The sequence below is a fragment of the Pelophylax lessonae genome (genome assembly GCF_965119305.1).
Source record: "Pelophylax lessonae genome assembly, chromosome: 1".
Taxonomy (NCBI): Eukaryota; Metazoa; Chordata; class Amphibia; order Anura; family Ranidae; genus Pelophylax; species Pelophylax lessonae.
In genome coordinates, this window is record NC_138768.1 from 59,146,810 (window position 1) to 59,290,988 (window position 144,179).

At 45.1% G+C, this 144,179-nt stretch overlaps 2 protein-coding genes across 3 annotated transcripts; one reads left to right on the forward strand and one right to left on the reverse strand.

Annotated features, from left to right (window-relative positions):
• The first annotated feature begins 28,594 nt into the window (after nt 1-28,594).
• On the forward strand, nt 28,595-71,554 carry POLI (DNA polymerase iota). 2 transcript variants are annotated; one of them, XM_082273989.1, is made up of 10 exons: nt 28,595-28,725; nt 29,644-29,766; nt 34,033-34,197; nt 35,040-35,186; nt 39,614-39,850; nt 42,579-42,757; nt 51,232-51,323; nt 60,897-61,030; nt 64,760-64,965; nt 70,755-71,554. In XM_082273989.1, exons 1-10 carry the CDS (start codon nt 28,632-28,634, stop codon nt 71,475-71,477), a joined length of 2,100 nt encoding a protein of 699 aa, XP_082130115.1. In that variant the 5' UTR covers nt 28,595-28,631; the 3' UTR covers nt 71,478-71,554. The 2 variants fall into 2 exon arrangements, with proteins under 2 accessions (XP_082130115.1, XP_082130116.1); XM_082273990.1 differs by lacking the exon at nt 39,614-39,850.
• A 33,883-nt stretch (nt 71,555-105,437) lies between these two features.
• On the reverse strand, nt 105,438-112,768 carry LOC309569325 (putative nuclease HARBI1; the record flags this gene model as incomplete). Its single annotated transcript, XM_082275119.1, has 2 exons — nt 105,438-106,244; nt 112,463-112,768. The coding sequence occupies 2 exons, from the start codon at nt 112,766-112,768 to the stop codon at nt 105,438-105,440; spliced, it is 1,113 nt and encodes a 370-aa protein (XP_082131245.1).
• Between the last annotated feature and the right edge of the window lie 31,411 nt (nt 112,769-144,179).

The window sequence follows — 144,179 nt, forward strand, 5'->3', positions numbered from 1 at the left end:
ACCCCTGTATAGCATCTTCTAGAAGTATAGTAGGAAGGGGGCAGAATAGGCAGTCTAAATATTTATGGTACTCTAGCCAATCCCTGGGGAGGTGTGCACAGAAGGTGGAAAGATAGCACATAAATAGCCTGAGGCCTGGGCAGTCAGTTGCAGTGTTCCTGGGTCCAGTCCTGCAGAAGGTGACTCCTGTGCAAGGGGAAGCATAAAAGAAGACACCTAGGCCCCATCTGGACTTAGCTGGGGGGCCTATCTGTATCCAAGTATAAAGTTGGTTCTGAAGAAACTCACTGGAGAGAAGACAGTCCAACTGTCCTACGGTGGTGTCAGTTGATATCTCCCTCACTGGAAAGAGCCTGGTGGATATCAGCAGGAGGGAACCAGTGATCCTGTGAGTTGATGACCCCCTATGCTGAAGGAAGGTGACAGTGTGTAGTTTTAACTCCTGATGGAGTACAAGTCACCAGCAGCATTATGAATCCTGTGGGACATTTAGTTTGTGAAGTGCAGCCAGCAGTCTGTGAAAAGCAGCCAGAAACTGAGTAGTCCTCAAATTGTCCTATTTGCAGTTTATTATGGAATCCCATGCTCCCGGACCCTACGTCTATCCAGGCCAGGGCCGCATGTACTAACAAGAGCTGGCTAATACGACAGAGAGCTCCAGAGGGTGAGAACCGCGACGTTAGATATGCGGTTATTTCACATATTTCATCCACCTGGCTCTCACCTGTGGATCTCTGTGTGCCGCAATCCATGTGGACATCTAGGGAATGATAGTGACCAAGCACGACTCTCTGAGACCTCCCGGACCAGTCCTCCCTTCGGTCTCACAGTGGGACATGATGCCGGCGCTCAGTGGTAGCTGCCTGAAAAAACCTGGCAGAGGAAGACATAAAACAGAATCTGTATGTGATTGTCACGGAACCATGAACCAGACGTACAACAACAGATAAGTGAAAATAAGAAAGCTTTATTGAAAAACAAGCTATAAAGCAAAAGTCCAAACGGATGGCGAAACCGATGCAGAGTCTTGCGAAGCCAGGGGTCAGGAACCAGCAGGGTAGTCAGACGAAGCCAGGATCAGGAACCAGCAGGGTAGTCAGACGAAGCCAGGATCAGGAACCAGCAGGGTAGTCAGACGCAGCCAGGAACAGGAACCAGAAGCAGCAGCAGTCTTGGAAGCATGTGAACACAGGAGGACCAAGCAGGGAACTGAAGCCACAGACCTCCTATATATATGAGCTAGGCATCCAGCTCCTCCCAGTGGGAAGGAGGAGCCGCAGGGTGGGAGGCTACAAGAAACCCAGAAACCAAGATGGCCGCCAGCACATGTCAAACGAAGGAGAACAGCAGGAAGGTAAGACCATGACAGTACCTCCCCCTCAAGGGCCCCTCCTCCGCGGAGTAAAGAACGGTTTCTGAGGGAAGCGTGCGTGGAAGGCTCGGAGCAAGGCAGGAGCATGGACATAAGGAGCTTCGCAGCAGAGGCAGCACGAGCCGGCACATCGAATACCTTCCGAAGAGAAGCAACAAAACCGGAAAACTCGGCAACCACCGGATTGTTGTTCTCCCATAAAGGGCTGGCCCAGACCAAGGCCTTGTCCGAGAGCAGCGAGATTAAGAAGCCCACCTTTGATCTCTCAGTAGGAAAGGCATGTGGCAGCAACTCGAAATAAATGCCCACCTGGTTAAGGAAACCTCGGCACTGAGTTGGCTCTCCCCCAAAGCGCTGTGGAAGGGGGGCAGAACCGGACATACCCCGAAACACCGCAGGCGCAACAACAGGTGTCGGGGTAGACTCTGGCGCAACAACCGGAGCGGCAGTAGGAGCGGGCCCAGGAGCGACAACCGACCCATCGGCAACGGGAGCGAAATGAGCCGTGCGTTCAAGCAGGGTTTGCAACGCCACGGCGAACTGACCCAACAGGTGATCCTGCTGATCAAGTCTGGCAACCAGCGTGGGTAGTGAGGATGGCCCTGTACCGTCAGAATTCATGGCCTGTGGTACCGTGCGTTCAAGCAGGGTTTGCAACGCCACGGCGAACCGACCCAACAGGTGATCCTGCTGATCAAGTCTGGCAACCAGCGTGGGTAGCGAGGATGGCCCTGTACCGTCAGAATTCATGGCTTGGTCCTAATGTCACGGAACCATGAACCAGACGTACAACAACAGATAAGTGAAAATAAGAAAGCTTTATTGAAAAACAAGCTATAAAGCAAAAGTCCAAACGGATGGCGAAACCGATGCAGAGTCTTGCGAAGCCAGGGGTCAGGAACCAGCAGGGTAGTCAGACGAAGCCAGGATCAGGAACCAGCAGGGTAGTCAGACGAAGCCAGGATCAGGAACCAGCAGGGTAGTCAGACGAAGCCAGGAACAGGAACCAGAAGCAGCAGCAGTCTTGGAAGCATGTGAACACAGGAGGACCAAGCAGGGAACTGAGGCCACAGACCTCCTATATATATGAGCTAGGCATCCAGCTCCTCCCAGTGGGAAGGAGGAGCCGCAGGGTGGGAGGCTACAAGAAACCCAGAAACCAAGATGGCCGCCAGCACATGTCAAACGAAGGAGAACAGCAGGAAGGTAAGACCATGACAGTGATATACGTAGCCAGGTTCTGTTTTCCACTTCCATATCGGGTCTAGTGTGGGCCTCCAGGGATAGACTGTGACATGGGTAGAAAATTACTCTGCTCGAGTAATCCTCTCGCTGCAGTGTCACCTCTCCCGGTGCTCAATAGCGATGCCGGCACTTGTAGAGATGCTGGCACTCTATTGAGATGCCAGTGCTCAGTAGAGGATGCTGGCCTTCAGGGAGGGACAGCAGGCTGGTAGCCAAAGCAACCCATCAAAGGAAGAATAAAGTTGTATCAGGCTACGCACATCGCTTAGAATATACTTTGGGCTTAGCTAGATACTGTCTTCATTCTTCTTGTTATTATTCTTGTAATTTGGTTTGAAAACAAAAATGGCCAGCTCAGTCTAAAATGCCTGGGCCTATTTTTTGTCTTAGTGCGGGCCGGCCCCTATCCAAGTTCATCCCCTAGACTAAATGAAGGGAATGGCTATGTGCCTGGCTGTATGTGCTCTGAACAGGGAAATAGGACCAAATTCACCAGTGGCTCCTTAGGGGGTACGCTACACCGATCTGATTAGATAGACTGATAGAATTTCCCATTGAAAGCTTGCACCTGGCATGTCTTTTCCTGTCTCCAAAGACCCAATTCCATGTCCTGATCGAGCCACAGAAAGAAGGTAGGGGAGGACATGCACCCAGGAGTAGTGCAGGCAAGGATAAACCTACCTTGAGCCATTTTTTAAAGTGATAGTAAAGGTAAAATTAAAATTTTTGTTAAATAACAAACATGTCTAAACTTAGCTGCTCTGTGAATTGCACAGAGCAGCCACCAACCTCCTCTTTTCAAGTACCACGCTGGCGCTCCTGGCACCTTCTCTCTGTCCAGTGCCACCATGGGAAGACACTTCCTATGGGGGCACTTATGCATGCTCGCACCCAAACGCTGCCGCTGCGTCCATTGACTCTACCCCGCCCCCGTTCCTTCATCACTGGCTTTTATCGACAGCACTGGGAGCCAACAGCTCCCGGTGCCCCAGCAAAGCCAGTGAGACCCAGAAGTGAGGGGAGAGAAGAGCTGCAGACGTGCTCTGCGCTGGATCGAATGAGTGCTCAGATAAGTAAAAGGGGGTGAGGGGGGATGCTGACACCTAAACATTTTTTACCTTACTGCAAGGGTTTACAACCACTTTAATGCTATCTGATCCACCCACACAGGTGGGAAAAATTCCATATGGAAAAACCCTGACAGCTGGAGCACCAGACGCTGGACTGCTACTATCCATATCCCATTGTTCTCCACTATAACCTGTAAGCTGATACTTTCAGAACAAACATTGGTCTACGGCTGCATTTAAAGCTTCAAGCCCTGAAGGAGGGAGCTCTAAAGTCCAAAATGCGTTGGCCTATTTAATGATATTTTAATATAAAAGATCAGTTTTGGGCTTTTCCATTTTCAAATACTTGATCTTTGGCGCTCCTATACAAGTTATGAAGGACCTCCATTTAGGAATGATTCAAGCAGCCTGGATTCTGTACAAGTAAAATCAAAATTACAATTTATCTTGATTAAATGAATTATATACTAATCTGGTACCACCACAACCACTGTAACCATTGCCAATATCATATGCATGTAGTCAGGGCCAAGAGAATGTTGGCATAATGTTTCATTTCTGGGTACCACTAGCAGGCCTCTTGCCTTAGTTTCTGTGTTAGAATCAGTCCCGGCTCCCAAAGGTAGCAATTAAAGTGTAAAGTCACCACTATACTGTATGTACATTACCATGCCATGACATTTCAACCCACATTCTCCCCCGTTGAGCCAGGTACCAGCTCAGAATGGGCCAAACACAAGAGATGTGTCCAGTAGGCTTTCAAAGCTTTATTTAGGGACCGTAGGGCAGACGAGTTTTCATAATTCTGGCAGCGTTTGTCAGTACCTACCCCAGGGCGGGTATACTTCATCCTGTCCCTATTACTACTCCCAGCTAGGGTACCAGAATCTCTCCAGGCACCTCCTCACCCTTCCAGGGCTACATAACTGCCAATAGGGCCTTGAGTAGTCTTATGGGGCCAATTCCACACCCTGCCTGCTCTCTGGCCCACATCTCTGCCAAAACTCCCTCTGTTATCACTTTGCACAGTATTCATGAAGTAGCACCCTTCTAGAAAGGTGCCAGGTAAAAGCCTAATTTTTGGCTCTGCCTGCTCATCAGGAGAGTTTTATTGTTAGTTCTGCCTGTTGCATGTGTCCATGTGTGATTCACTTGGTCTGAGGGAGTGTCCCCACTGTATCCAATAGGGGAGCCTGTTGGACAGTGGAGGAAACCCAGCCAGTGAGACGCAGGCTTTTTTGACAGTCCCAGTGGGAGGGCACAACTGCAGTGCATCCTGGGATTGGACATAAAAGCCAGGGGCACATGTGACAGAGCGTCTTTGGGCGGAAAGCCCGGTCCCAGGAGGAGGGTGATGGCTGTCTTTCCTCCTGTCAGCAATGAAAGTGGCCACAGGCAGTCGGCCTAGTGAGCTAGGGTGTGGTGCTGAGCCAAGAGGTCCAGGATACTGACAGTTGAGTTGAAGGCGGAGCTACCTGAGGAAAACCAGTGTTCTTGAGTACCAGGGAGCCTGCCAGGGGTCTGCCCAGGAAGGGGACCACTCCAGTAGGGTCAGAGCAAAAGAGCTAACACACACAGTCAGTGACAAAGGGGGTGCCAAGTAGGACCCTGAAGAGTAATTCACAGAATAGTTCACCCTTCATATCTTCACTTCAGTGGCAAGGTGAAGCAGCGGCACTTAATCCAGTGGGAAGTCCTCAAAATATGTGCATAGTTGTCAAGTTGGAGTATCCCACTCATCCCTTCTCCAAGTTCCTAAATAAATACAAAAAACCAAATCCCCTGGACTGTTCATTGACTGAGCCGAGTGTTAAAGTACCAAGATTTAACAAACTGTTGCTGTGGGTAACCCAGGGGAATCCAATCTAAGCAGCTCCCATGGGGGCAGTGCTAAAATAACTTAAGAGAAAGCGCTACCTGGTGGCCAGACTAAGAATTGCTCTAACACCCCCTTACATGCACTTCTTTCATCCTACAAAAGCAAACACTCACTCAAATGTCTGTAAAATTGAGAGGAGGACTGAGCTGTTTATGGCCAACCATATAGATTTAATGACAATTTATCATTACTGCTGTAGGCAATAATAAACACTGTATGTAGAGTAAGGTGACCAGATTTTTAAAATTAAATCTGGGGACATATTTTTTTTTTTTTATTGGCAAATGGTAAACTATTTTATCAGCATATTTTCTTCAAATCATATATGCAGTGTATGCAATAATTGTATGATATATACGTTATTTCTCACATTTCATCCACGAGATAAAAAAAAAGATATTTCTTAGAATTTTTTGGTCTATGGCTACCAAATGTTAAGAAGATAAGTTAGAGAAAAAAAATTTTCAATGCATTATTTGCATTTTATTCTTACCAAAGAAGTGCAGAAGTGCACTATGTACAAAGTGCAGAGTTAAGGGGTGCACAATGTGCAGAGTTCAGGGGTGCTCTATGTGCAGAGTGCCGAGTTCAGGGGTGCGTTATGTGCAGAGTGCCGAGTTCAGGGGTGTGCGATGTGCAGAGTTAAGGTGTGTGCGGTGTACAACATGCAAAGTTCAGGGGTGCGCAATATACAGAGTTCAGGCGTGCGCAGCATTAAGAGTGCAGAGTTCAAGGGTGCTCTATATACGGAGTGCAGGAGTGCGCTACGTGCAAAGTGCAGGGTTCAATCGTGCGCTACATATACAGTGCAGAGATCAGGAGTATGCTACATACACAGTGCAGAGATCAGGAGTGTGCTACGTACACAGTGCAGAGATCAGGAGTATGCTACGTACACAGTGCAGAGATCAGGAGTGTGCTACGTACACAGTGCAGAGATCAGGAGTATGCTACGTACACAGTGCAGAGATCAGGAGTGTGCTACGTACACAGTGCAGAGACCAGGAGTATGCTACGTACACAGTGCAGAGATCAGGAGTGTGCTACGTACACAGTGCAGAGATCAGGAGTATGCTACGTACACAGTGCAGAGATCAGGAGTGTGCTACGTACACAGTGCAGAGACCAGGAGTATGCTACGTACACAGTGCAGAGATCAGGAGTATGCTACGTACACAGTGCAGAGATCAGGAGTATGCTACGTACACAGTGCAGAGATCAGGAGTGCGCTATGTACACAGTGCAGAGATCAGGAGTGCACTATGTACACAGTGCAGAGATCAGGAGTGCACTACGTACACAGTGCAGAGATCAGGAGTGCGCTACGTACACAGTGCAGAGATCAGGAGTGCGCTACGTACACAGTGCAGAGATCAGGAGTGCACTATGTACACAGTGCAGAGATCAGGAGTGCGCTACGTACACAGTGCAGAGATCAGGAGTGCGCTACGTACACAGTGCAGAGATCAGGAGTGCGCTACGTACACAGTGCATAAAAAATGCTCATAAGTGCCTAAACACGTGTTAACGCGCATTATCGCTAGTCGCTTTTGCCGCGCAATTGCATTCTAATGGCCAGAATTCTGGCCAATAGAATGTATTAACCCCAGATTTAGAGAACTAAAAAATTATTACTAATTATTATTATACAGGATTTATATACCGGCAACAGTTTACGCAGCACTTTACAACATAAGAGCAGACACAATTACAATACAATTTAATCACTTTCCGACCGCCTGCCGCAGATAAAATGCAGATAAAATGCGGCAGACTGGCTCAGCTGCGCGAACCGACGTATGGGTACGTCGGTTCGCGGGAGTGGTCCTGGGGGCGAGGATGCCGATCCACTGGACCGGCGGCAACGATTGCCGCCGGGCACCCGCAATCGCTCCCTGCTGAGAGAAACACAGCTGACCGTTGTTCTCTCTGAAATGATCACAGGCAGTGCCATCTTAAGAACATTAAAGGGCCCCGGGCAATGCAGTGCACCCACGAAAATAAAAATGCTAATTATCGATAAGGCAATATTTATTGGTACAGCAGTGCCAGGCTAATGACAGCTTCCAAGTTCGGCGCCTGGGTCCAGTGAACACACACATGGACGGGAGTTAGACCTGACTGTCCTGTATGTGCCCGTTTCCGTGGAGGTGGACAGGCATTCCTGCAGTTTTGGGCTCACCCTCCATGGCCCAAGTGGCCTGACAGCAGCGCAGGGCCGGCAGGCGCTGGCTACCTGCTAAGTTCAGCGGCGGGATGCACGTGGCAATCGGGAATAATGTTTGGCTGGGTCCCCATTCGGTAAGATGGTCCTGATCACAGAGCGCCTGTGATCTTTCTATATAGGATCATAGGTCTCTGTGTTCATTTCACAAGTCCCTCCCCCCACAGTTAGAAAACACCACCTAGGCTCACACTTAACCCTTTGATCACCACTGGGTAAACCCCTTCCCTGCCAGTGTCATTATTACAGTAACAGTGCATATTTTTAGCACTGATTACTGTAGTAATGTCACTGGTCCCCCCAAAAGTGTAAAAAATGTCAGCTAGGGGTCCGATCTGTCCGCCGTAATGTTGCAGTCCCGCAAAAAATCGCAGATCACCGCCATTACTAGTAAATAAAAAATAAACAAATAAAAATGACATGAATCTTTCCCCTAGTTTGTAGACGCAATAACTTTTGTGCAAACCAATCAAAATATGCCTATTGCAATTTTTTTTTTTACCAAAAATACGTAGCAGAAAACAAATTAGCCTAAAATGATAAAAAAAAAATTACATTTTTTTTTTTGCGAATGTTTGTTAGCAGAATGTGAAAAATATTGTTTTTTTTTTTGTTTTTTCAGAATTTTTACTCTTTTTTTGTTTATAGCGCAAAAAAATATATCGCACAGGTGATCAAATACCACCAAAAGAAAGCTCAATTTGTGGGAAGAAAGGACATCAATTTTATTTAGTTACATCGTCGCACGACCGCGCAATTGTCCGTTAAAATAACGCAGTGCCGAATCGCAAAAAATGGTCCAGAAGTGGTTAATACCGTAGAATTCAGATGCGCATAAACGCACATGGATGCACTTGCAAAAACGCGGCTTTTTACAGCATTTTTGCTCTTGCTAGATTCCAATAGGAGAAAAAAGCATCAATAGAATACAGTGTGCATGAAGCCCATATCCTGTCTGTTTGCAGCATTATATAGACAGTCTCAATCGCTCTCTTTGCAGTACGAAGTACTTTCTGCACCGTGCACATTGAACTCGTCTGCAGCTCCGGTGACAAAAGGGTTAACCCCGCATGAACAAATCACATGCTTCCATTCTGTCACAATTCCCGTAAAACTTCCCTTGCAGTTGACCGCCAGAACGATCTCTCTGGCCCGCAGCCCTCGCTGACTCAATGCGCAGTTATGCAATATCATGAAATCCATTTCACTTTTTTTATTTTCTAGCTTGTAAAAAAAAAAGTCCAGAGCACTGAAAGCGATGCGTGAGGCCGGGGAGAGGAGGGATTGTCCTCCGACAGGTAGACGCAGGGTTTGTCCACATCCGTCTTCTGCTTACGCAATATTATATTCACTGATTTCACTTTTTTATGTTAGGTTGTAAAAAATAAGTCGTGTGTTAAAGGGCAGTGCCAGGCACACAGCGCAATACGTGGACTGCAAATCTTAAAGTGGAACTTCACTCTCCCAATCAACATTGATTATTTATAATGCTCATGCTGCCAACACTAGTAAAGAGATAGGAAAGTATATCATATTTACTTGTGTTAAACTTTTTTTTTTTTTTACATTTCTTCGGTTACTTCCTGTTTTTTTGCCTAGGCAAATGAGGGTATACACAGACATCCCAACCTGCAAAAACTCATTCCAGAGTTTCACTCCCACTGGCGCCGCCGCGCCCTTCCCGCGCCGCCGCCCACCCGCCCTGCCGCACCGTTCCCGCGCTGCCACCCCCCACCACGCACTAATTTAACACAACTAGGGGAGGATCAAATGAAATGGAATCAGTATACAGAGATTTACTTTCCTGCGCTGCGCCCCCCCCCCCCCCTCACCACGCACTAATTTAACACAACTAGAGGATGATCAAATAAAATGGAATCAGTATACAGAGGTTTACTTCTTCTGAGAGATATTAACCACTTTACGACTGCTCACAGTAATATTACTGCGGCAGAGTGGCTCGTTATCGTCTGACGACGTAGTACTACGTCGTCAGACACTCCCCCTTCTGGGCGGCGCTTGCGCGCCGCCGGAGGCCCGCTCCCGCTGTTTTCATTCACAGCGGGAGTCGGGCCAGGGGAGGAGCAGCGGCGATCGCCGCTGCTCTTACCCGATCGTCGGGGATCGAGTCTGGAGATCCGCCCGCTGTGTGTAAACAAAGCGGGCGGATCTCCATAGTGACAAGGAGTGACAGATCGGAGTGTTCAGCATAGCTGGACATGCGATCTGTCCATGACTCACACAGTCACCTCCCCCACACACGTCAGTAAGCACCAGGCATACATTAACCCCTCCCTCTCCAATAAAATTAACCCCTTCCCTGCCAGTGTCATTTTTACAGTAACAGTGCATATATATAGCACTGATTACTGCAGTAATGTCACTGGTACCCCCAAAAGTGTCAAAAATGTCAGTCAAGGGTCCGATCTGTCCGCCGCAATGTCGCAGTCCCGCAAAAAAAATCGCAGATCGCCGTCATTACGCGTTAAAAAAAAAAAACACCAAAAATGACAGAAATCTTTCCCTTTGTTAGTAAACGCAATAACTTTTGCGCAAACCAATCAAAATACGCTTATTGCGATTTTTTTTTTACCAAACATAGGTAGCAGAAAACAAATTGGCCAAAAAATTTTAAAAAAATTGGTTTTTACATCTTTTTTGGGGGGAATTTCATATAAAAAAATGTTAAAAATATTGTTATTTTTTCAAAATAAACGCTCTTTTTTTGTTTATAGCGCAAAAAGTAAAAATCGCACAGGTAATCAAATACCACCAAAAGAAAGCTCTGTTTGTGGGAAAAAAAGGACGTAAATTTCGTTTGGGTACGGCATCGCACGACCGCGCAATTGTCAGTTGAAGTCGCACAGCGCCGAATCGCAAAAAGTGGCCTGGACGGAAGACAGCAAAATCCTCCGGTGGTAAAGTGGTTAAAGGAACACTCTAACCACCATGACTACTTCAGTGATTTGAAGTGGTGATGGGGGTAGGAATCAGAAACACTGCACATGCTGGGATATTTACAGTTATGTGCTGGGGGATAGTTGCACCCCTAGGACATATGACTTAGGCAGCCAGAAAATGAAAAACATGACATATTATGACAAAACACAACTAGTTATTAAACATATTGCAATTTACACACGCTAATGTACATACCTTTACTACTTATTTTGTAGACTCCTGGCGGTTAATGCTGGTGTGGCTACTGCTGGCGCGGTTACTGCTGGCGGGTACTGCTGGTGGGTAATGCTGGTGGTTACTGCTGGCGGGTAATGCTGGTGGTTACTGCTGGTGGGTACTGCTGGTGGGTACTGCTGGCAGGTACTGTTGGTGGGTAATGCTGGTGGTTACTGCTGGCGGGTAATGCTGGCGGGTAATGCTGGTGGTTACTGCTGGCGGGTAATGCTGGTGGTTACTGCTGGTGGGTACTGCTGGTGGGTACTGCTGGTGCGGTTACTGCTGGTGGGTACTGCTGGTGGGTGGGTAATGCTGGTGGTTACTGCTGGCGGGTAATGGTGGTGGGTACTGCTGGTGCGGTTACTGCTGGTGGGTACTGCTGGTGGGTGGGTAATGCTGGTGGTTACTGCTGGCGGGTAATGGTGGTGAGTAATGCTGGTGGTTACTGCTGGCGGGTAATGCTGGTGGTTACTGCTGGCGATTAATGCTGGGGGTTACTGCTGGTGGTTACTGCGGGTGGTTACTGCTGGTGGGCAATGCTGGTGGGTAGTGCTGGCACTGTTGGCGGGTAATGCTGGTCATGTGGGTACTGCTGGAGGAAGCAGCGGCTGTAATAGAGAGCAGAACCGCTGCTTCCTATGGCTCCTGTCACAGGCGGAGTGCATTTCATATCACTCCGCTTGTGATAGCGCCGGAACTATACAGGAAGCAGCGGCTCTGTCACTGACTGCAGACATCCTAAGTCTCCTATGGCACGGGTGTCCGTGAGCCGCCGGCCAAAGGAGGGAGACTCCCGCAAGTCGTGGGAGACTTGGGATGTCTGCATACATCCCATGAGTTTTGAGGAGGGGAGGAGGGGTTTTCATAGCTAAGCACACTCTCTTTCCTGTGTTCTATCAGAATACCCCTACCTATCAGATTGTGCAACCGGAAGTGACGTTTGGACGAGAACAACTTACTGCGTGTTCCAACATGGCCGCTATGCGTTCCAATAGGTTTCCTAATGTGACAGAACATGAAGCAGCGGCGGACATCTTCTTACACCCATGCAAGTCTTGAATTTTACATTTATTTTAGCAGTAAAATCACCTTATAGACTGAATACCAGTATTATATTTCTATTATTATTGTAATATAGTAAATATAGAGAGAAACCTGTAGGTAGAAGGTGGCGATGGCCATCTTGGTACACCCCGCACTGCTCAGTGACAAACTGATTATATAGTAAAATAGACTATTTCACTCGGTCGCGGTGAAAGCGTCTATTTCAGTCCATAAGGTGAGTTTACTGCTAAAATAAATGTAAAATTCAGGACTTGCATTGGTGTAAGAAGATGTCCAAGGCTGCTTCCTGTTCTGTCACAATAGGAAACCTATTGGAACGTATAGCGGCCATGTTGGAAAGCATGGCGCATGCGCAGTAAGTTGTTCTCGTCCGAGCGTCACTTCCGGTTGCAGAATCTGATAGGTAGGGCTATTCTGATAGAACACCTGCATGCGTGAGCTAAGAGCAGATGAATTCCAGGAAGTAAATGCTACATGAATCATCTGCCCTTTCTCAAGATGGCATTGGCCAGAAATGCTGGGGGGAATGGGGGTTTCAAGCTGATTTCTCAACAAAATAAATCATGGAGACATGGATGGTTGGAGGAGTTTGCTTTGAATATAAAAATAAATTAAATAGCTGTAGCACCCTCCTAGATAGGTGCCAGGAAGGAGAATAGTTTGCTCTGCCTGCTAAACAGGGGAGTAGCAGGTAAATCATAGTTTACTCCATCTGCTTATCAGGGGAGCCTGATCTGTAGTTCTGTCTGTTACATGTGCTCAGGGTGTGATTGATCTGGGCTGAGGGAGTGTCCCCACTGTATCCAATAGGGGAGCCTGTTGGACAGTGGAGGAAACCCAGCCAGTGACACACAGGCTTTGTAACTGTTCCAGTGGGTTGGCACAAACAGTGGTGCACCCTGGGATATGTTATAAAAGCCAAGGGAACATGTGACAGGGTGTCTTTGGGCAGGAAGCCAGGTCCCAGGAGGAGGGTGACGCCTGTCTGTTGTGGAAGGTGGTAACAGGGGGTCGGCCTAGTGAGCCCCAAGTGGGGTGCTGAGCCAGGAGGTCCAGGATACTGACAAGTGGAGGTGAAGGCAGAGCAACCTTGGGGAAAAAAGTGTCCGTGAGTACCGGGAAGCTTGCCGGGGGTCTGCCCACGAAAGGGGACCACTCCAGCGGAGAGTCAGTGGACAGGAGGTCAGTGCACACAGCAAGTGAGAAAGGGGGTGCCAAGTTAGAACCCTGAAGAATAACAAACAGGATCACATTATCTATCTTCACTTCTGTGGCAAGGTGAAGCAGCGGCCTTGCCACACACTACAGATAGTTGTTGTCCTCAAGATTGTGCATAGTTCATAGTTGGAGTATCCCACTCATCCCTTCTCCTATCCCAGTTCCAAATAAAAACACAAAAAAAACAACATCCCCTGAATTGATTATTGAGTGAGCCAAGGACTTTCAATGCTATTTGTCTGCTATCAGTTGCTACGGGTAACCCAGGGGAATCCAGAAAGTGCAATTCTCAGCAGTCCTCTAGGGGGCAGTGCTACGTAGCATTTTTGGTTTGTGGTGCTCAGATGCAGTGCAGTTCCAGTTTAAAGGGGTTGCAAAGTCAGAAGGTTTTTTTTATCTTAACCACTTCAGCCCAGAAAGGTTTTAACCCCCTTCCTGACCAGGCCAATTTTTGCGACACGACACTGCATTAATTTAACTGGAAATTGCGTGGTCATGCGACGCTGTACCCAAAAAAATTGATGTCTTTTTTTTTCTGACAAATAGAGCTTTCTTTTGGTGGTATCTGATCACCTCTGCGGTTTTTATTGTTTGCACTATAAAAAAAAAGGAGCGACAATTTTGAAGGAAAAAAAATATATTTTTTTTTACTTTCTGCTATAAAAAGGCATCCAATAAAAAAAATGTAAAAATCGAATTTCTAAACCAATTTAGGCCAATATGCATTCTGCTACATATTTTTGGTAAAAAAAAATACCAATAAGAGTATATTGATTGTTTTTTGCAAAAGTTATCGTGTCTAAAAACTATGGGATAGATTTATGGACTTTTGATTTTTTAAATATTTTTTACTAGTAATGGCGGCAATTAGTGATTTTTAACGGGACTGCGATATTACAGTGGACAAATCTGACACGAAACGACACTTCTTGGAAACCAGTGACACCAATACAGTGATCAGTGCTAAAAAAAAATGCACTGTCATAATGACACTGGCAGGGACACTGGCAGGGAAGGGGTTAACATCAGGGGTGATTATCCACTTTACCACTAGAGCATTTTGCTGTCTTACGTCCAGGCCACTTTTTGCGATTCGGCGCTGTGCGACTTTAACTGACAATTGCGCGGTCCTGCGATGCCATACCCAAACGAAATTTACGCCCTTTTTTCCCACAAACAGAGCTTTCTTTTGGTGGTATTTGATCACCTGTGCGATTTTTACTTTTTGCGCTATAAACAAAAAAAGAGCGTAAATTTTGAAAAAATAACAATATTTTTCACATTTTTTTATATGAAATTCTCCCCCAAAAAATGTAAAAATCTAAATTTTTTTAAATTTTTGGCCAATTTGTTTTCTGCTACCTATGTTTGGTAAAAAAAATCGCAATAAGCGTATTTTGATTGGTTTGCGCAAAAGTTATCGCGTTTACTAACAAAGGGAAAGATTTCTGTCATTTTTGGTGTTTTTTTTTAACGCGTAATGGCGGCGATCTGCGATTTTTTTTGCGGGACTGCGACATTGCGGCGGACAGATCGGACCCTTGACTGACATTTTTGACACTTTTGGGGTTACCAGTGACATTTCTACAGTAATCAGTGCTATATATATGCACTGTTACTGTAAAAATGACACTGGCAGGGAAGGGGTTAATTTTATTGGAGAGGGAGGGGTTAATGTATGCCTGGTGCTTACTGACTTGTGGGGGGGGGAGGTGACTGTGTGACAGAAGGACAGATCGGATGTCCAGCTATGCTGAACACTGCAATCTGTCACTCCCTGTCACTTGGGAGATCCGCCCGCTTGTGTTTACCCAGGCGGGCGGATCTCCACACTAGATCCCCGACGATCGCCGCTGCTCCTCCCCTGGCCCGACTCCCGCTGTGACTGAATACAGCGGGAGCGAGCCTCCTGCAGCGCTCGAGCGCCGCCCACAAGGGGGAGTGTCTGACGACGTAGGTCTACGTCGTCAGACGATAACGAGCCACTTTGCCGCATTAGTACTATGGTACTCAGTGGCAAAGTTGTTAAAGGGTACATGTGTTGCCTGGGAGTGCTTTTTTACTGTATGGGGGGATGGTTGCACTACAGGAAGACAGAGATCCGTGTTCCTGCTTGGCAAAAGCACAAGATCTCTGTCTTCCTTACAAGCAGAACGACGGTCTGCCTCTCTCTGAATGATCGCTGGGTTCCCGGCAGACAGTGGGTCCACTGGACCTGCTGATTGACTCCCGCTGTGCCCAATCACAGTGGGAGAGGATCTCTGGTGGCGAGCGCACGTGCCCCAGACCAGGAAGAAAAAATCACGTACAGGTACGTGACTTTGCTCTTAAGGGCCACCCTGCCGCAGTATATGGATGCGAGGTGGTAATTAAGTGGTTAATGCATTCTGTGCATGAGGATAAAAAGCCTTCTGTGTGCAGCAGCCCCCCAAGCACCCCCTAATACTTACCTGAGCCCCATCTCTGTCCAGCAATGTCCACGAGTGCCTCAGCCGTCCAGGACTCTCCCTCCTGATTGGGCTGAGACAGCAGCAGTGCCATTGTCCCACTGTTGTCAATCAAACTCAGTTAGCCAATCAGGAGAGAGGGGGGGGCGGGGCTGAACAGCAGCTCTGTGTCTGACTGGATACACGGAGCTGCAGCTCGGCTCTGGTGCCCCCATAGCAAGCTGCTTGCTGTGGGGGCACTTGACAGGAGGGAGGGGCCAGGAGCTCCAGCCAGGGATCCGAGAAGAGGAGAATCCGGGCTGCTCTGTGCAAAACCACTGCACAGAGATGGAAAGTATAACATGTTTGTTATTTTAATAGAAAAAATAAATAAAAAAACAACACCTTAAAAAAATGATATGTCCTGTACCACTCAATTATATATGCATTGGCACTTACAATTTTCTACTAGTCCCCCTGCAAAGTCCCATCATTATATTCAAAAGTGGTGCCGCACCCCCAAATACAAATGTTCTAGTATCCCTTTAAATGCATAGCAATTTTCAGAATCAGCATAGATATCATATCAAACCATATAGTATACCATAAACAAAACAAACAATGCATCAGTCCATAAAGTGTCTTTGGTATGGATTCGCTTGCATTTGCTCAATCTATCTTAAAAAAAAACAGACTTGTGTTCACAGATCCAAACAACTCCGTCCTTAACCACTTTAAGACCGGAAAGATTTTCCCTCTTAATGACCAGGCCCTATTTCGCGATTCGGCACCGCGTTACTTTAACTGACAATTGCGCAGTCGTGCGACGCTGCACCTAAATAAAATTGATGTCCTTTTTTCCCACAAACAGAGATTTCTTTTGGTGGTATTTGATCACCTGTGCGATTTTTACTTTTTGCGCTATAAACAAAAAAAAGAGCGACAATTTTGAATAAAAAAAAAAACAATATTTTTCACATTCTGCTATATGATATTCTCAAAAAAAAATGTAAAAATCAAAATGTTTTAACATTTTAGGCCAATTTCTTTTCTGCTACATATTTTTAGTAAAAAAATATTGCAATAAGCGTATTTTGATTGGTTTGCGCAAAAGTTATCGCGTCTACTAACTACGGGAAAGATTTCTGTCATTTTTATTGTTTTTTTTACTAGTAATGGCGGCGATCTGTGATTTTGCGATGGTCAGATGGGACCCCTAACTGACATTTTTGACACTTTTGGGGGTACCAGTGACATTACTACAGTAATCAGGGCTACAAATATGCATTGTTACTGTAATAATGACACTGGCAAGGAAGTGGTTAACCCTATGGGTGATCAATGGGTTAAATGTGAGCCTATGGGAGTGGTTCTAATGGTAGGGGGCGTGGCTTGTGAAATGACCATAGAGGAATGTGATCCTATATAGAAGGATCATAGGCGCTCTGTGATCATTTCAGGGAGAAGGACGGTCAGCTGTGTTTACAACAGCCGACCGTCCTTTTCTCTCACCGGGGAGCGATCACGGGTGTCAGGCTGCAATCGGAGCCGCCTGACCCGTGCATCGGCTTCCCCACTGCCGAGTGGGGGTGGGAGTGCGCCGGTGTCATAGTTGCCAACATTTAAAAAAAATTTCCAGGGACACTTTTGCAGCACAGCTATCAATTACCACACCCACTTCACTGAAGCTCCGCCCACTCTGCATAATTAATCTCGCCTACTTATCAGATTATAGAGTCTACTGAATATAGAGAGAATTACAGGAAATTAAAAAGGGAATTTCAAACTTAAGGCCACAGTAGCAGAGTTGGAATAATTCTCCCATTCAGCTGCACTACTTCTGCGTAACATTTATGGGCAGCCCGATTAACGGACGCTTCCAGGGACAATATAAATTACCTGGGACAGGCTCCTATTTGCAGGGACTGTCCCAGGAAAAAAGGGACAGTTGGCAAGTATGCGGTGTGCGCTCGCTCCCTAGCTTCCTGCGTGTGACCGGCATAAGTCTATGTCAGTTTGCGCAGGTAGTAAAACTACGGAGGGTGGTCGGGAAGTGGTTAAAGTGATTGTAAACCCACTTGTATAACTTGTACCTATAGGTAAGTCTAGAATAAGGCTTACCTATAGGTACTGTAAATATCTCCGAAACATGCACCGTTTAGGAGATATTTACATTTTATGCAGCCAATGACATCATCAGCGCATGCGCTCTGAAGAAACGGTGGCCGTGCCGTTTCTTCAGAGCCCTGTGCCATGACCGGCAGCTCCCGCGCACATGTGCAGGAGTGATGTCACGCAGTTCCGGCCAATAATACAGCCGGATTCCGCAGACCCGGAAAGAAGACGGACGAAGATGGATGCGGCTACCAGCGGGTACAACACAGGTTTTGTTGCAGGTAAGTGTCACATAATGTGCTAGTATGCGATGCATACTAGCACATTATTCATTTACTTTGCAGGGAGAAAAAAAAAGGAAGAGTTTACTTCCCCTCTAACCATGCCTACACACCTTTGCTAGGTAAAATCTATAAAATATCTGATAATATTAATGCAATAATGAATCTCCTTCTCATTTCTTCTACTGATGATCAGAGAATGCAATGTTACATTTTCAGCAAAATCTCATTAAACTCAGTGTATCCGGTTAGGATCTTCAGAAACCTATAAACCTGCCTTCCCTATACCCTCAGATGTCTGACTCTGTAGGAGATCAGCGTTCCCCTGCGCCATCCACATTCACCCCAAGAGTCTGATTAGTCACAGCAGACAAGACCAGACGTCTCCACCGTAATTGCAGCGTGGGAATAGCAGCCCCACCCCAGAAGTCATCATTTACCCCCGCTTGTTTCTTACAGCTTCAACAGGTGAATTCTGACAGTAGGAACCATGACCGTATCTAATTCATCCTAAAATTAAATGTTTAGATGTAACAACTGGTCCCATGGGAAGGAGAGGGACGTGATGAGAAAGGTGATAGTTACAATATCTCACAAAAGTGAGTACACCCCTCACATTTATGTAAATATTTTATTCTATCTTTTCATGTGACAACACTGAAGAAATGACACTTTGCTACAATGTAAAGTAGTGAGTGTACAGCTTGTATAACAGTGTAAATTTGCTGTCCCCTCAAAATAACTCAACACACAGCCATTAATGTCTAAACCGCTGGCAACAAAAGTGAGTACACCCTTAAGTAAAAATGTCCAAATTTGGCCCAATGTGTCAATATTTTGTGTGGCCACCATTAATTTCCAGCACAGCCTTAACCCTCTTGGGCATGGAGTTCACCAGAGCTTCACAGGTTGCCACTGGGGTCCTCTTCCATTCCTCCATGACGACATCACAGAGCTGGTGGGTGTTAGAAACCTTGCGCTCCCCCCTTCCATTTGAGGATGATCCACAGATGTTCAATAGGGTTTAGGTCTGGAGACATGCTTGGCCAGTCCATCACCTTTACCCTCAGCTTCTTTAGCAAGGCAGTGGTTGTCTTGGAGGTGTGTTTGGGGTTGTTATCATTTTGGATTACTGCCCTGCAGCCCAGTCTCTGAAGGGAGGGGATCATGCTCTGCTTCAGTATGTCACAGTACATGTTGGCATTCATGGTTCCCTCAATGAACTGTAGCTCCCCAGTGCTGGCAGCACTCATGCAGCCCCAGACCATGACATTCCCACCACCATGCTTGACCGTAGGCAAGACACACTTGTCTTTGTACTCCTCACCTGGTTGCCATCACACACGCTTGACACCATCTGAACTAAATAAGTTCATCTTGGTCTCATCAGACCACATGACATGGTTCCAGTAATCCATGTCCTTAGTCTGCTTATCTTCAGCAAACTGTTTGCCGGCCTTCTTATGCATCATCTTTAGAAGAGGATTCCTTTTGGGACGACAGCCATGCAGACCAATTTGATGCAGTGTGCGGCGTATGGTCTGAGCACTGACAGGCTGACCCCCCACCCCTTCAACCTCCCACCCCTTCAACCTCTGCAGCAATGCTGGCAGCACTCATCTGTCTATTTCCCAAAGACAACCTCTGGATATGACGCTGAGCACTTGCACTCAACTTCTTTAGTCAACCATGGTGAGGCCTGTTCTGAGTGGAACCTCTCCTGTTAAACCACTGTATGGTCTTGGCCACTGTGCTGCAGCTCATTTTCAGGGTCTTGGCATTCTTCTTATAGCCTAGGCCATCTTTATGTAATGCAGCTATTTTTTTTTTTCAGATCCTAAGAGAGTTCTTTGCCATGAGGTGCCATGTTGAACTTCCAGTGACCAGTATGAGAGAGTGAGAGCGATAACACCAAATTTAACACACCTGCTCCCCATTCAAACCTGAGACCTTGTAACACTAACGAGTCACATGACACCGGGGAGGGAAAATGGCTAATTGGGCCCAATTTGGACATTGTCACTTAGGGGTGTACTCACTTTTGTTGCCAGTGCTTTAGACATTAATGGCTGTGTGTTGAGTTTGTGGAGACAGCAAATTTACACTGTTATACAAGCTGTACACTCACTTACATTGTAGCAAAGTGTCATTTCTTCAGTGCCGGTTCACATTTATGTGATGCGGGAACGCTGCAAATATACAGCATGTTCCCGCATCGCATCCGCACAACAGGCAGTTCACACTGCCATATGCGATACGCTGGGGGTGTCAATTCAAAGTTAAGGACACCCCCAGATCAGATCGCATATCGCAGTGCGATCTGAAAGTTCGCACAGAATCGGACTAGTGTGAACCACCATGCGATCTGATTCTGCTGCGGACCAAAAAAAAGGGTCCTGAGCGTGTTTCAGTGCGATTGCGGTGCGAATTCAGAAATACAAACTGTATGGCTGAAATTGCACCGCACAGAGATCGCATGTAATTTTAGGAGCAGTGCACTCCCAATTACATGCGATCTCTGTGATCGCACAAATGTGAACCGGCACTCACATGAAAAGATAAAATATTTACAAAAATGTGAGGGGTGTACTCACTTTTGTGAGATACTGTATGTGGTCATGGTGTCAGACTCAGTAAACTTGGGTGATGATGGGTTCCGGGTGACTCATCTAGGCAGGTATTAGTCACACGTCTTGGTTTCATGTGAGGACATTCAGAGATGAGGTGACAGTAATGATGTGGCTCTGTGACACATCCCCCCAGCCCCCCCCCCCCCCCCCCAAACAAAGATCTTCAGCTGTATGTTTGGGTCTTGGTAACAATCTGCCCCCTGCATGCAGCTGTACATTTGTAGACCCCATATATGTCTAAGGGCCCCTTCACACTTCTCATCTAGTACTGTACATGCTATAATGCCATGAGACAATCTGCACCATTTATGGATGCACAATGCAGGGATGTGCCGCCAATGAGGGAGAGGCAACTCAAATTATAATAATTATTATACTGTATCTAAAAATATAAACCACACAATATCCTCTACCCAATATTAGTGCACAAGTGCAAAAAATATTATTAATAATGAATTTCTGCCAGTATCAAAAAATGCTTTCACTTCACTCCAATAAATAAAACTGTAATGAAAATACAGCGCAATCTCAACTCATCGGTGTATAACCAACATTGTTTCTACATAAAAAAAATCTTTTAGGGCTCTTTCACACAGGCAGGGACCGTTCAGATCCGCCTGTCCTTTTTTTTGGCGGATCTGAACAGTCCCCCCATGCATCCCTATGGGGCATCGGATGTCAGCGGAGACATCCGATCCGTCAAATCTGGAGGGATGGAAACCCTATTCTCAAACAAACTTCTTCAGTGGGTCTGAAGAAGTTCTGAAGGGGTTCTTCAGTGACCCCACTGAAGAAGTTCATTTGAGAACGCAACGCAGGAGGCAGGAGGCAGGAGGCAGGAGCTGACATTTGGCTATACAGTAAACCCCCCTCCATTGCTGGGGTTACGTTCCGGACCCAGCCGCGAAAAGTGAAATTCCGCAAAATAGAAAAACCCTATTAAAATGCATTGTAGGCATGATTTTTTTACTGTCACTGTACGTGTAGAAGCATTTAAAGGTCTTTAAACACACTTTTAAAACAATAGAAACTCATTTAAACACATAAAAGATACTTAGAGACAGAGCAAGAGCTATGAAAAACACAAAAATCTTTCATTTTTAATGATTTATATAGTAAAATAACATTACAAAAAAAACCGCGAATTACCGGGACCACAAAAACTGAACCGCGATGTAGCGGGGGATTACTGTACCAACAACCATTACCGATTTTTATGGCTGAAAGCCAGTGGATGTATACTAGGAGCACATTACAGCTGGCACGGCTTAGTGCTACATTATGTGAGTGAGCTCTTTTCATTTGTGTGGTAATAAAAGTTTTTACAGAGAGCACTAGATATATTGTTTTTGTTCCCTATGGTGGACCATTATATAAGAAAAACTGGGATCCTCCTGATACATCCAGGGACATCCATCCATTTAGAGTTTGACCATCTCTAATGGGGAACAGCGTTCTTCGACTCTCTGGTTAAACAGGAGTCAAAGCTGGAGGTGAGCTGCTAGGAATCATTGGTGGTGAAGTCTTTTCGAGTTGATTTTCTCACACAGAGGTACAGAGGTGGTAGCAGTGGCGGCTGGTGTTCCATGGGTCGGGGGGGCAGCAGACGGACTTCAACACACACCCCCCCGGACCACACCAGGTTGCGCATCATACACCCCCCCAGACCACAGCAGGACCCCCCCCCGGCTCACTCACCCTGCCTGGACGCGATATCTGGACAAGTGCGGCAGCGGCGGCGGCAACTTTCGCTTCTTCCCTTCTCGGTCTTCAGCGTCTCCTTCCTCCTCCTCCATGCCCAATGGCATAGCTTCAAATTTCGGCCAATTGGGAAACGGGTCTCACGACCCGCTTCTTGATTGGCCAGGAGGAGGGCCCATGTGACAATAGCGAATTTTCATTCTCTATTGTCACACAACTGGGTGGGCTCAGGGCGCAGTGCTCTGCGCCCCAAGTCCACCTTTTTTTTTTAGCCTATTAGAGCCTTTGGCTCTAATCACATGGCTAAAAAAAAAAAAGCCGCATTGAACTCCATGCGTCCAGCACCCCGCATGTAGATTAGGGGGCCGGACGCATGGATAGGTGGGGCAGCGCCCCTGCGCCCCCAATACACCAGCCGCCACTGGGTGGTAGAATTATCCGTTGATCCTTTGGACTGATTCAATTTATTTTTCCTCGCAGAGGTGGCAGGATTCATTTGTTTATTTATGTTTTGGATTGATTGAATATCACTGAAGACTTGTTGTAATAGATACATTGTATGTATATTTCACTTGGAGTTTTTTGTATTTAGTCACTTTGTATCGATCCTTACTCACGATACTAAAAGATCCTTTTATGTAGAAATAATGTTGGTTATACACAGATGAGTTGAGATTGCGCTGTATTTTCATTACAGTTATATAAAGTTAGGCAAATGCCTTAGCAGACATTCGGTGGGGAGTGACATTGAGGTTGGGATGTCCATGCAGGTCACTCCGTCCTTACTGCAGATCAGTAATTTTGCCCTGTACTCATAGGGCAGCATTACTGAGCTGGTTGCTAGGATGCTGGCACCTGGGCCACATAGCATTATTGGTTGTTATGGTGCCCCATATTAACCAATGATGCTATATGGCCCAGCAGCCTGCAACCTAGCCTCTAATGATGCTGCGAGGCCCAGCAGCCTGCATCCTAGCAACCAATGATACCCTGAGGTCCAACAGCCTGCATACTTGTAACCAATTGCGCTGTGAGACTGTTAGGAACGCTCCCTGAGCACACTGATGTGCTGTCTGTCATCCAAAGGGTTAACCTAGTGCAGGCTAATTGCAGCAATTGGCAACAGGCTGCCTTATTTAAACACCCCAGCAGCACTGTGCCTTTGCTGTCTTGTCTTCAGCTTCTCCATGTTCCTGAACCTGCGTCCTGTTGATCCCTGCCTGATTCCTGTTGACCTTTGGCTCGTCCCTAACTTTGTTTGCTTGCTGCCCGTCCTGACCCCGGCTCGTTTGACTATTCTCTTGGATCCTCCTTGTCTGCTCATCTGCCTTCAGACCTTGACCAGTCCTCCCCTGGTGGGGCGACCCTGGGGACCGCGACCTGGTATTCACCCGCAGCCAAATCCATCCTCCCCATCAGAGGCCCTGGTGAAGACCGGTGGATACTTAGATTCCGCACCTCAGGTTAGCCTGTGCTACTCACCTCGGGGGACCCCATCCAAGCTCCGTCCACTGGCTATCGGTAGGCCTTCCTCTACACGACAGACTCCTACTAGTATTATAACAAAGACCAAACAGCCTGTATCCTAGTTACCAATGGTGCTGTGAGGCTTAGCTGCCTGCATCCTAGTAATCATTGATACCCTGAGGTCCAACAGCCTGCATACTTGCAAACAATGCTGCTGTGAGACCAAGCAGTCTGCATTCTAGCAACCGATAATGTTGTGAGACCAAGCAGCCTGCATCCTAGTATTCAATGATGCTGTGAGGCCCAGCAGCCTGCATTCTAGCAATCAATGGTGCTGTGAGACCCAGTAACCTAAATGCTAGCAACCAATGATGTTGTGAGGCCTGGCAGCCTGCATTCTAGCAACCAATGATGCTGTGAGGCCGAGCATCCTGCATCCTAGTAACCAATGATGCTGTGTAGTCCAGCAGCCAGCATCTCAGCAATTACTGACACTGTTCAGCCCATCATCCTGCATCCTAGCATCCATAGATGGATATGGCCCAGCCATCCTAGCATCCTAGCAGTCAATGATGCTGTCAGGCCCAGCAGCCTGCATTCTTGCAATCAGTGACACTATGTAGCCGAGCAGCCTGTATCCTAGTAACCAACGATGCTGTGAGACCCAGCAGCCTGCATCCTAGCAACCAATGATGCTGTGAGACCCACCAGCCCGAATCCTAGCACCCAATAATGCTGTGAGGCCCAGCAGCATGCATCCTAGCAACCAATGGCACTGTGAACCCCAGCAGCCTGCATCCTATCATCCAATGATAGGTGCAGCCCAGCATCCTAGCAACCAATGACACTGTGCAACCGAGCAGCATTTGTCCTAGAAACCAAAGATGCTGTTTGACCCAGCAGCCTGCATCCTAGCCATCAATGGTGCTGTGTTGTCCATTTGGCGACATCCTAGCAACCAATGACTGACAGTCACACAGTATCCTGGGAACCAGAATATTCAAGAACTGGTACAATCGCCGACATGCATTCCTATTACTGTGGCAACCCACCTACAATACACCAAACAAGAAGCAAAACCAGCATCAGCTCAGTAAAACTACCCTGTGTCCCCGACCCTTTTGCAAAATCATGTCTCGTTGATCTGCATGGTGCTGTGGCACCAAGTGCTTCAGTGCGTGTGAAAATGTGCATGCTAGCAGTACAGTGGCTAAGTGGTTAGCACTTCCGCCTGGCAGCACTGGGGTTGCCGGATCAAATCCTAACCATGGCACTGCCTGTCTGGAGTTTGCATGTTCTCCCTGTGCCTGCATTGGTTTCTTCTGGGTACTCCGGTTTCCTCCCACACTCCAAAGACATGCTGGAAGGTTAATTGGCTCCTGTCTAAATTGGTCCTAGTGTACAGTGCATCCAGAAAGTATTCACAGCGCTTCAATTTTTCCACATTTTGTTATGTTACAGCCTTATTCAAAAATTGATTAAATTAAATATTTTCCTCAAAATTCTACAACAATACCCCATAATGAAAACGTGAAAGAAGTTTGTTTGTAATCTTTGCAAATGTTATTAAAAATAAAAAATGAAGAAAATCACATGTACATAAGTATTCACAGCCTTTGCTTAGTACTTTGTTGAAGCACCTTTGGCACCAATTACACCCTCAAGTCTTTTTGAGTATGATGCTACAAGCTTGGCACACCTATTTCTGGGCAGTTTCTCCCATTCTTCTTTGCAGGACCTTGGAAGCTCCATCAGGTTGGATGGGGAGCGTCAGTGCACAGCCATTTTCAGATCTATCCAGAGATGTTCAACCTGGTTCAAGTCTGGGCTCTGGCTGGGGCACTCAAGGACATTCACAGAGTTGTCCCATAGCCACTCCTTTGTTATCTTGGCTGTGTGCTTAGGGTTGTTGTCCTGTTGGAAAATGAACCTTCGCCCCAGTCTGAGGACCAGAGTGCTCTGGAGCAGGTTTTCATCAAGGATGTCTCTGTACATTGCTGCATTCATCTTTCCCTCGATCCTGACTAGTCTCCCAGTTCCTACTGTTGAAAAATATCCCCACAGCATGATGCTGCCACCACCATGCTTCACTGTAGGGATGGTATTGGCCAGGTAATGAGCGGTGCCTGGTTTCCTCCAGACATGGCGCTTTCCATTCAGGCCAAATAGTTCAATATTGTTTCATCAGACCAGTCCTTCAGGTGCATTTCGGCAAACTCCAGGCAGGATTTAGGGAGCAGTGGCTTCCGTCTGGTCACTCTACGATAAAGGCCTGATTGGTGGAGTTCTACAGTGATGGTCGTTCTTCTGGAAGTTTCTCCTCCCTCCACAGAGAAATGCTGTAGCTCTGTCAGAGTGACCAAGGTTTAGGAGTGTGTCTATGGGAATGTTTGACCATTCTTCCAGAAGCGCATTTGTGAGGTCAGGCACTGATGTTGAACGAGAAGGCCTGGCTCGCAGTCTCTGCTCTAATTCATCCCAAAGGTGTTCTATCGGGTTGAGGTCAGGACTCTGTGCAGGCCAGCCAAGTTCCTCCACCCCAAACTCACTCATTCATGTCTTTATGGACCTTGCTTTGTGCACTGGTCCAAATCATTTGGTGGAGGGAGGATTATGGTGTGGAGTTGTTTTTCAGGGGTTGGGCCCCTTAGTTCCAGTGAAAGGAACTCTGAAGGTGTCAGCATACCAAGATATTTTGGACACTTTCATGCTCCCACCTTTGTGGGAACAGTTTGGGGATGACCCCCTTCCTATTCCAACATGACTGCGCACCAGTGCACAAAGCAAGGTCCATAAAGACATGGAGAGTTTGGGGTGGAGGAACTTGACTGACCTGCACAGAGTCCTGACCTCAACCTGATAGAACACCTTTGGGATGAATTAGAGCAGAGACTGTGAGCCAGGCCTTCTTGTCCACATCAGTGCCTGACCTCACAAGTGCACTTCTGGAAGAATGGTCAAACATTCCCATAGACACTCCTAAACCTTGTGGGCAGCCTTCCCAGAAGAGATGAAGCTGTTATAGATGCAAAGGGTGGGCCAACTCAAAATTGAACCCTACGGACTGAAGCTGGATGCACACTATACAACTTTTGTTGTTAGATTTCCTTTAGATTTACCTTCAACTATGCATTGCAAGGGCCTGCCTGATTACATACAAATTGAAAGTGTTTAGATTTGACCTGGTTTTGGTAAATCTAAAGGAAAAAATCTAAAGACCATTGTATAATGTGTATCCAGCTTAATGCCCTGTACACGTTCAGATAATCGGACGACTTATTGTTCGCATTTTGTTGCATGATACTAATATCAAATTCAACAATGCGTACAAACATAGGATTTTTTTTTCGTACGATTCTGGAAGAGCTTCCTGGTTGCTTAGCTACGTATCAGATGGTGCAAAACAAAAACAATGGCAGCCAGGCTTTTTCTGTGCTATTTTACTGTTTCTGATCATGCGCGGTCTTTGTCGATCGATTTTTAGCGGACGCACACTGTACTGATTAAACGATTGTCGTTCGCTAGGCTATCGTATGACAGAAGTTTTCCTGTTTGTCCCTTCGGATTTTGTTGGACAAACTGTCGTGATCGGCTGTCGAAAGCTGTGTACTAACAGTCAGATTATCGTGCGATCAAGTCGAAGGTGAGTTTTATCTTACGATTATCGGAACGTGTATATGGGGCATAAGGCTGGGACGCCATTAAAGTTCATGTGTGTGTAAAGGCAGGCGTCCCAATACTTTTGGTAATATAATGTATGTAAAGTGATGGCGCTATATAAGTACCTGTAATAAATAAATAAATGTTAGCAGTTGCATGGGGTGTCATTAATAATGGCGTCTGCTAAAGAGCAGCAAATTTCTTCCCGCAGTGAGAAAACGCTTCATTTTGCACCTTTCGGCCAATCACAGAGTGCGAACGAAGCGCGGCGCACAGCGCATGCGCATTATTGGGCTGCGTTCACATTGTTGCGGATCAGGAGCACCATACACAAATCGCACACAATCCAATCTGACACACAGGCAGCTGCAATGCTCTTCAGCAGACACAAGGGGGTGCCAGTAATTCACAAACCTGCCATCCCCTCCCCCTCTCCACCCAAACCTGAACAACTACATTGTTCAGTTGTTCCTCTTCTTCCTGCAGACAGATTCTCTTTACAAGCAATCTTCTTCCTGCCATTGAAAATTCCCATTATAATATGAAAGGTGAGAACTCCCAGCCTGGGAATTGTGTTCATATACAGTATTTCATTCTTCTGTAACCATGTATGGAGGCGCCCCCTGTGGTATTCATTAGAACTGCAGGCGGAGAGAACAGAATACAATCAGAGATATCAGATCTCTCCATGGAAATGAATGACAGCTGATCCTCCGAACTCCTCCTGAGTGATACAATGTATCTCTGCCTGTCTACACAGCGCCACCTGCTGGGCGGAATATGGAGCGCTGCGACCGTACTGTGATAGAACTGCAAAGACAGCGCCACCTGGCGAGCAAAGAGGAGAACGCTGCCACCGTGTGAAGAGACAGCGCCACCTTTTGACCGAAATAAACAGCGCTGCCGCCATGCTGTGATGTGACAGCGAGACAGCGCCACCTGGCGACTGCTTCTCACAGTTGGATTGACAGGTGACGTGTCGGGGCGGGGAAAGCTCGAGGAAGGGAAGCTCTGGGCAAGGGGACGGGGTCTCTTTCCATCGCAGACCCACGTGTGAAGGAAGCCCCGCCCATCCTGTGACAGTCTGGAGGCCAAAGAGACATGGAATCCCCGGGAATGGAGGAGGAGGAGGAGGACTGGAGGTCCTGGGAGGAGGAGGAGGGGCACTCAGACACCCCTCTACACCTGACAGCATGTAATAACCTCATCACCCCTCCCCCACACTGCACCCCCTCCCCCATACTGTCCATTATATCCCTGCACCCCTCCCCCATACTGTCCATTTATATCCCTGCACCCCTCCCCCCATACTATCCATTATATCCCTGCACCCCTCCCCCCATACTGTCCATTTATATCCCTGCACCCCTCCCCCATACTGTCCATTATATCCCTGCACCCCTCCCCCCATACTATCCATTATATCCCTGCACCCCTCCCCCCATACTGTCCATTATATCCCTGCACCCCTCCCCCCATACTGTCCATTATATCCCTTCACCCCTCCCCCTACTGTACATTATATCCTTGCACCCCCCCCCCCCCATACTGTCCAATATATCCCTGCCCCCCCCCCCCCCAATGCTGTCCTTTATATCCCTACACCCCTCCCCCTACTGTACATTATATCCCTGCACCCCTCCCCCATACTGTCCTTTATATCCCTGCCCCCCTCCCCCTACTGTCCATTATATCCCTGCACCCCTCCCCCATACTGTACATTATATTCCTGCTAAAGGCTGCACCACCAATGGTGTCTGCACATCTAAAGGGTTCCTAGGGATGGATTCTTTCATGTAATGCTTGGGGAACGAATGGATTAAGGGCTCACTCACATCAGCCAATAGCACAGCCTCTGGTGTGAGCAGCCCTGATGGTGACAAATCAAGCAACTGCTCAGCAGATTGCACAGCTAAATTCTGCAGCAGCCAATGGCTAGCATAAAGCAGCATGCATGTCTAAAGGGATGCTGCAGCAGCATTATATGAAAGAATACATTTCTGGCATCCCTTTAGACATGCATACTGTTTATGCTAGGCAGCTGGTGGAAAAGAAAGGTACGTCTAAAGTTCATCTTTTACACAGGGTGATGGTTATATTGTGTTCTGTTTAGTTTCCAGACAGCGGACAAAATGTGACAGCTCTTCACAAAGGGTCATCGTTCACCTGGACATGGACTGCTTCTACGCACAAGTGGAAATGATCAGAAACCCGGAGCTGAGGGACAAGCCTCTAGGTGAGGATTTATGGCTGATATCTCATCATCTTCTATGTGTTTTGTAGAGGCGCCAATGAGATACGCTTTCCAAATTGGGTCTCCAATGCAGAGTCATGTCAGTGGCAGGGAAGCTGTGGCACCATCTGTATGTGTATATATATATATATATAGCCGGGCCAGTGTCCACATCTAATGATACTTTCCTGCTTGGTGATTATTCCCGGACCTCCTCCAGCATTGCTATAAAATCTCAGTCTATGTGAAAGCCTGTGGTCATACACTGTGTGTGTGTCAGGACCTGGATCACCTGCAGGTGGCACTGTGCTTCCCAGAGTGGAAGGTTGTAGTTCCTGTGTTCACCAGCGGGTGTCCTTGTATGGCCACAATTTATTTAGTCCAGGTTCACATCTATGCGGCTGCACTTGATGCGGTTTGCGTTATTAAACCTGCGTCTTTTCATACAGTTTTCATGCATTTTGCAAAATCACGTCCCAGTGACTTCAATACAAAAATGCCGTCTAGTGACTTCAGTGCAAAATCACATCTATTATCTTCAATGCAAAAACGCCCCCTGGTGACTTCAATGCAAAAACGCTGTTTACTGCGGCAGGTCGGCTCTATTGCGCAAAATCGCATACCTGTACGTCATTGCATGCAATAGCCTCCAGGGGACATGTGCGCGCCGCCAGAGACCCAATCGCGACCTGATTGGACAGAGGAGGAGCCAATCAGCGGGTCTGGCAGACCTGATGTCCGACAGCCACCCGCAATTGTTCCAAAGAGAGGCAGAACAGCGGTCTGCCTATGTAAACGAGTGTGTAAGTCTGCCTATGTATCATTGGGTGACAAGGGAAGGCAGTGATCTTATGTTTCTACTAAGCAGGAACATGGATCTCTGCCTTCCCCCAGTCAGACCATTCCCACACAGTTAGAAAGCACCCCCTAGGCACACATTTAACCCTTTGATCGCCCCTGATGTTAACCCCTTCCCTGCCAGTGTCATTATTACAGTGACAGTGCATATTTTTTTTAGCACTGATCACTGTAGTAATGTCACTGGTCCCCAAAAAAAGTGTCAGGTGTCCGATTTTGTCCACCACAATGTCGCAGTCCTGCTATAATTCGCTGATCACCACCATTACTAGTAAATAAATAAAAATTCTATAAATCTATCCCATAGTTTGTAGACATTATAATTTTTGCGCAAACCAATCAATATACGCTTACTGGGATTTTTTTTTTTCTTTTACCGAAAATATGTAGCAGAATACATATTGGCCTAAGTTATTGAAGAGAATACATATTATTATTATTAGTGCCCATCAGTGCAGCATCATCAGTGAATCTCATCAGTGCAGTGCAGCCTTACCAGTGCCCATCAATGCAACCTCACCAGTGCCAATCAATGCAACCTCACGTGTGCCCATTAGTGCCCATCAATGCAGCCTCCCCTGTGCCCATCAATGCAGCCTGATCAGTGCTCATGAATACAGCCTCCCCTGTGCCCATCAATGCAGCCTCCCCTGTGCCCATCAGTGCAGCCTCACCTTTGCCCATCAGTACAGCCTCACCTTTGCCCATGAATGCAGCCTCACCTGTGCCCATGAATGCAGCCTCACCTGTGCCCATGAATGCAGCCTCACCTGTGCCCATGAATGCAGCCTCACCTGTGTCCAATGAATGCAGCCTCACCAGTGTCCAATGAATGCAGCCTCACCAGTGTCCAATGAATGCAGCCTCACCAGTGTCCAATGAATGCAGCCTCACCAGTGTCCAATGAATGCAGCCTCACCTGTGTCCAATGAATGCAGCCTCACCTGTGTCCAATGAATGCAGCCTCACCTGTGTCCAATGAATGCAGCCTCACCTGTGTCCAATGAATGCAGCCTCACCAGTGTCCAATGAATGCAGCCTCACCTGTGTCCAATGAATGCAGCCTCACCAGTGTCCAATGAATGCAGCCTCACCAGTGTCCAATGAATGCAGCCTCACCTGTGTCCAATGAATGCAGCCTCACCTGTGTCCAATGAATGCAGCCTCACCAGTGTCCAATGAATGCAGCCTCACCTGTGTCCAATGAATGCAGCCTCACCAGTGTCCAATGAATGCAGCCTCACCAGTGTCCAATGAATGCAGCCTCAACAGTGTCCAATGAATGCAGCCTCACCAGTGTCCAATGAATGCAGCCTCACCAGTGCTCATGAATACCGCCTCACCCGTGCCCATCGATGCAGCCTCACCTTTGCAAGGGAAGAGAGAGGAGAGGAAGAAGAAATCCGGCCGGATAATCACAGAGCGGGGATCGCCCCACTGTAACAGCTTTCATCTGAATTGCCGGGCGCTCACCGTCACACACAGTCCCGCCTCTTCAATCGGCTCCTATGATAGACATCACACGTCCCGTTATTGGTCTGGTGTTTTGTCTATCAAAGGAGCCGGGCCAGGAGGCAGGACTGTGTGTGACGGTGAGCGCCCGGCAATTCAGATGAAAGCTGTTACAGTGGGGCGATCCCCGCTCTGTGATTATCCGGCCGGATTTCTTCTTCCTCTCCTCTCTCTTCCCTTGGGCGATCGCTGGGAGAGCGGCTCCGGAGGCACCCCCCACACTCGCCCTCAATCATTTTCCACTCGCAAAATGCGAGCAGGTGAGTGGAAAATTTGAGGGCTGTATATACGATTTAGCATTTCCTCTTCGGGGGTTCGTTTGCACGTGTCACTGGCTCCAGCACATGCCGATCAATGATTCCCCGCCATAAATCATTTATTTATGTCTGGGACGCGCCAATTGTCGGAGCGAGTGACAGGAGAGAGAAACCACACAAAGCTCTCTTCTGACTGCAGCGATGTGCCGGTTTTTGTTTCCCTGCAAAGTAAGGACTAACAAACGGCACACCCCTTAATAAACATTGATAGGCACACATTTAACCCTTTGATTGCCCCCGATGTTAACCCCTTCCCAGCCAGTGTCATTAGTACAGTGTCCCTGTATATTATTGGCACTGATCCCCTGTATTAGTGTCACTGGAGATGTCAATGGCAGTTAACCAGTTCCCACAAAGTGTCAGTCAGGGGTTTATTTACCAAAGCTAGAGAGAGCAAAATTAGTCCCAATTCTGCAGAGAAACCAATCCGCTTCCAGGTTTTTTTTTTGCTAAAGCTATCCAATTCCTCCTGTATTGAATTGTATTGTAACTGTATTGTCTTCCCTCACATTGTAAAGCGCTGCGCAAACTGTTGGCGCTATATAAATCTTGTATAATTAAGCTAAGGTTTAAAGCTGATTGGTTTTTCTGCAGAATTGGGACTAACTTTGCCCTCTCTAGCTTAGTAAATAAACCCCTTAGTGTCCGATTGCTTGCCTTCCTGCTATAAGTCGCTGATCGCCACCATTAGTAGTATTAAAAAAAAAAAAAATCCCCTATATATATATATATATATATATATATATATATATATATATATATATATATATATATATATATATATATATATACCATAGGTTTTAGACGCTATAACTTTCATGCAAACCAATCAATATACGCTTATTGAGTTTTTTTTGGTGTTTTTTTTTACTGACAATGTAGCAGAATACATATTGGGCTAAATTTATGAAGAAATTTGATTTTTCATTTTTTTTTTTTTATTATTGAATATGTTTTATATCATAAAGTAAAAAAAAAATATATATATATATATATATATATATATATATATATATATATATTTTTTTTTTTTTTTTTTGTATGCTCTTCTTTTTTGTTTGTCACGCCAAAAAAAAAAAAAAAATGCAGTGGTGATCAAATACCGTCAAAAGAAAGCTATATTTGTGGGAAAACTATATAAATTTAATTTGCATACAGCATTGCATGACCGCTCAGTTGAAGTAGCTCATTGTCGAATAGCAAAAAATGAACTGGTCATGAAGGGGGTAAAATCTTCCGGAGCTGAAGTGGTTTTTAATGTAGATCTAAAGTCAAATGTTGACTTTGATTCCCTCCTGTTGCTCTCATTTAAAAATAGCAGCTCTGTCTAAAGCAGAGGCTCTGATTGGCTGTTCATGCAGAGACCGCCAACAAAGACTTCTGCCTCACTGTGGCAAAGATGTGGAAGTGAAGACAGTAATTTGCCGAAATCCCGATGACCCCATTCTGAGCTACTGACCTCAAATCATTCTTTGTACTTCAGGGTCCCTATAATAGGTGGTGTTTTCTTCATAGCGGACTTTAAAATGATTTTTGCTGATTTTGTCACACCTAATGTCACCTGTCGCCATGTCTCCTGTAGGCATCCAGCAGAAATACCTTCTTGTCACCTGTAATTATGTAGCCAGAGAGTGTGGCGTCACCAAATGCATGTCCCTAAAAGAAGCCAAAGAGAAATGTCCACAGCTTGTGCTGGTCAGCGGGGAGGATCTGACACACTACAGAGAGATGTCCTACAAGGTCACAGGTACCTCCTTCCCCCCCCCCCTTCCCACTTCCAGGTACTTTCTGCTTTATATATCCTTTACCCCTATGTACCGATGTATGGTGGGGAGACTGATGGGTACACAATGTATGGGAAGACTGATGGGTACACGATGTATGGGGAGACTGATGGGTACACAATGTATGGGGAGACTGATGGGTACACGATGTATGGGGAGACTGATGGGTACACGATGTATGGGGAGACTGATGGGGACACCGATGTATGGTGAGACTGATGGGGACACCGATGTATGGTGAGACTGATGGGGACACCGATGTATGGTGGGGAGACTGATGGGGACACCGATGTATGGTGAGACTGATGGGGACACCGATGTATGGTGAGACTGATGGGGACACCAATGTATGGTGAGACTGATGGGGACACCGATGTATGGTGAGACTGATGGGGACACCGATGTATGGTGAGACTGATGGGGACACCGATGTATGGGGAGACTGATGGGGACACCGATGTATGGGGAGACTGATGGGGACACAGATGTATGGGGAGACTCCCATGATTCTCCAGTATTTAGGTGCCAGCAAAGGATACAGTCGCACCATCCAGCCTTTCCGTCAACAGTCAGTCAAATTCTATTCTATTCTTCTACTGTGGTTTTATTTATAAATGATTTTTCCGGCCAGTGAAAACATGTAAAATATAGGATGTGGCCCTTGAACTAGTTTGGAGACCCCTGTAGTAGAGCCTATAGTCACATATTCATAAGATGACCAATGCTGGTGTAAAATACTGCAAATCTGTCTTGGATACATTTTTTTGGCTTCCTCTGAGGCTAATTCTTCTTTTGTTTCTCTTAGAACTGCTGGAAGAATTCCGTGTGAAGGTGGAGCGGCTGGGATTTGATGAAAACTTTGTAGATATCACAGAGCTGGTGGATAAGAAGTTACAGGAGCAGCAGAATGATGGCGGCCTGGAGGTGTCTGGACATGTGTACAATGATCAGAGTAAGGGGCACGCTATATCGCCGTTTGTTGACTTTGCTTCATGTACAAAGATTACTTCACTGTAATTAAAGAGTAACTCTACTTTTGTTAAGAAAAAACATTCCCCTCTGGGTGATCTATGTACATTGCAAGGATTATAACAAACTTTTGTTGCAGGTTTCTACCTTTTTGTTTTTCTGACGACCCAGCTGCTTGTCTGTATCCAAGTGCAAAATGAATCTAAAGGAGTGATTTTATAATTATCAATCAGCTGTTGCAGTTGCAGGGCTCTAATGTGAAAAGTGACTGAGTCTGCATGCCTTTAGACGTGATCCCCTTCGAGAGTCTCTCACCAAAAATGAAATTTTTGTTGCAGGGGATGCCCAAAATCTGATTTGTATCTTCTGGGAAAATCAGTAAGCCAATCACCGAAGCAGGAATTGACATATCTTGGGGGGAGGTCCATACATCAATTGTATATGCTATATTAACTTTTGATATTTGCTATTTTTGTTCCTCACTAAAGTGGAGTTATCCTTTAACCACTTCAGCTCTGGAAGATTTACCCCCTTCATGACCAGGCCATCTTTTGTGATACATCACTGCGTTACTTTAACTGACAATTGCGACACTGCACCCAAATAAAATTGATGTCTTTTTTTCCCCCACAAACAGAGCTTTCTTTTGGTGGTATTTGATCACCTGTGCGATTTTCATTTTTTTGCACTATAAACAAGAGTGACAATTTTGAAAAAAAAAAAAAAAAAAAACTTTTTTTTTATTTTCTTCTATCAAGCACATTTAATAAGAAAATCAAATTTTCATCAATTTAGGCCAATTTGTATTCATATTTTTGGTAAAAAAAATCCCAGGAAGTGTATATTGATGGGTTTGTGCAAAAGTTATATCATCTGCAAACTATGGAATATATATATATATATATATATATATATTTTTTTTTTTACTAGTGATGGCGGCGATCAGCGACTTATAGCGACTGCGATATTGCGGCAGCGGACATTCGGACACTAACTGACACTTTTTTGGGGACCATTGACACTAATACAGTGATCAGTGCTAAAAATTTGCACTGTCACTGTACTAATGACACTGACTGAGAAGAGGAATAACGTTGGGGCAATCAAAGGGTTAACTGTGTGCCTAGCCAGTGTTTCTGTACTGTGTGGGAGGTGCTTATACTAAAGGAAGGCATTGCATCTCTTGCTTTGCAGAGACACAGGATCCATGCCTTCCCTACTGATAGAACGACAATCTACCTTGCCATTCTGCCTGTGTACCGAATGATCAGTGGGTGCCGGCTGACATAGAGTCCGCGGGACCTGCTGATTGGCTCCCGCTGTGCACAATCTCAGAGGAAGCGAGCTGCCAGAGGCATGCATTCGCACCTGCGACCTCAAAGTGCAGGATCGCGTTTATGTAAAGAGGTTTTACAATCCCTTTAACCAATTCATCTTTTTCGGCGGACTAGAGAGAGCCTTTAATCACAGGCAGTAGCAGCCACCAGCTTGTGTGTGTTTTGTTCAGGCGGCTCCATAGCTGCCGATCACACAGCCGGTGGCGCGGTGTCCCCCCCCTCCCACCGGTGGCCCCCCTCCTCCCATGGTTCCCGGGCTGTCCCGTGCTTACTGGTGCCCAGGAACATAACCGCCGGCGGGGGGAGAGAGACTGCAGTGAGGCAGAGGCAAATCCATGCCTCAATCTCACATGCAAACAATTAAACCAGAAGTGATGTCACTTCAGTTTCAAATGCACCCTTTCCTGGCCAGTACAGCCAGGGGACACCTGATATGTGCTTGGTTAGATGGTGTTAAGGGCAGGGGAGACATTGGGGTCTATTAGACCTCTAATGGCTCCATAAAGAGTACCTGTCACCTGCCCAATGCTATCACAAAGGGCAGGCCGAATGCGGCCCCCCCATTTCATGTGGCCCTTGCACCTCTCCTGCAGCTACGGCACCCCCCTTGTCTCTGCCCCAACCTTGTCTCAGTAGTTGGCAGCAAAGAGGACAGAACTCCTTTGCCAGATCCTGCACTCCTCTGTGCAGCTGCAGAATGGCTTGTTATTTACCCCCCCTTTCTCAGCAGTCTACAGCAGGGAGGAGGGCAGAACTCCTCCTACAGATCCTGCACTTCTCTGTGCAGCCGCAACACCACCTTGCCTCTGCCTCCCCTGGTCTCCGCATTCAGCAAACTCTGGAAGCTGACTCCAGCCCTCCTCTGGTTCTCCTCCAGACCTTCCACTTTCTTCTTCCCAGATCCACCGCATCACCTTCCTGGCAGCAGTACAAGGTAAGGGAGTGCATTGAGATGTAAGGAAGGGTGGGTAGCTCTTGACTTCTGATGGTGGGGGGGGGGCTCTTGACATCTCATGTAAGGTTGTAAGGGGGCGTGTGTTGCTCTGGACATCAAATCCTACAGATATAACCGGCCCTTTGAGGGAAACCATAATGCTGATGCGGCCCGCGATGAAATTGAGATTGACACCCCTGACACAGGGGTTTATTAACTATCAAGTAAAAATAAGTATAAAAATAAAATAAAAACGTTTTAAAAAAATCAAATAATAAAATGTATTTTAAAAAAAAAAAAATTGCCAGGGTGTGCACGCGCATGTAAACTGAAATATCGCCGTGAACATCCCAGTGAGAACAATCTCCAGCACAAGAGCTACTAGTTAAAGTACAACTAAAGGCAAAACTTTTTTTTTTTTTTTTTTTTTTTTAGCTTTGTATAAAATAGAGAGGGATTAGAACCCCTGTCAGCTTGTATTACTGTCTGTGTACCCGTTAAGGAGTGTCTGTTTGTCTTGTTTACCATTGAAAGTGCAAGCAAAAGAAAATCCCAAATTTTGGGTTGTCCCCAGAAAAGTAATAGAGAGGAAATCTTCCAATAGGGACACTAGTTCTGGTGACCTGGGGGAGCCCAGAGAATTTCCTTAATTTGTAGGGATTTCCTCTCACTTCCTGTTTGGCTATGAGACAGGAAGTGAAGGGAAATCTCCGCAATGGGACACCGACGGCGAAAAAAAATTTGACAGGAGTTATAACTAGGGATAGACTGATATGGTTTTTTCAGGGCCGATACCGATATTTTGGTCACAACGTATCGGTATCGGCTGATATGGACCGCGGGAGTGATTTTCCGGCAAGCTCCCGGCAAACATAATTGAAGGTCCCCCCGAACCTTCAGAGCGCATGTGCCGCTCGCGCGAGCGGCTGCATGCACTGCAAATATCTCCTAAACCGTGCCGGTTTAGGAGATATTATTTGTACCTACAGGTAAGCCTTATTATAGGCTTACCTGTAGGTAAAAGTGTCAAAAAGCGGGATACTACCGCTTTAATGGCTGGCTTGCTGGCACCCTGTGGTGGCTGGCTGACTGGTACAGGGCCTGTGGGTGGCTGGCTGTCTGGCACCCTGTCTGTGGGTGGCTCTGAAGCCGAAGTGGTTAACCACATCCTGCCTGGCCTATAGCAAAATGACGGGCAGGCAGGGGTTCCAATATGCTGACTAGATGTCATATGATGTCCAGGAGAACATGCTGCTTGTGCATGCCTCTGGGGGCGCGCATCACTGCGATCAGTAGTGCCGTGTGTCGCTCTGACACAACGCATCTCCGATCATGGTAAAGAGCCTATGACATAGGCTCTTTACCATGTGATCAATGTGTCCAATCACAGCTGATCACAGCTTTACTAGGAAGTGCTGGTTATCAGCATTACTCTATTCGCGCTGACAGGATGGGAGTAGAGGAGAGCCAATCAGCAGCTCTTCTGACAGGGTGGGATCTGCACTGATAATCGGTGCAGTGATAAGTGCAACTCGATCAGCGGTGCCCACATTTGATGCCCACCAGTGCCCAACTGTGAAGCCAATCAGTGCCCATCAGTGATGCCTATCGGTGCCTACTCATCAATGCTGCCTATCAGTGCCATCCATCAGTTCCACCTGCCTCCTCATCGGTGCCACCCATCAGTGCCACCTGCCTCCTCACTAGTACCACCTCTTCAGTGCCCGTCAGTGCAGCCTCATCAGTGCCTGTCAGTGAAGGAGAAAACAAAATTTTACAACAGCAATAGGAGAAACTTTTTATTTATTTATTTATTTTTTTGTTTAGCAAAAAATAAAAAGCCAGTGGTGATCTAATACCACCAAAAGCAAGCTCTATTTATGGGGGAAAAATGATGAAAGTTTTGCAATTGTCATTTAAAGTGCGACGGCACTAAAAGCTGAAAATTGGCTCGGGCAGGGAGGGGGTGAAAGTGCCCGGTATTGAATTAATTAAGCATTAATTCCTTCTATACTCCATTGTTGTGTATGTGTAGTAGTCGTTCAGCAAGTCTGCCTGTATGTGTGTACCCTACCACTAATAGAATAAGACCTGCTAATGGATGGGAAATTTGACACCGATAAGTTCTTGTGATTGCAGGGGTTAACATCAGCGACTGGACTCACAGACGATTGGTTGTTGGCTCTCACATCGCCGCTGAAATCCGGGCAGCCGTGCACAGCAGATTGGGTCTCACAGGCTGCGCTGGGATAGCGTGTAATAAGGTGCTGGCTAAACTGGTGTCTGGGACCTTTAAACCAAACCAACAAACTGTTCTGTTTCCTGAAGGCAGCAGCCACTTGATCAACAGCCTAAACCACGTGAAGAGAATTCCAGGTATGTCCTGTGTCAGCGTTGGGCAGGTTCTTGTTGTATAACCCTAGCTGGGTACTGATGCCCAGTGTTGGTGCCATATCTCTGCACTGCTGTCATTGCACACAAGTGATGCTTTGTCTTTTGTGGGAGTTGCTAAGATGGTTTGTAATAGCCAGCCGTACTTTGGCTTTCAGGAAGGAGAGAGCTGCAGTCTGGTGAGCTGGCCACACTGGGAAGAACTTTCTTTGTACTGCAATATTCTGTCCTGACATGTTCAGTTCCTTGGTTCTTGTTCTAATTGAATCGGCTGTAATGTGTGAGTGAACAGAGTTGTCTTTCAGACCAATGAGGGATGAGCAGAGGACGGATATTCACGTATATAGTGCTCATTCATACATGCAGTGTACATATGCTCACCTTTAGCAATGTGTTACATGTTACACCCATATTTAGGGTGTAAGATGTTGCTAAGGTCATAACACAGTCACCTCCTTTGTGACAGCAGGCGGGGGTTTTTTTTCTACCCCCCAGCCAATGTCACATTTAAAGTCGGTGCGGTTGTGCAAGGCTCTGCCTTCATAGTTCTGTTATTTATTCACAGAGATCTGTGGATGAATAAACTACAAGTCCCACCACAGCAGAATACTTGTAGTTCTCAATGTGCTGATCAGTACACTCGTAGTCCATTAAATCTTCAGCTTTCTAACTGAACATCCCTACAGAGGTACAGGCTGAAAGCTGGAGGGAGAGTGTGCAGGAGCCTGACTTTGCACCCACGATCCACTGAAGGGATTGGCCTTCCCTTAGGAGGAGGTGTTCTGTAGCCCTGGGTCATGTGTGGCAATGTGGCTTTTATATTTTTTTATATATATATATATATATATTATATTAAAGTGAGTGAGTGTTGTCACCTTTACAACAGGATGTATGTTACTGGCAAGATCACCATGTTAAAATAAAGGAAAAGAAAGCCTCATAAAATAAAACTAATGGACTGGCAAGGCCAAGAATCGTCAGCAAAGATAGCCAAATCAGCATGGCTACACTAGAAAACCGAACCCAGGACCTATAATTAATATTAAAACAAAAGACATCCAAGAACCAGCAAACCTAAAGATATAAGTGAACCAAAAAGCCATTGACAAAATACCTACCTAAATGATCTCACAGAAACTATATACAATATATACAAATGGAAGACACAGGAAAGCAGGATAAACAAGGAGGTACAGGGAACATATAGGAAGGGGAACCAAAACTGGGATGAGGAACAAGAGGGAGTAAAAATAAGGCAGCAGGGTTCATAGTTAAGGTACTAGGCAGAGAGCACAATCAAAGAGCAGGAACAAGATAGCAGCTAGCAGGATCTGTCAGCAAGGAAAACACTGGAGCAAGGTGTATTAGCAGAGGAAGGACTAAATATCTTCCCAGCATCAGGTGGCGCTGATTACTGGGATCTGCTGGTTGCTGTGAGACACTCGCTGGTGGACACTGGAACTACAAAGTTCCCCTCTGAGAAGCACAATTCCATCAGCAGGTGATCCAGGTCCTCACAAGTAAATTGTAATATGTTACATTTTTGTTCTTGGATTTAGATATAAACTACTTTATCTACTATAGGTATTTTATATAGCGTTGACCATTTACACAGTGCTTTATATATTGTACGTTCCTGTACTCAAGGAGCTTACAATTTAAGGTACCATTTAACCTACCAGCATGTCTTTGGCATGTTGGAGGAAATCCACACAAACAGTGTGAGCCAGGCGTCATTGCGTCACTTCCGCTTTTTGTCCGTGGAACGCAGACAGATTCTCAGACTTCCTGCTTATACGAGACCAGCGCTAACTGTCGTTTTCTTACATGTAAGTGATTTATTTACAATAAAAAATACTAGTTCAAACTACTGCACTATGGAAATTCTTTTTCTACATACATGAGGAGGGAAAGGAGTCACTCGTGTGTCTGACATCCACACTTGGGCTTGTTTACCCCTTTAATAGGGGCTTTGAATCTGGTGAGTGTAAACCCTTAAGGGGCGGCACGAGTGAGAGCACTAAACACCGCACATTGGGGGTGCGTTCCCGGATTTGGAAGTACTATAGGACAAATATAGGAAATACTGCCACTGCCAACTGTGTGGCTTTTTAAAGGAACATCAACTCTTTGATAAACGGACTTTAATATTACACCAAAGTTTGTCACTGTTCATTGTATGGATAGAGGAACCCCCCACTAGGGGTTGCTTGTAGCTATAAATATCCACTGTGTACTGGCACTTTTTTGCACATTGCACTATTTAGCTAGCACAAAGGCACTTTTGTATGATGTAATTTATCTATATATTCCAATTAATTGTATGCCTATTTTCATGAATATATGCCAGACACTATCAAGCAGCACAAATCACGCCTATGATTCATTTGCAGTTTAGGGATTAACAACACTCTTCACGATCGTGCCGGTTTGGGTGTTAATATTTTTCCACACATTTTTTATTATTTATTTTTTATATATTTTTTTACATTTAGCAATATTTTACATATATCGTTTACATCTACCACTAAATTATTCATCAGGCAGCGGCACTACTCACTTGCACGCTAGCACTTTTTGCACTAAGCCACTGTGCTAATCATAAATCTCTAAGTACTTTTATGTTGTAATATTGTATCTGTTGTTCACTACGGAGTGCATTCGAGTAACTTATAACAGTACCAAAGAGATAAATATTTCCGATTTCTTATAGGTATTGGATACAAAACCACCCAGCGCCTTGACAGTTTGGGGTTGTCCAGTATATGTGCCCTTCAGTCCTGTCCCGTCACTGTGCTGGAAAAGGAGTTTGGCTCCTCAGTTGCTCATCGTTTACAGCAGCTCAGCCGAGGAGAAGATGATTCACCGGTTACACCATCCGGTCCTCCTCAGGTACTGGCGACTTATTCAGTGCTCTCAGTAGGATCCTGTTTGAAAAAATCATCATCTTAATCATACAGTACAGAACACAGGAGGTGATTCTTGGGCCTCTTTCAAGCCTGTCAATTACTCGCACCTGTCAATTTTTCAGGTGGACCTGATTAGTAGGTCTATGGACAGGTGGATGTAAACGGACTGGTGTCCATTTACACCCACCTACTTCCGGGGTCCATTCTGGCCTGGTAAAAAAAAAAAAGGACTGTGTCCTTGTCTGTTTTTGCTCACCAGATCGGAGGTGGCCTGATGTAAACGGTCAGCAGAGTCTGTTTTCACCCAACCACTCAGAGCTGCCACATCTGCCAGGCAGAAGCTGAACAGGCATAGATGTGACATCCATCCAGTTCAGCTCCAATCAGCAGGTGATCTGCTCTCAGATCCCCTGCTGATTGGAGCAGACTCTGCTTTTCATGAAAGGAGCCTTAGACCATGGGTTAATATGCCACTACCTCCAGGTGATGGGACAATAGCAGAAGTTTTGCTGGAAACCGCTCCCTCCTAGTGTACCAATAAAACCTTGCCCACTCCAGTTTTTTGCTACTATCCTTAGACTGGTTTCACACCGGCTGTCCGACCAGATCTGCTTGTCAGTTTTTCAGGCGGACCTGGTTGGACCATTCATAGCTCTCTATGGAGCAGCGGATGTCAGCAGACTTGTGTCCATTGAAAAAAGGAATGTATACCAGCGCTATGGAGTTTTTCCGTGTACTGAATCAGGCTTAAAAAGGTTTAAAAAGGTGGTGTAAGCTGCCTCCAACCTACCTCTGAGGTAGTAAAATAGAAAGAATTGCAAAATGTTGGGACCGGCGCTACCACTTATAAAACGTGCATGTGCAAAATAGAAAAGTGCATAAAGTGCTAAAGGTGCACGCAATAGGATATATAAAGTGCTACGTGCTATTTATGGGCTGTGCCTAATGTGCCATACTGTAAACATACTGTAAACATCATATGTTATGCATATATTTATACAAATAAAGTGCCGAGTGCTGATATTGCCAAAACCCCGTGTAGTGATTAAGAAATCAAACAAAGTATGGTGTCGGTAGGTGATTCACCGAAAACACCGCTGCTTACCACACTCTTTTGGCCGATACCCCGACACTTCTTCGGTCACTAAAATAAAGGATAAGCCTCCATTGCGTAGCATATGTTATGTCCAGACAAATAAACGTAGCATCCACTCACAGTTAGGGAGTTCACTATCAGCTCTGAGAGGTGTTCGCCGGGCCGCTTCCGCGTTCCACCGGCTCAAACCACCGTTCCCGGAAGTGACGTATTGACGTACGTGAACCACGCCCTACGCGTTTTGTCATACAACGTCATCTGGAGCGTGCCGTCCATCTCTACTCCCAGTCTTTTTATAGGCTGGGATGGCGCCATCTTGGTATACCTACTTTGCGACCGAACACGGCGGCCATCTTGGTATACCTATCCCGTAGCCTAGATAATATTTACTCATCATGTGAACTCCCTTCATGCTGTGTTTGCCGTACTTATAAAACAATAATCTTTATTAAAACGACAAGTACGACTAAACATAAATGACTATTAATAATTAAAAATGGAATTAAAGATTTTTTAAAATTGAAATGTGCTAAGAGTGATGTGCCTGGTTTAATCGGTAGTGAGCCGATAACCAGTGGTGCCGTGATACAAATAAAAATACTCAAAATAATTTTATTATGGTGACATGGTGGTCTAGTGATGTGTATTAATTATACTTAATATAATATAAGCTCGTGGGCCCACGTGTCTACGCAAAATAGTGCTAGACTATAAAGAAGGTGCCCATACATATACCAATCTAATCGGTGAGATAGAAATCGTGCTAAAAAATATCTTTGTGTTTTTTTTGGGAACAAGATTGATTTTTTAAAAAGCAGTTTCTCAGTAAGTCCATCCGCTGTACTGTAAGTCCATATCTTTGTAAACTTTATTATTCTGAACAGATATGTAGTAAAAATCCATTGTAGATCCAGGTTTATCCAGAGGACCCAATGAATGTTATATGGGGGACCATGTACAATAAAATATAAAATATTCCAAGAGGTAAAAATTGGTAAAAAGATATGTATAAACGCAAAAGTATGTCCTTAAAACTGTGTCTTTAAAAGACAAGAGGCTGTGATTCACGAATTTCCATACAAAAGAGGACTAATTTCTAAACAATTCCTTAAAAATCCTTAAAAAACCCTTTAAAAAATCCTTAAAAACCTCAGAACCCCAAAAAAACCCCATACAAAATGAGGGTCTATAGGGAGGTTAATTCAAAAATCAAGGATAAAAAAGGGGGGTAAAAGGATTAAAAAGAGAAGGACTAAAAAGGAGGACTATAAAAGGTCAAAGGAAGGATCCAACAAAGGGGGGGGAAAAAAGGGGGGCGACCAAAAAGGAGGCCAAAGGCTTAAAAAGGTTAAAAGTCAGTAATAAAACAGTTCAAGTCGATGTCGATATTCAAGCCTTTAGGTTGAAGGGTCTGCATCTGACATATCCACTTCGTTTCGTTCTTTGACACATCTATTTTCTTGTTACTTCCTCTCCAGTTGTTTTTTATTTTGTCAATAGCGTAAAAAACCATTACGGTGGGGTCTTGGGAATGATGGAACTTGAAGTGTCGTGACAGACTATGTTTCTCAAACCCTTTTCTGATATTCTTAACGTGCTCCCTAATGCGGACAAATAGGGGTCTGGTAGTGCGGCCTACATACTGTAATTTACAGGGGCACTCCACCACATAAGTGACGTGAGTGCTTGTGCAAGTGATGGTTTCCTTTATCTCATACATTTAGTGTTGCATCTGCTTGTAGGATAGGCCAGTGTTTTCTCACAATTTTCTCTAAGGCCTTATGCTGAGTATTGTATCCAGTTAGAAATGCAAATTCAGTGTTTTTATTTCCGCTGGTTTTGTTTGGCACATCCTTTATCAGATCTTCTCTGTTCATTTTTTCTACTATTTTCTTGATGTTACTTAGTTCACTTCTTTTGTATCCTTTTTCCACAAACCTGCCAATCAATAATTCTGCCTGTGTTTCGAAGTCTCTTATATCGCTGCAGTTCCTTCTGATTCTCATCAGTTGCCCTTTGGGAATGTTCCCTAGCCACTTGGGATGGTGGCAGCTGCTTTTTGGAATGTATCCGTTTTCGATCGTTTTTTTTGAAATACGTTTTACTGCTTAATCTTCCTTCCTTTTTTGTTAATTCCAGATCCAAAAAAGCAATGTGTTCATGATGAAAATTTCCTGAAAAAGTGATGCCATATATATTCATATTGATTTCGTCAAAGAATTCCTGCAGGGATTCCTCACTTCCCTTCCATACAATGATAATATCATCGATATATCGACGGTAATACTTCAAATTATTCCTTGGTATGCTGAAAACTTGCTCCTCCTCCCACTTCTGCATAAACACGTTTGCCACACTTCTTGCCGTATGCAGAAGTGGGAGGAGGAGCAAGTTTTCAGCATACCAAGGAATAATTTGAAGTATTACCGTCGATATATCGATGATATTATCATTGTATGGAAGGGAAGTGAGGAATCCCTGCAGGAATTCTTTGACGAAATCAATAAGAATATATATGGCATCACTTTTTCAGGAAATTTTCATCATGAACACATTGCTTTTTTGGATCTGGAATTAACAAAAAAGGAAGGAAGATTAAGCAGTAAAACGTATTTCAAAAAAACCGATCGAAACGGATACATTCCAAAAAGCAGCTGCCACCATCCCAAGTGGCTAGGGAACATTCCCAAAGGGCAACTGATGAGAATCAGAAGGAACTGCAGCGATATAAGAGACTTCGAAACACAGGCAGAATTATTGATTGGCAGGTTTGTGGAAAAAGGATACAAAAGAAGTGAACTAAGTAACATCAAGAAAATAGTAGAAAAAATGAACAGAGAAGATCTGATAAAGGATGTGCCAAACAAAACCAGCGGAAATAAAAACACTGAATTTGCATTTCTAACTGGATACAATACTCAGCATAAGGCCTTAGAGAAAATTGTGAGAAAACACTGGCCTATCCTACAAGCAGATGCAACACTTAGAGACATTCTCCCTGCAAAACCCACTTTCATATATAGAAAAGCACCAAACCTAAGGAACCGGCTGGTGCACAACGTTGTTGATCCTCCTAAGCAAATAAATCTTCCAACCAGCCTAAAGGGTTTCTTTAGATGTGGAAAATGCCTCCCATGCAAAACATCTAAGGAAAAGAAAAGGAAAACAACTTCTTTTATGGCACAAAGCACAGAAAAAATGTATGAGATAAACCATTGGGAACAATATCAGAAAATTCTTACCCGATGGTACTTGACACCGTATCGACTTTCAAAAATTTTTGACTCCCAGAGCCCATTGTGCTGGCGCAATTGCGATCAAGTAGGGTCGTTGTTGCATATTTTCTGGTCTTGCAAAAGCTTATCAAGTTTCTGGAGAAAGATGTTTGAAGTTCTATCCACCACTACTGGAATCCTGAGACCTCCGGATCCAGCCCTGGCCCTGCTCTCTCTGGGTCTAGACACCTTCCCACCCTCCCTAAGAACAATCTCCGTACATATACTAGTGGCGGCCAAAACGGTCATAGCACGTCACTGGAAGCATCCAATTGCACCCTCCCATATGGAAGCAATCAGGCTTGTTAACTTACAATGTTCTATGGAAAAGGCATATGCTTATTCCAAGTTCCAAGGTCCAAAATTCTACAAGGAGTGGCAGGCATGGTTGCAAAGCCCTTATTTCTCCCCTACACCCGGTTGAGGTCTGAGTCGCAGGCAATCTCCCCTTCTCCTCTCCCTGTCTTTAACTAAAGTTTTGGTTTTCGTTCTATACAATGTACTTTTGTTGGATCTTCACGGGTTTTCTCTCTCTTCATGTGACTTCTGATATTGTTAACTATGCGAAACCTTGTTTACCTATATTATATGCACTTGTACAAATTCCGTGTTCCTGTTCATGTGCACCCTCTAAAATGTGATCTTAAATGTGATCTTGTTACGGCTATTCCATGTTGAAGATAACTATGGTTTAATTTCTTGTATTTTGTAAAAGTTTCAATAAAAAACTATTGAAAATAAAAATGTATGAGATAAAGGAAACCATCACTTGCACAAGCACTCACGTCACTTATGTGGTGGAGTGCCCCTGTAAATTACAGTATGTAGGCCGCACTACCAGACCCCTATTTGTCCGCATTAGGGAGCACGTTAAGAATATCAGAAAAGGGTTTGAGAAACATAGTCTGTCACGACACTTCAAGTTCCATCATTCCCAAGACCCCACCGTAATGGTTTTTTACGCTATTGACAAAATAAAAAACAACTGGAGAGGAAGTAACAAGAAAATAGATGTGTCAAAGAACAAAACGAACTGGATATATCAGATGCAGACCCTTCAACCTAAAGGCTTGAATATCGACATCGACTTGAACTGTTTTATTACTGACTTTTAACCTTTTTAAGCCTTTGGCCTCCTTTTTGGTCGCCCCCCTTTTTTTCCCCCCCTTTGTTGGATCCTTCCTTTGACCTTTTATAGTCCTCCTTTTTAGTCCTTCTCTTTTTAATCCTTTTACCCCCCTTTTTTATCCTTGATTTTTGAATTAACCTCCCTATAGGCCCTCATTTTGTATGGGGTTTTTTTGGGGTTCTGAGGTTTTTAAGGATTTTTAAGGAATTGTTTAGAAATTAGTCCTCTTTTGTATGGAAATTCGTGAATCACAGCCTCTTGTCTTTTAAAGACACAGTTTTAAGGACATACTTTTGCGTTTATACATATCTTTTTACCAATTTTTACCTCTTGGAATATTTTATATTTTATTGTACATGGTCCCCCATATAACATTCATTGGGTCCTCTGGATAAACCTGGATCTACAATGGATTTTTACTACATATCTGTTCAGAATAATAAAGTTTACAAAGATATGGACTTACAGTACAGCGGATGGACTTACTGAGAAACTGCTTTTTAAAAAATCAATCTTGTTCCCAAAAAAACCACAAAAATATTTTTTAGCACGATTTCTATCTCACCGATTAGATTGGTATATGTATGGGCACCTTCTTTATAGTCTAGCACTATTTTGCGTAGACACGTGGGCCCACGAGCTTATATTATATTAAGTATAATTAATACACATCACTAGACCACAACGTCACCATAATAAAATTATTTTGAGTATTTTTATTTGTATCACGGCACCACTGGTTATCGGCTCACTACCGATTAAACCAGGCACATCACTCTTAGCACATTTCAATTTTAAAAAATCTTTAATTCCATTTTTAATTATTAATAGTCATTTATGTTTAGTCGTACTTGTCGTTTTAATAAAGATTATTGTTTTATAAGTACGGCAAACACAGCATGAAGGGAGTTCACATGATGAGTAAATATTATCTAGGCTACGGGATAGGTATACCAAGATGGCCGCCGTGTTCGGTCGCAAAGTAGGTATACCAAGATGGCGCCATCCCAGCCTATAAAAAGACCGGGAGTAGAGATGGACGGCACGCTCCAGATGACGTCGTATGACGAAACGCGTAGGGCGTGGTTCACGTACGTCAATACGTCACTTCCGGGAACGGTGGTTTGAGCCGGTGGAACGCGGATGTGGTCCGGCGAACACCTCTCAGAGCTGATAGTGAACTCCCTAACTGTGAGTGGATGCTACGTTTATTTGTCTGGACATAACATATGCTACGCAATGGAGGCTTATCCTTTATTTTAGTGACCGAAGAAGTGTCGGGGTATCGGCCAAAAGAGTGTGGTAAGCAGCGGTGTTTTCGGTGAATCACCTACCGACACCATACTTTGTTTGATTTCTTAATCACTACACGGGGTTTTGGCAATATCAGCACTCGGCACTTTATTTGTATAAATATATGCATAACATATGATGTTTACAGTATGTTTACAGTATGGCACATTAGGCACAGCCCATAAATAGCACGTAGCACTTTATATATCTTATTGCGTGCACCTTTAGCACTATATGCACTTTTCTATTTTGCACATGCACGTTTTATAAGTGGTAACGCCGGTCCCAACATTTTGTGTCCATTGACACCCACCGGGATCCGATCTGATCCTGTCTGCCAAAAACAGCGGATTCGATCGAATGACAGTCGGATGGAAATGGACAGGCAGTTCCATCTGACAGCCACATACAGAACAGCAGGGCTGTGTCCCTGTCCTCTCTGCATAGTGGAGCAGACACAGACCTATCGATCCCCTGCTGAGCAGACTATGGAGAATGCCCGTGTGAAATCAGCCTTAGGTGAGGGACCCCTTCTCCAAGGGAGTGCTTTGCCATCGTAGGCTATGGGGCTGTGTGTTTCTATTAAAGCATACAGCGTAGGGAGACACAACTCTAGTCACTGCATGCCAGGGTGGTTCCAAAGGATGCTGCAAGAGAAAGGAGCCACCCTGAAACAGAAAACCTGGGGCAGCAATCATGGCACCAGCTTATACTGAAACATAGGCAATGATTAAAAGATCAAGAAGCTGCATAAGTGATTTTATCAGCTGCTGAAAGTGCTTAGAAATGGAGGGTTTAATATTACTTTATGGCAACCCATTCATAATGAACAGGCTGACAACTCCCCACAAGAGAGGAAAAAAAAAAAGAACATGACCCTTTTTTAAGAAAATGCATCACACCACAATGCACTATACAGTATATGCAGTGTTCCTCTACTGTACAGTGTGTTGTGTGTCATTCACAGTGAATGGCACCACACATAGAGTACCTCAGGCATACATGCAGGGATGCAGCACGCAGTGTTGCAATGCACACCTAGGAATGGGTCCCAAACCTTGTGAAAATCCCTTATATGGTCAAATTTAAAGTGGTTGTAAATGCTGAAGGTTTTTTACCTTCATGCATTCTATGCATGAAGGTAAAAAACCTTCAGTATGCAACCCCCCCCCCCTCCATCACCCCAATACATAAGCCCCGCCTCCATCCAGCAATGTGGACGAGAGCAGCTGTTGTGCCAACGATCTGCTTCCTCATTGGCTGAGACACGGGAGCGGTAGGAGCCATTGCTCCTGCTGCTGCCAATCACAGGCAGGGAGAAGAGACCGGTGGGCGAGGCTGAGCCCCATTGTGTGTGTTTTGATAGACACACAGAGCAGGGATCGGGAGGGAGCATGCACAAGTGCCCTCATAGCAAGCGGCTTTACGATTGTCCAAGTGCTCCATTTGTTCCCATCAGTTTGTAGGATAAATGCTCTACTCCAAGATCCTTCTTGGCCTATCAGAAGCAAATAAGTTATATACTGTATATATTTTAAAATATAATTTTTTTTGTCTTGTATAGATTCAGTTACTTTGTTGCCTTATTACGTATTATCTTATTACTTAGGTTTTTTTTTTGTACAGACTTATTTAGTTCACCTTCATTCTTTTTATCAAAACAGTCTCTCAGTGAAGAAGATTCATTTAAAAAATGTTCCACAGTATCCGAAGTAAAACTAAAGATTGAGGAACTACTCCGGAGCCTTTTAAATAGGTGAGCGTCAAATTTTCTTTCAGGTTAAAGTAGATCTGAATCCTAAGGCCACATTCACTCACATCTGGGAATGTAGTAATTGACTGCGAGTGATTGGCTCTGGCTGTCTGCGTCCAGGGCCGACCAATTGCATGTGATTGCCACACAAGTGACTAAATGCAAGCGGCCGCCAGCAGCTAGCCTTCCATTGCTTTCAATGGGATTGCCTCCAGCAGCTAATCAGTGAGAACCCCCCCCCCCCCCCCCTCCGGGATTCTCACATGTAATTATTGTTGGACACATTCACAATCGTGATTGAAGCCTAACTGAATAGCATACGCATCTTTTTTTTTTTTTTTTTTTTATTTTTTTTTAAATAATAATAAATGTTTTCACCTTATTCATTCTACGTTGCATCTCAATGCTGCTGATCTCCTGCAGCCACTTCACATCTACATGCATGCACTCCATGCCTTTCTCAGCCTTTTTTAACATGGAGGAACCCTTGAAATAATTTCAGGTTTTAGTGAACCCCTGATAGTAATAACTATATCTACATCTTGGCCGACATTACCAGCAACAGTAAGTTAAGTTAATTAAAGGGGTTATGAAGTCAGGAAGTTTCTCTTACGTGCTCCGACAGTCGCCACCATCTTCATATTCGTCACAATGGGGTATTAGACTTTGCTCCGTAGGAGTAGCTAGGCAACAGAATATGTCAATATTAAAGCTTTTAACATATCCCCACCCCAGGGGGTGGTCCCCTCAGTCTATACCCTCCTGCTTCCTGTTTCATACTTCAGTTTCAATGTCTAGCTTGTCAGGAGTAGCTGGATGTCTCTGTGCTGGGGCATTTTGTCTCAGCCTTTCTCTATTCTTTTTTGATTTTTGTTTGAGTTTTTTCTCTCTCTTTACTTAGCTGTTATTTTTGTCAGCGTTAGTTAGTTCTTCTGATGAAGAGGATCATGCGGGCTGGGTCTCGGGCTGATCCCCCTGGTCGCAGGTTGTGGGTCAGTGGCTTCCCAGCCTGCCTTCAAGCGTTCAGCCAGGTAACGCTCCTGGCGCATTGAACGACCCATCCCTGTTCAGTGCAGGGATGCTATGGTGAGGTGGCTACCTCACTGGACGCTGTGCGGTTTCTCAACCCCATTTTTGTTGCGTCCTGGATGCGACTCTCCCTGTCACATGTGCAGTGGCTTGTTCGCCTGTGCGGGTTCCCCACGCCATCTAGGAGGTAAGTGTATCTGTGTGGGGACCTGTCTGTCTGGGGGGTGTCAGTCTGGGACTGTGTTACCCTGCCTGTGTTCACACTGTTAAGTTCCCTATCTCTCTGGCTGCATGCTGTGGACTGCGAGGAGGGGGGGATGTGCTGCACTATCTGTGTCAGACTGTGAATGTGTGAACGGCTGTGTGCTGTGGGGCATGTTTATTTCATGTTTGGGGCACATTACAGCAACTGCTGCAGCGGTCCGCCATGTTTTATTACATGTGGTGTGTTTTCTCCACTTCACTGAGTTGGAGGAGCGGCGTTTTCGGCGCCAAACTGCGCCATTTTGGCAGCGCTCACTCCGGCCGCATGGTCTCACTGCGGGCGGCCATTTTCTTGTAGCCTTCCATAGGCTTTCATAGAGCGCCCTGTGTTGCATAGCTTCCTTTCCCTGGGCGCACCGATCGAGGCAGCAGCAGCAGCGGTGGTCTTTACAGGTTTTTACCTCCCTGTCCCTATTTCCTTGCCTGAGTTGAGTTTTTTCTCCATGTGGGGGTCAAACTTGTGCTAATGTGTGTGTGCGGTGGGCAGCGCTCGCCGCGCTTGTTTAAGGGGCTGTTAACCCTTTATTCTCCGGCATGGTATTGGGGCAATGGATTCTCAGGAAAGCAAATGTCCTACCACTTTGGTGGGTGACCAAGGGACTGCTGTTCCCCCCCCCCCGGGGGGGGGGGGGTTTTGGCTGCGGTTGTGGCTAACATTGCTGCTCAGGTGAAAATGCTTGTGGCTGCTCGATCCACAAAACGGCCCAGAGTTTCAATCTCCTCTGATTCAGAGGGTGATGGTGATGGGGCTGCTATAGCTCCTTATCGGGGTCCCGTTCCTCCCTGGATCTTGGGGGTCCGAGGTGGAGGCTGAGGTAGAAGGGGTGGATAATTCTCCCCCTGGCTCGCCTGAAGAGCTTGCACTCATGGATGAATTGATTGCTTTTATCAAGCAAACACTGCGTTTGCAGGATGAACCATGTCCTCCTGCTGCCCTGGCAGCTTATGGGACGCAGAGAAGACGCATGACATCGCAGGTCTTTCCTTGCGCTGATGTTTTTTCTGCGCGCTGTTAAGGAACAATGGCGCAATATACGCGAGCCCTTTGCTGTACCAAGTATCCTTTCACGCCCGCTACTGGTCAGCGGTGGGGTGTGCCACCTCCGGTGGATCACGTGGTGGCGATTTGAATAAGTCCACTGCGATTCCTGCAGAGGACACCCCGGTGTTCCGGGATGCTACGGACAGGAGGCTGGAGTCTCTTGCCCGTCATACTTACTCTATTACGGGTTCTATGCTAAAGGCTCTATTTGCTTTGCTTATGACAGCCCAGGCTGTCGCGAATTGGACGCAGGTACTCAGGCGCGTCCTGGTGGCTGATTCAGCCTCACCGGCGACATTGGATATGGTGGATCAAATCCATCAGGGTGTCATGTATTTGTGTGATGCGGACTTGGATATAGTACCGTTGGCTGCACGTGTTCACAGTGTGGCGGTATTGTCTCGCCGCCTGGTTTGGTTGCAGTGTTGGTCTGTGGACCAATCTTCGCGCAAGACCTTAGCCAATCTGTCCTATGATGGATCTCGCCTTTTTTGGAGAATCCTTGGATACACTGATAAAGGGGATCACGGGTGGTAAGAGCACGCTCTTGCCCCAATCCCGCAAGGCTAAGGTTGGTTACTCATGGTAAGAAGCATGCTTCTTTTAGGCCCTCTCGGGGGTCCTTTCGTGCCTTTCGGGCGCACTATAAGGGCAAGCCGTTCAAAGGTCAAGGCTCCTGTGGTAAGGTTACCAGAAGTCCAGCCAGTCCGGACCCGCTGCCCATAGCGATGCGGTCTGCAGGGGCGCCCTCACCCAGTTCTGGGGTGGGGGGACGCTTGCTCGGTTTTTCTTCAACCCTGGTTGGCCTGTGTTCGGGACAGGTGGGTTCAGGGAATCGTTCGTTCTGGCTACAAGATCGAGTTTTCTCTCTCGGCCGGAGAGCAGATTTTTTCCCTCAGGAGGTTCCGGTGCCTCATCGGGACAGATTTCGGGGGTTTCTCTTCCAATCTGTTCACGGTGCCCAGGAAGGAGGGCAGGGTACGTCCAATTCTGGACTTACAGGCTCTGACCCGCTTTGTGCGGGTTCGCTAGTTCCACATGGAATCCCTGCGGTCGGTGGTGGCTGCCCTGGTTCCGGGGGAATTCATGGCTTCCATCGACTTGAAGGATGCGTGCTGTCACATCCCGTTTTTCGAGGGTCACCAGAGGTACCTTCGATTCGCCATTGCGGAGGATCACTACCAATTTGTGGCGTTACCTTTTGGTCTCGCTTCGGCTCCACGGTTTTTCGCCAAGGTGCTTGCACCGGTTTCTGGTTTGTTGAGAGCCCAGGGCATCCCTGTCCTGGGGTATCTGGAAGCTATTCTGGTTCGGTCTGCGACCAGCCAGGGTCTGGAGGAGGACCTATCCATCACGATGCTGACTCTACAGGAGTTTGGTTGGACGATGATTTTCCAAAGTCGACGCTGTGTCCGTCGATTCGTCTTCCCTACCTGGGAATGATTCTGGACTCGGTCCGGGCGCAGATCTTCCTACCAGACGACAAACTCAGGACTCTTCAGGAAGAAGTCAGGTCCCTTAGGGACGTTCCATGCTCGTCACTCCGGACGCGCTTGAGATGTCTGGGATTGATGGTCTCGGCTTTCGAGACGATTCCCTTCGCCCAGTTTCACACGCGGGGTCTCCAAGCGGAGATCCTGTCCAGGTGGGACGGGCGACCGCAATCTCTGGATCTCCAGATTTCGTTGGGCCATCGCACCAGAAGGGATCTTCTGTGGTGGCTCCAGTCCCCGGCGGTGTCAGGGGGCAAGTCTTTTCGTCCTCTCTCATGGACGGTGGTCACCTCGGATGCCAGCCTGTCGGGCTGGGGTGGTGTTCTGGGCGTTCTGTCCGCCCAGGGGACTTGGTCGGAGGGGGTTTCCTCCCTTCCGATCAACATTCTGGAATTGCGTGCGGTGAATCTCTGCACCGTTGGCCGGACGGGCTGCAGGGCTGTCCGGTTCGGGTGCAGACGGACAATGCCACGGCGGTGGCTTACGTCAATCGCCAAGGGGGCACCAAGAGAGCCCGAGCGGCTTGGGAAGTGGCCGACATTCTGTCTTGGGCCGAGACACGCGTCCCGGCGATATCGGCGGTTCACATTCCGGGGGTGGAGAACTGGCAGGCGGATTATCTGAAGCCGACAGTCCCCGGACCAGGGGGAATGGTCCTTCCACCCGGATGTCTTCCAGATGTGGTGCGCGAAGTGGGGTCTTCCGGAGATAGACCTGTTCGCGTCTCGTCTAAACAGCAAGGTGAAAAGGCTTCGTGGCAAGGCCGCGCGATCCTCGGGCAGACGCGTCAGACGCGTTGGTGGCTCCGTGGCATCAGTACCGACTACTGTATGCGTTTTTCACCGTTTCAATGGCTGTCCAGGTTCCTTCGCAGGTTGAACTCGGAACCAGAACACAGTGTTTTTTGTGACACCGGACTGGCCTCGCCGGTCCTGGTACGCAGACCTCGTGCATTTGGCGGTCGACGCCCCGTGGCGTCTGCCTCTTCGAGAAGATCTCCGGTCTCCAGGGCGGATATTCCATCCTGCTTTACAGTCGCTGGCTTTGTCGGCCTGGCTGTTGAGACCGAGGTCCTGAGGGATAGGGGTCTCTCCCCTGAGGTCATTCACACTTTGATCGACGCAAGGAAATTTTCCTCGGGGAAGGTCTATTACCGTACTTGGAAGGCCTATTTTTGCCTGGTGTGAGTCCAGGGGGTTTTCACCTCGCCTGTAATCGGTGTCTAGGGTGTTGTCCTTCCTTCGAAAGGGTGTTGCCAGCGTTTGGCGCTGGCTACGATCAAAGGTCAGGTGTCTGCGATGGCCGTTATCTTTCAACGTCCTATGGCATCTAACTCCTTGGTTGGCACTTTTGTTCAGGGGCATCTGGTCCCTCCTAGGAGGGTGCCTCTGCCTCCTTGGGACTGGAATCTTGTTCTGTCCGTGTTACACCATGGTCCTTTTTAACGGATCAGGTAGATCTCGTTGTCTATGTTGTCCAAGAAGGTCAACTTTTTTGGTGGCGATCACTTCGGCTCGCAGTGTGTCGGAGCTGGCAGCTTGTCCTGCAAGTCTCCGTATCTGGTCATTCACTTAGATAAGGTGGTCTTGCGACCTAACCCTTCTTTTTTTCCGAAGAGGGTTTCGGAATTTCACCTCAATGAGGACATTTGTCTTGCCTTCGCCTTGCGCGAAGTCTAAATATCCGAAGGAGGTGGAGTTGCACTCCTTGGATGTTGTTCGGGCGATTAGGGTTTACCTAAAATCGTCTGAATCGTTTCACAAGTCGGATTCTTTGTTTGTCCTTCCGGGGGTCCTCGGAAGGGCGTAGCGGCGTCGGCTTCTGCCGTCGCCAATTGGTTCTGACAGGCCATTGAACAGGCCTATGCTTTGCAGGGAAAGGTTTCCCCTATGCCTGTGAAGGCGCACTCTGCCAGATCTCTGAGTACGTCTTGGGCCTGTCGTCATGGGGCTTCTGTGGCCCAGGTGTGTAGGGCGGCGATTTGGTCGGCCGTGCACACCTTCACTCTATTCTACAGAGTGGAGTTTCAAGCATCGGCAGATGCTTCCTTTGGCCGCAAGATTCTTACTGCGGCTTTTCCTTAGGGTCCCTTGTTTTGGACCTTTGGGCTGTTTGGGATTTCTTTTTATCCCTGGGTTTTTGTTTTTTTCCTGGGTTATTGCTCCCGTTGAGCAAGTTTTTTCTCATGTTGCCCAGCTGGTTTCCTTCCTTTGGTAAGGTTACTTTCTTTGATGTGGAGACTGCGTTGCCTTTAGGCGCGGCTGCGTTTCCCTCCCCTCATGTTTGCACTGCTTTGGGACGTCCCCATTGTGACGAATATGAAGATGGCGGCGACTGTCGGAGGACGTAAGAGAAAACGGAATTTTTGTAAAATCTTACCTGTAAAATTCCTTTCTCTGAGTCCTCTTACAGTCGCCGCCCCCGCCCATCTTTTGGGGTTTAGGTACTCTACTGCTATTCCACTGAAACTGAAGTATGAAACAGGAAGCAGGAGGGTATAGACTGAGAGGACCACCCCCTGGGGTGGGGATATGTTAAAAGCTTTAATATTGACATATTCTGTTGCCTAGCTACTCCTACGGAGCAAAGTCTAATACCCCATTGTGACGAATATGAAGATGGCGGCGACTGTCAGAGGACTCAGAGAAAGGAATTTTACAGGTAAGATTTTACAAAAATTCCGTTTTTTTCATCCTAATGCATTCTATGCCTTAAGATATAAAGCCTTCTGTGTGCAGCAGCCCCACTAATTCTTACCTGAGCCCCATCTCTATCCAGCGATGTCCACGAGTGCCTCAGCCATCAGAGACTCTCTCTCCTGATTGGCTGAGACACAGCAGCGGCGCCATTGGCTACTGCTGGTGTCAATCAAACTCAGTGAGCGAATCAGGAGAGAGTGGGGGCGGGGCCGAATTGCAGCTCTGTGTCAGAATGGATACACAGAGCTGCAACTCGGCCTGTATGCCCCCATAGCAAGCTGGTTGCTGTGGAGGTACTTGACAGGAGGGAGGGGCCAGGAGCCCCAGCCAGGGACCCGAGAAGAGGAGGATCTGGGCTGTCCTTTGCAAAACCACCGCACAGAGGAGCTAAGTATAACATGTTTGTTATTTTTATAGAAAAAAAAAAAAACGAGACTTTACAATCAATTTAATAATAAAACAAAAAATAATTGCAAGAAAAGGAATGTAGACAGTGAAAATTGTAGTTTTCATTTAGATTGGTGGTCTGTGTAAATGTGCCCCCAATTTCGAGGGTCAGTGAAGAGTTCCCTTACATTGGTGGTCAATAGAAAAGGGACCCTTTAGGTGGATGGTCATTGGGAGAGGGGCCCCAGTGTAATGGTGGTCAGTGGGAAGAATGCTTCTTACAGATAGCTAAAAAAAGAACATTGATGTCAGTAGTCACTTATCTGTGAGGCAGGAACTACTCATTGTTTAAAGCGGAGTTCCACCCAAAAGTGGAACTTCCACACTTTTGTTTCCTACCCCCCCCCCCCCTCCGGGGCAACATTTGGCACCTTTCAGTGGGGAGGGGGGAACGGGTACCTGTTTCTGACAGGTACCCTTCCCCACTTCCCGGATATGGCGGCGCAGCGCCGTCCCTTTGTAAGCTCGGCTCCCTCCTCTGTCGCCGAGCCAATAGGAATGCGCAGCGCACTTCGCGCATGCGCAGTAGGGACCCGGACGTGAAGCCGCAAGGCTTCACTGCCAGATTCCCTTACCGGCAATGGCGGCGGCAGCACCCGACAGCTGATGGAAACATTGGCTGCGGTGCTGACATCGCTTTACTCCAGGACAGGTAAGTGTCCTAATATTAACGGTCAGCAGCTACAGTATGTGTAGCTGCTGAATTTTAATTTTTGGAGGCGGAGGTGGAACTCCGCTTTAAGGGAACCCCAGGCAGCCTCTTTAGGAGCTCTAGGGTTCCACAGAATCCTGGCTGAAAAATTCTGACTTTGGCTAACAGATTATAACGTTTTATGGAGGGAGGGTCCTAAACATGGCGCGTGCATGGAGTGTTTGCTAGGAGCTCTGAGTGACTCCCGCCATGTGATGAGGCTAGAGCTGCACACCCTCATCCATATACTGGCTAAAGCCTGTAAACTACCACCGACTTTCCCCTCTGACTTCAGTCCGCATGGTGACTCACCCACAACAGGGACCTGACAGCTCGGCTGCTTGCTGAGGAGGAAGCTGGAGGCAGATCCCGCCGGGCGGCGGGGAGAGAGAGAGTGAGACGCAGCGCAAGGAGCTGAGCGGGACTGACCGAAAGTACTGCAGCTGACAGAGGAATAAACATCCCAAACACAGCTACACGGAGGCCTGTATATCAGATGTCTCCCAGATAGACAGCCGGGGAAAAATGCCAGCCACCACACCAGGTCAGAGAGGAGTACACCTGGAGATCCGAGCAGACGGAGGCGGGTGAGTCACAAGAACCGTTGTCGCATTGCACTGTATTACACTGTAATACTGCATTACAGAAAACAATCAAATGCACTGATTGTCAGTAAAAGGATTCCCTGCTCAAAAGAGACAGGAGAGGAGGGACAAAGCCAGAGAGACCGAGCAATAAATAGTGTTATCTCTACAAATATTCACAATCAAGGACTTTCCTTAAGGGGGCACAGAGCTATAGAGGGCCTCCATGTCAGGGTGCCAGAAAACCAGACCACACGAAGATGCAAGTAAAATAAAGCAATTTATTTATGTAACAATAATCGGCCAGCAAGAGAGAGGAGCAAAATCAAGAACAGCCGGGGTCAAGTTCACAAGCGGGTAGTCATCCAAGCCGGGATCGAGTCCAGGAACAGGTATTCATCCAAGCCGAGATAGAGTCCAGAAGTGGTAGTCTGCCGAAGCTGGGTCGTCTGCCGATGCGGAATCCAGAGCTAGGAAGGTCGTCAGCCAAGCCAAGTCATGGACGGAGAAATCACAGAGACCAGAGGACTGCTAGCAGTGATTCACCTTGGAGCACAAACGCGAAGGCAAGGTCTACAAGTGCCTGTTCACATTTGTGCGATCACAGAGATTGCATGTAATTAAGAGCGCACTGCTCCTAAAATTACATGCGATCTCTGTGCGGTGCAAATTCAGCCATACAGTTGGTATGGCTGAATTCGTACCGCAATCGCACTAAAACACACACAGGACCCTTTTTTTTGGTCCGCAGCAGAATGGGATTGCATGGTGGTTCACACTAGTGCGATCCGATTCTGTGCGAACTTTCAGATTGCACTGCGATATGCGATTTGATCTGGGGGGGGGGCTTAAACTTTTAATTGACACCCCCAGCGTATCGCATATGGCAGTGTGAACTGCCAGGGATGTGATGCGGGAACACGCTGTATATTCACAGTGTTCCTGCATCGCAGAAATGTGAACCGGCACTAAAAGAGGAAAATTTGTTGATATCTGGAAAAGGTGGTGAGAATTTAAATGTACAAAGAGATATGCTGAATGAATGTGAATAGGGGGCAGAACGGGAGAGAAAAGGAGGCTTTGTGAGGTAGAGGTGGTAACGAGGGGAAAGGAGGAGGTGGACGGGAAGGAAAAATTATACATGTAAGAGTACTTTTTTTTTTTTTTGAATACTTTATGTAATTTGTAGAATGTGAAAATAATAAACTTTATAAAAAAAAATAAAGTTTTATGGAATAGCTTTTCTGTGTATATGACCTACTGCATTGCATATTTTACAGCGAGATGCCTTTGTAGTGTCGATAATTGTTAATTCTCATCTCTCCAGGCTGTATACAGATGGAAGGAGTCCTCATACCCTGCGTCTCACCCTACGACAGTTCTCACCCACCAATCGATATTTCAATCGGGAAAGTCGCCAGTGTCCTATCCCCAAGAATGTGATCCAGAATCCGAGCAGCGGTGAGCAACCCCTGGGGGGTGAAATGTGTTCAGTGCTCAGTCAGCAGATTCTGCATTTGTTGGCTTTGGCAGTTTTACAATGGAATTTGAGACTAGAGAGATGAGAGATTGACTTGCTGTGTGTCCTGGATTAGACTTTGCTTATTTCCAGGACAGTCATAAATAATCCCAAGGTTCTCTTCAAAAGGGAAACAAGGAAAGAAACAAAAATGTTTCTGAGTTTATGTTCGTGTCCTTGTTGCAGTTTTTCTTTTCTTCTTGTCTGGTGAAACTGTTGTCACCATTGCAGTAAGCTGACCATACATGGAAGAAGCTTTGGCCAAAAGTTGAGCTGTGTGTCGCCCTGTTGGCACTCTCCCATCTGAAACACTTAGGTCTGCAAATCAAGAGAGCAGGGCAGAAAATGGACAGGTGAACAGCAACTGCATCCAATCAGATACAGCCACTGTTTGGTTATTCTAAGGACTGAGAGTGTTGGCTTTCAGGACACAATAGCTGGCAGTGTAGATTCGTCCATCTTGGTGTTTATTTTAATTGGGGAACCAATAGATTTCTCCCATTCAGCTCCGCGGCTGTGTTTGACCAGCTTTAGCGAGGGGAAATCTGTTTAAACACTTGCCGACCGCCCGCCGCAGTTTTACTGCAGCAGGCTGGCTCGGCTGCGCGAAACGATGTAGCCCTATGTCGGTCGCACGCATGGTGCTAGGGGGCGAGCGTGCGCTGCCGCCAGTGTGCTTCTGCCCCCTTTAGGCAGTGGGGATGTTGATCAACGGGACCGGCAACCATGATTGCCGCCGGGCACCTGCAATCTCTCCCCGCTGAGAGAGAAGGATGGTCAGCTGTTTTAAACATAGGCGACTGTTCTTCTCTCTGAAATGATATAGGATCACAGGTCTCTGTGGTCATTTTACAAGCCCATCCCCCATACAGTTAGAAAACACTCCCCTAGGCTCACATTTAACCCTTTGATCACCCCTACGTTAACCTCTTCCCTGCCAGTGTCATTACAGTAACTGCATATTTTTAGCACTGATTACTGTAGTAATGTCACTGGTCCCCCCAAAAATGTCATGGGTCCGATCTGTCCGCCGCAATGTCACAGTCCCGCTGAAAATTGCAGATCGCCGCCATTACTAGTAAAAAAAAACCAAATAAATAAAAATGACATAAATCTTTCCCCAAGTTTGTAGACACAGTAACGTATGCGCAAACCAATCCAAATATGCTTATTGCGTTTTTTTTGTTTTTTTTTTTTTACCAAAAATATGTAGCAGAATACAAATTGGCCTGAAAGGATGAAAAATTTAGATTTTTTAATTTTTTTTTTGGGAATGTTATATAGCAGAATATAAAAAATATATATATTTTTTTTCAGAATTGTCGCTTTTTTATTGTTTATAGCGCAAAAAATAAAAATTGCAGAGGTGATCAAATACCACCAAAAGAAAGCTCTTCTTTGTGGGGAAAAAAGGACATACATTTTTTTTCGGTACAGTGTCGCACGACCGCGCAATTTTCCGTTAAAGTAATGCAGTGCCGAATCACAAAAAATGGCCTGGTCATTAATGGGGCAAATCCTTCGGGTCCAGAACTGGTTAATGGAGCTCCAAATAGCAATAAAAAAGTGTTGTAATCCTTCCCTATTCTATCTGGAAATAAGATAAAATGTTTTGGCTGGACACAATTTTACAATATTAGATGTCATTTGTTTTTAATTGCTTTGCTACTTTTTCTTTCGTTCATTGACGGACGCAGCTCCTTACCATTGGGTTATACTGCCCCCTGTAGGAGTAGGACACTAGGCAGAAAAATAATCTGGCTATGACTTTGGGCAGTCCCAAGGGATATACTCCCTCTCTCTGCAATAGGTGCTCAGTTTTTTTTCTGCCTAGTCAGGAGTAAGGACCTAGTTCCTTGCTGGGATCTCTGGTCCTGGTAAATTCTTTCTTTTTAGATAGAAATGTTCACTCTGGCTGGTTCAGCACTGAGGCTGGAATTCACCATTGCGCTGGTGTCACAAACTCTGACTGAGTAGGCTAAGCTTTTATGCCATGACCTGGAGGGCCAGCTCCCCCCTGCCTTCGCTGAGCTGGCGGACCAGCATGTCCAGGGGCTGCAGTTTATCTGTGATGCCTCTTTGAATGCGGCTCCCCTAGTGGCTCGGCTCTCTGTTTCAGCAGTGGTCCTGCGGCGTGTTTTTTGGCTTAAGAGGGCCTTGACTGATCTCCCCTTTTCTGGGGGATCGCCTGTTTGGGGCTACCCTGGATGACATCATTAAAGGTCTCACAGGGGGAAAGAGTACTTTTCTTCCGCAGGCTACTAAAGGCAAGGAGCCACGTCGTAGACATGGGCCTTCCTCCTCGGCTCATAAGAAGTTTTTTTGTCCCTCAGGGGTCACTGACTAGGGTTTGAAGCCTTTCAGGTCCTCCTCTGGAGCATCCAAACGGCTTCTACAGTCCCGCGGACAAGGCTCCTTCAGCATAAAGGTGTGCCCTCACCCGTATCGGGGGTGAGGGGGACGTCTTTGTTGGTTTCCGGACCCGTTAACTTCCCTGGTAGGTGGGTCCACAAAGTAATTTAGTCCAGCTACAAGATCGAGTTTCACTCTTGTAACCCGCCAATGTTCTTTCCTTCCAACTTCTGCCTGTCCCCAGACCGCCTGTCCGCTCTCATCCGATCTGATCCGATTCCTGAACAGATGGAAAAATAGGGTTTCCATCCGTCCAGATTTCACAGACAGGATCGGATACGGATGGCAGTGGGTGTCAGCGGAGGTGTCTCCGCTGACATACGCTGCCCCATAGAGCTGCATGGAGGATCCGATCAGATCCGCCTAAAAAACTGACAGGCGGATCTGATCGTATCGCCCGTGTGAAAGAGCCTTTAGATTTCATAAGTCAATATTCCATATGTGCTATGTGCTAGGGCCATAGCCATTTAGAGGGGATTGCAAAGATATTAGGGTATTACCATAGGTGTGCACAGCCTATTGCATTAGGATGTGCACCCCAAATTTCAAATACACATGCCTTTCTCTGCAGCCTCAGCTGCACTGTACAGTGAATGAATGAGGGAGAGTTCTGTGTTGAGCAGATTCCTCTTCATTCACAAACTGAAGCATAGTAAACACAGTTTACTATGCTTCAGTTATGAACACAGAGAGTTAGTGTGTTCATTTAGAAAAGGAAAGGGCTGGTAAATTACATATTGATTAGCCCATTCCCCCACTCTCCATCCCCTGCAGGCACTGGGGGAGAGGAGGGAAGCCAGCAGCAATGCGGTGGTGGGGCGCAATATGGGGGGGAAGCTTGGGCAGTAGGGGGAATCAGTACTGCACAGAATGATTAGGGTGTGCCCAGGCACTCCCCCTGTGCATGCCTTTGAATGTTACAAGGGACCTAACAAGTTTTTGTTACCAATGTGGCCTCAGTCCTTCAATCTGTTCATCTGCAAGTCTTGTGTCAAGTCTTCCTCCCTTCTGCCAGTGCTCAGGCCTGTATGTCAGTGGGTTTCCATAGACTTCTACTTGGGAATCTTCTCACTGATATACTCTGAGGATTTGACTGCTGCAAGATCTGTATGCGAAAGTGTTAAAATTAATGGATTGCTGGACGTGGGAACACTGAGCTATCCTCCTCTCCTCTTCTTGTTCATCTATTTTATTTATTTGCTCAAAGTTTTGGTTTAATGTTTGTTTTATGTTTTTTGTTATGTTTTTTCCTTTGGTAGAAAGTTCTTTCTCTTTTCTGATGGAACTGCTGATGAAACTGTTTGAGAAGATGATTGATGTTAAGTCACCCTTTCATCTCACCCTTCTAAATGTCTGCTTTTCAAACCTCAAGCTTGCTCAGTCTTCAAACTCGTCCCGAAACTCAATTGGATTTTACTTAACTCAAAAGAAAGCACCATCAACAGAGGCCAATCAGACCATCACGGTAAGAGGACAAGCATAGTAGACTGGGTGCTATGATGACTAAGTGGTTATCAGGCATTGAAGTATCTCAGTAGTATTTCTACCTCCATGCCAATATACACACCAGGGATGTCAGCCTGTCATGGTCCATTTTCAGGCCGAGACCAGTAGATTAAGCGGTAGATAGGCTCCCACAAACTCACCTGAGGGGTGAGGTCTAAGTCTTCACCACATGCTCCTGATGGTGGAGATGGTTTTTGCTGGGGTCGGGGGTCAGGCTCAGAGATGTGTAGCTATAGCAGTAGAGAGGCTCCCACTGACCAGCAGGATAAGTACACAAGCATAGTCAAGGAACAAGCCAAAGGTCCGTAATGAGTGGTAGTAAAGATAAGGAAAGCTGCAGCTATGCAAAGGAGAACGATATCAGCTGGAGAGAGCACAATAATCTGGCAAACATGAAGTGCAGAGAAATGGCTTAGATCAGGAAGTTTTTGGGAGCACCAAAGAGTTCAAGGTTTGGGAGAAACAAGAGACAAGGCAAGACTAGCCTAAAAGATCATATAGGGAGCTGTCCAGTATCTTAGGTGGTACAGCCAGCCACCACATAGGTAGCCAGTTCAGATCCGAACCCTGACACAGCTACAACAGCTAAGGTTCCTGTACACCTTATAATCATAAAACTCAAAGAGAGAGCTGGAGTCTGATAATAATCATTCACAATGCTTTATTTGGTAAAAGATAAGTGATCTGGATGTCCCAGATCACTTACCTTTCACCAAATAAAGCACATTGAAGGATTGTTATCGGGCTACAGCAATCTTCAAATTAAGTGTTTAGCAGGAGTTACTTTGTATTTCACGTTCTCAGTTCCCAGAAGGAACATTATGTATGGGAAGTTTTCCAGGTGCTTCAGTTTCCTTACATCAGCCTAAAACATAACAGTAGATTGACTGCATCTTAACCCAATTGGCTATAAACTGTAGATCTTGCATGAAGACATTATGTAAATGATATGCCCACTATATAATTTGTTGCTGCCATACAAATGCTGGTAATAAACAAAATTCATTTACAAACTGTGGGTCAAGTGTCAATGCGATAGTGTCAAGTGGCATGCAATAAGTCTGCAACAATGCAAGTCACTACATTATGGAAGGCAGCATTGTGCTTAACCTACAAGAGTGTATTAGGTTGGTCAGGCAGCCTTTGGATACTAGGGCTGTACGTCTATGTCTTTAGAGCACCATTCAGCAAGGGGGACTTGTTCATTGTAGTGGGCAGTAGAGGAACTATTATAAACTTAGACCAACGCTGTCAGTTTTAGGCAACTGCAGCCATTTTGGACAGTTCAATGCCCTGGTGTTGGGTTTTTTGGGGTGGAGAGGGAGCAGGCCAACTAGTGTTTGGATAGCAAAGTAAGTACTTGTTATTTAAAAAAAGAAACTATGGATACACGCCAGAAAACATTCCCTCTTGAATCTCCAGCTTCCTTCTATGATCCAAAATCATACACTCAAGTTTTTTGACCTTACATCCTGTCCTGGCGACCCCACGGGAAATTTCTCCAACAAGAAGACATCAGTAAAAACCTGTATGAAAATGTGAACCGTGTGATATGTGTCCACTACCTGCGCATATGGATAATATGTGAAGGTGGATAAAACCTACTATTTGTGAATAGACTAAGTGATAAATAATAATACTGCTGCTGGTTGTAAGACCTAAAAGGACTGAACATTAAATTATCGGAGAAACTGGTCAGCAAAAAAACTGAACGGTTAACCTGAGAAACCGCGCTTATATTATTATATTTATTATGAGCTATCGATGAGATTATGAGGAGTCAAGACTATTCCAGGTGGCTTTATTTTATGGTGGCCCCAGGTGGAGAATTCATGCTTGTGGTTTAAAGACCCCTATACAGTGCTGTGCAAGTCATACACTTACCTCTGGTAAGAAGCCCTTTGTACCGGTGGTGGATGGAGGCTCATTATCTGACACAGTCTGTGGGAGAAATTTTCTATGAAGAGCGATCCATAGGAGTGGGCACGTGTGATTCACAGTGGTGCTATGGATATTCTAATTTATGTGATTGTGATTGATGCTTTTTGGACGATTTTTCACAACACACATATTTGTTAATTTTTATTAGCATTCAAGAACTTGTTTGTATGAATTACTATATTTATATTTAATTTATGTTTCATTATTTAACTATTTATTATATATATATATATATATATATATATATATATATATATATATATATATATATATATATATATATTTATTCATGTATTTATTCAATTATTTATATTAAGCACGTTTAATATAAGCGCGGTTTCTCAGATTAGCCGTTCAGTTTTTTGCTGACCGATCAGTAAAAACCTGACAGAGGACATGACCCTTCCCCATATAGTCCAAATCAAAAATAAAGGTTTAGTGTGCTTGTCTTTGATTGAGTCAAAGCACTGAATTCTTGTGGAACTATGTGGCTCTTCGAAGAGACGTCTGAGGGGGGACATGATAGCAATTTATAAATATCTTAATGGGGATCCCAGCTTAAAAAAAAGCTGTTCATTCGAAGGGATTGCATGAGGACTCGAGGGCATACAATGCGATTAGAGGAGAAGCGTTTTAACCTCAGGCAACGTGGGGGGTTCTTTACTGTTAGGGCAACAAGATTGTGGAATTCTCTACCACAAGAGGTGGTTTCTGCGGGAAGTATGGTGGCTTTCAAAAGACTCTTAGACTTGCATCTCAAGGATCAGAACATTCAGGGGTATGTGAGATGATTACAGCCACACACACCTACACAGGTTGAACTAGATGGACTATTGTCTTTATTCAACCTCACCTACTATGTAACTATGTAACTATGAGACCCCAGTTTCCAAATATTGTTGGTATCCTTATGAAAGGAGATGGATGATGGAGAGAAATTTCTTTGCCAGCTTATTCACATGTGCTTGTTCATTCCATATTGAGTTTTTGAGCTCTGTAAACAATTGTTTGGAAAACGTGAAATAGAGCAGAGGGCTCAACCGCCTAGGTGCATATGAAAATACAGAGTATTCATATTTATTCATTACAGGTACTTGTATAGCATTGTCAATTTACGCAGCGCTTTACATATATATTGTCCCTGCCGTCAAGGAGCTTACAATCTAAGTTCCCCCACTCACATTCATACATACACATACTAGGGGCCAATTTAGAGCTAATTAACCTACCAGCATGTCTGTGGAGTGTGGGAGGAAACCCACGCAGGCACAGGAGAACATGCAATCTCCAGGCGGGTAGTGCCATGGTTGGGATTCAAACTGACGACCCCAGTGCTGCTATGCAGAATTACTAACCACTTAGCCACTGTGCTGCTCGTGCACTGTTTAATACAGTGCCTTGAAAAGGTATTCATAGCCCTTTAACATTTTCCACATTTTATCATGTTGTAGCCAAAAACGTAAATGCTTTTTTTTTTTTTAGGATTTTATATGATAGACCAACACAAAGTGGCACATAATTGTGAAGTGGAAGGAAAATTATAAATGGTTTTTACATTTTTTTTAACAAATATCTGAAAAATGTAGTGTGCTTTTGTATTCTGTCCCTTCACTCTGATACCCCTAGCTAAATTCTAGTGGAACCAGTTGCCTTCAGAAGTCACCTCTCTAGTAAATAGAGTTCACCTGTGTGTAATTTTATCTCGGTATAAATACAGCTGTTCTGTAAAGCCCTCAGAGGTTTGTTAGAGAACCTTAGTGAACAAACAGCATCATGAAGGCAAAGAAACACACCAGACAGGTCAGGGATAAAGCTGTGGAGAAGCCCTCAGAGGTTTGTTAGAGAACCTTAGTGAACAAACAGCATCATGAAGGCAAAGAAACACGCCAGACAGGTCAGGGATAAAGCTGTGGAGTTTAAGTTTAAAGCAGGGTTAGGTTATAAAAAAATAAATATCCCAAGCTTTGAACATCTCACGGAGCACTGTTCAATCCATCATCCGAAAATGGAAAGAGTATGGCACAACTGCAAACCTACCAAGAAATGGCCGTCCACCTAAACTCACAGGCCAGGCAAGGAGAGCATTAATCAGAGAAGCATCCAAGATGCCCATGGTAACTCTGGAGGAGTTGCAGAGAGCCACAGCTCAGGTGAGAGAATCTGTCCACAGGACAACTATTAGTCATGCACTCCACAGGCCTTTATGGAAGAGTGGCAAGAAGAAAGCCATTGTTGAAAGAAAGGCATAAGAAGTCCCATTTGCAGTTTGAGAGAAGCCGTATGAGGGACACAGCAAACATGTGGAAGAAGGTGCTCTGGTCAGATGAGACCAAAATTGAACTTTTTGGCCTAAAAGCAAAACTCTATATGTGGCGGAAAGCTAACACTGCACATCACCCTGAACACACCATCCCCACCATGAAACATGGTGGCAGCATCATGTTGTGGGGATGCTGTTTTTCAGCAGGGACAGTGAAGCCGGTCAGAGTTGATGGGAAGATGGATGGAGCCAAATACAGGGAAATCCTAGAAGAAAACCTGTTATAGTCTGCAAAAGACCTGATACTGGGGCAGAGGTTCACCTTCCAGCAGGACAACGACCCTATACATACAGCCAGAGGTACAATGGAATGGTTTAGATCAAAGCATATTCATGTGTTAGAATGGCCCAGTCAAAGTCCAGACCTAAATCCAATTGAGAATCTGTCGTAAGACTTGAAAATTTCTGTTGACAGACGCTTTCCATCCAATCTGACAGAGCTTGAGCTATTTTGCTATGAAGAATGTGCAAACATGTCACTCTCTAGATGTGCAAAGCTGGTAGAGACATCCCCAAAAAGACTTGCAGCTGTAATTGCAGTGAAAGGCGGTTTTACAAAGTATTGACTCAGGGGGGCTGAATACAAATGCACGCCATACTTTTCACAGATTTCTTCCACAATTTTCAAAACCATTTATCATTTTCCTTCCACTTCTTAATTTAGAAAATGTGGGAAATTTCAAGGGGTATGAATACTTTTTCAAGGCACTGTATTTACTGAATACCAAAAACTTTTTTTTTTTTTTTTTTTCCAGTTGTGACCAAAATAAAGAAAGAACACATGTACAAAAACACAATTTTCTTGAAAACCACTTACATTTTTAGTATAGCTTAGTTTATTGTGAAACTAAAGCCCCGTACACAGGCACAGATTGTTGGCCGTAAATTGTTGGCCAACGTCTGATCTGCCGATTGTAGGCTTGTTAGTATGATGCATCCGACAACCAACTGCGAATTTTCGGCCGAAAAAAATCTGGTGTGCAGGCTATAAAATTTTTGTTGGCCAACAAAGAACGGCCGATTGTTCCTCAGTCAGTACAGATTTCGGCAGACAAAAATCTGATGAGCAAGACTGGGCATGCTCAGAGAAGAAAAAACACACGGAAAGTCAACCATCACATGACATCACTTCTGAAGTTGGTTTTTGTTGGCCAACAAAAGTCCAGTGCAAGTCTAGAGCACATTTCAACCAACAAACACTGGACAAAAGTTGGCCAATCAGTTGGCCAACAATCTGTGCGTGTGTACGGGGCTTAAAGCTTCCCCTGTAGGCAAGAGACCCAAGTGTCATATCTCGTTTTTCTAATACACCTATTTTGTGATTCCAATACTGGAGGGTTCCCACTAAACCTAGTTCATAGTTTGGCATGTTTGGTACTCTTATAATCCCAAAACTGACCACATTTATGTTTCAGAACCAGAAGCTGTACACCTCTGATCTAACTCAAAATGTAGTATTTTTAATATTTTATCTTTTTCTAAATAAGGACTCTGGAGCAAAGGCAGAGGAGGATCCCAAAGACACAGATCCTTCAAACTTCTGTTCGGTGGAAGCGGATCACTCTTCTTCGCTACCTCTCCCTGACCACATAGACATGGACGTGTTCAGTCAGCTCCCTGAGGACATTAAGAAGGAGATCCTCTCCAGCCCACAAACTGGAACAGTGCACAAAACCAGCAGGACCACAAGACCGTCACAGTGTCCTAAAGGAATACAGAGTTTCTTTATGAAAGCCAGCTCTGGGCATCCACAGAGTTCTTGTACATCTGGAAGTTCTGCTGTACCTGAAATGCTGGTGCAAGGTCTACATTACACATTGGACTCCATTGACCCACCACTTTCCATAATGCACAGCTCATGTACAGACAATGATAGAGGAAACAGTGGGGATAATACTACTTGTGCCAGTTCCTCCTCTTACATTTCATGCAGAAACCAAATGAGTCAGCCCTGTGAAGCAGACATGGACTGTGCGGAATCCGGTGACAGCAGCAGGGTTTCCTTTTTTCCTAGAAGTGTGGATATGAATGTGTTTTCTCAGCTTCCAGATGAACTACAGAAAGAACTTATGGCTGACTGGAAGAACAAAGAACTTACTCCCAAAATTCCTGCCGTGAAACTGCAGGAGAAAGGGAAGAACGCCAAAGGTCAAAGGCCGAAATCTTCAGCAAAGTTTAACAACCTGCTAAAGTATTTTAAACCAGGTTAAAGTTAGCTGTTGATAAGGCTTTAAATGAGCCTGTCCTTTTCCCAAAGCAGGTCAAGGCAACAGGTCATTTAACCGACCCCTCCACAGTTACATATACTTTACCTTTCCTTTACTTCCCTACTGCTCTCAGTTCAGCCAGTGGAGGTGAGGAGAGAAAGCCATCTTTCATCTCCAAACCACAACTTGACGTTTACAAAGGGCTAGGGATGCACCGTTCCGATATTCGGATCGGATATCGGCGCCAATATGGTCATTTTAGATGGATCGGGGGATCGGTAACATTGACCGATCCACTGGCCGATCTGGTTTTTGCTTAGTAACGGCTCAGCCATCCCTTACTTGGTGCAGTAGTAGTATGGGATGGGAGCCGCTACTTCCTGTATAGGTCCGGCTCACAGGCGGAGTGATATCAGATGCACTCGGCCTGTGAATGGGGGAGCCGTATACATGAAGCAGCGGCTTCGCTCTGTACTGCAGCTGCTTGCTTTGTGTGTAGCTCCGGATCGGTTCCGGTATCGTCGAATTCACAACGCCAGATATCGGTATCGGCTCCAAAAAAGTCGGATCGGTGCATCCCTACAAAGGGCTGAGGACTTTATCCCCACCCCCATGTGGCAACCTTGGGTGCCTGACTGCAAGTACCAGCACCATCAGTTAAAGTATAACTAAAGGCAACATTTTTTTTAGTTTTGGATAAAATGCAGTGGGATTAGAATACCTGATAGTTTTTATTGCGGTCTGTGGATCTTGTTGGGGATAGTCACCCTCTCTATTTGTTCTGTTTAACATTATAAGTCAAAGTAAAAGAAAATTCAAAAACTTTGGGTTGTCCCCAGAAAAGTAATAGAGCGGGAGATCTTCCGGTGGGGACATTAGTTCTGGTGACCTGGGGGTCCTCAAGGAATTCCCCTAATTTGGAGTGATTTCCTCTGACTTCCTGTTTGGTGATGTCCTTAATGGGACACAGATGGCGAAAAAAAAAAAAAAAAACATCTGACAGTGGTTATAACCCTTCCTTTCTCTATCCATAATGGAAAAAAAAGTTTTGTCTATAATTCTATTAGATTTTTGTATTTACCAATTCCTATTAAGGATCATTGGTGATAGTGGGCTATGGGGAGGGACTTTTACTTGTATCATACTCAAGATATGTAACTACACATTTGTTTCTATAAAAATAGTTTTTAATTATATTGTTAAAAAACATTCAATCAAATACATTAACACTGGGACATACAAGACAAATTAAATATACAGAAATCAAAATATAATGGTGACAATTGACAACTTTAAGACATATAGGGTCCTCTTGCATCTTTAAGTGGTGCTACTCCTGCTACCACCTATGTCTTTGCCCGACATGTTTCGCTACACAAAGCTTCTTCAGGGGCAATTTAACCTGATAAGGATACCGTAAATGTCTATAAAACATCAATACAAGTTGTTACATAACACAGTATCATTTTCAACATGTTTCTCTATAGAAGACAACATCAGACCCCATGTGCTACCTCTCATGCAAAGTCCTTCACAGGCTAGTATGTTGTTAGGAAGTGCATGGCATGCATATACATCTCCCCGGCGAGTGTGGGGGCAATACAGAAAAGTAGGTTCAAATTATGTGTAGTCCATAGGGATGCTTGGGATAATTAGTACAAAAGGAAAGAAATGAGAAAGATAGGTATTACCCATATACACACTGGATGAAATATGATGATGATATTAAAGACATCTATAATAAAACACCTACCAATTGGTTTGATGGGGCGGATCAAGGTTCAATTGTATCAATTGGAGAGGGGGCGGATCAAGGTTAGATGGGCGTACTTGCGTTAAAGCTTACATATCTTGAGTATGATACCAGTAAAAGTCCCTCCCCATAGCCCACAATCACCAATGATCCTTAACAGGAATTGGTAAATACAAAAATCTGTATAATTCGGGATGTAGGTATCGAAAACTTATTTACAACCTAGAGCACAATCACATTTAGGTATAATTCTATTAGGAGAAATTGTTGCCTTGCCCTGAATGGAGAAAGCAAGAGCTCATTTTAAACAGGCCACTGTCGCCCGTTCATTTAGGGCAGAAAAAAATTGCCTACTAACAGTTACTAAGCACACTGTCACTCTGAGCTTGTATGAGCAAAATGATAGTGCCTCTCTAACCTGGGTTTTGTTTATATTAAAGAAAAGGTTGATGCTTAAACTTAACCTCTAAAGCTATGTTTCCTTAGATGTACATATTTAATTCTTTTTGACCTTTTTATATATAAAAAAAAAAAAAAACACTAATTAAATAAAAACATATTTTGGATGGGGGTGGTGCTAGAGATGGGGTGATTGACTATTTGTAAAGGACAGATTCGGGCTATTAGTTCTCAGACAGGAAACTGCTGCTGCTAGTAGACCTGTACTGTGGAAGGTCTGTCAATGAAAAGCAAGCGGAGGAATAAAAACTTTTGTACAAGAAAAGCAAGCTGAAGCTAAAGCACTAGGGACCAGTATTACCTGTTGTCTACCCCCTGTAGCTGAGCTTTTCCATATTACCTACTTGGCATGCCTTATTCTGTGCTGTGTCTCTGTGTGGAGGAGGCCATATTGGTTGAGTTTTAGCATTCTTGTATAAGAGCTACTCCATCCCAATGATTGATGGTCTGGTGACTGGTGGGATACTATTTAACAAGCATCAGGAGGAAACACCAATTCACAGAATGAATTAAATAGAAGCAGGGAGATCCTTGCACTGCAGCTCCTCAGGTACAGCTCCCTCTCCAGCAAGGAGAACAGTGAGCTGCACAGTAGTGACATCACCAAATCTGAGACTGCAGTGCCTTAGATCAGTGGTCCTCAACCCTGGCCTACAGGGCCCACTAACAGGCCAGATTTTAGGTATTACCTTGGGGAGATGCAGACTAGAGTACTGCAATCACTGAGCAGCAAATGATATCACCTGTGATGTATTTCAGTTAAGCAGACTGTGATTGTCTATTGTTGTGACTTAGATGATGATCAGATCACATTTTATGACCAATTTGTGCAGAAATCCATATCATTCCAAAGGGTTCACATACTTTTTCTTGCAGCTGTGTATGTGTATATATATATATATATATATATATGTATATATATTTTTATATATAATATATTTATATATTTAGTCTATATTGCAATTCTGCATCTAGCTGTTTGCTTGAAGAGAAGCTTTAAATGTTATTTGCTGAGAACAGGTTACACAGCATACCTAAAGTGAACTCTTCAATAATATGTCTTTTCAATCATTTTAGTTCTTGCGGATGGTGAAGCTTCACTCAGAGCTCCTGTGCCACCACCACTGGTGTTCAAAAATCTGTTATCCTAAGGGCTCTTTCACACGGAGCGGACCACATTGCGATCCACTCCGGCACTTTTTTTTTTTTTTTCACGGAGCGGATGACACTTGTGTCATCCGCTCCGTATGCCCGCATATCATCCCATCCGTTTGCGGATGATATACGGACATAATGTATGTCTATGGGCATTGCAGATGACACCGCTGACATCCGATTTTGCATCCTTTCCGTTTTTTAAACGGAACAAAAATAGGGTTCTGTTCCGCTTCCAAAAAACGGAACAGAACTGAAAGGATGAAAATCGGATGTCAGCGGATGGTCATCCGCTGACATCCGCAATGCCATTGACATTCATTATGTCCGTATATCATCCGCAAAAAAATAGTATGATATACGGACATGCGGAACGCCCGTGTGAAAGGGCCCTAACAATTGAAATACCCTTGGACCTTTCTGTAACAAATGTCAAAAATCTGCCCCATCATGTCTGCACTACAGAAAGAGGCCACATCACACGAGAGGGACTATTCTGCAGGTCAGGACTTAGGCGTTTTTTTTTTTTACAAAACCTAATATGGAATTTTAGGAAACAAAATAAAATTGACAGGCAGAACTTTTAATGCAGACTAATACTATGACACTTTCTGTATTAAAGTTTCTTACCTGCCTGTCTGCCCTATGCAAAGCAACTTAGTGTACAATTTCGGCACTGCCAAGATAAATGAACTCCTCTGCAGGCACAGGAGTGATGTCATCTCAGGTCAGCCAATGAAAGCAGCCGAAGATCAGTACTTGGAAGAAGGCTGTGGCTGAAGATGTCAGTGGTCGGCAGGGAGCTCTAGGACAGCTTAAGGCTGGTGAGTAGAGTTCTGCTTAAGGGCAATAGTCATTCAACTTGCCATCTGTCCCAGACTTCATTGTGTCATAGTGGTTAGATCAGGAATTTTGGGACAGGGTCGTTTCAGAGACTTTCACAACCCTCCTCATGCTCTTGAACAACCAACATCTGCCTTGACACATTCCAAAGGATGGCTGGATTATAAATGGCTGACGCTTATTAGAACTTAGGGAGCCACTTGAACAAGTGGTGAAACCTCTGCAACTTTACAGTTGAATATGGCCAGGGGAGGACTGGGCCAGGGGGCAGGGGGGCAATTGCCCCTGGGCCGCTCTGATGCTCCATAAAAAGGCTGCACTGCTTCTGCCAAAGACATGTCTAAAGAATTACTGGAGAAGAGAAGTAAAAAGTCCCTGCCGCTGACTTAATGAGTGTGGGTTGAAGACAAGGACAGAGCGCAGTCCTCTTCCCCCAGCATGGATGGTGTAAACTGTGCCTGAGCAGAGGCCATGTCCATGCCCTACTGGAGACTCTCCTTCCCCGGCCAGCCCCAACTGAGCTGTCCTAGCTCTCCCAACTGCCCTCTGCTGGCCAGGTCAGGAACCCAGATTCAGTCGGCGAGAAGAGAGTACCTGGAGCAGAGCTTTGGCCTGGAATGGGGGTCAGGAGGAGGCCGGGAAGAGGGAGAGGTGGGGGGGGGGGGGGTCAAGTCGTTGAACCATGGGCCTCTGGTTTGTACTGGCCCCCTGGGCTGAAAGTTGGCAGTCAGCCCCTGAATATGGCTAAGTACTACTATCTGTATCAAGACCTAGATGAATGAAAATGTTACAGACAAGGTCACTGACTCGCTGGTTTAACCACTTTACCACCGGAGGATTTTGCTGTCCTACGTCCAGGCCACTTTTTGCGATTCGGCACTGTGCGAATTTAACTGACAATTACGCGGTCATGCAACGCCATACCCAAACAAAATTTACGTCCTTTTTTTCCCACAAACAGAGCTTTCTTTTGGTGGTATTTGATCACCTCTGTGCTTTTAATTTTTTGCGATATTAATAAAAAAATGCGACGATTTTTAAAAAATAACAATATTTTTCTACTTTGACAATTAAAAAATATCCAATATATTAAATTTTTGTCATATTTATGCCAAAATGTATTTATCTACATGTCATTGACAAAAAAATTCTCAATGAGCGTATTTTTAACTGCTTTAAGACCGGAAGATTTTACCCCCTTCCTGACCAGGCTATATTTTGCGATTCGGCACTGCGTTATTTTAACAGACAATTGCGCGGACGTGCGATGCTGTACCCACATTAAATGTATGTCCTTTTTTTTTCCTACAAACAGAGCTTTCTTTTGGTGGTATTTGATCACCTGTGCAATTTTTACTTTTTGCGCTATATACAAAAAAAGAGCGACAATTGTGAAAAAATAACAATATTTTTCACATTTCTTTTATATGAAATTCCCCCCAAAAAAATGTAAAAATAATTTTTTTTTAACTTTTTTTGCCGATTTGTTTTCTGCTACATATTCGCAATAAGCATATTTTAATTGGTTTGCGCAAAAGTTATCGCAGCTACTAACTACGGGAAATTTATGTCATTTTTTATTGTTTTTTTTTTTTTTTTTACTAGTAATGGTGGCGATCTGCGATTTTTTTTCTTGCTGGGCTGCGACATTGCGGTGGACAGATCGACCCCTTGACTGACATTTTTGACACTTTTGAGGGTACCAGTGACATTACTACAGTAATCAGTGCTATAAATATGCACTGTTACTGTAAAAATTACACTGGCAGGGAAGGGGTTAATTTTTATTGGTGATCAAGGGGTTAATGTATGCCTGGTGCTTACTGATGTGTGTGGGGGGAGGGGACTGTGTGACACAGGCACAGATCGCAGGTTCAGCTATCACTTAGGAGACCCGCCTGCTTTGTTTACACAAGCGGGCGGATCTCCACACTCGATCCCAGACGATCGGGGAAGAGTAGTGGTGATCACCGCCGCTCCTCCCCTGGCCCGACTTCCGCTGTAACTGAATACAGCGGGAGCGAGCCTCCGGCGGCGCACGCGCGCCGCCCACAAGGGGAGGAGTAGGTCTACGTCGCTGGACGGAATCGAGCCACTTTGCCGCAGTAGTACCCATGTGAGCGGTCAGCAAGTGGTTAAGGAGTGGTGGAGTCATGTATACCTGATAATTTAGATACACTTGTATGGCGTTTTTGTTAATGGTGATTCCATTAGTGGGGATTGAAGAAAATCCTCCCAATAAATAAGAAAAAAGAATTTCCCATTTAGATCTCAGTGTTGTCATCTGAGTAGACATTCTAGCATGTAATAAACTGGTATACAAAACTGATATGAGCCCTTGTAATCTATGAATTGCTAGAATTCCAATCACATGGAGGTTAAATACTTTGGCAATCTTCTTAGCAAACTGCTGTCAAGCATTGCATTGGCAGAAGGCATCTGAATGAGAATGACTGAGCCAATAAATATTCATCTGACAGCTCTTCTAATGACTTTGTCGGGTATATGGAGCCTATTATTAGACCGGTATATTTAATAATTCCCAGACTGCCAGTGTTCAGAATCTGACATAGAATGTAACTCACAAATAATTGGATTGGCCTGCAATCTAGCCTCTGGTGGTCGGTATCTACATAATTACTTATTACCTTCCTGGTTAGTACCTGCAGGGTCAGCCCATGAAAGGGGGAGTCAGCTCGCCCTTGATGTTTCTCTCTAGGAAGGAAAAAACATCTGAATTACAAATGACTTGGGTAATAAAAATAAATGGCTTAAAGCTGAACTCCAGGCAAGCAGCTAAATGTACAGACGCAATACAGTATATACATAGAAGCTGTTTTCCTGCCAAAGGATTTGTACTTCTTTCCATTCAGTCCTGAGCTTTACACCGCTCTTCCACACAGCACAGCCATGTTGGCCGGACAGGGGGACCAGACTTTTCTCCGCTTCAGTTCAGCAACCCTTATGGGTCTTGTCACTCCCCCAGCTTTGTGATTGGACAGTGAAGGAGAAGCAGCACACTGAGTTAATCTCTCTGTCACTCTACTCCTTCCTCCTATTAGGATAGAAAAATATTGGCGTTAATCACCAATAATATCCGCGCAACGAAATAATTGTGTAAAATGTGAAAACACTCAAAAATAATAAACCAATATAGAGTGAAATGAATATAAGTGCAAATAAATTTTACATATACATGTATATATAATAGGTGTAATCTACCTAAATGGGAGCTGCAACAAAACCGTGAAAACATAGAAAGTGAAAGTGATTATACTGTGATGATTTAAAAATGCTGCGCTCACCTAATATTGCACTATAAACTCTTAAATGTGATATAAATAATATAAAATGTGCAAATCGACAATAATAAATATTTGCAAATGGCAAAGTGCAAACATATAAATATGTTAAACAATGCTGGTAATCTTTAGTGGTGACAAATCCAGGATGAATCAAGTGTATAATAGTGAATCAAGTCCCATAAACACCATAAAAAAAAACGTTGATACAGGAGTCTCTAAAGGATGACTATTCAATAGCAAGGGTCGTGACCCTTGATAACGACAGCCTACGCGCTGACGAAACGCGTCGGGACGTTTGATCGCAAATACGTCACTTCCGGGATCAGGTGGCACGCAAATTGGAACGCAGAAGCGGCGTCTGCCTTGATGTCCACAGTTTGTGTCCCTCTTGAATGCTTGTATTGATCTGCTACCATGTAAGTGCATCTGTTTGTATCCTAATAAAAACCTGTTAAAGCATACTTCACCATATTAGCCCTCTTGTCATTTAATATTACTCTGAGGAATACTGAGTTGGCTGTGAGGATTTATCAGGTGGATACAAGGTGGATGTCTCTGTCGGGTGCAGATACTCTTTGGATACTGGATACTTACCCTGTATACAACTTCTGCCTGCACTGACCCCCTATAATTAAGGGGTCTGTGCTTTCCGGTAAGCATTTGTGCACACCGGGTGATCCTGTCTTGGTGAAGGGATTGAAGATTAAGTGCTATTGAATAGTCATCCTTTAGAGACTCCTGTATCAACGTTTTGTTTGATGGTGTTTATGGGACTTGATTCACTATTATTCACTTGATTCATCCTGGAATTGTCACCACTAAAGATTACCAGCATTGTTTAACATATTTATATGTTTGCACTTTGCTATTTGCAATCATTATTATTGTCTATTTACACATTTTATTTCATTTTATATCATTTATATCACATTTAAGAGTTTATAGTGCAATATTAGATGAGCGCAGCATTTTTATACATCACAGTATAATCACTTTCACTCCCTCATCCTATTAGCATGTTCCTTGCTAGAATATGGGTACAGAAGCACAACTGACTGGCATTCTTTGCTGCTTCTCAATCCCCCGGCCTAAGCCCTGTACCCACTGTGCAGGGGATTGCAAAATTAATAAAAAGAAGCCAAGTTAAAAAAGAAGAAAATACATACTCATCTCCGTGCTGCAGTATCAGTGTGATGTTGCAGCTGTCCCACAGCAGTTCTAAGACCAAGAACTGAGCAATCAAATGACTGCTGATTTCTCAGTTCTCCATCTGCTCTGAGCAGAGAGCAGTGACTGTCAATTACCACCCTCCTTTCTGCTCCACCAGTGCTCTTTGGAGCACCAAGCAGAGGAGGGGATGGGTACAGCTGGCTCCAGCTCTCAGCCGCATGCTGAGAAGTGGACCTAGCTGTTAATCAGGCAGCTGGGTGAATCCCCTCAATATTGTCGGGATCCTTTCAGAGTTTGCAGTTGTTCTACCCTGTCAGATGATCACAGGCAGCAGCCAGCTATTAGCTGATTATGGGTCGCAGAAGAGCAAAAGTAAGTGCACCCATGTGATCCACATACTTCTATTTTCAAGGTACTGTCACTGTCGGCATGAAAAATACATTTGATTATGTGCTGTGTTTATGAATATAGAGTTGCATTCATTAGTGTATTGTACAGGCGCATCTAAAAAATTAGAATATTATCAAAAAGTTAATTTATTTCAGTAATTCAGTTCAAAAAGTGGGACTCCTATATTTTATAGATTTAATACACGCAGAGTGATCTATTTCAAGCATTTCTTTCTTTAAATCTTGATGAATATGGCTTACAGCTAGTGACAACCCAAATTCAGTATCTCAAAAATTAGAATATAACAAAACCAATAAAAAAAGGACTTTTAATACAGAAATGTTGGCTTACTGAAAAGTGTGTCCATGTACAGTATAGTATGCACTCAATACTTGGCCGGGGCTCCTTTTGCATGATACTGTATAGTGCATAATGTGGCGTGGCATGGAGGTGATCAGCCTGTGGCCCTGCTGAGGTGTTATAGAAGCCCAGGTTGCTTTCATAGCGGCCTTCAGCTCATCTGCATTGTTGGGACTGGTGACTCTCATCTTTATCTTGACAATACCCCACAGATTCTCAATGGGGTTTAGGTCAGGCAAGTTTGCTAGCCAATCAAGCACAGTGATACCATGATCATTAAACCAAGTATTGGTACTTTTGGCAGTGAGGGCAGTTGCCAAGTCCTGCTGGAAAATGAAATTAGCATCTCCATAAAGCTGGTCAGCAGAGGGAAGCATGAAGTGCTCTAGAATTTCCTGGTAGAGGGCTGCGCTGACTTTGGACTTGATAAAACACAGTGGACCAGTGGCGGCTGGTCAATAGGGAGTGCAGGGGCGCCCCCCCCCCCCCAAGGCAAGTCACAGTAAAATTCAGCATAAAAAAAAAGTGTACCTTTAAGATGCCAGCGGGGCGTCGGACACATTGCTGGCTATGTGAGGGGTGGGGGCTTTGGCATCATGTGCCTCTTCTCTTTTGCGGTGATTGCCAGACTTTTAAAATGTCCTGGGGGCACAGAGAGATGCGCTCCGAACACTCCCACTCCCAATCAGGACGTCCGACGTCGTAGGGGCGGTGCTTGGGCCTTTCCTTACAGTCCTTCACTTTGTCTTTTAACACATATTCTTACTACCATGACCCCCCCCCCCTCCTCCTTCCTACCTCCCCCGCCTATTCACTCTTCTATCCCTAATAACCAATGCGCTGTGATTTGGCCACAGTGTGATTGTATGTGCACTTTACCTGGAGGTGCGCTTCTATTGGATTTCTATTACAAAGTGCGTTTTCATAAAAGGGCATCAAAGTCCTGCATGTTGCATCTTTGATGCGGTTTCAGAAAATGCGCTGTGTAATAGAATTCAATAGAAGTGCACCTAGAACCCAGGTAAAGTGCACATACAATCACACTGTGGCCAAACCACAGCGCACCGGTGTGAGCCCTCTATAAAGCTATTCACATCTTTCCATGTCAGCCACAAAATTGTGGCTTTCCTGACACACACAGAGACACGCCGTCCATTAGCAGACATGTGACAGTGGCATTAATTGTAACTGGCACCCCACACATCTGCAAACACATGCACCAAAAATGCATCAAATATGAAACATCTAGGGTCTTTTTAGAGCCCTGATATTTCATCAAAGCCCCCCAACAAGGCAGTTAAAAAAAAAAAATTCTATCTGAAAAAAAAAATGTAAAAAATAAATAAAAGAATATTTAAGGGCTTGTTTACACGTTTTGGTCCCTGAAAAGTAATCAGCATTGAGATTGCTCTTCAGAGAGCATTTGACAGATGGTAAGGAGCCGTTGTGTCGCATCCTTACTGTCTGATTTAACCCCTCCAACCCTGAACAAGCATGCTGCAATCATGTGCATTGGACACCGTTGTGGGGCACCATTTACTTCAATGGGTCAAGTTCAACAAGGAGTACCATTTATGCTGCAGCAGTGAAGCAAACCATTACACCTGCAGCATGTGTACATCCCCAGGCACTCCCTCTGCAGCTAAAGGGTATGGCCATTAAGGCACCCAGGGGGTGTCAGCTTGCACCTTCCCAGCCATCATAATTAAACCACACCCCATTAATCACTGCAGCGCAATATGCACGCCACATGCCACTTTCTCACTGAAATCTTCCTAATTTCAACTTCAAAAGTTGGATATGTTAGTACTATTTCAGTGGATGTCCCCAAAATGATATGCATAAAAAACCTTACACCATTATTAGCCCTATCTACAGGAGGGGGGCACAGCTTGCCATGTTCGCCCTGGGCACTGGATGACCTTGCCACAGCACTGCCCAGAGCCCTGACGTCTTTGTCTCAGTGATAGTCTCTCTCTCTCTCATCATCTTTGACTCTGACTGCTGCTAGCTAGACTGCTACGGTGCTACACAGGACAGCGCCATCCTGTCCTGTCCAATCGGTGGCAGAGCCGACCTGCCACCGTAAAACAACAGCAGCTGGTTGGCAAGTGGTTAATGTCTCTGGGAACCATTTAACCTTGAATCGGACCAGTGCTGGGTCACAGGTTGGAGGGTCTGTGGGAGATAGTGTTAGAGATTGGCCAGATATTGTAGCATTGGTTTGTTACCTAATGAAGATATGGTGTAGGAATTAGGCCAGTCTTACCCTATAATTCACTTCTTATTGCACCACAGTCTGAAAATTTAATTTGAAGTGATCTAAACCCAATTGTTGTTGTTCAGTTGTTTAGTCATGTCTGACTCTGTGACCTCAAGAACCATAGTGCACCAGGCTTTTCTGTTCTCCACTGCCTCCCAGAGCTTGCTTAAAGGTTAACTCCATTTTCATGGGGGGGAAAAATAGTAAATAAAGAAAAATAATATAGCGTATACAATTGCGACACACATCATATTGTAATTGAATGTTATTAAAAATTACCTTTCCTTTTCAATCTGCAGCCATTGTAATTTTCTGAAAATGCAATGCAATATGGCCGCCTGGAGCTGTTCTGTACACAGAATGTATACTGACCACACCCCCAGAAACATCATTTCCTGCTTGTGTGATTGGCTCACCAAAGTTCACAGAAGTCTGCCTAAAGGGCCATACACACTATAAGATTTTCTGAAGACTTCAGATCCTTCAGATTTACCTTTTCTATGTAGTGGAAGGGCCTGCCGGATTGCATACAAATTGAAAGTGTTTAGGTTTGACCTCATATTATATGGTTTTGGTAAGTCTAAAGGAAAAAGTCTTCAGAAAATCTTATAGTGTATATGGCCCATAAGATACAAGTCAGATTTTTGGCATCCCCTGCAACACAAATGTCATTTTTGGTGAGATAATCAAAATAGGAACACGTCTAAAGGAATGCAGGCCCAGCAGATTTCCTCATTAGTGCTCTGCAGCTTCCACAGCTGATAGATAATTATGAAACCACTCCCATTAGACCCACTCAGCACAGAGGAACAAACCGCTATTTCTTCAGAATACCAAAAGGTAGGAATCTGCAACAAAGTTTGTTACAATCCTTGTAATGTACAGAGATCATCCAGAGGGGAATGTTTTTTTCCTCAACAAAAGTTACGCTTTAACTTCATGATCATTGTTTTGATGATGCTGTTTATCCATATTGTTTTCTGTTGTCCTCTTCTTTTTCCTTCCTTGTTTCATAGCATCATTTTCCAATGAGTCCTCTCTTGTCTTTAGGTGGCCAAAGTATTCGAGTTTCAACTTCAGAATCTGCCCTTGATTTCCTTCAGGATTGACTGGTTCGATCTTCTTGCCGTCCAAGGAACTTTCAAGAGTCTTCTCCAATACCATAGTTCAAAAGCATCAATTCTTTGGCGTTCAGCCTTCCTTATGGTCCAACTTTCACAGCCATAGGTTGCTACTAAGAATACCATATTTTTGACTATACGGCACTTTGTCGGTAGGGTAATGTCTCTGCTTTTTATAATGTTGTCTAGGTTTGCCATTGCCATTGGAGCCTAGGAAGATCAAATCTGTCAGTTTCCATTTTTTTTTACTTCTCTTTGCCAAGGAGTGATGGGACCGGTTGCCATGATCTTCGTTTTCTTATTGCTCAATTTCAGGCCGGCGTTTGCGCTCTTCTCTTTCACCTTCATTAACCACTTGCTGACTGCTCACGTTGAGCGTACTGCGGCAAATTGTCTCTCCTGGGTCCAGCGACGTAGACCTACGTTGCTGGATACCGCTCCTTTCGTCGGCGTGCGCGCGCCGCCGGAGGCTCGCTCCCGCTTTATTCGGACACAGCGGGAGTCGGGTCAGGGGAGGAGGTCTGTGATCACCGCCGCTCTTCCCTGATCGTCGGGGACAGGCCGAGGAAATCCGCCCGCTTTTGTAAACAAAACGGGCGGATCTCCTCTGTGACAGGCAGTGACAGATTATAGGATTCAGAATAGCTGAACCTGCGATCTGTGTCTCTGTCACACAATCCCCTCCCCCCACACACGTCAGTAAGCATGAGGCACACATTTAACCCCTTGATCACCAACAGTGTTAACCCCTTCCCTGCCAGTGTCATTATTACAGTAACAGTGCATATTTTTAGCACCGATTACTGTAGTAATGTCACTGGTCCCCCCCCAAAAGTGTAAAAAAATGTCAGTTAGGGGTCCGATCTGTCCGCCGCAGTGTCGCAGTCCCGCAAAAAATATCGCAGATCGCCGCCATTACTAGTAAAAAAAAATTAACAATAAAAATGACAAATCTTTCCCGTAGTTAGTAAACGCAATAAATTGTGCGCAAACCAATCAAAATGCGCTTATTGTGATTTTTTTTTTTTTTTTTACCAAAAATATGTAGCAGAAAACAAATTGGCCTAAAGTGTAAAAAAAATTTTGTTTATAAATTTTTTTTTTGGGGGAATGTTATATCAGAATGTACAAAATATTGTTTTTTCTTTTTTCAAAATTGTCGCTTTTTTTTTCCAAAAATTAAAAATCGCATCAAAATATAGCCTGGGGTAAAATCTTCCGGTCTTAAAGTGGTTAAAAATACGCTCATTGAAATTTTTTTTGTCAAAGACATGTAGCTAAATCCATTTTGGCCTAAATATATGACAAAAATTGAATATATTGGATATTTTTTAACTGTCAAAGTAGAAAATTTCATTTTTTTCGCAAGATTTTCACTCTTTTTTTATTAATATCGCAAAAAATGAAAAGGGCAGAGGTGAGAAAATACCACCAAAAGAAAGCTCTGTTTGTGGGAAAAAAAGGACGTAAATTTCGTTTGGGTACGGCGTTGCATGACCGCGCAATCGTCAGTTAAAGTCGCACAGTGCCAAGTTGCAAAAAGTGGCCTGGACGTAAAGCAGGAAAATCCTCCGGTCATAAAGAGACTCTTTAGTTCTTCTTCACTTTCTGCCTTTAGTGTGGTATTGTCTGCATATCTCAGGTTGTTGATATTTCTCCCTGCGATCCTGATTGCAGCTTGTAAGTAATTAAACCCAATTACTTATTCTTATTTAAATTTTTTTTTTTGTATAACTTTTTTTTTTTTTTTTTCAAGGAATTTGGCAATATAATACAGAACAGGGTATGTTAACCACTTAAGCCCCAGCCCTATTTCGGACACTTTTTGTTTACAAGTTAAAGAGGTTGTAAACTCGTTTTTTTTTTTGTTTTTTTTTTTACACCCTGCAAGAGAAAGGCATAATGAGCTAGTATGCATCGCATACTAGCTCATTATGCAATACTTACCTTAGAACGAGCCCCCGCCGTGCCGTCCGCTCACCTCTATGACAGGCGACACTGCATTTAAAAAATACTAAACAGTCAAGTTAGCCCATTGATGATGATGATGTCACACCGAGTAAATAGATACCCAACATGTTACAGTTTAAAATTGCGCCCCGCACCGCCCCCCCCCCCCCTGGGATGGCGACAAACTACGGTCAATAGAGATCTTAATCGGCAATGCTTTAAATTTATTTAACGGTTTTCAGTTTAGAGTTAGAGTGTAGCTCTTTTTTTTTAATTATTGCCCACGCTCTGGCGATCGCGGCGATACCTCACATGTGTGGTTTGAACAGCGATTTAATTCGCGGCTCGACTTGCGTATACGTTTTTTTTGTGCGCGAGCTAACGGTGATGGGGGCGGTTAAATTTTTTTATTTTTTTTTCCTATTTATTTTTTCTTTTTTTTTAACTTTATTACAGGTTTTTTTTTAAAAAAAAATCTGATCACTTTTATTGCTGTCACAAGCAATGTAAACATCCCTTGTGACAGCAATATGTAGTGACAGGTACACTTTATGGAGGGATCGAGGGTCTAAAAGACCCTAGACCCTTCCACTGCACTTCCATGTATGCAAAACGCAGAAAACGCAGTTTTTGCATACAGCCGTTTTTTAAATTTGCTGCCTTTTGCAGCACAGTAACCCGGAAGTGACTTCATGGACGCCGCCTCCGGGTTACGTCATCGGAGACCCGATCGATGCCGTTTCCGGCATTCATCGGGACTCCATCCAGCCGGCGGACGTGCCGGCTGGGTGCTCGGGGCTCCCGGTGGGACAGGAGCCCCTAGCAAAGTCACGGAAGGCGGCGGGAGGGGGGGGGGGACGTCCCCTCCCGCTCACCCGGGTAACGATCGAGCGTCTCCCGAGCCGCATCGGTCGTTACCGACGGAAAGCCAACTGTCGGCTCTAAACCACGGTACCGGGATGGGGTCATCCCGGTATAACCCCGCAAAGTCTGCCGACGTACGGGTACGTCAGTATGCAGTAAGTGGTTAATAACAGCACTAAATAACATTGTTCAGATTATCAGACAACAAAGATATATAATATTATAATCAGCAGTGCGAAATGCATAGCTATAAGGAAAGCATGTGTCGCAGCACAATACATGGTATGTCAGCAAGTTATCAATTGTTAATGGATGCTGAATTAAAGCGGTTGTAAACCTAAAATAAAAAAAAATGAAAAAAACCTGCAAGACAAAGGCATAATGAGCTAGTATGCATCGCATACTAGCTCATTATGAATTACTTACCTTAGAACGAAGCCCCGACACGGACCCTCGGACACCACTGCGGGCGCTGACATGATCCCACGGCGTCTCTTCCGGTTTCGGCGGCTCTGGCGCTGTGATTGGCCGGAGCCGCGATGACGTCACTCCCGAGAATGCGAATGCGGGAGTCATTTTCCGGCAAGCTCCCGGCAAGGGAAGCTGAAGGTCCGCTGGACCTTCAGAGCGCATTCGCTGCTCGCGTGAGCAGCTGCATGCCCTGCAAATATCTCCTAAACCATGCCAGTTTAGGAGATATTAATTGTACCTACAGGTAAGCCTTATTATAGGCTTACCTGTAGTTAAAAGTGAAAAAAAGCGGGATACTACCGCTTTAAAGAAAAAATATCTATCTCCCTCTCAGATAATTCCAGTCACAAAGTCAAAGAAACCGGATACTTGACAGATTAGGACTGAGAAGCAAGAGGAGTCTGATCTCTATCTTTCAATATTTGTCATCCTATTCCTTCAGGATCATGGTGAGGCTTTCCATTTTCTACATTTCTGCAATCCTCACCTGCCAAAGAACTGTTGTGGGGCTTGTACTTTTTCATAATTCCGGAATACAGGTTAGAATAATTTCTATAAAGCGGAAATGCTGCTGTGAGCAAATGAGTAAGGAATTTTTAAACTTCTTGTTGGATAGTCTTGTGTCATTCAAGAGGTACGCAACTAGATTTTTGTTAGGGGGTACTCCAGTTAGGATCCTAATTGTGAAAAAAATATATACTCCAATAGGTGTATATCCCTCGCGCCTATGGAGGTCCTAATTAAGGGTGGGTGAGGTGAATAAATAAATATGGTGGATAAGGGGTGATAATAGCAGCTGCTATATGAGTAGTAGTGAGTGAAAAATTGGAAAACCCCAAATAGTGGGATTAGTATAGCGCTTGCTAGTATTATTCAGGGGTGAGCAATTACTTGTTCATTTCCTGGATAATAAAATTGGCAATCAAGTGGTAAAAAAGTGTTGTATAAATAGTTGTTTTTAAAAAATAGTTTTGTTATGTAGGTCACACAGTATAGTGGTAATGAGCCAGTGATATTCACAATAAGTATATATGGGTCATAGTATACAACAATCTTAAATAAATACTTTGGTTAACATAAAGTGCAGAATTAGTGCCAAAATAGGTGCAAAAAATGTCCAAATAAACAGTTCATAGGTGACTTAGTGCACGGATAAAAATATTCAGTGCCAGGTAGGGAGAAGTGCAAGTGCTCAGTGCTGGATCCTCCAGTAGTCCAACTGCTGGTAATTGGGCGTGACTTGGAATAATGGGGGTTTGCACTCAACAGAGATAGTGGGTCTTAACTACCTTATGGTAAAAAGACTGCTAGAGCTTTGTGGCTTTCTGAGCCTGGGGGTAACTGCTGGGCATTGAAGTTCCCTGTAGTCTGGGGTCGCTCCTTTAAGAAGACTCGATCCTCCAGGTCCGGTATTAGGGAAAATAAAAAGTGCTCCAATAGTGCAGTACCGTTAAAAAGTGCCTTTATTGAATATAGCTGATAAACAGTACAAAAATAGCTTAAAATGGCTGGTACGGAAGGCGACTGTGAGTGGAGAGCGGTGACTACCGGCTTGCGTTCCACCAGGCTTCCCAGAGCGTGCAGCATGCGTTCCACCTGACGCGCATTTCGCCTCTGAAGACGTCACACGCTCTGACGAAACGCACGTCAGGTGGAACGCTTTTTTACCACACTTTTTTACCACTTGATTGCCAATTTTATTATCCAGGATATGAACAAGTAATTGCTCACCCCTGAATAATACTAGCAGGCGCTATACTAATCCCACTATTTGGGGTTTTCCAATTTTTCAGGATCCTAATTGTACTCTCTAATTCATCCTACGAGTTTTTTTAATTTTAGGCGTTCCCAGAAGATATTATTAAGGGTTCCCTCAGATTCTGGACAGCACCAGCCGGTGTTAGGTACCTGGGTAAATATGCAGTGCAGTTTTGCTGGAGTTCTGTACCACCACCATGTGAGGAGCTTGTAGCCTCACTCCTGGTATCTACTTGCGAGGGAGGCCTTGTGAGCTAAGCAAAGGATTATTTCCTTCTGGGCTTGTGAAAAGGAGGTATTGAGGTCTTGTTCGAAAAGCTGTAGAAAGATACGTTCTAGCATATCACCCAAACCAATAAATAGGGCATATAAGTGAGATAGGCTGAGAAGGCTGGCGTAACCTATGGTTATCCACTGGTAAGGACCGAAGATACACGTTTAATTGAGCACGTCAGAGGAAATCAAGAAAAGAGTGGAAATGAGAGTCAATGTCGTGGCTCAACACAAGTCTGCAGTTAATAGATCTGCTGAAAGGAGCTCAGCACAGTGAGGGTCTACCGTACCTGGTTGTAATGTCAGCAGAATTTGGGGGCTCTGCTCTGGAGAGAAAGGAAAAGTTTTAAAAAGGGATTTGGTAACCCTCAAATTGGCCCCTATTGTGGGGTGTTGTGTGATGGTTGTGGGTCATGAGTGAGAGGGGGTCCAGGGAGAGTCCCTCTAACAATGGCCCCACTGTTGCCTGCTCCAGGTCTACTCATGGTTTATGATCCTGTGTAACAGACGACTACACAACTGTAGTAAGAAGGAAGGCTTCGTATTATTTCAGGGGTTCTTGGAATCTGATTCTCCTCTTTCTCTTTCTCTTTAGGTAGGGACAATATGGATCTGTGGAGTCTTGCCAGCTTATCTGCCCATATGAAGTGGAGAAATCCAGCATGCAAATCTCTGAAGAAACGCTGTGGGAATTTAATCGGTAACGTTTGAAATAAACAGAGTTGTATAAAGTACTCGAAACCCATACTTGAGTAGAAGTGGAAGTGCTCGATCAAAAAGTGACTTGAGTAGAAGTACTAAAGTATTCAACATTTTTTGTACGTAGTTTAAGTTTTGCAAGTAGTTTTTAAAAAAATGTTGCTACTCAAGTACTGAAAGTAAAAGTACCAGTAGTTTTGAAAAAAAAATTCTACTCAAGCACTGAAAGTAAAAGTACAAGTACTGTGTTATGTAGTTATTAAAGAAAGAAGTCAAAAGTTTGAACATCATATTTTTTTTTACTATTTCAAATACAGCTTTTATTTATACATACGGTAGCATTTATTTTTGTATGCGCTGATAATACACATGTTTTGAGCTTCACGAAACCTGCCATCTACTGTTCTGGCAGTGGTAATTTTTATAATTGTAACGAGTAACTAGGCAGCACAAAAAAAAATATCGGAGTAGAAGTATTGAAATCATTGAAAAAATGTAGTGAAGTAAAAGTGGAAGTAGGAGAAAAAAATTCCACTCTAGGAAAGTACAGATACCGCCTTTCGGTACTTAAGTACAGTAGTGAAGTAGTTCTACTTAGTTACTATACATCTCTGGAAATAAATAAGTGAGACGTAGCATCACGTTAATTTTTAAGACATTAGTTCCGCCGAACAAAGTGAATGTCTCCTTATCCCACCCTCCTTGAAGATGAGATTTAAGCCTGCAAAGTAGAGGCGCTTATTTAAGTTTTGACATGTTATGTTAAAAGAGAAGTTTAGGGACTGAAAAAAAAATCATACCTAGTTGACTGCAGCACTGATCCCAGATGCAGCTGTCCCCCACTGCCTTTAGGATAGGGAACTGAATGATCAAATAAAGCTGATTGCTCAGCTCTCAGTCCTCAGACTGCAGAGAACCAGTGACTGTCAATCACCAGCTCTCTGCTCTTCCCCTCCAGCGCGCACTGGTGCACTGGGCTGTGGAGGAGGCAGGAGCAGCTGGCTCAGGCTAAGCCAGCTGCTGGTCCAGGCTTCTGGGTGGATCCTGATCATATGGTCGGGATCTTTTCAGAGCCTGGACTGGCTCTGTGACATTAGCTAAGACAGCCTTTAAGTACACTGTTTAAGAAAATGAAAGGAACACTTTGAAAACACATCAGATCTCAATGGTGAAAAATATCATGCTGGATATCTATATGAATATAGACTGGATAATGTGTTAGGAATGAAGGATACCACATTGTTTGATGGAAATGAAAATTATCAACCTACAGAGGGCTAAACTCAGACACCTCAGAAATCAAAGTGAATAAAGATGCAGCAGGCTAGTCCATTTTGCTGAGATCTCATAGCAGCAACTTAGAATGGTACTCAGTAGTTTGTATGGCCCCTACTTGCTTGTATGCATGCTTGACAACGTCGGGGCATGCTCCTAATGAGACAACAGATGGTGTCCTGGGGTATTTCCTCCCAGATCTGGACCAGGGCATCACTGAGCTCCTAAACAGACTGAGGTGCCACCTAGCGGCATTGGATGGACCAAAATATAATGTCCCAGAGGTGTTCTATTGGATTTTGGTCAGGAACTGGCTGCATACTCTCGCCGCATGAGATCAGGATTGTCGTGCGCCAGGACCCACTGCACCAACGTAGGGTCTGACAATGGGTCCATGGATTTCATCTCAATACCTAATTGCAGTCAGGGTGCCATTGTCTATCCTGTAGAGGTCTGTGCGTCCCTCCATGGATATGTCTCCCCAGACCATCACTGACCCACCATCAAACCAGTCATGTTGAAAGATGTTACAGGCAGCATAACGTTCTCCACGGCTTCTACAGGCCCTTTCACATCTGTCACATGTGCGCAGGGTGAACCTGCTCTCATCTGTGAAAAGCACAGGGCGCCAGCGGCGGACCTGTCAATTCTAGTGTTCAATGGCAAATGCTAATCGAGCTCCATGGTGCCGGGCAGTGAGCACAGGGTCCACTAGAGGACATCGGGCTCCTTTAGGCCACTCTCATGAAGTCTGTTTCTGATTGTTTGGTCAGAGACATTCACACCAGTGACCTCCTGTAGGTCATTTAGGGCTCTGGCAGTGCTCATCCTGTTACTCTTTGCACAAAGGAGCAAATTCTGGTCCTGCTGATGGGTTAAGGACCTTCCACGGCCCTGTCCAGCTCTCTTACACTAACTGTCTGTCTCCTGGAATCTCCTCCATGCTCTTGAGACTGTGGTGGGAGACACAGCAAACCTTCTGGAAATGGCACGTATTGATGTGCCATCCTGGCGGATTCGGACTGCCCCTGCAACCTCTATAGGGTCCAGGTATCGCCTCATGCTACCAGTAGTGACACTGACCCTAGCCAAACGCAAAACTCGTGAAAAACAGAAAAGATGAGTAGGGAAAAACAAATCACCTCCACCTGTAAAACCATTCCTGTTTTGAAGGTTATCTCATTGTTGCCCCATCTTGTGCACCTGTTGTTAATCAGTTTCAGCTGCTGTGGTGTTAATGAAATTAGCAACCCCCTCTGCTACCTAACTGACCAGATCAATATCCCAGGAGTTTAATTGACTTGATGCTATACTCTGATTAAAAAGTGTTCCTTTAAATTTTTTGAGCAGTATATAACTAAAGGCCAAACTTTTTTTTTAGTTTTGGATAAAGTGCAGAGGGATTAAAACGTCTGCCAGTTTTTATTGCTGTCTGTGCCCTCATTAAGGAGATTCACCCTCTCTATTTGTCCTGTTTACCATTATCATTGCAAGTGTAAGTAAAAGAAAATCGCAAATTTTGGGTTGTCCCCAGAAAAGTACATTTTGAAGGACAGTAAACTGGCCCTCTAAAAAAGAGTGAGAGAGTGCGCTAGTAAGAAATATTTTGTGCTGCAACCAAAGATCCAATAATGGAAATGAAAGTGATAATGAAAAAAGTTTGGTGCGCTACAAAAATGATGTGATGTGCAAATATATCAACATAAATATATGCAAATAATATAAATAATGCAAAGGTGCAAAAATCAATTATGGTGACATATAGAATCAGTTCCCCTACAATCAGGTGCACAGTGAAAAAAAAAAATCTGGAATTCCAATCAAATTGTCCAGAATCAAGTGTATGGTGACAAAAAATTCCGAAATTCAAATTTCTAATGGGTGAGTGTCCAAGAAGTGTGAACTGGTGACAATAAAGATGAAGTGATATTGGCAAGGGATGTGACAATTCCCACCACCTTTCCAGATTTACTTCTTACCAAAATTAAATGTATTAAGGGCATGAAAAACGATCGATCCAAATGAAGCCTCTTAATTCACCACAGGTGAGGGTTTATGTGAGCCACCTTGACCTGATATATATCACACAAGCCTCTTACCAGATGATGGATATGTAGAGCTTTGGAATATATATTCTCTGATTATCCTGTGCTGACAGTGGTGAGGAGAGACTCCTGGCACAAGTACTCAATTCAGCATCCAAGGTGTATCCACATGGGGAACAAGAAAGGAAGCCAAAAAACAAGATTTTATTATAGGTAAATGCACTTACAGTTAGTAGAGTACACAATAGCCTCTAGATGTCGCTGTCTGCAGTCCAGACCGCGGTGTAGTGTATGACGGCGCGGCTCCTCCTTGCTCTAACTGGCCCTTTGTTTAGAAAGTTTGGACTCCTGCCGTAGACTATTATGAGAATGTAAAAGCTTGACTCAACTGGCCCAAAGGGAGAGTGAGGGGTTTGTGGGGTGTCCAAGGTGTCTAAAGCCCCGTACACACAATAAGAAATTTGGCCGGGAAACGACCGATCGGCCGATTTTCGGCTTGTTAGTATGATGCTTCCGACAACTGACTCCAACTTTTCGGCCGAAAAAATCCTGGTGTGCAGCCTATATAATTTTTGTCATCCGTCAACACAACGTCCGATTTTCGTGCAGTCAGTACAGATTTCGTCAGACAAAAATCTAAAATCGGAACACGCATGATCGGAAGCAAATAACGACCCGGAAGAATTTTGTAAAGAAAACTAGCCATTGTATCAAGAAAGAACTTTCGTCTCGCGGCAGGCAAATAAATATTTAAAATGCGCTGCACATGTTCATCTTGGTTAATGGGAGAAGAAGGAAGCTGCTGCTTGTAATTTTAAGATTGTTAACTCTTCACCATTCTCAATGGTTTATGAATGGAAAATATCTAACTATTGATGTGTCCCTTTATTCATTTTTTCATTAATGTATAATACATATATTGCTGCCTACTCCCAATATGCTCAATTTTTACAAATAAAGATAGGCAAGTAGTTTTTTTTAACATTTTCTTTACTTTAGAAATAAATATATCCAAACATAAATATAGAGATACTCTCATTAGTAAAAATAGAACAGAAAAAAAGGGCATTCCCTCCTCAAATAACTTATAAATAAATAATAATCGGTAACAGAAAAATCACATTATAAATTATTTTCATTTATAAATATGTATAGTCATGTGGCCATGGGGGTAGGTGGGGATCAGGGACATATTGCCACTGACTGCCATGTGGCTGTTGTGGCTGTTGTGGCTGTGGTGGCTGTGGTGGAGGTGGTGGCTGGTAATCTGACAGGTGCGTGTGTCCATGGATTTCGCCTTGGACCCCATTATTTAGCACCTGTAGAAAGAGCAGCTCTGCCATTTGGCGCTGTTCCTCACTCATCAGCCTGTGAGAAAGCCAAATGAGTCAGCCTCATCTGGCTTTCTTTGCAAGACCATAGAGGCCTGGCTTAGAAAGGAAGCAGTGGCCTCCTCCAAATATTTGTTTTTTTTTGCGTCTCTTTTCAGGAGGTTGGGTGGTTACTGACTGCTCCGATGACGCCTGGCTTCCACTTGGCTCCTCCACGTTGACACTTTCCTGTTTAAGAAATTAAAAAAATGTTATAGTGTATATAAAATGTCACGTTTGTTTGATTATTTTAACCAAATAACAGACTTTACATTAAGGGTGAATTATTGGCTTGATAATATTTTTATTGCATCATTATCTTTATTGCAGACAATATATTGTTAAATGCTATACCTGTGTCAAGCTTGGCTCCAGTAAATCTTCCTCCTGGGTTGCAGCACATGAGCCCTCTGCTGAAGTGGAAGGGAGAGTCGACAGGGATGGCCTTGCTTCTGACTGTTCGGTCAGGAAGCGCAGGCTGTCGAAATACCAGAGCCTTGGTACATAAATTTCGGCAGTAGCAGCTCCTGACCTTTCTGAATCCCTGATTTTGTTCAGCTCCCTTTTAAAGGGGCTGCACAGGTTTTGGATTTGGTTCCTGACATAATTTATGTCAGCATTTGGGCAAAATGGCTTACATAAATCAGCCAATTTTTGAAGAGCCTCATTTTTTAGTTGCTTATTTGAGTAATCCCTACTCTTCACCTTCCACAAACAAGGCAACTGTCTGTATTCCTCAATAAATTGACGTGCATTTGTCAACCATTATTTATGCCTGTAAGACACAACACAACACAAAACATAGTCAAAGATCATGTATTTTGTCACATAATAAAGATAGGCCCAGTATAAGCTGTATAGGGCCTAAAACACCCGTGCTGGAATCAAAAGTCGTAACTTTGTTTGCTCAGATGAATTGTGGTTCGCTGATTGATCGTGCTCCTGGAAAAGATCTGTCCGATGGCGAATCGGCGAGCGAACGATCTGGCGTCCTTTAAATACAGCGCATGCGTCAACTCCGCCTCCAGTGGTGCGCTGACGCAGGGGCGTGTATGTGCCGAATATTAAGCTGCATGCGACACACACACACGTGAGTTGGCAGAAGATTCATGGAGGAGATGGCAGAATCGGAGAGTTGTAGTGAAGGCCGCAGTGGTTGGGCTCATAAAAAAACCAAAGCCACACCTAAGAGCAAGGGTGAGATGGTGGCCATACTGGAGAAAAACGATTATGATGGCAAGCTGGAGAATTATGAAAGGCCCAACTCCAGAAAAGACCGAATTCTTGAGAAGATCATTTCATCTCTAAAGAAGATTTATGGTGTGGATCGATCCAAGGACCAAATCAGAAAAAGATGGTCCGATCTGAAACATCGGGAACAAGAGCAGCTAGGTCACATCCATCATATCCTGAAAAAAAGTAAGCGATAGTTGTGTTTAAGCAATATGTATTGGGTATATTTGATGTATGTTGTATAGAAATGTATAGATAATAATGTATATGAAAACTTTACTTTTTAATTTTTTTTGTCATGTATGTATTTTCTTGATATTTTTATGATTTATTTGTATATTAAATTAAAAGACAGGAATCCACAATAAACTATATATGCATATTATTGCAAATATTTTTATTTACAAACTAATATTTGTTCCATATTGTTTTTTTCACCTTTAACCACTTTACCACCGGAGGATTTTGCTGTCTTACGTCCAGGCCACTTTTTGCGATTTGGCGCTGTGCGACTTTAACTGACAATTGCGCGGTCATGCGACGCTGTACCCAAATGAAATTTACGTCCTTTTTTTCCCACAAACAGAGCTTTCTTTTGGTGGTATTTTAACTTTTTTATATGAAATTCCTCCCAAAAAATATGTAAAAATCTAATTTTTTTAAAAATTTTTGGCCAATTTGTTTTCTGCTACCTATGTTTAGTAACAAAAAATATCACAATAAGCGTATTTTGATTGGTTAGCGCAAAAGTTATTGCGTTTACTAACTAAGGGAAAGATTTCTGTCAATTTTGGTGTTTTTTTTTTTTAACGAGTAATGGCGGCGATCTCCGATTTTTTTTTTGCGGGACTGCGACATTGCGGCGGACAGATCGGACCCTTGACTGACATTTCTGACACTTTTGGGGGTACCAGTGACATTACTGCAGTAATCAGTGCTATATATATGCACTGTTACTGTAAAAATGACACTGGCAGGGAAGGGGTTAATTTTATTGGAGAGGGAGGGGTTAATGTATGCCTGGTGCTTACTGACGTCTGGGGGGGAGGTGACTGAGTGAGTCAGGGACAGATCGGAAGTTCAGCTATGCTGAACAATCCGATCTGTCACTCCCTGTCACTTAGGAGACCCACCCGCTCTGTTTACACAGGCGGGCGGATCTCCAAACTAGATTCCCCGACGATTGGGGAAGAGCAGCGGCGATCGCTGCCGCTCCTCCCCTGGCCCGACTCCCGCTGTGAATGAAAACAGCGGGAGCGCGCCTCCTACAGGGGGAGGAGTCTGGCGACGTAGGTCTACGTCGCTGGACGATATCGAGCCACTGTGCCGCAGTAGAGGCACAGTGAGCGGTCGTAAAGTGGTTAAATAGGGAAAAAAATAAAAATGAAATTAAAAGAAAGACAACATATGAGGAGAAGGGAATGTACCATGCCTGCTCCATCCACATTGGATGAAGAAAATGAAGAAATGGTCCCTGATGCAATGACACATTCCAAAAAGGTAATTGTTTCCTATGCTGAGTAAATCATTAATGGGGTAAACATGTACATGTCAGAATATTTTCTGTGAAAATAGCTGTCAAGCAGTGCGCCATGTCATAGCAAATTTCCCCCCTGTGAATTTTCTGACATGCCACATTTTTATTACGTAGAAAATGATCAAAGAAAACACACTGTGACCACTATGGAGGAAAGCAATGTGGCAAGTACTCCAGAGTGCAGCATGGTGGAGTCAAGTGTTCAGCAAATCAGCTTACCACCACAGCAACATCAAGGTTGGTAGGCACATAATGTTTAGAAATGGGAGACGAAAAATATGTGATTTTGGGATGATTCTTTAACCTTCTATTGTTGTATTTCAGACAAAATGGACATTCCAGATGTCCCTGAAGTTCCCTGATTTAAGCCATGGGATCTGTCACCTCCAGCCGGATCAGATCTGGAAATATTTGCTCCAAGATCCCCTGCCATGATTCAGAATGAGTCTCCAAAAAAGAAGCAAACAGAACCAAGTGTTGGGGAGCCTGTTTTGTGCCCAAGTAAGTATTATTCTAATGTTGTTTCTAGTGTATTTTTATTTTGGTGTATTTGATTTAATGCTTCAAATGAACTACCTGTTTGCTACATTAGCAAGGTGTGAAACCATACAGTGCTAATGTACATAATATAAAGTGCATTACCATGGGGGAGGAAGAGGTGTAGTGAGCTGTTTGTGTCAACAGGTGGAATCGCTTACAGTGGCGGAGCTAGACTTTTAAAACAGGGGTGGCAAAGGGGTGGCAAGGTATTATTTTGGGGGGGGTCAATATACATGCGTGTGTGTGTGTATGTATATATATATATATATATATATATATATATATATATATACACACACACACACATATACATATACACACACTTTTATAAATAAATGTAAACAAACATTCTAAGCGGTATTAAAACATTTTTAATTAAATAAACAATTATCAAAGTAAACATTATTCTTTTAAGGCCGCACACCGATCACAGGGCTCTGCTCTAAAGGGGATCTATGGGGACCCTGCTCTAAAGGGGGATCTATGGTATAGATCCCTTTTAGAGCAGGATCCCCATGTATCCCCCTTTACAGCAGGCTAGGGCAGGTCGCCCATAGATCCTCCTTTACAGCAGGCCAGGGTGAGGTGAGGTGAGGTCCCCTATATATATCCCCCCCGATCACAGGGCTCTGCTCTAAAGGGGATCTATGGGGACCCTGCTCTAAAGGGGGATCTATGGCATAGATCCCTTTTAGAGCAGGATCCCCATGTATCCCCCTTTACAGCAGGCTAGGGCAGGTCGCCCATAGATCCTCCTTTACAGCAGGCCAGGGTGAGGTGAGGTCCCCTATATATATCCCCCCCTTACAGCAGGCCAGGGTCCTCCCCCAGACAGTCCCTCTCAGTCTCCGCACCGACAGGATTGGGTTCGGGAGCTGAGCAGCCAGGGGCAGAAAGCAGCAGACACAGTGGCGGTGGCCATGGCAGAAGCACTGCACGAGGGTGATTAGGGTGTGCCTAGGCACACCCCGTGCGCACGCCTATGAGTAGGGCTGCACAATATTGCCCCCATCAATGTAGGGACCAGCATGCCCCCCAATATCAATTGACGATGTAGTAACCAGCATCCCAACCCATCAATGTAGTGACCAGCATGCCCCCCCATCAATTGACAATGTAGTGACCAGCGTACCAACCCATCAATGTAGTGACCAGCGTACCAACCCATCAATGTAGTGACCAGCGTACCAACCCATCAATGTAGTGACCAGCGTACCAACCCATCAATGTAGTGACCAGCGTACCAACCCATCAATGTAGTGACCAGCGTACCAACCCATCAATGTAATGACCAGCGTACCAACCCATCAATGTAGTGACCAGTGGACCAACCCATTAATGTAGTGACCAACATACCAACCCATCAATGTAGTGACCAGCGTACCAACCCATCAATGTAGTGACCAGCGTACCAACCCATCAATGTAGTGACCAGCGTACCAACCCATCAATGTAGTGACCAGCATGCGGTGTCCCCTTCAATCATGCAGAGACCAGAGAGACTTACCTAAGGTTACAGGTGGAAGAAGAAGAAGTGAACGAGTGGGCGTCTGTGCAGCTAGTTCTCTGTGACTGAGCGCGGTGAGCAGCAGCGGCACCGTGAGCCACTGCACAGCTAACCAATCACGCGTGCCTGCACACCTGATTGGTTCGCTGTGCCGCTACTCACGGTGAGTAGTGGCACAGCGAACCAATCAGGTGTGCAGGCACGCGTGATTGGCTTAGCTGTGCAGTTGCTCACGGCGCCGCTGCCGCTCACCGTGCTCAGTCACACAGTCAGGGGCGGACTGACAACTCATGGGCCCCCCGGGCAATAGGATATCATGGGGCCCCCTGTGTCCCCGCCCATGTGTCCCTGCCCACACTCAAGACACGCCCACACACAGCCCCACCTACGTATTGCACTGCCCACATTACATGCATTTTTCACAGAATTTGACACTATGTGGAAAAAAATATGTTTATTATATATGTAAGGAGCATTTTTTCTACTGACCACCAATGTAAGGGACATTCTTCCTACTGACTACCAATGTAAGGAACATTCTTCCCACTGACCACCAATGTAAGGGACATTCTTCCCACTGACCACCAATGTAAGGGACATTCTTCCCACTGACTACCAATGTAAGGGACTTTCTTCCCACTGACTACCAATGTAAGGGACATTCTTCCCACTGACTACCAATGTGAGGAATAATCTTTCCACTGACCACCAATGTAAGGAACATTCTTCTCACTGAAGTGTACAGATATCAGTTTTAGGGAAAAGTGAGTGCTATGTGTCAGATTAACCATCAGAAGTGGGGCTGTATATAGGACAGATCTCCCTTAGGCCCCTTTCACACTGTTCAGATCCGCCTGTCCGTTTTTTTGGCAGATCTGAACGGTCCCCCCATGCATTCCTATGGGGCATCAGATGTCAGCGTAGACATGTCCGCTGACATCCGACCCGATCTGATCCGTCAAATCTGCATGGATGGAAACCCTATTCTCCATCCGTCCAGCGGATCGGATGGCATCGGATGAGAATGGACCGACGGTCCGTTCCCATCCGATTTCCCCCATAGAGATGCATGGGGAACTGACAGCTGTGTCTCCGCACACAGCACGGAGACACAGCTGTCCGTCTGCTGCTCAGCAGGGGATCAGCGGCTCGATCCCCCGCTGAGAAAAACGGACTCCGTCCAACGGAGTGTGTGAAAGGAGCCTAAAATTGCTTAAAGTCAAGTGGGCATCCCATAAATTTCCTATCCACGTTTTAATCCCTCAATAAAACAAAAAAAAACAAAGCAATGGACTGTTATCTGACTCTGAAGTGCTTGTGAAAATACGGTGTGCTTGGCTGTGCAGGGTGGGGATCCCTGTTCACTTTCAGCTCCTTAGGGGATGCGCTACACTTGGATACTCCAACGGTGAGGACTCCCTGTCATAATTTCTATTATTTTCCTGTCCATGTGGCAGTATTGGGCATTCCCATCCTTTTTGTGTGTTCCAGCACCTTTTCTTTCATTTTAAATAATATATAGGAAATAATGGTGACCCAGAAACTCAAAACAGAGAGATATAAGAAATTGTAAGGTTGTTTTACCTTAACTAAATACCAGTTTAGGCTTTAATTACGCTGGTGTGTGGCACCCCTATGCATCTTGCAAATGCACATGCTAACCATGTGGTTTGGTTCCAACAGAGCTCTAGGGTGCAGTGAGCATAAGCAATGCACAAAACATACCCATGGCCCATAACCATCAATCTTCACATGGCTTTTTTACCTAAACCCGCGGTTCACATATGTGTGATGAAAGACATTGCATGTTATTGGAGCACACTGCTCTGCAAATCACATGCGATGTCTGTGCGATGCGAACTCAGTCGTACAGTTTGTATGGCTGAATTCGAATTCGGACACAACTCGCACAGGAACCTTTTTTGGGTCCGCAGTAGAATCAGATCTCATGGGTGTTCACACCTATGCGATCCGATTCATGTCCAAACTGACAGTTCGCACTGCGATATGCCAACTGATCTGGGGGTGTCATTAACTTTGTATTGACAGCCCCAGTGTTTCGCATATCGCAGTGTGAACTGTCTTAGAGTTGAATGTGATGTGGGAACCCGCAGTGGATTTGCAGGGTTCCCGCATCGCATATATGTGGACCGAGACTAATTGATTATGTTTTTGTAGGGGGGTAAGTGCACTTTGTACAAAATGACTTTATTACCTCAGCTATGTACATGTTAATGAAACATTTAGTGCTGGTTCACACTGGTGCGATGGAAGACATTGCATGTGATTCGAGGGTGCACTGCTATGCAAATCACATGCAATGTCTTTGCGATGCGAATTCAGCCATACAGATTGTATGGCTGAATTCGCATCGCATTTGGACCAAAGTCATGCAGGACCCTTTTTTTTTTTGGTCCGCACCAACATCAGATTGCATGGGTGTTCACACCTATGCGATCCGATTCCTGTCAGAATTGCCAGTTCACACTGCGATATGCAAACTAATCTGGCGGTGTCGTTACCTTTGTATTAACACTCCCAGCGATTCGCATATGGCAGTGCGAACTGCCTGCGAGTCGGGTGCAATGTGGGAACCCGCAGTGGATTTTCAGGAGGAGTTATGGTTTCCTTTCCAAGTGTCGGTTCACATTGCACATTGGTGTGATGCGGTAACCCTGCAAATCCACTGCGGGTTCCCGCATTGCACCCGACTCACAGGCAGTTCACACTGCCATATGCGAATTGCTGGGAGTGTCAATACAAAGGTAACGATACCCCCAGATTAATTCACATATTGCAGTGCAAACTGTCAGTTCAGGCAGAAATGGAATCGCATAGGTGTGAATACCCACGCGATCTGATTCTGGGGCAGACCAAAAAAGGGTCTTGCATGACTTTGGTCCAAATGCAATGCAAATTCAGCCATGCAATCTGTACAATCTGTATGGCTGAATTCACATTGCAAAGACATCGCATGTGATTTGCACAGCAGTGTGGTGCGAATCACATGCAATGTCTTCCATTGCACCAGTGTAAATCTAAGTGTCTGTAAAAAAAAAAAAAGTTGAAGTCCAGGAAGCATTAGACATGCATTTACATCTGTTTTCAGTCAAGAAATCAACTTTGAACACCACAATTCCTGCCAGTGACAAAAATGTTTTACACTGTCTGACCTGCTGCTGCTCTGGCTCTGCACACAGGTCAGGGTGGTTGGGGGATGGGTGGGTGGCTGGCTAGCTCCTCCGAGACCTCGTCCACAGTCTTCACTCTCTCTCTCTTGCACTCTCTCTGTCTGCAGCATCCGACGATCTCCTGGCTGTCCCCCACGGCAGGGATGTGTGGCCCCGCCCCTCAGCTGAATTCTTCAGGGAGGAGAGGTGGCCGGAGCGCCTGTCACTATCATCATCCCCACAGCTCCATTAAAGCACTCTGATCCTGGCCAGCACCTGACTCCTCTCCTATAGCCGCATCCACCGCCGGCAAGGATCCATTCTTCACTGCATTATTGGAGCACAGATGTCCTCCATTCTGCAGTGCAAGCTGTGTGGGCACCTCCAGGGACGGACTGCTGAGCCTCTCATGGGGCCCCCCCCCGAATGGTCAGTCCGCCCCTACACAGTACAGTCACAGAGAACTTGCTGCACAGGCGCCCTCTCGTTCAGCTAATGTTATGTGCATAAGCGAACGCGAGCGGGGTGGCAACAGGGGTGGCAAGGATGTCGTCTGGGGTGGCAATTGCCACCCCAGCTAGCCCTCTGGCTCCGCCACTGATCGTTTATGAGCCACAGACACCAGTGTAAAGAAAACATAATGTTTGTACTGTGTATAGGTGTCATAAGGGCAAGCAGGTTACACACAACAATGCACAGGGTAGGTACTAACTATTAATTAGTTTATGCTGAACTTGACCCCAAATGTTTAGATATTATGACCTCATCTAGTTGCTTGGCATGTACTTAATATATATTATTTTTTATTAACAGGTCATGTTATTCCTAGTTGTACAATTGCCAGGATGACTGTTGATGCTTTGCAGTGTTGCTCATAACTGGAAAAAATTAAGGAGGCTGCTACAGCATTACAATGCAAAATGTGTGACTTTGTTGACCTGCTTGCAAAATTTTAAGGTTACGTTTTATGTTTTTTTGCTTTAAATTGGGATATTTTTTTTCCCCCAATGTTCTTAAAAAATGTTATGGCCTATTTTTTGGCCAATAACTGATCATGTGCAAGAGGTGTTCCAAAGTTTTTACAATTTTTATACAGTTTTATACAGGGCTCCTATGCATATGATAAAGTTTTATAAGTAATAAATAAGAAGACTTGAAGAACTATTTTGGTTCAGTTTTGTTTACATGTCTACTGAACAAAGTTCCCTGAAATTCAAAGCAATCTAGATGTTCTCACCAAAGAGAGTCTGGTGTTTAAGCACTTTACAACACCCTAACCCTAACCCTTACCCTGTGAATGTGTGTTATTGAAAAATGTTTCCACTCAACAATGTGTGTTATAATATTTCTCTGGCTTGCCGTTGGGGGGGGGGGGGGGGCAGGTCTAAAGCTGTGTAAGGTGGCACAAAATGTATGATGGCTGTCCTGTTCACATAATTGAATGTTAATTAAAGCATTTTAGTTTGTGTGTATAATTATCAGCCTGCCAGAATGATTGTTCCTTCTGGACCAGTGGCCATCTAACAAGTGATATTTACTAGTACACTGAGTGCACAATGATGTCTGTCAACTGAGTGGCAATCAGTCTACACATATACAGGTTCTATTTAAAGGACTAGCACTCCTAGGATTCTATATGTCATTGTGATAGGTACTAGCACTCAGTGTACGGAGATCAGTGTAATATATAGTGTATCGCAGCTTAGTTTGTCCATTTCACTTTACATTACCTATATATAACACATATCTATACACTGAGCGAGTTTCACATAACACTGACATTTCCTTACATTGGTGGGCAGTGAGAAGGATGTCATAAATTAACACAACATAACAGGTGGAGGTAAGTTGTTATTACACTAATGTATTAATAAAAAATAAAAGTATGGGGACCTTCTGGCCAATGACCACCAATGTAAATGGACATTGGGTGGACCTTTGGTGTGACCTACTTTACAATGGGAGAGGGTTTTTCGAATTTAACTGGGGTGCTGAAGGCCCTGGTATTTTGGCCACCTAGCAATGCCCCAGAGCTTTGAAATTTCATATTTTGCTTATTACATTGTATATAAATTATATTAATCAATATACTTGACATATGGACCCAAATGCACACGTTTCTTCCAAAATGTAGATTATCTTTAGTGAAACATGTGGTGCTTAAAAATAATTACGATATAGCGACCTCGTGAATCAGTTAAGGTGTAATCTCACTATTGGAGCAACTGGTAAACCAAACACACATGGCCAAAATCGAATTTGAACAGCTGGGGAGAGACAACAGTAGATAAACACACTGATGAATGTATTAACCCTTCAAAAGTCACACATATATAATACACGATGAACAAAAAACATGTTGATTTTGGTATGTACCCAAAATATTAAAATACACACTCCTGAATAAATGCAAGATTTTTTAATTGCATAAATAAGAATATATTGATACAAATTAGACTGTATCGGGCAGGAATTGCTGCCAAGAAACGGCCCCTTTCCCCACAAAATATTCAACATATTGTTGTCTAACATCACGGGCACTTCTGGATGGCAAGCCAGAACGGGCTACTTCCATGGGTGTCATAGGATCAACAGGCCCACGTTGTTCAGCCTCTACACTCGGCCCTGGCATGGCAGGGTCACTCTCAATTGGCTGAAAACTTACATATGTCTCTGCATGCCTGCGCAAAAAATTATGCAAGATGCAGCAACAGAGGACCACATTATTAATTTTGTGTAATGCCAGATGGATGGAGCTCAAGAAAAGTCGAAACCTATTTGACATTATCCCGAAGGCATTCTCCACCACTCTTCTAGCACGGGATAGGCGGTAATTGAAAATCCTTTGCTCGGGGGTGAGGTTTCTCAGAGGGAATGACTTCAAAAGATGCTCCCCAAGTGCAAAGGCATCATCAGCCACGAAAACAAAATTGAGACCCTCAATTGTTTGCTCCCTGGATGGCAAGTTGAGAGTGCCATTTTGTAGCCGCCGAGCAAACTCGGTTTGGTCAATGACTCCCCCATCAGAATTGCGGCCATTCTTTCCAATGTCCAAAAACAAAAATTCATAATTAGCATTGACAATTGCTAGCATGACAATGCTAAAAAAACGTTTGTAATTGCAAAAATAGGATCCCGAATTAGGTGGTGGGACAATGCGGACGTGCTTGCCATCAATAGCACCCCCACAATTGGGAAAATTCCACTGCTCCTGGAATTGGCCAGCAACTTCCTGCCACTGCTCTGCGTTGGACGGAAACTGTTGGGAAAAAATTTAAATAAAATTAGTACTTGAGCACATCGCATTATTACACACACATTTGGCAGAAAAATGCTTATGCAACTTTAAGAAACGAACAACATGAAGGGAATCTTTACCATTTTGGGGTATGACATCTACATACATGTAATTTTCACCTCCTAATGTCATAATATTGTAATTCACCAGCTACAGCTTTTGTATATGCTGACCTTTTTTGTAAATTTCTTTTTATTAAAGTTTTTGAACAAGCAATACATACAAAAACACAGTAAAAAAAAGCAAACAGGCTCCCCCCAGCATGAGGGAACCATATACAAACAGTGAACCCCCCCCCAACCCAGGCAACCCAACCCCAAGTAAACCGGATGTTTCTCAAGTAGGTTGATATACTGTAAGTGGAAATAAATGAGTGTGGATCACTCCAATAAACTCAAATATATGGTGCAATAATTACCCATACAAAATAATACAAAAACAATATATACAAATGGCAAGAATACGTGCAAAAATATTATTAATAAGTGGCAAGATTACGTGCTAAAATATTATTGAGAAATATAAATAAATAAATTTGTGACAGTCCATAAAAACGTGACTAAAGTGCAAGGTGCTGTATACAAAGTCTCTTTCGTGCAGTTTTGCGGTCGGTGGTGACTCCTGTGACCCTCTGTTTCACCCTTCAGTGCTCAAAGGTAAGGTAGCCCACTTACCAGATGTAGTGGATTCTTATGGCATACGCCAAAAAGAATCTATATGCGCTTGTATGTATCTCCTGGTTTCAGATGATCCGGTTCCGAAGACGTCATATCTCTGACGAAACGCGTCAAGTTGGAACGCACGCTGCCTCGCTCTGAGCTACTGCTGGACCGCACGCCGGTTACACCACTTCCGGGTACGGCGCAAACAGCGGAACCACACCAGCGTCCTGTCATACTGTGCCGCGAGGCAATACAGGAGCTCAGTAGCGGCAATCTACCTACTATTTGACCCTCAAACGGGTACCCCCTTTTTTTGCTGTGACCCTTCACTGTTTTTTCTTGCGAGTTTGCACAAGTGTTCATACTGTTTTTGGAGGTTTTACCACAGTGTTTTTATGGACTTTTACCGGATGTTTTTAATATGAAGAGTGTGTTTTACAATGTGTTCGAGTGAAAATAAAGGTCGTTACCTTTTTACACTATGAGGAGCATTTCCTTTTCTTGTTTATCCCGAGTGCATATGGGCTCAACACGGAACCGGATCATCTGAAACCAGGAGATACATACAAGCGCATATAGATTCTTTTTGGCGTATGCCATAAGAATCCACTACATCTGGTAAGTGGGCTACCTTACCTTTGAGCACTGAAGGGTGAAACAGAGGGTCACAGGAGTCACCACCGACCGCAAAACTGCACGAAAGAGACTTTGTATACAGCACCTTGCACTTTAGTCACGTTTTTATGGACTGTCACAAATTTATTTATTTATATTTCTCAATAATATTTTAGCACGTAATCTTGCCACTTATTAATAATATTTTTGCACGTATTCTTGCCATTTGTATATATTGTTTTTGTATTATTTTGTATGGGTAATTATTGCACCATATATTTGAGTTTATTGGAGTGATCCACACTCATTTATTTCCACTTACAGTATATCAACATTTATAATATTCACACCGTTGATTAACCCATTATTTAAGCTGTTCATTTAGTTAGAACAGGGTAGCGCAGTATTTCCCTATCTCACATATTTCTAGATCACTATATTATAGTGCACTTGATTACTTTGCTGCTTCCCACAGACACTATATATATATATTTTTTTGCACCTAGGTGCGAGTAATACCCATTGTTTCTCAAGTAGGCCAGAATTTTAGGACCCGGAACGACAGAACCCAGGCATACCAAACACCCAGTCGCCCCAGCTCCCAGTTCACACATAGAAGCATCACTCAATTAGGTGGACAGCATCAAGGCAAAATTCAGAAGACATTCACCTCACCGTTTCAGAAGATTCCACCCATGCCCTCCACACCTTCTCAAATTTCTTGGGGCACCCTCTGGACAGATAGGCCGCCTTATATAGAGGCAGTACAGCATTCACCAACCCCTTCCAAAACAACAGGGAAGGCGGGGCTACCTTCTTCCAATGCAACAATATGGCTTTTTTGGCGTAAAACAATAGGATAGTCAAAAGGGTCCTATGTGCCACAGAGGGAACCACCTCCTCCACCAAACCCAATAGACAAACGCTGGGGGTCAACGGGACTGGGGTCATCAGCACCCCCCCCCCCCCCAAACAGGAGGTAACTTCCGACCAGTATCGTTGAATCAATGCGTAATCCCAAAAAATGTGCGTCGCATTCGCCGGGGAGGCAGAGCAGCGCCAGCATTCAGCGGAGGAGGTGGGATAAATTTTAGCTAAGCGAGCAGGGGTGTAATATACCCTATGAAGAAACTTAAATTGTATGAGTTTGTCCCTGGCAGCAATTACTGTAAATGTTTGAAGTGTTCAACCCACATATCATCCCAGTCCTCAAACTGGAGATCAGGAATTTCAGCAGTCCTGCGTTCTTTACACTTAACAATACTCGATGGAGTCAGTTTAAATAAATCCTTGTAAACAGAGGACAACGTCTTAGTAAGGTCAGAATCAGGTCAGCATTAATTCCAGGTCAGATGGTACAGGCTCAATCGTAGAATCAGTAAATTGGCACCTAAATACATGGCGCAGCTGCAGATACCTAAAAAAATGGGTAGTGGGTAAGTCATGCCGAGTGCGCAAGTTGTCAAAAGACAGCAGGTCCCCCTCTGTGGTTATGTCCCCCAGCGTCTTAACCCCCACAGTAGCCCACACCATAGGGTCTGGTAATCGATAAAAATGGGGGAGTTTGGGATGCATCCAGAGGGGAGTAGATGGGGAAAGTCCAACATAGCTGGGGCAGGCCAGCTTCACAGTCTGACCCCATGCCCTAATAGTAGCCCTCATGGATGCTGTCAGCGGGAGGTCCGAGCCCACGCCCCGGTACAAAGTCAGACGGAGGCTCTCATACGAACCCAAATGAGCTGCTTCCAAAACCGTAGCGGAGTCCCCCTCATCCGCCCTCAGCCAGCCCCGCACAAACACCATCTGCCCAGCCAGGTAGTACTTACGCCAATCCGGGAGAGCAAGACCCCCGTTACCCCAGGGCTCCTGGAGGGCCCGTAGGCCAATCCTGGGAACCCCAGGGGACCAGAGGAAGGAGCTAATAATACCATCCAGCTTGCTAAAAAACTTTTTCAGTACCCACAAAGGAGAGTGACGCAAAAAATACAATACCATCAGAAGAAATTTCATTTTTATGAGGGCAATCTGCACCAGCTGCTGGAGCCTAGGAATGAGCGGGAGGAGATTCAGGGCATAGTAATCCCTCGGATGTCTAGTTACCCGAACCCCCAGGTAGGTAAGGGTGGCAACCCAACAATGGGAAGGGCCATCGTTGGTCACCGGTCCAGGCACCCCAGTTAAAGAAAGCATTGAGGACTCTCCCCAGTTCACCTTGAGTCCTGAATACTTACCAAATTCATCCAGGATATGCAGAACAGCATGCAGGGAGGGACCGGGATCATTAAGAAAGAGGAGCATGTCGTCAGCATATAACGCCATACACTCTTTAATAGAGCCCACCCTGACCGCCTCAAATCCCTGCGAGGAGCACAATGCAATAGCAACAGGTTCAATGGTAAGTGCAAAAAGGAAGGGGGATAGGGGGCAACCCTGCCGGGTCCTCCTACCTACCTTAAAATACACCGAGGTCGACAGTCCCAAGCGAATGGCCGTTCGAGGTAAGGAATATAACAGTTTCACCCAGGTCCGGAAGTTGGGGCCAAAACCCATTAATGACAGGACAGTATGCATATAAGCCCAATCGACAGAGTCGAAGGCCTTTTCTATATCAATAGAGACCACGACTCGCTGCGAAGAAGCTTCACCCGGGAGTTGGAGATGAGTAAATAGACGCCGGATGTTTGTATCCACCGATTTCCCCGGGATAAAGCCCGTCTGATCAGGGTCACGTTTTTTTCAGGGCGAGCGCTAAGTTACCATCCAGGTGAGTCTCCTGCAGGAGGAGGACATGCGGCTTTGCCTGCTTTAAATATTGGAAAACACTAGCCCGTTTATATTTACTATTGAGACCCCTCACATTCCATGAGAGAAAACGTATGGTATCAGCCATGAGAGTCTATAAAAAACAGTGAGAGGAACCCAGGAAAATAAGAGCGCCACCATAAGCCATAATTGAGTCATGAACTGAGAGGGAATAGCAGCAAAAAGGTCCAAAAAATCTTAAATAGCAGAAGGTTGAGTTGCCCATAAAACATCCCCAATGCCCTTATACCAGCAACCAAAAAAAAGAAAAAAACTAGCAACAATCAAGCCTGTATGAGGCTCAAGCCCATAACTCCCCAACATCTGGAACTGTGGACGAGTGTCAAATGCAATCAAAAGTTCGGCAGTCACTTAGTTGGCAATGAAAAGAGACTCCAACGGAGCCCCCGGAACCAACAGGGCAGCCAAAGGGGCATAACATAAAGCAAACGGGAATGTCTCCTTAGCCAGGAAGAGGATAGGCCCACTGAACATCAAAGCAGGGAACTACAAGTAGGATCCAGAGATGGGAACAGACTCAGAGCGGCACCTTAGCGCAGGCTATCCAGCCAGTCAGAGACCTCCTGCGGCGATTCATAAAATTTAACAGCGCCATTGTACTGGATCCGGAGCCGACTTGGATACAACATACTGTATTTGATCTCTTTATCTTGGAGATGCTTGCGAACCTCCGTGAATGAACGACGTTTCCTCTGAGTTTCAGCCGAGAAGTCAGGAAAGAGCATAATCCGGGTATTCTCAAAGTGCAGATCTTGATGTTTCCTGGCCTCCGACAAAAGCATGTCACAGTCCCTATAGTTTAGGAATTTAACCAGGAAAGGCCGTGGTAGGATACCCGGTGGCCTAGCTCCCATGGGGACACGGTGCGCATGCTCCACAACATAGGTAGGAGGGAGATCAGTAAGGGACAGCAGTTGTTTAAAAAACTTGTTCAGCAAAGATGGCCGGTTTATTCCCCTCCGCACCCTCAGGGAGTCCCACCACCCTAACATTGTTGCGGCGTTGGCGGTCTTCCGCATCATCAGCTCTATGTTGCAGGGATTTGACCAGGTGTTGCAGGTCTGACAGCTGCGAGGCATGTGCGTGGGTACTGTCCTCCACCTCAGAGATACGTTCCTCAGCAGTGGTTATGCGGCCCCGCATTTTATCTAGGTCATGCCGGATCAGCGTGCACTCCGATGCCAGGTGGTCTATCTTGACCATGAGCGCCGCTTTGCTACTATCAATGGCCACCAGGATGAGAGCCGTGATGGCCCGTTGGTCTTGCTCCAGCAGCGAGGGAGAAGGTAAGGAGACAGGTACCTGCAAGTCCGGAGGAGAGATAGCTCCCTGCTGCGCCGCATCCATCTTCGCGCCCGCTCCCCAAGCACGCCGAGGGACGGATGATGGCTCCAAGATGGCGGAGGTGGAGCTTTGCCCTAGGCTGCAAGCGGAGCGGATCTGCCTCTGGTCCGCTTGCTTCCCGCGCTGCGGTTTACAGGCATAAGTGGGCATCCCCAAGACGCACAAGGACTCCCCCACAGTAAGTAACCCTCAGATAGGTAGGAAAAGTGCCCCAAACAGGGATAAGATCAGGATAAGCCGGAGCTCCGCTGAAGCACCTCCTGCCGCGATCACATCCGGCCACCGCTGACTTTTACATTTAGCATGGGTGGGTGGGTAAAACTATGCTTTTAAACATCATTAAGGGCTTGTGCCCACTGAATGTTTTTATATCAGAAATTAAACATACACAATCATAGGTTTGAATGGATGGACTGATGTCTTTAATAAACCTCATAAACTATGTAAAAAGACATTTCTAAAGGAATAATTGGTTCTGGGAAAGTCAGAAAATTACACCGATACAATATACTGTTAACAGGCTATGCGTTTAGGGACACATAGGAGAGAATGCTGGGGTGGTTACTGGGTCATTTTAAAAATGATTAGGAAAATATATAGCTTTACTACTATGTGCATGAGGCCAGAGGGTAGTTACAAAATAATGACATCTGTAATTTGATGTACATCCAAAATGATCTAAATTAGGTTGATATGACAAATACATGGAATGTAATATAAAAATATGAAACATACCTTGATATAGTCCTTCTGCAAGACTTTAATGATAGCAGAGCAGGTCTCAGGGATGATGACTCCAAGAGCTTGGGGGGAGATGCCTGTGGTGAACTTGAGATCCTGCAGTCTTCTCCCTGTTGCAAGATATCTCAATGTTGCAATTAGCCTTTGCTCAGGAGTAATTGCAACCCGCATACATGTATCCTGCTTCCGAATATAGGGGGACACCAAGGCAAGAAGACGGTGAAAAATTGGATCCGTCATCCTCAAATAATTCCTGAAGTCATCAGGATTGTTTTCCTGTAGCTCCCGCTGCAAGGACATGTGGGAAAATTGCTTGCGGTTGAGCAACCGATTTTTGGTCCAGGAGGTCCTCTTTTTCTTCTTCTTGCAAAGAACTCGGCTTAGAGCAATTACTCCCAGCCCAACAACAGCAAGAGTAGAATCCTCGGTCATCATAATTGCTTCTCGAACGATGTCTCGGAAACTAGCGAAATGTCGTTAACCAAACAAATGGTACCGAAATCAGCGTGAGATGCCCAGAAGGGTCACGGCCAAAAACTCACTTCCTCTTTTGTAGCGTCGGACGTAGTGACTTCATCTTTTGTCGGACGAAAAAATTTGTGTGCAGTCTAGAGCACATTCCAACCAACAGGCACGCACTCTGGACAAATGACGGACGACCGGTCGGCGGAAATTCGTTGCGTGTGTACGAGGCTTAAGCCAGGTGTCCTGGGCTGGTGGAAGTGATCTGTTATGTCTGTTACTGTGTAAAGTGTGGTGAAGTTCTGGCAATAAAATGTATCATCCTGAGCAGAATGTAATGGACATGTACAGGCACATCAGTGACGGGGGAGGCGGTAGATGATTATAATGGCATTCCTTGTTTATCTATAGTCTATGCTTCATAAGACATTACCTAAATGTTAGACAAAATACCAGCATGTCAGCCTACATCATTTAATTCCTTTGTAGTTTGAGAATGTTTGCATAGGACAAAGAAGTCTAGCTATCAGTAAGAGATCATTGTGAGAAAAAAAATCACCTTGTCAGAACTTGTTGCTACATTCCTTTTTCACTATATTTTCTCTTTGTATTTTCTTTTAAGGGAAGCCCCCACCCTTTGTCAGCTTCACTAGTATACTGATTCATTTGTTTAAAGAAGAAGTCCCACCAGAAGTTAATGGCTTGTTGAATCCCACAGGGGACCCAGTGCAGATAGCATTTGTCCTCGTTAAAATCTGTGCTGTGCTTACTGAGCTGCGTGGTTGGATAGCTAGCTTGCCCTCTTCCTTGACTTCTATCCCACCATGCTGGAGCAGGGAGATCAGCTTATGACATTGCACAGAGGAGAGGGAGCAGTACAGACACAGAGTTTGCATGGCCCCTATCTCTAATATCAGAGGACTCCCTTTTCCCCCTCCCACAGACCCCACATTCATTGGGCCTGGGATGTGGAGATATGGCCCTTATCCCCATCAATGTCTTTTCTTTTTCCCTGAGGGGACCTCCCTTAAAAATCCACACCAGACCCCGATCTAGCTTATGTGACTTGGTGTAGTTAAGGAGGGGGCTCATGCTAGTTGCCCCTTCCTTTCCTAGCTTTCCAGGCAGTATGTCTGGATAAGAGTCTGGTATGGATTTTGTGGGGGGAATCCATGTTGATGTCTTTTTTTTTTTTTTTTTTTGCCTGGGGTCCCGCAGGATTTCTCTGAAGTAATTTCTGCCTCAGGTAAAAAAAAAAAAAAAAAACCCTATTCAATCCACCTCCATTCTGTCCCCTAATTTGCCTAATTTTGAGGTGGCAACCTAAGGCCACAGTCCTATGGGGCCACTTCTTTCATTTGCAATCTTAACATTCTTGTATATGTATTATGTATGTGTAGGGGGTCAGCCCCTTGAATGACTAACTCCATTACACTGTAGTTCTATTGAGAAATTCCCACAGACTGTCATGCATCTTCCAGCCACAAGAGGTCACTGTTGTTGCTTTAGGTGAAGGGAGGAAGCAGGAAGTTCCAGGAAGTGTGTGGTGTTTGGGTCTCTATGGCTGTGCTGAGCTGAGGAAAGGTACTGCATGCTGTGGCCTTGAGAGGGATATAGACTGTATAATCCTGGGACAGAACAACAGGATCTTGCCAGAGGAGACAGAACTGAACTGTGATACAACGGACAGTAGCTGAGAACCAGAGAAAGAGAGGAGAGAACATCCCAGAGCACCTCAAGCAAATTACAGAGCAAGGGGCCAGACTGCAGTGACCTCCAAGTGACAGAACAAGATAAACTACTTGCAAAGAAACCCAGACCAGTGCATAAGAGACTGCAGCTACAGACAGCAAGGGACAGATCCAGAGACCTGACTGCATCCACCATCACAGAGACTGAGATAAAGCAGCTGTACCTACAGAACTGTGAGTTGCACCGGTGCTAACCTGTGGTAGGGCATAGAGCAGGTTTCTGTAGACAGAGCGTTGCAGCAACGTGTCCCGGTTAGCGGGAATCAGATAGGATCATATAACAGAGTAGCCTGTATCTCTGTGTGTGCGTTGGCGGGAGCGCCATTTTAAGTATCACATTGCAGTTAACTTTGCTGTAAACCTATGTAATCTGTTTTTACTGTTAACATCATTCTCCGGCCATTATACTCTGTTGGTTAATAAAGCCGGTATCTGCTTCAGCCTCTCTGTCTGCTGTACCGTACTTGAATTCTGCATTGCGGTCCCCTACTCCTCTGACCGCTACAAGTGGCGCTGCGAGCAGGGTACGGTTACAGAGATGGAGGCGGCTGAAGGAAATGTGCATGATGCTAATGTGAGTACCTCAGGCAATGGTGGAACCCCTGCAAGGGCCCTCCCTATGGGCATGCTGTTTAACTTGCTGCCAAAATTTGATGGCAAGAACATGTCACTGTCAGACTGGGTGACAAGATTACAGAGCGCTGCAAGAATTTACAATGTCAGCCCAGAGTTACAGGTAGAAATCGCTTTGGCTGCCCTGGAGGGTGAGGCCCGAAAGAATGTGTTTCTACAATCAGAAGCCACACGCAGCACCTTGCAAGAGATTGTGCGATTTCTGGAAGAAATATACGGTGAAACAGCTAGTGCGGGCCACCTCCGGGCGAAATTCTTCTACCGGGTTCAGCAAGAAAATGAAGGGGTCTCACAATATGCGATGGCTCTACAAGAAGTATTGGCTGAGGTACAGAAAAAGGAGGCAGACGGAGTATCTGGCATGGGATCTGCCGACCGAATATTGCGGGAACAGTTTATTCTGGGACTCTTCAGCTCTCCCCTGAGACAGGTTCTGCGGGAGCGAGTCAGGGTGGACCCTACTCGGAACTTTCGGCAAATATTGGCGGAGGCTGTGGCACGCAGTAAAGAAGAAAGTTATGCCTCCGGAGTGATACGGACCCAGACCGCCACACCCTTTGGGGTTGTGGGGAAGGAAGAGGTCCTAGTTAAAGTGGTACAAGACCTGCAAAGCTCCCTGAGTGCTATGCACGAAAAATTGACACAAATGGAAAGGCGAATGGAGTCGAGCTATTCCCCTGGGGCTGCCTATCCGGCCCAACAACCGCCCTATCAGATTGCCCCGCTGGTTCCTACACCACAGCATCCTTACCCGAGTTCACCGTCACACCAAGTTCCTCAATATCTTCCAACAAGGCCAGCCAGGGCGCCTCCCGCGCGCAGGCGGAGAGACTATCGTCCAGGGACACAGTGCTGGCGGTGCGGAGAAGGAGGACAATTCGCCAGAGAGTGTCAGAGTGATCTATCTAGACGCTCAGAGCCGGCGTTAAACTACCGGCCCCCGCAGTAGTGGGGCGTACTGCGGGGAAGGTGGAGAGTCAAGACACCCAGCACAGCTCTGAACACCTGGTCGCAGGGTGCCCCGTCATACAAGCTGAATTTGAAGGAATTCCAGTCAACTGCTTAGTAGATACCGGATCACAGGTGACGACCATGCCTGAGTCATACTTCAATCGTTACTTCCAAGCACTGGCTAAGCCAGAACGAGAGACATTGGTCCGAGTTACAGCTGCGAACCATCAGCAAATGCCGGTCACGGGAGTCGTGTGGATGAACGTATGGCTGTGTGGACAGGAAGTGGGAAGAAAAGGCATTCTGCTGGTCCCGAGACGTTCAAGGAGGATGTACCGGTGATAATGGGCATGAATATTCTACGAGAATTGGATCAGATCATGTTCACTAAACGGGGACCTTGCTATTGGAAGCAAGCCACCCCACACAAACCCACGCAAAAAGCTTTCCAACGGTTGATCCGGTTCTGTGGGACACAGAAGAGTGTCCCAGTACACCAGTCCGTGGGAACTATCCGAGTGCCGGGAAAGGCGACCCTCAGTCTTCCTCCTGATCGGGAGACTATACTGACACTGCCTGTGGGAACCTTCCGCAACCTTGAAGGTATGGAGGTGATCATCGAACCAGGGGGTCTAGGAGAACTAGGTCAGGATGCCCTAGTGGCCCGGACACTGGCAGTGGTCCAGAATGGAGGAGTACCCATAAGAGCTGTGAATGTGGGACATCTGGAAGTCGCTTTGGCACCTGGAGTAGAACTGGCCCGTGTGTACTTACATCGGGGAGAAGTGCTAAGTCGGGAAGAAGTGACTCTAGCTCCAACAGGCAATGCTGCATGGACACTGGCAGTTACTGCCAGACCCGAAGAGGCTCCGACCCCAGAATGGAATGGGAGAACCATTGTTGACCAAATGGAGATAGACGTGAAGAATCTCGGTCCAGACCGTTTGCGGGCGGTTGAAGCCATGCTGTGGGAGAATCAGGCTGCGTTTGCCCGCCATGCCGATGACTTTGGCTGCACAGATGCTATCACACATGAGATACCGACCGGGGACGCTGCCCCAATCCGGGAGAGATATCGACAGATCCCGCCCAAGTTGTACCAGGAAGTGAAGACATTGTTGAAACAGATGATAGATTCAGGAGTGGTACGAGGTAGTCAAAGTCCTTGGGCAGCCCCAGTGGTGCTTGTCAAGAAGAAGGACGGCACTATTCGATTTTGTGTGGATTATCGGCGGTTGAATGCATGCACCACACGAGACTCATACCCTCTGCCACGCATCGAGGAGTCCCTGACAGCCCTAGGGCGGGCTAAATACTTCTCCACCCTGGATCTAGCAAGCGGGTACTGGCAAGTACCGGTGGCCGAGAAGGACCGGGCCAAGACTGCATTCATACTCCCCATGGGACTATTCGAATTTAACAGAATGCCATTCGGGCTATCCAATGCCCCGAGCACCTTCCAGCGGCTGATGGAGAAGTGTCTGGGAGACCTGAATTTTGAAGCAACCTTGATATACTTGGATGATATCATTGTATACTCCGCTACTTTTCAAGAACACCTAGACCGACTAGGACAGGTACTCAAGCGGTTGCGATCCCATGGCCTGAAGATAAAGCCAAAGAAGTGTCATCTCTTCAAGAGGAAGATAGAGTACCTAGGCCATACGGTGTCCCAAGATGGGGTGCTGCCATCTCAAGACAAAATGGCTGCGATACAACAATGGCCAGCGCCCAGAACACTGTGGGAGTTGAAGGCTTTCCTCGGTCTGACCGGATATTACCGGCGATTCATCAAAGACTACGCAAAGATAGCGGGCCCACTGAATGAGCTGCAGAGAGGAACAGCTGGGAGGCCCAAGGGTCAAAGTGTCCCCTGGGGACAGAAGCAGGAAGAGGCATTCCAGGCCCTGAAAGAAACCCTGACATCGGCCCCCATCTTGGCTTATGCTGACTTTGACAAACCATTCCTCTTATCGACTGATGGCAGCCTCTATGGACTTGGGGCGGTACTGTCACAGGTACAAGAAGGACGTGAAAGAGTTATCGCTTATGCCAGTCGGTCGTTGCGGGATACAGAGCGAAACCCTCATAACTATAGTTCCTTCCGGCTGGAGCTCCTTGCCCTGGTGTGGGCCATGACAGAAAAATTTGCGTGCTACCTGACAGGGGCTAAGATCTTTGTATAGACCGATAACAACCCCCTGGCCCATCTGGATACTGCCAAGCTGGGAGCCCTGGAGCAGCGTTGGGCAGCTCGCCTTGCCAAGTATGACTTCTCGATCCGCTACCGCTCTGCTACAGAGAACACTAATGCCGATGGTCTGTCGAGGGTTACTTTTGAGACTCCAGTAGGGGATCTGGATGAAAAAAAAGAAGAGGATGAAACTCCAGACTTCCGCAGGTTCACACCTCCAGCAGTTGCAGCACAGACAAGTGGGGAGGCCCGAGTGCTACCCAAGGCATTAGGAAGAACCAATGAAGAATGGGGCCGAATACAGGATGAAGATGTCGGACTGCGGCAGATGAAAGGTTGGGTGTCCCAGCAAAGAAAACCTGACAGAGATGAAAGGACTGAGCTTGATGCCGAGATGAAGTCCATTCTACACCAATGGGATAGACTGGAAATTCATGGAGCTGTTTTGTACCGCAAATGGCAGCAGCCTGCTGATATAGAGGCAAGGTGGCAGGTAGTAATACCCAGAAGCATGGCACGAGAAGTAGCCAAGGAGGCTCATGAATTTGGAGCTCACTTCGGGCCAGTTAAAACCTTCCAGTGGCTGCAACGCTATGTATATTGTCCACGACTGGAGGCCACGGTTGAGGAAGTCTGCCGGCAGTGTCGAATGTGTGAACTCACCAAAAGCACCGAACAGAGGGCACCCATGCAGCCCATACAGACCAAAGAACCGCTGGAAGTATTGATGATAGATTATCTTCTCGTGGGACAATCCGCCAGAGGTCCACAATACTGCCTGGTCATGATTGACCACTTCTCTAAATTTGCAGTGGTCACCCCAACTCGAGACCAGACGGCTGAGTCTGCAGCTCGGGCCATCTGTCAAGATTTCATCTGAGTCTACGGGTGTCCGAAGCGGATCCATTCAGATCAAGGAGCGTGCTTTCAAGGGAAAGTGATGGAGGAGCTACATCGACTGTATGGCATTGAAAAATCCAGGACAACTCCATATCATCCCCAAGGGAATGGGGCCTGTGAGCGCTTCAACCGGACCCTGCTTCAGATGTTGAGGACATTAGAGGAAGACAAAAGGATGCACTGGCCAGACTACCTCCATGAATTAGTCTGGGCTTACAATTATCGGGTTCACAACACAACCGGGTATACTCCGTACATGCTATTGTTCGGCAGAGCTGGCCGGGAAATTGTTGAACTGAATTTAGAACAACCACAGGACTTAATAGAACGATCGACCACCTCATGGGTGAAAGAACACCGTCAGCGGCTCCAGACCATCCGCCGGTTAGCAGGCCAGCGTTTGCAAGAGAGAACTCATACTGACCGTCCTCCCCTCCAGGAGGTTCCGCTGCAACCTGGAGACCGGGTATTGGTGCGGGAGAAACGTCCCAAAGGCAAGTTGAGTGAGCGTTGGGAGGTACAACCTTACAAAGTGATCAGGAGAGTGTACCCCAATGGCCCGGTCTACGAAGTACGGGTGGAAAATGAGGAGTTTGCCTCAAGGATCCTACATAGGAATATGTTACGGCCATGTCGGTCTGAAGATCCCAAACCTGCTGAAGAGACAACACTTCCTGTCCCGTCCTCAGAACTCATTATCTCCAATGAAAACAATTTACTGTTAACATCATTCTCCGGCCATTATACTCTGTTGGTTAATAAAGCCGGTATCTGCTTCAGCCTCTCTGTCTGCTGTACCGTACTTGAATTCTGCATTGCGGTCCCCTACTCCTCTGACCGCTACGTATGTGTATATATATATATATATATATATATACACACATAGTGAAAGAGAGAGTGGCACTCATGGGTCTTGAAAGGTGAACGCATGATAACGGTTTTAGTTTGATGCGTCGATGAGGCACAAGCTCGTCATTCTGAAGACGAGATTGTGCCTCATTGAAACGTCAAAATAAAACTGTTATCATGCCTTCACCTTTCAAGACCTATGAGTGCCGCTCTCTCTTTTGGTTTATATGCACTACAGTCTTTGCTGTGCACCCGGGCCTATTTTTTATCTCTGATTTGGGTGTGGTGGCAACCGTTGGATATATATATAGATATACACTGCTAAAAAACATTAAATAAAGGCCCCGTTCACATACAAGCGACGCTACTTCGGAGCGGCTGCCACGGACTTCATAACATTGAAGTCTATGGCGGTCGCCTCCTGGTCGCCCCAAAGAAGCTCCGGACCCTTTTTCTAAGTCGGAGCGACTTGTGTCGCTCCTATTACAACGGGTCCACAGCTTCCCTATGGGAGGCGACCTATGGCGACCTGTGAGGCGACCAGGTCGCCTCACAGGTCGCCTTAGTGTGAACGGGGACAAACACTTTTTAATCAAAGTATAGCATCAATTCAATAAACTCCTGGAATATTGATCTGGTCAGTTAAGTAGCAGAGGGGGTCGTTAATCAGTTTCAAGTTTCATGAAATTAACAACAGGTGGACTAGATGGGCAACAATGAGACAACCTCCAAAATAGGTATGGTTTTAGAGGTTGAGGCCACTGACATTTTTTTCCCTACTCCTCTTTTCTGGCTGTTTTTCACTAGTTTTGGCTAGGGTCGGTGTCACTACTGGTAGCATGAGGCGATATCTGGACCCTATAGAGTTTGCATAGGCAGTCCAACTCCTCCAGGATGGCACATCAATATGTGCCATTGCCAGAAGGTTTGCTGTGTCTCTCAGCACAGACTCAAGCATGGAGGAGATTCCAGGAGACAGGCAGTAACTCTAGGAGAGCTGGACAGGTCCCTAACCCATCAGCAAGACCGGTATCTGCTCCTTTGTGCAAGGAGGAAAAAGATGAGCACTGACAAAATGACCTCCAGCAGGCCACTGGTATGAATGTCTCTGACCAAACAATCAGAAACAGACTTCATGAGGGTGGCCTGAGGGCCCGACGTCCTCTAGTGGGCCCTATACTTACTGCCCAGAACGTGGAGCTTGATTGGCATTTGCCATTGAACATAATACAAATATAAATGCAGCTCTAAAAACATAGTGTAAAACGTAGTGAAGGAGTAAACATATAAATGTTCATAAAGGTGAGTCACAGGTGAAAAAAGCAAAATCTCCAAATCCTTAGGTGACGTTTAGAGATGAGATGATCCCACCACCAAGGAAGACAATAAATGCGCTCATCGGAGGGTATGGACCCAATATACCTTATAGCAAATGGGTCATAGAGGCCGGTTCCACTGAAAACTCCCCAAAAGTAGTTGAATCACTCGAAGTTTCCTTAAGGTGGTCCAAGCTTTTCCTTTGTGGATGCCAGGAAGTCCGTCACGATAACATGAAAAGGGATAAGCTAGACAAAGCCGACATAGTGTAAAACTGTTTAGATTTATGGCAAAGAAAGAACAGGAATATACCCACAGACATCCAGTAAAAAACAATCAGGGAATGCAGTGTTAGATAGCAATACTGACTTTTCTCACGCATTTCATCATCACAGACATAGTCAAAGGAAGTTGCCAATGCATTTCCTTTTTTTTTTTCATACGCATTTCCGGCATCTGGAATGCACTGCGCTCCGGAGGTTTACCGCAAACGAGGAAGTTGCGGCTCCTGCTTTTACATGCCTGTTTTGTACTGCCACATTGTGAGTATATGAATTTACTTTCAATAAATAACAGATTTTAACAATACTTCACTATATGAGCCCTTTCCTTCCTCTATATGGTCCGGACCCCCATTCACCCATTCCCTACTGTCAGTTACATATATTGGAGGTACTGACCCACACCCATGGGGAGAAGGCAAGTTAAGGTTCCCCCGATTTACCCATGCTGATGTCCCTGATCTGAGGGAAGTATCAATTTGAGTATTATCACGTCTATTACCCCTGCAGGGGTACCCATTTCTGGTGAGTGCGGTTCTTACAGAGAGGGGACCACTATTGATTCCTCACCTGTACAAGCCACTTTTGGATTGCTTCAAGATCCGCACTAGTTTGAGACTTTAACAATCAGAATAATTTATTCACTATATGGACGTTTTCATATTGGGCACTTGGTCACTTTTGCACCAGCCACTTTAATTTACCAATTGTATATTTATTTAGTCACCATATCACATGCAATTTTATTTATTTTTTATCCAATGAATTGTTCACAGTGATATATGTATCGTCCACCCACATTGTGTCATTTTTTTTTATACTTCGTGATACCACACTTTGCACGAGCCACTTTGTCAAATATATGTGCACCTAGTCACCTTAAAGCGGAGTTCCACCCAGGATTTGTTTTTTTTTTTTTTAATACCCCCGGGACAGTCAGGGCTAGTGCATTCCACAATGGCTAGCCTCTGATCTGTCCCGGGTTGCACTTACCTGCAAGACGAAATACTTACCTTGCAAACGTCTTGTCCAGCGCTGCCATCTCAGATGTGGGCAGCTTGAAGCCAGCGCGTCCTCTTCGGCGTCTTCTTCCGCCTTCTGTGGTCCCACGATGCTCTGCGCCGGCCCCGACGTCACTTCCGGGTCGCGCGCGTCACCCCTCCACAGCTTCTGGGCATGCCCAGAAGCTGTTTAGAAGGGGATGACGCGCGCGACCCGGAACTGACGTCGGGGCCGGTGCAGGCGCAATGATTCCTGGGAGCTATGACGTTCAGCTCCCAGGAATCATTGCAGAGCCAGGAAGTGACGACGGGCCGCGGCCGAGGAAGGAGGAAGAAGGAAGTAAGGTAAGTATATTTTCTTCGCTACGAGGTAAGTAAAAAAAAAAAAAATATGCGATTATCCATTTATTTTTCAGGTGACCCGGAGCGAGAAGATGGAGGTAAGTATAAAAATAGGGTGGAACTCCACTTTAATCTGATTGCATATTGGATTATCAACTGTGTTTATTTATTGAGATTGTTTTTCTTCACTACTTGTGATTATTTATATATTGAGTTAGGGCTCTTTCACGCGGTTCTCCTCCGTAGGCGGAACCGTGCTGCTCAGCGGGGATCGATCCGTCGATCCCCGCTGAGCCGGCGGATGACAGCTCCGTCTCCGATTGCAGTGCGGAGATGGAGGTGTCACAGCCCCCGCTGCTCTCTATGGGGGATCGGATGAGAGCGGACCGCCTGTCCGCTCTCATCCGATCTGATCCGATCCCTGAACGGATGGAAAAATAGGGTTTCCATCCGTCCGGATTTCACGGACAGGATCGGATACGGATGGCAGCGGGTGTCAGCGGAGGTGTCTCCGCTGACATCCGCTGCCCCATAGGGATACATGGAGGATCCGATCAGATCTGCCTAAAAAACTGACAGGCGGATCTGATCGGACCGACCGTGTGAAAGAGCCCTTATTCACTGAATGTTTTGGACATTTATTGATTATTCACAGGAATTTATTTTTTAGTCACATATTTATTTCCTTATTCATTTACTCACTCCTTGGTTTATTTATTGAATCATTTATAGTGTAACACTGACACACATTGGACTACCCTTTATTTTTTGGTGATCCCACACCCTTTGTCACTAATATTAACACAGTGAAGCTAGAATACACCAATATAATACAGTATACTTCTGGCAGCGCCACACACCTTCATTTTTCTCTTACTTATGCATGGGATAAAAAAACTATATAATGAATGAATAACATTAAAGAATGAATGAATAAGCTCCTAAAAATAACTTCACATCATAAGTCCCACCTTTACAATGGAAGCCTCCTCCTAACATCAGAACCCCCCTTCACATCAGAGTCCCCTATGCAAATGAGAGCCCCACTTTACACGAGTGTCCTGTTTCACATCTGAGCCACCCTTCACATCAGAGTTCCATTTCTTATCAGAACCCCCCCCCATTTGCATAAGATCTCCCTCTCACATCAGAAGCACCCCCCCCCCTCCACATCAGAAGCCTTCCCATCACATCATAAGTCCCACCTTCACGTTAGAAGCATCTTCATCACTTCAAAGCCCCTCTTCACATCGGATTCCCTTTTTACATCAGAAACACCCAATTGGCATAAGAGCCCCCATCACATCAGAGTCACCCTTTCAAATATGAAGCCCCCTTCCACACCAGAAGCACCCACTTCACATGAGAGTACCACTTTTATATCAGAAGACCCCATTACAACAGAGCCCCTGCACATATCAGAGTCCCCTTACATCAAGGACCCCTTCGAAGTCCCTCATTGCATCATAGTTACCATCAGAAGTAGAAACCAACTGATTTGAATCACCAGTCTGTGCACTAATGGGCCATAAACACTATAAGATTTTCAGAAGACTTTTTCCTTTAGACTTACCAAAACCATATAATATGAGGTCAAACCTAAACAGTTTGAATTTGTATGCAATCTGGCAGGCCCTTGCACTACATAGAAAAGGTAAATCTGAAGGAAATCTAACCACAAACGTTGGATAGTGTGTATCCAGCTTAAGTCTCAGGACATACCACGGACTCTAGCTGGAGCCTGATAAAATACCGTTGTAGGCCCAATGTGGAGACCTCTGTTCCAAATTTTTGTATTGAGTTATTTTGAAAAGCCAGTATAAAGGGAGTGTTAATAAAAATATCTTGTAGGTTAAACTAACTAACTAACTAAGGGCCCTGAGACTTTCTAAACAGAGAGCCCATTCACTGAAGGCATTTTTTCCACTGCTGTAGTAAATTAGATCATGCTTTGCTGGGGTTTTTCGTCTTCCTCTGGATCGACTGCGGGTATAGGATTGTGTATATGGGATTGTATGGGTTTTGGTTGGGTTTTCTTTACTGTTTTTTGTTTTGTGTCTTTTTTCAACCTGACTAACTATGTAACTATGTAACTGTCCTTCACACCTTAGGACTTGGGTTATTCTATCTGTTTGGTCTCAAATCCCTACTCCAGAGAAGCCAAGAACAGCTGTATACAGTTTGTAATAAATGTCACTATATTATTAGGCTTTATCTATGCTGTAAATTACCCACTTGCCAAATGACAGCTACAGCATGGCCGGACAGTTTTTGGAGGGCGTCATATGACACCCTTCCGTAATCACATCCGCTGCTGCGGACACAGTTGATCACAGATTGAGGTAAACAGCCATTGAGCAGCTCTTTACCACGTGATCAGCTGTGTCCAATCATAGCTGATCACAATGTACATAGAACCTGGTTATCCACACTCCTTTCCTCACACTGACAGTGTGAGGAGAGAAGAGCCAATAACCGGCTTGTGTAAAAGGGACATGTACACTGATAATCAGGGCACTGATTATCAGTGCAGTCCCAACAGCGCCCACCAGTGCTGCCAATTAGTGCCCATCAGTGTCACCTATCAGTGTCCATCAGTGCGACCTATTAGTGCAGCCTCATCAGTGCCCATCAATGCCCTTCCGTCCTGCCTCATCAGTGCCCATCAGTGCAGCCTCATCAGCGCACATCAGTGAAGGAGAAAAATTACCCGTTTGACAAAATTTTATAACAAACTTTGAAAAAGTGTGGTTTTGTTTCAACATTTTTGGTCTTTTTTCATTTATTTAGCAAAAAAACCCAGTGGTGATTAAATACTGCCAAAAGAAAGTGCTATTTTGTGAAAAAAAATGATAGAAATTCACATGGGTACAGTGTTGCATGGCCACGCAATTTTCATTCAAAGTGTGACATCGCTGAAGGCTGAAAATTGGCTTGGGCAGGAAGCGGGTAAAAATGCCCAGTAAGCAAGTGGTTAATGTGTACAGTTAGCCAACAGGATTAATGTGCATGGCTCCAGCCACTATCCTAAAATGAAGAATATTTCCCTTATTTTTGCAGTTTATGATGGGGACAGAAACATGTAGCTATTATATACCTTAAAGAGACTCTACTATGCTTTGAGTTGGTTGAGTTAAGGGCTTTTTGTATCTTTCTAGCCCACCTTACCATGACATGTCTGGTTATATAAGCTTCACATCGGAAATGACATGGTATGCTTTGGGGTCTCATTATATTTGTAGTCTACAGCTCTAGATAACATTCTGGATGAGGCACTCTAGAAACTTTATGCTAAAGCTTTGCTCAATACATGTCCTTTGATGCAGTACTCATCATGGTAAACTAATGTCCAGCCTGTTTACAGCAGATAATTATTTAAACTACACCTTACCCTGGTATACATCTTTATATGAGGTTATTCATTAGGTGTTTTAGGCGTAGTAGGTTTGCCCTTCTTTGTAATCGTCTCTTAGGAAGTGCCAACCTGGGGTCTCCACCTGAAAAGTTTTCTGATGTCTCAATAATTGTCAGCAGGCATTTGATGACTTGACTATGAAGTATAAGCCTTAAAGATTGACTCCCCCCATGCAATCACAAATGCCTTTTTTTTTAACTCTAACTCCACCTCTGCCGCCACTCTGGACTAGGTCAGAAAGACATGTACCTAGTCCAGCAGCCTCCTGGGATACCACGTCACATCTCCTAGAAGGCTGCAGGACCAGGGACACAAACGAGCCCAAGGGCGGCTGGCTGGGCAGGACATCGGGAGCTGCTGCCTGAACCCGAAAGAGACCGCTACCTGAAGACGATCAAGATGGCAGTGCAGGTCCCGGGTTATGTCACCCGAACAGAGAATCACAGCAGGAAAACTTTGGATTTGCTGTGGGGGTGTGAATGTGTTTTGAAGATAACCCAGCAACACAGGTAAGAGGGGAAAAAACTTCGGGGGACTTAAAGTGGAACTAAACTCCCAGAAATACTCACCTCCTCATTCCAATGATGTAGCAGTTAAATGCTTTGCAGGCCACTGTCATCTTCACCCTGGCTACTTCTGGGTGCCAGGCTTTTGTCCTCTTCATTGGCTGGTTGAGGGAATGTCTTCATCCTGGGCTTGCGCACAGGTGTACGTCATTTTGTCACAGCCAGAGTGTGCTGGGAATGAGCAGCTTAGTGTGAATTCAAGAGACGACTGCGAGCAGGCAGGTGTGTGTTATTGCGGAAGAGACATAGCAAATCAAGAGCTGCCTCTTTATTAAAGTTAGTTAAGATTAGTTCCGCTTTAAATTGGAACTCAACTGCATCTGAGCACCAGAACCAATAACACTATTTAATTCTTTTTTTTTTTATATTCAAAGCAAACTCCCCCATCCATCCATGTCTTCATCCTTTATTTTATTGAGAAACCACTGTCAAAAACACCCTCCTAGCATTTCTGTCCCCACCCACCTTTAGTAATGGCAGATGATTCATGTAGCATTTACTTTTTGGAATTCATCTGCCCCTAGCTCAGGCATGCAGACAGGAGGGTGTGCATAGCTGATATAGAGCTTCCCCCTAGAGGGCCACTTATTCTTGCACAGTCAGGCAGCATGCAGGAATCAGTCCATGGGCTTGTTTTTGTTGTTTTATTGGGAATAATTACTTGGATAGGGTATAAGGGTTTTGGGATGTCCAGCTTGACTTGAAAAACAACAAGGACAACTTCCTTCTTTATGTACACCACAAAAGTGAGCAAATTTTTTGACTGCATTCCCACTGGAACAGCAACAGTTTTTCTGGTAAGGGAAATCCCCTTCTAGGAGCTCTGTGTCCCCTAGGTAGAATTTTAACAAAGTCCCAACTTGCAGCAGCTCTATGTCCCCTTTCTTGAAAACACCAGCCCACCTAGCAGATAGGTGAAATGTCCCAGGACAAGGCATGATATTGCATCTGGACGCTCTCTCCCTTCTAGGCCCTGGGGGTGTAGAGGTAGTTACACTGTCCCTGGAAATCCTGCTGCTTTAGAAGAGACTAGTGTTCAGGCCTCCTGCTGTCCAGGTCCTTCCATGCAAGCCAGGGGTCTCTTGCAAGAGACTGTATGGTAGTGGAGAACCCTTTTTCCATCTTCCCTTTTCCCTCAGTTCCCAGCCTGGAGGCAGAGTTCCCTCTACCTTGGGGTCCCCCCAGGCCATCCAACACAGCTTTCTCACTGCATCTTCCACCTGATTCCCCTTGTTGGCTAGGCTCCACAATATTTATGGGATATTTATGGGATGATTCAGCCACTCTGCCAGGCCTCCTGCCTAGGGATTGGTTAGATTCCCATAAATATGAAGATCTGGACCTCCAGGCCTCCACCCACTATCTTCTAGAAACGTATCCAAGCTTCTAGAATCGGGGAGGGGGGGGGGGTACCAGAGGCCTGACCTTTAAAGCCCTCCAGCCTGACCTACAGTAACCTGAGAAAAAGACAAAAGATAAGGGGCGCACGACCTAGTGCATTATCACTAAAACCATTTATTAAAATATTAAAAAGTATACAATATACTCACGAAGCAGGTGTGAATGTACACACATCAACATAATGTACATAAAATCTCCAAGGTAGCCAAGGTCCCACACGAAGCTGAATGGCGTGCAGTGTGCCACATAGGGCTGCTGTGGCTGGGCTGACGCGTTTCAGGGGCGAGCACCCTTCCTCAGAGCCAGAAAAGTTGCTGCTGAATCACACTCTGGACAGGCCAGGGATTAAATGGGAGCTGACCACACCCCTTCCTGTTCCGCCCCAAAAAAGGGGGGAGGAGGAGGACAAGGGTCAATGGGCGGGGAGATGGATAGAAAACCCGCCTAGGCCAGAGACACCCACATCCCAGGGCCAAGCCAAACTGTGTCACCAGCAATACAGAAAAGCAGCTTATGAAACACTTCATTTAGAACACAGAGGAGGGGAAAAAAAAATATTATTATAATTAAAAATTAATTATATAAAAATACACATGTAGAACCATATGGATATTCCAAGGCTCATTCTTGTGCGTCCTATACAATAGCAATTATAATCCTACCAATGTCTAATCTACACTGACCTTAAACACCAAGAGGTACACATTATCCATGATTAGGCAATGCATAATAATGTGATGGAGACCTTTGAATCAGTACACTTATGCACATATGGCTTGTTCGTATGGGGTGCCTGTCATGCTGTAGAAGGCATCAGTGATGCGGTTGGCAGACCAAAGATGATCCTTGTCTGCCCGGCTGTGCTGTCCCTTTGGAACGCACGCCAACCCTCACCCGGAAGCATGCGTTGATTCGCACTTTTATCCAAGGGGTCCGTCATGTGGCCCCCCTGAGGCGATCCCTGTTACCTCTGTGGGATCTGAATTTGGTATTGTCTGTTCTTCAAAAAACTCCTTTTGAGAACATTAGGAAGATAATTCTCTGCTTACCTTGTCTCAGAAGGTTTCCTTTTTGGTGGCTATTACTTCTGCTCGCAGAGCATCAGAATTGGCGGCGCTTTCCTGCCTTATTTGGTGGTCCACAGAGATAAAGTGGTACTTTGACCTAGTCAGTTGTTTCTTCCTAAGGTGGTTTCTGATTTCCATCTAAATGAAGACATTGTGCTGCCTTCTTTATGTCCTAAGCCCAAGCATCCTAAGGAAATTGCTTTGCATTCTTTGGATGTGGTTCGGGCAATTAGGGTTTACCAGGCGGCTACTGAATCTTTCAGGAAATCAGATTCTCTTTTTGTCCTTATGGAAGGACCTAGAAAGGGATTGGCTGTGTCTGCTGCGACCATTTTTAGGTGAATCAGGCAGACGGTGGTTCAGATTTATTCGCTGAAGGGTCTGGTTCCACCTTTCTATGAAGGCGCATTCTACTAGGGCGCTGAGTGCTTCTTGGGCTTCCATGGCAAGACTGAGCACAGCAAAAAGACACAAGGTAGTTATATTGCATTAGCAAGGTCTCTCCCTGGTAAAAAAAAAATCAAAGCTGACTGGGTTTTCAATGCAGCAGATGAAAGACACATCATGCTTATTTCCCTTCGACATTTGAAAATGTCCAAGTGCATTTGAAGTGCAATCAGCACAGAAGTGGCAGAAACAAGTAGGACCCAGGTACACCCATCTACCATTCAATGGAGTCTAGCCACAAGTGGTCTTCATGGAAGAATTGCAGCCAAAAAGCCAGACCTCCAACAGGAAAACAAGGCTAAGCGACTCAACTATGCAGGAAAACATAAAAACTGCGATGCAGAAAAATGGCAGCAGGTCCTCTGGACTGATGAGTCAAAATGTGAAATATTTGGCTGTAGCAGGAGGCAGTTTTGTGAAGGGCTGGAGAGCGGTACAATAATGAGTATCTGCAGGCAACTGTGAAGCATGGAGGAGGTTCCTTGCAAGTTTGGGGCTGCATTTCTGCAAATGGAGTTGGAGGTTTGCCCATGATCAGTGGTGTCCTCAATGCTGAGAAATACAGGCAGGTACTTATCCATCATGCTATACCAAAAGGGAGGTGTATAATTGGCCCCAAATTTATTCCGATAAGGGGAACAACATCAAACATACAGCCAATGTTATTAAGAACTATCTTCAGCCTAAAGAAGAACAAGAAGTCCTGGAAGTGGTGGTTTGGCCCCCACAGAGCTTAACATCATGGAGTCTGTGTGGGATTACATGAAGAGACAGAAGGATTTGAGGCAGCCTACATCCATAGAAGATCTGTGGTTAAGATGTTTGGAACAAGTTACCTGCCAAGTTCTTTCAAAAACCGTGTGCAAGTGTACCTGGAGCAACTGATGCCATTTTGAAGGCAAAGAGTGGCAAAACCTAGTACTGATTTGGATTTTTCTTCTGTTCGCTCACTTTGCATAAATACATATTTTTGAAAGTATTCTTACTTTACAGCATTTCTTCACACCTGCCTAAAACCCTTGCTATATACAGTGCGTGTGTGTGTATGTATATATATACTGTATAAACTTATACAAAGTAAACCTCTGCACCATATTGCTGGAAGTGTTGGAGTGCAGCAAGTGTTTTTCATATAAAGCTTTGCACCTAAGTCTGAAAGAAAAATGTAAATAAGGTTTAACAAGTCCATATGTAAGGAAAAGTTAAAAAAAAAAAAGAAAAATGTTCCAAAATAAAAAGAGCATGAACCTTGAGTCAAGTAAAGGTAAAGTAATGCACACACACTTTTTTTTTTTAATTTAAGAAAGAAAGGCAGTTTCTGTGGGAACATGCATAGCAGATATATTGGTAACAAAGCCTTAGAACAATAGGCACATACCAAAAGAAACAAGAATTGGACCAAATCTGTACATCAAGGTTATTGGGATATATCAACAGGACAACAAAAAAGTTACCCCATCCCAACAAAGGAAATAGAGGAAGAGACCCCAGAGGGCAAAAAACCTGAGATATCAAGAGAAGGCACCGGTTAGGAATCTTTAAGTGCCACACACCTTTGAATCAATGTGGGCCCTGCCTAAAACTTTTGAACAGTACATATATATATATACACTTTGTATATGTATATATATATGTGTGTATATATGTATATATATATATATATATATATATATATATATTCACTGTATATGTATACTTTTATTTATATATATAACCTCAGGCAACGCGGGGGGTTCTTTACTGTTAGGGCAACAAGATTGTGGAATTCTCTACCACAAGAGGTGGTTTCTGCGGGTAGTATGGTGGCTTTCAAAAGACTCTTAGACTTACATCTCAAGGATCAGAACATTCAGGGGTATGGGAGATGATTACAGCCACACATGCCTACACAGGTTGAACTGGATGGACTATTGTCTTTATTCAACCTCACCTACTATGTAACTATGTAACTATATATATTTTAGCATTCGTGAGGTCAGGCATTGCTGTTGGATAAGAAGGTGTTCTATTCGGGTTGAGATCAGGATTCACTTCATGGACCTTGCTTTGTTCACTGGTTCAAATCATTTGGTGGAGGGGGGATTATGGTGTGGGATTGTTTTTCAGGTGTTGAGCTTGGCCCCTTAGTTCCAGTGAAGGGAACTCTTAAGGCGTCAGCATACCAAGATATTTTGGACAATTTCATGCTCCCAACTTTAAAGGAACAGTTTGGGGATGGCCCCTTCCTGTTCCAACATGACTGCACACCAGTGCACAAAGCAAGGTCCATAAAGACATGGATGAGCAAGTTTGGAGTGGAGGAACTGGACTGGCCTGCATCCGATAGAACATCTTTGGGATGAATTAGAGAGGAGACTGTGAGCCAGGCCTTTTCATCCACATCAGTACCTGACCTTACAAATGTGCTTTTGGAAGAATGGTCAAACATTCCCATAGACACACTCCTAAACTTTGTGGACAGCCTTCCCAGAAGAGTTGAAGCTGTTAAAGCTGCAAAGGGTGGGCCAACTCAATATTGAACCCTACGGACTAAGACTTGGATGCCAATAAAGTTTATGTGCGTGTAAAGGCAGGTGTCCCAATACTTTTGACAATATATTGTGTATATATAAATATATATATATATATATATTTTTTTTTTTTTTTTTCGGGGGGGGGGGGGGGGGGTTGGGGGAATCCTTGTGTGTATGTTTTCCTGGAGTAATATAAAACTTACAATCTGTTGGTCGTACACCTCCCAGTTTCAGGTTTTTCTGGTCTCAATTCCAGGTTGGGTTAAGGCCAGGTCAAGTTTCTGTGTTGTGTCTGCTGAGGTGTCTGAGGAGTATTTCCATTCTTGAAGGAAGAATTTTTTTTTTTTTTTTAAGTGGCACTGTAGGTAAACGGTTGAACCCACAGTTCAGATTCATATATATATATATATATATATATATATATATATAGATGATTGGTAAAAAGGCGCTGGTCAGAACCCTGCAAGTCGGGGGGGCGTGGTCTTGACATGGCGGAGTAGAGCTGCACGCTAGCTGAGCTCCCGGGATCTCCCCCGTCCCGCCGACATACACGGAGCTAACAAGGGAGAGATGACTCTGACAAAGAAAAGGAGAACCAAGGGATCAGTTAAGAAAAACAGCGTACCTAAACTTGAAGGCGAGATCCTGCAGTTTTTCCCGGTTACAACCCCCTCAGGGTCCAAGATGGCCGCGCCTCGTGGCCAGCACGCTATAGCGATGGATACAGCCAGCGAGAGCGCACCGAGGGATGAGAGCACAGGTCTAGTACATCCCACCATGCCGGAGACCTCGGGGGTAGACGCCGATACCCCGGGTGTGCATGGAGGTGAAGAGGGAGTGCTGGCACTGAGGGTTGATGCGGAGCTAAGAGCACTGCTGCAGGCACTGCCTACTAAAGCGGACATCGCTGCAATGGTTACCCGGCTGGAGGAAAAACATCAAGTAGCCGTTAATGAGGTGAGAGGAGAGATCCAGGAGACGGCGCAGAGAGTGGCGGTGAATGAGAGTGCCATAGCTACCCTGGAAGGGCGGGTAAGAGCTTTGGAGTCCCATTCCAAACTACACTTAGAGGCAGAAATATCCCTACAATTGCGTATGGAGGAGTTGGAGGATAGAAGCCGACGTAATAACTTAAGGCTAAGAGGTATTCCAGAGGCTATAGACACGGAAAATTTAGAGGTGGTTGTAAAAGACATTTTTCAAAAGACCCTTGGGGAAATGTATCCTACTAGATTACAACTTGATAGGGTCCATCGTGCCCTAGGGCCCCGAGCTGCCGATCCAGATAGACCTCGAGACGTTGTATGTAGGATTCATCATTATGTGGACAAGGAACTAATTGTGCGTATGGCCTGGGAAAAGGGCTCAGTGGATTTAAAGGGGGTACCCATTAAAATACTTCCAGATTTGTCTAAGGCCACACTGCAAAGACGAGCCATCCTCCGACCCATACTAGATAAAGCCAGACAACTGGGACTGAAGTATAGATGGGGTTTCCCATTGTCTGTTACTTTCCGCAATGCACAAAGCTCTTTTACCTTACGCGTGTTAAGTGACCTCTCAAGCCTTTTCACATTTATGGGAATAGAGCCTATACAAGTACCGAACTGGTTAACCTTTTCTCCCAATACAAGTAGGAGCAGAGATATGATACCTCCTGGAAAGAAGCAATAGACATACCAAGAATAAAGACATTTGCCTGAGACTCTTAGGGGGATGGGGGGAGAGGACCGTGTGCCCTTAAAGAGAAAAGAGGGAAGGAATTGAGTCTCTGCTCTTTAGTCCCTTCTTACCCTTCTTTGTCGTCTTTTGGAGGTGTCTAGGGGGATACAGTATTATGGGACGATACCTTTTCCCCCTTATTTTTCTTTTTTTTTTTTTTTTTTTTTTTTTCTTCCCTTATTTTTCTTTTTTTCTTTTTTTTCCCCTTTAGGTGAAACTGAACGAGACTGGAGGGTATCACTCCGACCCCTCCTTATGTCGGCATCTTTAGATATATACTTTTCTATTGTTATGAGGTGGGGTAAAAGTGACGGGGGGGAGAGGGGTGAGGGGAATGGGGCTACAAGGGAATTTAAATAGAGGGAGTGATGATGTATGTTTAATGGAGAGAGGTATGGGTCTGCATGTTCCTTCCATCGCAATAGTAAGGTGAATTTTTTCTTTTCCCTTTTTTTTGTGTTTTTCTTTTTTTTTTTTTTTTCTTCCCCTTTCACTTGTTGGGGACACTTTGTTTGAGCTTAATATAGCTCTCGTAATCACTGAAATGGGGGAGGTGTGGGTTTTTTTTTAGTGTTTTTGTGAAGTTCCTCTTCTTGGTAAGAGGCCTCCCACTTTGGTTTAGACATGGAATAGGGGGTACCTTTTTCCCTCCTTCCTACTTGGTTTCTGGGATGCTTGCCCCCTTTTTTTTTTTTCTCGATATACTAAACGATGGACGCGCATGCAGAGCTATACCTAGACATATTAAGGGGTAGCACCCCATGATCAGTGGATAATAGAGAATATATAGTATTGCTCACCCCTTCTTCAAGATAACAGGTTGATATAATGCTAGATTATTGATAACAGAGGATATAATGATATTTGATGAATTGAGGAGAGAGGGAGAGGATATGGCCCGAGCAGGAACGAGGAGACCTAGGGATACAGAACTATGCTCCCTAGAAGACTTAAGGACAGGCTTCTGCGTTTTTCTTTTGCCTTTATTTTTTCTTTTATTTTTTTTTTTTTTTTTTTTTTTTCTCACTCCTGACATGCAAAATAAATGTTGGAAGCAAGGAGTGGTGTTTAGTGGCCAGATACACCAAGGGGACGTCGCAAGATATTTTTAATACGAGTATTGAAGAGTATTTGACGGGCGGAATCACTCACGGGGATGATAAGGGTTCACTTTTTCACCCCCCTTTTCTTTTTTGGTCTTTTTCACAATAATAATATGATGTGGGTTTTTTTCCTTTTTTTTTTTTTTTTCCTCTTTCTCTTTTTTACCTTGAGGCCTATATATAAGGCCTCTCATCAGGGGTTTTATTCCCCCCCCTTTTTTTTTTTTTTTTTTTCTTTTTTTTTTTTTTTTTTTTCACGAACAAGTTCACAAGGGTCGAAGTACCCTATTGACCCTTGTCTCCCCTGGCAGTGAACGACCCTGGATGGGTGATGCTGAATGCCGGTGAGGTATGAACCTTGGTGGATCGACCATGAACAACCAATAACTAATTACTAATAATGTTCTATGTAAATAATAATGAGTGAGCTGGATTAGTGGGTATTATACTGATCCTACAGGCTCCTACAGGAATTAAGGGAGGGGGAGGGAAGGGGGGGAAGGGAGAGGGAGAGAGAATTTTTTTTTTCTCTCCTTTTTTTTTTTTCTTCTCTCCTACTTTTTATCCTCTTCCCTGTTAGGGGCCGTCTTATCTCTCCTCCTCCCCCTTGTCTTCCACTCCCCCCCCCCCCCTTTTTTTTTTTTTTTTTTCCCTTTTAGAATAATAAGGTCAGGATCTTTGTCGGTGGGGCTGGGGGGGGAACTGGGAGAGCAGTGATTTTTCTTTTTTCTTTTTTCTATATATACTTCTGCTTCCTTGCATGATTTATACCACTCTCCCAATTAGGTCAGTACATTGAGGGGTGACTTTTAGTCACATAGTGTACATGGGAATTCCCTTATTAGTGGAAGAGCGATAGGCTCTAGAGAGGAAAGGGGTAACGCCACCCTTTCTTCTTTGAGAGGGTTTGTCTGGGGTTTTGGGGTTTTTTTTTTTTTTTTTTTTTTTTTTATTACTTTCTCCTCCTCTCCCCATTTTGACGATGGGGGACCTTACCATCTTCTCTTTAAATACCAGGGGTCTTAATATACCGGAAAAGAGGAGGATGTTACTTAATGATCTTAAGCGATTGAGGGTAGATGTTGCCTTTATTCAAGAAACGCATTTTAAAGGAGATAAAGCCCCTAAATTTACGAATAGACTTTACAATACAGTTTATCACTCTATGAACACCGACGCTAAAACCAAGGGAGTATCTATACTGCTAGCATCTAAAATACCTTGGACATTGAATGAGATTATGGCAGATACAGAAGGACGATACCTTTTTATTAAGGGGAAAGTAGCAGACACATTAATCACATTTGCAACATTGTATGCACCAAATGAAGGACAGGCAGGGTTCTTTAAGCGAGTGTCTAAACTACTCCTGGAGTTTAGGGAAGGACAGCTTATTCTAGGCGGAGACTTTAATGTACCACTACTTCCCCGAATAGACACATCCACGGGTAACTCGGCTATACTACCATCCGCAAATAAAAATATTGCACAAACGTTTTATAATGCCCAATGGATAGATGTGTGGCGAGTACTACACCCTGCAGACCGGGATTATACATTTTTTTCAGCACCCCATAAGTCCTATTCAAGGATTGATTATTTTTTAATCCCACACGGTCAGTTTCATGCGGTTAAAACGGCAACAATTGGGGATATAATATGGTCGGACCACGCACCAGTGCTTCTCACTTATGCTGTATCGGAGTATACCGCCTCTCGTCAAGGTTTTTGGAGACTGAATGAGAGCCTCTTACAGATTCCTGAGGTCCTGACGGATATCTCGTCGGGCCTTCAAGAATACTTTAATATGAATGATCTGGAGGATTGTGAAATAAGGAATCTGTGGGAGGCTCATAAATCGGTTCTTAGAGGGCTTTTCATTAAACACGGATCTAGACTCAAAAAAGAACGTGAGAAACAATCAACACAGCTTCTAGATAAACTTAGACATTTGGAAGCTCAATACAAACATTCTACAACATCAACTTTAGAGGCTGAACTTATACAAGTACGGCAGCAATTAGCTGATCTGCTCCTGTTTAGGGCCAAAGCGGCACTACAGAGGAGCAGAGGCCGGGGATATGAACTCGGGGATAAATGTGGGGAGCTACTGGCGCGCTCGGTAAAAGACCCAAAATTAACAACATATGTTCCTAATATTATTTCATCACAGGGACAGAAACTGACCCCACCCAAAGAAATAGTGAGTGAATTCGGTCGATTCTATGCGTCGCTATACTCTTTGACAGATGTTCCGGCCTCTATCTCAGAGATGGAAGATTATCTTGTAGAATCGCATATACCAACCCTCCACACTGAGATAAGAGAACAATTAGAGGAGCCAATATCCCTGACAGAGATTCAACAGGCCATCAACACTATGAAGTTAAAGAAAGCTCCCGGCCCAGATGGTTTCACGCTTCAGTATTTTCAGGTTTTTTTTCCCATCCTGGGTCCGTATCTGGTTAGACTTTTTAATTCGCCAAGAGAAAACCCTAGCATGCTTAGCGATACCTTAGCGGCACATATAACTGTGATTTTGAAAGAGGGAAAAGACCCTACATGCTGTGGAAGCTATAGACCTATCTCCTTACTTAATATTGATCTAAAAATTTTTTCTAAAATTCTAGCTGCCCGATTGGCTCCACATCTTCTTGATCTGGTTCACCTCGACCAAGTGGGTTTTGTCACAGGCCGAGAAGCCAGAGACAACACTACTAAAATTCTAAATTTGATCCACGTTGCTGACACCTCTCGGATATCAAGTGTCTTTATCAACACAGACGCAGAAAAAGCCTTTGATAGGGTGAACTGGCGATTTATGTTTACGACTCTTAAACATATAGGCTTGGGAAGTAATATGCAACGTTGGATCACTAGCATTTACTCAAATCCTACTGCACAGGTCAAAGTGAATGGATTATTATCTGACTCTTTTCCCATTAATAACGGGACGAGACAAGGGTGCCCTTTATCTCCTCTACTATTCGCTCTCTCACTGGAACCCTTTCTTTGTACGGTGCGCCAGAATCCAGATATACAGGGACTCCAAGTGGGAGTGGGTGATTATAAGATCTCTGCGTACGCTGATGATCTTATGTTTTCCCTGACAAACCCAATTATTTCTCTACCGAATTTACTGAGGGAACTAACCAGATACGGATCTTTATCGAACTTTAAAATTAACTATAGTAAGTCAGAAGCGATGGGAGTGAGGGTGGGTACGTCACTTCGGCGAACATTACAGACAAATTTCTGCTTTCGTTGGACTAATAGAGCTCTACGATACTTGGGCACCTATATCCCACCATGTCTATCTAGGGTTTATGATTTGAATTTTCCTCCTTTGATAGCAGAGACACGTACCCTTCTGGAAAAATGGCATACAGGTTTCCATTCGTGGTTTGGCAGATGTAATTTGATAAAGATGAATATTTTGTCTAAACATACCTACTTGATAAGAGCCCTACCGGTGCGGTTACCTGCTCGATACTTCCATCTCATCCATGCTCTATTTATCAAATTCGTCTGGGCAAAGAAAAGACCCCGTTTAGCGCGGAAGCTACTAACCTGGCCAAAAAAGTGCGGTGGTTTAGCTCTCCCGGATATGCAGAAATATTTCCAGGCAGCCCACCTGAGCAGGGTGGTTGACTGGTGTAGACATTATGCACTTAAATTATGGACTAGTATAGAACAAGCACAGACAAATATCCCCCTCAGAGGAGCACTGTGGTGCTATCCAGATCTACCCTCACAACTAAGACTTCATCCTCTTATAGGTACGACGCTGCGTATAGGCTATCTGGCTAATAGGAGATACTCTATCATTCCCCCCTTCTCTCCATTGCTCCCGGTGATTGGAAACCCTCGTTTTGGGCCTGGATTTTCATCACCAGACCTGATTGCGTTGGGTATAGATGGATATGCCCGAGCTGAGCAATTCCTAGTAGCAGATAATTGGCCGACAGTAGAGACTCTTACGAAACAGGATGGCAATTTTAGGTTAACCTTTTGGTCAGCCCTACAACTGCATCATTTCCTGAGTACCCTGTCAAATTCTGCAGAGTACTCAAGGAGTATGTCTAAATTTGAAGGATACTGTCGGGGAGAAGGAGTGCTATTACATACACTTTCCTTACTATACAACTTATTAATGCCAGTACCAGATAATTCTGCTTTACCATGGGTGACCAAGTGGGCAAATGATCTAAATCGTACGTTCACATCAGTACAAATACAGAATATGATCTTGTTGGCTTTTGGAACATCTATCTGTACCAAAACCCAAGAGACCAACTTTAAAGTATTGAACAGGTGGTACTACACACCTCATAAACTCCACAGGATATTCCCAAACACATCAGCGAACTGCTGGAGATGTGGAGGAGAGGATGCAGGGATATTTCATGTTTTTTGGTCCTGTCCGAAACTTGCAGGATATTGGACTGAGGTGAAACTTATTATCCAAAAATTTACGGAATATACTATTCACGAAGATCCGGCTTTTTTCCTGTTCCATCTCTCAGATATTCCCATACAGAGATATGAGAAGTCAGTGGTGCGACATCTGGTCAATGGGGCGAAGGCCTGTATCCCTGCATTATGGAAAAGCCCACACCCTCCTACGATAAAGCAGTGGTTACATAGAGTAGAGGTTATTAATAAAATGGAAGACCTGGTGTTGACATCACAGAGTAAACGTGGATTGTATACTGAGACCTGGGAGCTCTGGAATAGCTTCATCCGGTCAGAAGAGGGGTTGAGGTTGTTGCAGACATGAGTGAAGAGAGGGGGGGGACCTGCAGGGATGATGATGGGAAGAGGAGGAGAGGGAACCTTCGGGGTTTTTTTTTTTTTTTTTTTTTTTTTTTTGTGTCGTTGTTTTTATTGGCGTTTGTTAATTTGTTTGGGTACGCAAATGGGGTAGTATGGTAGAGACTAGCAAGATAGTGTACGCCTTAATGGTAGGAGTGACTATAGATTGTGGTAAGATATATAAATTTAGATCTCCCTGAAGAGATATACAGTAGATGAAATTAAGACTGGAATAGCCTCCTTAGTACGAAGGAGTTTCAATGTTGTTATAGCTGGACGGTGGTGTACTTATCTTTCTTTTGAATTGTTGTAAATCCCTATTTGTGTTTGGAGAAAATAATAAAAGATATATATTTGGAAAAAAAAAAAGGCGCTGGTGATCTTTTTGTGATGTTAAAAAATATTCAAAATATTTTCCATACAAAACATAAATAGTGTATATATAAATAATCAATAGTAAAGCGCCGGTGCTATCCTCTACTTATATAGAAAAATTTAATTAAATTATTCAAGTGCTTGCCAGTGTAGTCACATAATACATTAATATCCCATAATAGTGCATATAAAATCAATATATCCGATTAGTAAAGTGCAAGTGCTATCCTTTGCTTGTGCAAAAAAACTTTTAGCTAATCCCAGTGCTTAATTAGTGCATACACATAATAAATTTATATAGCATACAATAAATATATGTGCCCACTAGTGCCGTGCTAAAATAAGTGGAAAGTGCTTAAATAATTAAATAGTCCATGACAATTCATGCAAAAAAATATTTTTCCGTGCAGGTTTAATTGCTTGGATCTGTAGTGCTCCAGGTGGTGGGGTGTGTCACTCGTTGCCTCTTACCAAAATTAAGCAGGTCGCAAGGACCCCCAACGCCTGTGATCCCTTTATCTGGGTGGATCAGACCTCTTAATCGACTCCTTTTTTCCGAGTATCCTGCTCCTTTTCTTTTTGTGCGTTACTTGTACATGAATCAGTACATTCCGCATGTATAAAGACACACAAAAAATGCCAAAAATAGTGTAATATTGTTTGCTTTAATGAAAGATATAAAAAACATATAGTTGGCTTCTTACATTTCGGTGTGCCCTCCTGCCACTGGGCAATTGGGCAGAAAGTGGTTTGCGGGCATTAGGATGACACCTTATCCGAGGATCTGCAGCTCCCTCCCGTGTCTCCTGTTTCCCTGCTCACTTGCGGCGGTCGCAGCGTCCCAGCCTATGCTCCAAACTGCCTGTATTTCCTACTTCCAGGTTTAGCAGAGACTCTCTCTCTCTGCTAAACCCGGAAGTAGGAAATACAGGCAGTTTGGAGCATAGGCTGGGACGCTGCGACCTCCGCAAGTGAGCAGGGAAACAGGAGACACGGGAGGGAGCTGCAGATCCTCGGATAAGGTGTCATCCTAATGCCCGCAAACCACTTTCTGCCCAATTGCCCAGTGGCAGGAGGGCACACCGAAATGTAAGAAGCCAACTATATGTTTTTTATATCTTTCATTAAAGCAAACAATATTACACTATTTTTGGCATTTTTTGTGTGTCTTTATACATGCGGAATGTACTGATTCATGTACAAGTAACGCACAAAAAGAAAAGGAGCAGGATACTCGGAAAAAAGGAGTCGATTAAGAGGTCTGATCCACCCAGATAAAGGGATCACAGGCGTTGGGGGTCCTTGCGACCTGCTTAACCGCTTGCCGCCCGCCCGCCGTCATATGACGGCGGAGCGGAGCGACCATTATCCTGGGCCGCCGTCATATGACGGCGGCACTTTAAGCAGGGCAGGCGCGCGATCGCGTGCGCGCCGCCCTGCACTGCTGGTGTCGGGGTGTCCCCGGGACACCCCCCGTCACCGGCAGGGGGGAAACAGCCAATGGGCGTGGCTGTTTCCCACGTGATCGGCTGTGTTCCAATGACACAGCCGATCACAATGAAGGCGCCCACCAGATGACCGCGCATGCGCGATCGGGAGCGCGCAGCGCGGTCGTGTCGGTGGCACTGTGTTCCGTAGGAACACAGCTGTCACCGGCGGTAGTAAACAGTCACTGACAGTGACTGTTTACTATGTGATCGGCTGTGAATCCATTCACAGCCGATCACAAAATGTAAACAAAGAGCAGTAACTCAGTGTTACTAGCTCTTCTCTCCTCATACAGTTTCCAGTATGAGGGGAGAAGAGCTAGAAATAGTGAGTTACTGCTCTGTGTACCTGTCACAAAGTAAAAATCACACTAATAAAGGTCCCCCCACACAGTCCTCAGCCCCCCCCAATGTCACCTGTCACCCAACAGTCACCTCATCAGTGCCCAGAAATTGACACCCATAACGTTCACATGTGAGCGCAGCGATCGCAGGCAGAATCACTGCGATTCCGCCCGCGATCCGGAAATCATTGCAAATCGCGGGACGCCTGTGCGTTGCCCCTGATTTGCAATAGCACCCCAAACGCTGTGCGATGTTGCCGCCATTTCCGCCTGCCGAATCGCGGTAACATCGCGCAAACATCGCATGACGCCCAAAAAAGGTACAAGAGTTTCTTTGGGGCATCATGCGTTGTTTGCGTGAGGTTACCTCGATTCGGCAGGCGGAAATGGCGGCAACATCGCACAGCGTTTGGGGTGCTATTGCAAATCACGGGCAACGCACAGGCGCCCCGCAATTTGCAATGATTTCTGGATCACGGGCAGAATCGCAGTGATTCTGCCCGTGATCGCTACGCTCACATGTGAACATAGCCTAAAGTTCACCGGTCACCAGAGACTGCCATCAGTACCGCCGTGCACCATCGCCCGTCACCCCTCACCCATCAGTGACCATCGCCCGTCACCTGTCACCCCATCAATCACCGTCACCTGTCACCCCATCAGTCATCGTCACCTGTCACCCCATCAGTCATCGTCACTTGACACCCCATCAGTGATCGTCACTTGTCACCCCATCAATTATCGTCACATGTCACCCCGTCAGTGACTGTCATCTGTCACCCCATCAATCATCGTCATCTGTCACCCCATCAATCATCATCACCTGTCACCTCATCAATCATCGTCACCTGTCACCCCATCAATCATCGTCACCTGTCACCTCATCAATCATCATCACCTGTCACCTCATCAATCATCGTCACCTGTCACCCCATCAGTCATCGTCACCTGTCACCCCATCAGACATCGTCACCTGTCACCCCGTCAGTCATCGTCACCTGTTTGCCATATACATGCAATCACTTACTGACCGCCTAACGACTATATGCGTCGGCCATTAAAAGCTAAATACTGGGGTTATGGCAGCAGATAGCCCCCATAACCCCGGTATTTTTTGAAACGGCGGGCGGTCGGCTTTCAGATAAGGGTGGTCCCAGTGGCGGATTCGCCGCGGAATTACCCTTACGGTGCAGGGGAAGAGGTGCCCCCCCCCCCCCCTCCTGCCGCGTCCCAGACGTTTTCCCAGCTTACCGGACCCGCCGGCAGCGGGGAAAACTATCCGGTCCCGGATCCTCAGAGACAGGAAGTCGAGTGAGGGCAAGATGGCCCTCACTCAACTCTATGGTCTTGGAGGACCGGAGCTACGTCAAAAGACGTTGCCTAGCAACCGGTTTAAAGGGCCGCTTTTTTTTTTTGCTTTTTTTTTTCCTCTTTCAACAATTTTTTTTTTTTTTTTCTTTTTTAGTGTAGTTGTGAGGTGTGAGGTCTTTTTGACCCCAGATCTCACAATAAAGAGGACCTGTCATGCCTATTTCTATTACAAGGGATGTTTACATTCCTTGTAATAGGAATAAAAATGATCAAAACATTTTTTTTTTTTAAACTGTGTAAAAATAAAAAAATAATAAATAAAATAAATAGGAAAAAAAAAAAAATTAAAGCGCCCTGTCCCCGTTAGCTCGCGCGCAGAAGCAAACGCATACGCAAGTCCCGCCCACATATGTAAACGGTGTTCAAACCATACATGTGAGGTATCGCCGCGATCGTTAGAGCGA

Coding starts and splice junctions, on each gene's coding strand:
- POLI (XM_082273989.1), top strand. CDS start 28,632: ATGGAATCCCCGGGAATGGAGGAGGAGGAGGAGGACTGGAGGTCCTGG. Junction 29,767..34,032: donor GCTGAGGGACAAGCCTCTAG/GTGAGGATTTAT, acceptor TGTCTCCTGTAG/GCATCCAGCAGAAATACCTT. Junction 51,324..60,896: donor CTCCGGAGCCTTTTAAATAG/GTGAGCGTCAAA, acceptor TCATCTCTCCAG/GCTGTATACAGATGGAAGGA.